Genomic DNA, 142,440 nt, shown 5'->3' on the forward strand with positions numbered 1-142,440 from the left:
TAAATAAACCACTTGGGGGGGGGGGGGGGGGTACTAGGGGGATGGAAATGTGGAAATGGCAGTAGTAAATACTTTTTTCCAGAAGAGGCAGGAACATAGGGTGACATATGGGTGGGCCAGGGGTAGCTCAGTGGTTAAGGCATTGGACTACGGTTCAGAAGATCCCAGGTTCAAAATCCCACAAGCACCAATTTGCCACTGTTGGGCCCTTGAGCGCGGCCCTTAACCCTCAACTGCTCAGATGTGTAATGAGATTTTAAAAAAAATGTAAGTCACTCTGGATAAGAGCGTCTGCCAAATGCCTAAGTGTAATGTAATGTAAATATAAGAGTGGAGGCAGAAGCACTCAGGTAGACTACATCTTGTGTTGATGTTGTTATCTGAAAGGGATCAGTGACTGCAAAGTGTTGGTATGGGAGAGTGTAGCCAGACAACACAGAATGGTGGTGTGTAAAATAACCCTGGTGGTGAGGAAGGCGAAGAGGACAAAGGCAGAGCAGAGGACAAAGTGGTGGAAGTTGAAAAAGGAAGAATGTTGTGAAGTCTTAAGGGAGGAGTTGAGACAGGCTATGGGTGGTCAGGAGGTGCTATCAGTTGACTGGACAACTACAGCCAATGTGATCAGGGAGACAGGTAGGAGGGTACTTTGTGTTTTTTATCAGGTAAGGCAAAAGTGGACAAGGAGACTTGGAGGTGGAACTAAGAAGTCCAGGAGTGTATACAGGGAAAGAGGCTAGCTAAGAAGAAGTGGGACACTAAGAGGACTGAAGAGAGTAGACAGGAGTACAGGGAGATGCAGAGTAAGGTGAAGGTAGAGGTGGCAAAGGCCTAACAAGGAGCATATGAGGACTTGTATGCTAGGCTAGACAGTAAGGAGGGAGAGGGGGATCTGTACAGGTTGGCAAGGCAGAGAGATAGAGATGGGAAGGATGTGCAGCAGGTTAGAGTGATTAAAGATAGAGATGGAAATGTACTGACAGATGCCAGGAGGGTGATGGGAAGATGGAAGGAGTACTTTAAGGAGTTGATGAATGAGGAAAACGAAAGAGTACAAAGAGTAGAAGAGGTGACTGTTGTGGAACAGGAAGTAGCAAGTATTAGTAGAAGTGAGGTGAGAAGGACGTTGAAGAGAATGAAGAGTGGAAAGGCTGTTGGTCCTGATGACATACCTGTGGAGGTATGGAAGTGCTTAGGAGAGGTGGCAGTAGAGTTTCTGACTAGTTTGTTTAACAAGATCTTGGAGAGTGAGAGGATTCCAGAGGAATGGAGGAGAAGTGTATTGGTGCCAATTTTTAAGAACAAGGGAGATGGTCAAAGCTGTGGCAATTATAGAGGTATAAAGCTAATGAGCCAGACAATGAAGCTGTGGGAAAGAGTAGTGGAAGCTAGGTTAAGGGCAGAGGTGAGCATTTGTGAGCAGCAATATGGTTTTATGCCTAGAAAGAGTACATTAGATGCAGTATTTGCTTTGAGGATGCTGGCGGAGAAGTACAGAGAAGGTAACAGGGAGTTGCATTGTGTCTTTGTAGATTTAGAGAAAGCGTACGGCAGGGTGCCAAGAGAGGAGCTGTGGTATTGTATAAGGAAGTCTGGAGTGGCAGAGAAGTATGTTAGAGTGGTGCAGGACATGTATGAGAGCTGTAAGACAGGGGTAAGATGTGCTGTAGGTGTGATAGAAGAGTTCAAAGTGGAGGTGGGTCTGCATCATCTAAGCCCCTTTTTGTTTGCTCTGGTGATGGACAGGAGGACAGATGAGGAAAGACAGGAGTCTCCATGGACTATGATGTTTGCAGATGACATTGTGCTCTGTAGCGAAAGCAGGGAACAGGTGGAGGAAAATTTGCTCTGGGAAGCAGAGGAATGAAGGTTAGCCGCAGCAGGACAGAATACATGTGTGTAAATAAGAGGAACTCAAAAGGATCAGTGAGGCTACAGGGGGCAGAGGTAAAGAAGGTGCAGGATTTTAAGTACTTAGGGTCAACGGTCCAGAGCAACGGAGAGTGTTCAAAGGAGGTGAAGAGTCGGGTACAGGCAGGTTGGAATGGGTGGAGAAAAGTGTCAGGTGTGTTGTGCGATAAAGGAGTATCAGCGAGAATGAAAGAAAAGGTGTACAGGACGGTGGTGAGACCACCGATGCTCTACGGCTTAGAGACAGTGGCACTGAAGAAAAGACAGGAGGCGGAGTTGGAGGTAGCAGAGCTGAAGATGTTGAGGTTCTCCTTGGGAGTGACAAGGATGGATAGGATTAAGAATGAGTTCATCAGAGGGACAACCCACGTTAGATGTTTTAGAGATAAAGTCAGAGAGGCCAGATTAAGGTGGTTTGGACATGTTCAGAGAAAAGATGGTGAATATATTGGTAGAAGGATGCTGAGGTTGGAACTGCCAGGCAGGAGGACTAGAAGAAGACCAGAGAGGAGATTTATGGATGCAGTGAGAGAGGACATGAAGTTAGTTGGTGTGAGAGAAGAGGATGCAGAGGATAGGGTTAGATGGAGGCAGATGATTCGCTGTGGCGACCCCTGAAAGGAAACAGCCGAAAGACAAAGAAGATTTAAGTGACAAATCTCATGAATGATCTTTTTTAGACTGTACCAAACCAGACTGTGTTTTGCCCTTCCTGGCGCAACCCTGACATTTTATCTGGTGCTGGCACTGTCTGGGGTTTGGACATTGGGTGGGAATCGAACACGGGCCTTCCGCATAGCGGGTGAGAAACCTACCAAGGCTAACCAAACATATTTTTCTTCATTTTTCCTTTTCTCCGTTAAATTTTCATTCCTGTAGTGACTGTTTAGATTTTTCCAGGAAAAAATCCCAGATGTGTAGGGCTCTATAAGATAAGCAGACATTGTTATTATTTAATTATCCCCTGGACGATCATTTAGATTTAGAGTCAAACTTACAATCATAATAATAACAATTTCTAAATTATGACTCTGGCTGTGTTTGTATTTCTCTCCTTAACAGATCAAATAAAAAAGGTGATGAAACGTATGATAAGCTACCGGTTTTTCCTCTACTTTACACACATGATAACGCTTCCCCTCACACAGACTCTCAGGCTTTTGCACTGATCCCGAACTTCCCCAGATGCTGTTCTGCTGCTTATAGACCGTACGAACACAGATCAAACGCTTTATGAGAAGAAGACACTGATAAAGCAGTTAATAATTAACGCTGCAGACAGAAGCGGTCTCTTTGAGCATTTTTGTAGGCCATAGTGAAGACGGAGCGAGTGTGGGAAACCTGTGAGGAAATCCGAAGGTCAAGGTCAAGGTCAAATCCAGAAATTGAAAAGAGGCAAGAATCCAATCTACGGTCATTATTACAAGTCTGGTTATTTTAAATTTTTTTTGTAGGGGGAAGGGGGTGATGCACCTCCAAACCTTCACCTACATTTATAAATCATGGGAAAAAGAAAGTGCACCCTCTGTTATTAATTATTTATTTCTATTCATCAGCCCCTACAACAGTGTGAGCCTCACCAACATCTATAAACCAGCACACAAACTCAATAAGAAAAATAATACTAATTTAAAAAATCCTAGTAACACTCTTTCAACTTCAACAATCATTGAGAGAATAATTAGCTGCCTAAAGAAATGTTGGAGCTCTCAGGTGCGAGAGACATTTACATTAGAAGTCTCAATCAGGTCCAGTTGTCCAAAGGTTTACTCCAACACTCCTGTGACAATCAGAGTCTGTGTGTAGGACACCAGCGGACGTGTGGACACGAGTTGCTCAAGTCAATCAGTCTTGTTATGCATTGACACACTTTTTTTAAAGGCGGTTCTTTAAGGGTTCATTGTGTAGTAAAAGAACTGTGGCCATAAACCCCTAATAATACTACTGTATACTCCCTCTCAGTCTCTCTCATTCACTGTAACTCTTATCCTGTACCGGCGGCTGGAGCTCATCCAGCGGTAACTTCAAATTACATTCAAGTTCTCACATATCTTCATGACAGATAAGTTCCCGCTTCTTTGTGGTTTCTCACAAACAGGACAAGCTGGAATTTTATTCTGCTTAATAAAAGCACGAAAGTAAACACGTGTTTGTACACATGTTTCATTATAGCAGCTTTAAACACGTTATTAAACACGTATAATAAAATCTGAATGTCACGGACCTGAGTGTAGCCGCAAAAGTGAAAGGAAGGATCCAAGAGCAGAAAGCAAAAGATAGTGTGCAACTTACAGTCTCTGTGAGAGAGGTGGTCTTGATGGGTATGTCACGGGTGGAAAGCATTACCCTCTGGCCAACACGGTACCTGGGAGCTGCAGCGCGATGGCTTTTCGTTGGAAGGTGCTTACTGAGCGCAGCAGCTGGGAGCGGGCACGCTGCCAGGTTCTTTTGCATCGGTGGACGAAGGCTTGGGCGGCTGGAACTGAGGCTTCCTTCTCTTGAGTCGGGAACAATGGTGGTTGGTATCCTAGACAGCACTGAAAGGGGGACATGCCAGTGGAGGAGGTGGAAAGGGAATTGTGGGCATATTCCACCCAGGGTAGCATTCTGCTCCATGAAGTGGGGTCACGTGATGTCATACACCTAAGGTATTTCTCGAGCTCCTGATTAAGGCGCTCAGACTGCCCATCGCTTTGGGGGTGGAAACCAGAAGAAAGACTTGGTGTGGCGCCGATGAGCCCACAAAAGGCCCTCCAGAACTGTGCAGAGAACTGAGGGCCCTGATCAGACACTATGTCCACCGGGAGGCCATGAAGTCGGAGGACATGAAGTATCAGAAGTCCCACTGTTTCCTTAGCAGACGGGAGCTTGGGTAGGGGGACAAAGTGTGCAGACTTAGAGAAGAGATCGACCACTGTCAAGATGCAGGTATTTCCTCCCGAAGGGGGGAGTCCGGTAATGAAGTCAAGAGAAATGTGTGACCATGGTCGGTGTGGAGTTGGGAGGGGCCTCAAAAGACCCTTGGGAGGACGGTTAGTCGTTTTATTCCTGGTGCATGTGTCCCAAGATGCTACAAACTTTCTCACATCATCTTTGATGGTAGGCCACCAGAAGCGTTGGTGTATAAGGAATGAGGTTCGAGTAGCCCCTGGGTGACACGCAAGTTTGGAGCTGTGGCCCCATTCTAGCACCAAGGGGCGTATGGAGGCAGGAACGAAGAGTTTGTCCTGAGGAACATTGCTGGGGCCAGGTTCTTGCTCAAGGGCTCGTAGTACTTGGTTCTCAACCTCAAGACAAGCTGTAGCCACAAGACAGTGGCGTGGAAGGATGGTTTCTGGGGAAGAAGGGTTTGGGGAGGGAGAAAACTGGCGGGAGAGGGCGTCAGGCTTGGCATTCTTGGACCCAGGATGATAAGAAAGTGTAAAGTTAAATCTCGAAAAAAAAAGGGACCAACGAGCCTGACGTGAATTAAGTCTTTTGGCTGTCCTCAGGTACTCAAGGTTCCTGTGATCTGTTCAGACCAGAAAGGGGTGTTCTGCTCCCTCCAGCCAATGACGCCATTCTTCCAGGGCCAGCTTAACGGCCAGCAGTTCGCAGTCTCCAACGCCGTAGTTGCGTTCAGTCGGGGAGAGGCGACGAGAGAAGAAGGAGCAAGAATGGAGCTTATTGTCTTTGTGGGACCTTTGAGAGAGGACAGCCACTACTCCAGATTCGCTTGCATCCACTTCTACCACAAACTGAAGTGAGGGGTCAGGGAACGTGAGGATGGGGGCGGAGGTGAAGTGGTGTTTCAGATCCGAAAAGGCTTTATCAGCTTGAGGGTTCCACTGAAAAGAGAGTCTTGTGGAGGTGAGGGTGGTGAGGGCCGCTGCCACCATGCTATAATTTCTGATGAATCGGCGGTAGAAGTTGGCGAACCCCAGGAACCGTTGAAGTCCCTGTCACGAAGTGGGCCGTGGCCATTCTATGACTGCCTTGAGTTTGGACGGGTCCATTTGGATATCTGAGGGAGAGATTACAAACCCCAGAAAGGATGTGAACTCGCGGTGAAATTCACATTTTTCCGCCTTGACATAAAGTTTATTCTCCAAGAGTCTTTGGAGTACCTGACGTACATGATGCTTGTGTTCTCCAAGGGAGCGGGAGAAGATGAGAATATTGTCGAGATAAACAAAAACAAAGGCGTTCAGAAAGTCTCTTAAGATATCGTTAACTAGAGTTTGGAAAACGGCCGGCGCATTGGTCAATCCGAAAGGGACCACAAGGTACTCATAATGACCAGTCGGTGTGTTAAAGGCGGTCTTCCACTCGTCACCCTCCCTGATCCTGACCAAGTGATACGCATTCCTTAGGTTCAGCTTTGTGAAGAATCGGACGTCTTGCAGAAGTTCGAAGGCAGAAGTCATAAGAGGCAAGGGATAACGGTTCTTGATCATTATTTCATTAAGTCCCCTGTAATCTATGCAGGGTCTAAGGAACTTGTCCTTCTTCTCCACGAAGAAGAAACCGGCACCTGCAGGCAAGGAGGAAGGACGGATTATTCCAGCAGAGAGGGACTGAGAAATATAATGATCCATGGCTTCTCTCTCAGGGCAGGAGAGAGAGTAAAGTCGTCCCTTGGGTGGGGTTGAGCCAGGAACCAGGTTGATTGCGCAATCATATGGTCGGTGCGGAGAAAGTGAGGTGGCGCGTGACTTGCTAAAAACTAGCTTAAGATCATGGTATTCGGTGGGGACATTAGACAGGTTGGGGAACTCCTCCTTAGAGGAGGGGTCGGGGTTTTAACAGGAGCAGCATGAAGACAAGACGACAGGCAGGATGTGCTCCAGTCCAAAACTTTTTTCCTGGCCCAATCAATATGTGGATTATGTAGGGCTAGCCAGGGGAGGCCCAAGACGATTGGGGCATGAGAATCCTTGAAAATAAAGAAAGAGATGGTTTCAGAGTGGTTCCCAGAGAACTGAAGAATGACTGGAGCGGTTTGGTGCGTGATTGGGGCTAGGTTACTTCCATCAAGGGCTTGGACGGAGAATGGGCGGCCCAAACATAGAGAGGGAATTTTAAGGAGGTTAACCATAGATAAACAGATCAGATTTTGGTCAGCGCCGGAGTCTACAAGGGCATGGGTGGTGTGAGGCTTCTTATCATAAATTAGGGACACCGGAAAACAAGAACGGTGATCTGGAAAACTGACATGGTTTGGGCCCCCCTTTGCTCCCAGCATCAATGAGGGGCCTTGCCTTTTAGCGGACAGGTCCGCAATAAATGACCAGACTGACCGTAGTAGAAGCAGGCTACTTCATCCCGTTGTCGCTGGCGTTCTTTTGGAGAAATTCGAGTACGATCCACCAACATGGGTTCAGCAGGAGGTTCTGAAGGACAAGGAGGGGTTGGTGGTTGGAATGACCTTGTGTCCAGGCCTCGCTCTCGTTGTCTAAGGCGTTTGCGAGCATCGATGCGTCCAGCAAGGTCAATGAGGTCCTAAAGGCTGGAGGGTAACTCCCGTGCAGATAGCTCATCCTTTTTTATGCCGAAAGTCCATGAAGAAAAGCGTCAAACAAGGCTTGGTCATTCCAGCTGCATGAGGCTGCCAGGGTGCGAAACTCAATGGCGTAATCGAAAATGGAGCGAGATCCCTGGTGGGGATTTAGCATCTGACCTGCTGCCTGGTGTCCAGAAGAAGAGTGATCAAATACCTTCTTCATTTCATTAGTGAACATCCTAAAGTTGGCGCAGCAGGCATCTTGTGCATCCCATACTGCTGTCCCCCATTCTCTTGCTTTTCCAGAAAGGAGAGTTATTATATATGCCACTCTAGATCGTTCGGTAGGAAAAGATGAGGCTTGTAATTCAAGAACAAGCGAGCATTGAGACAAAAAGGAGCGGCAGGTATTAGGGTCGCCATCATAAGTGGGTGGGGTGGGGAGACGAGGCTCATGATGTGAGGGAAGTGTAGCAACAGGAGCAGGAGCGAGTGGAGCTGGGGTCTGTGAAGCCTGCATCTGCTGAATCTGAGCTGTTAGGGAGGCAAGGGAGTCAGTTACAGTTCTGAGGTTATTAGCAACCAGCTGAATGTCTTGCTGATGCGCGCCGAGGAGAGCTCCCTGGCTTTCCAGTGCAGATCTCAAGCGGGTAATTTCTGCTGGATCCATAACTGGCCAGATTATATTGTCACGGACCTAAGTGTAGCCGCAAAAGTGAAAGGAAGGATCCAAGAGCAAAAGATAGTGTGCAACTTACAGTCTCTGTGAACGCGCGGAGGGGCTTCAGATGATTCTGGGAGTGACGTCTGTAACCCAGACGTGCAGTAGCTCCACACATGCAAGAAATCCAAAACGCTAGGCAGTCTCGTGGTCGGTGCACAACGCGGAAGTCAAAGCCGGTAATCCAAAACGAGCAGTAATTCCAAATCGCTAGGCAAGGACGAGGTCGATAACAAAACAGGATCAAAAACACTGTAAGCAAATGACAAAAACAAACGCGGGAATATTGGCATGAACGGCACAATAATCTGGCAGCGGGTGGGTGTCTTGCAGCGTCTTAAATAAGTGGATCTGATTAATCCAAATCGGCAACAGGTGAGCTTGCGCTGTGACTGAGGCAGCAAAAAACAAGAGGCGCTGCGGAGCTGGAACCGGAGTAACTTTGATTACTTTCGGAGGAGCTATGTTATGGCTGAAATCCGACGTACTGTGACACTGAATTCTGTCATGAGGATTAAAATCTAATTATAGATGCATGAAAAGTGAGGAATGGAGGTTTAATCAATAGACCAGGCTTTGACAAATCTGCTGTGGGACTTGAGGATGCTTTGAGGATGCTCTATGTCCCAGCACACACTCACACACACACATACACACACACACAGTCTATACAGACTCCCAGCTCTCTCGACTCTCTCGACTCGACCCCACTGTGCAGTGATGCTCTGAGGTTTCTGTGACGAGCTCCTGCTGGTTTATAATCATAATAATAATAATAATAATAATAATAATAATTTCCTGATTCTGTCCCATTCCAGGTCACATGACTTGATACCTTGGTGACAAGTCCGAGTTTGCTACCCGTGTTTGGTTCTGTTTTGTAAGTCGAGTACTCAGCGGTGAGTCGACGTCACCACACCATCCTGCTGGTGATTATTTCATCATCGTTCGGCCTAAATGCTGCAGGATGTCTTTGGGACTGTAATGATTTTAAACTTCCGTAAACAGATCAGGCGTATGAATGCAAATGTTTAATCTCTCCACATTCCTGGTGCTCTGGGTGTTATGCTCATGGTTGTTCTGCATGCCTTCCGCTCCTCAGAACTTCAAGTGCAGTTTGTTGCGCGGTTCTTGCTAATGCTAATTGTTTATCCTGGCACTCAGTCCTTTGCATAAACATTTATTTAAACTGCGGAAAACTTTTTAAATTTAGTCCTGCATCCTCGTCTTTCTTTCGTCAAACAACATGCAAACCACAGCGACCAAAAAAGTCTTTTTATGGCGCTCTGTAAAGGACAGAATCAAATATTTATAAAACATTCGGTTAAAATAAATCATAAAAAAAATTGTGTAATAACTAAAACAGTTAGTGCTTTAAATAGCACACTGGACTTTGATTTGCATCTGTAACATGAATCGTATCATGTTTACTTTGTGTGTGTGTGTGTGTGTGTGTGTCTACCACTTCCTACTACTGTACATAAAAGTTAATAATATTATACCGACATCACACTTTAAGATCAAACAGCTATTTTAAGGTGAAAAACACAACAGTCTATATTTATCTCCTGTAACAGCTCGCCTTTGTATTGATGTATTTTTATCGTTTCCGTCAAACATTAACCCCGAGCACAGGTACAGTAATAGAACACTTTTCATGCAACACTTAGCAAAAAGCAAAACTAAAAAAAAAAATTTGCAACTCACTTACAGGATAGAGTCGTGACATATTTTGCTTCCTTGTGTATTATATTATTTCCATAATTTAGGGTTCGATTAATTTTTGTTTAAAAAATGTATTTCTGTTTTCTATTTAAATTATAAAACAATTGTATAACACGTTTAAAATAACTGAAATGTATTAACATATGTGAGTGATGAGTGATGAGTGATCCCGGCCCAGGTGACTCGGAGCCCACTGCAGTCGTTCACGTTGACATTCAGTGAAACGCCTGATCATGAAAAATCGACGAAGATTATGCATCTGTCTGGGTGAGCTGCACACACACTTATTCACCAACACCACTCACACATTACAGGAACTCGGCTGGGAGTTATACAGACCTCGCTCCAAGACATTTCCACATTTCCACTTCACATTTAAGGAGCTCCCGGGAGGCCGGCGTTTCAGGCCAATCATGGCTCCAGTATACTGAGAGAACTTTCTACCTTGATGGTGTCCAAGTACTAGTGAAATAAGTGTATTAGTGTATTAGGGGATTATATAGAGACATAAAGAGAGTTATAATCTCATCGCTGGGTTCTGTTATTCTGTACAATCAAAAGTCCCGCTTTGACTTGAACACCACTCATGCGTATATACTGTATGTATGTGTAAGGATTTGTTAACTGCTGCTATTTGGAATAAATAAACATAGAGGAGTTTAAACATTTTTAGACGTGTTTAAGTAAAGTTAGACTCAGGCTGGACATGAGCTATTTGTAAATATAAACAATACATATGTATTACAGTCTGTACTTCCTTTATTTTCATTTGCCTGAAGGTAAACTGGTGAAAGTGTAGAAAGAGGTGTTGATCAAGTGCCAAACTAAACTGCATTAAGGCGTTGGTTCTGTTAATAGATGAGAGGGAACTTGACACTGTTTGTGTGTGTGTGTGTGTGTGTGTGTGTTGTGTGTGTGTGTGTGTGTGTGTGTGTAGTGCAGAAGTTTTTGCAGAAGTCCTGTTTATGGACAGTACAGTATAAACACACACACACACACACACACACACACACATATATATAATGTGTAAAACATCAGAGAGTCTAATGGGGACATGGTCAGACTGTCCACACTTAGTGTTTGTAAATACCGGTGTCTGAGAGGCATGCTTCCAGAGCGAGGAATGCGGAAAGAATTGATTGTTATTGCAGAGTTACACTTATCGTGAACACACACACACACACACACACACACACACATCTGAAACATCCAATAACATTCAGGTGGGAAAGTCCCAGCAAATAAGGTTTAAAAAAGAGGCGCTCTGAGGAACACACAACCTGTCCAGAGAAAGGACAAGAGAGAGAGAGAGAGTGAGAGGGAAAAGACAGATATAACAGCATGACTGTGTTTAAGATCTGCACTGGGACGTTTCTGTTCCTTCTCATCCTCGGTGCCTTCATCACGGACACAGAATCCGGTAAGAATAGCAAACCAAAAAAATTACAGTGTCATATTTTTTTTTTAAATATGTCACTAACATGTGTTTTTAACTTTCTGTGAAATGCTTTCTGTCTCATATTCCTTATATCTGAGCTGAACTTTGTTTCTAATGTTAATCATTAAGAAGAAAATCAGCTGTATACACATTTTGCAGTGTCACGTTACGTCGATGTGGGTCACTGAGCGTTAAACAGAGCATGCAGGGGTGCTTAAACTATTGTTTACACCCAGGAATCCTCAAAACTGCATGAGTTGTGATTTGTGAATTTGATGATGTGACTTTAAATCCGTATAAAGAGCAGGACAAAGCAGGTCATGTAGAGTTACATGTAGTGTATCAGATTATAACCTGGGTTGGGGTGATCAGGGGGTTGAGGCTCTCATTTGCTGATCAGAGGGTCGGGGGTTCGAGGCCCACCATCACCAGTGGTGGGTCCTTGGGGAAAAATCCCATAAACACCACATGCCACATCCCACATATAACCTGTGCTGGATCCTGCGGTGACCCCAAGGATAAACCATACAAAGCACAAGGGGGGGAAACAGATCATGGTATTATTAATCAATATAATATAATCGTTATAATATAATTAATAACCAAAACCTTGTCTGGTCTCATAGCTCGCTGCTGCTTCTCCTACAAACATCGGCCTGTGCGCTGCAGCAGGCTGAAAGGCTACTCCATCCAGGAAATCACCGGGAACTGTGACATCAGAGCCATAATGTGAGTCTCCTCATCACACTGAAAGTTTTCCCACTATTTCTCACTATATACCACTATTAGTTACTGTTACCATAGTGGATTTGCGTTTTCTACAGTTACCATGGTTACCATAGTGTAAAGCAGTAAAACCATAACGGCACATAATAAAAAAGTTACAAAAATTCATTTCACATAATAGTTACTTCGATTCCCAGCCAGTGCCCGAACCCCAGCTGCTGGATGCAGTGCCAGTCCCAAGCCCGGATAAAATGGGATGGTTGCGTACGGAAGGGCATACGGCGTAAAACCTGTGCCAAGTTGTAGTGCGCACTGTGCGGACTTTGAATTTGAATTTGAATTTGTATTCCACTGTGGCGACCCCTTGTCGGAAGCAGCCGAAAGACCAACAACAACAACAACAACAACAAGTTACCACGGGTTCCTTGAAGCATCATAGTAAAACCATGGTAGCTCCGTTGTAACCATAGTTACCATTAAAACCTTAAACTATAGGCCTCTGAGTGGCGCAATGGTAAAGCGCTCGCCCTATCATCTGGAGATCGCTGGTTCGAACCCCGGGTGATGCTGTTTTACTCTCACAGCTGGAGGCACAGAGAGAGCTCGGCCAATCAGCTCTCTCTGTGACCGAGCTCTCTCAGGGGGGAGGGATGAGAGGTACTTAGTGCTCCCACATTAATCACGGCTCTACAGCCAATCAAAGGTATCTGTAAGCTCGCGCACGCGGAAGAAGCGGATAGCGCTGTCCTCCGAGTGTGTTACTCCGCCCCCTAACGGTGCGTGAGCGAGCAGTTCGAAAAGATGCAGTCGGCTGGCGTCACGCGGTTCTGCGGAAACACGTGATAGTCTTCGCCCTCCCGACTAAGTGGTAGTAGTAGCCTTAATGTGGGAGCCCCCTAGTGACGGGGAGGAATTGGACACGACTAATATTGGGGAGAAAATTGGAAAAAAAAACAAAAAAAATTATAAAAAAAAAAATTTTAACTATAATAACTATGTCATAGTTGCCATAGGTAAAGTCATAGTAATACAATAATTACTCACCCTATAGTACAGTGGTGAATCCATGCTACTACAGTAGTTACTACAGTTACAATGAAGTACTATAGTAAAGACACAGTAGTTCACTAGTTACCATGGATACCATATTGCATTGTAGTTACATGTATTATGGCATGTTGTAGTATTTGCTTCCCTCAGATACCAAGTAAACAGTAAAACCATGACTAATACCATATTTACCATATTTACAGCTTCAGGTTACCATAACAACACTGTAATAGTTACCACAATTATTACTGTTGCCTTGATGTACCATCGTGAATCTGTGGTAGTACCATCATTACTAAACATGTGGTAGTGTCATGGTTTTCATGGTTACTATGAATTACCATAGTAAAAACGTGGTGATACTGTTAAAGTGTTGTGATGATGTCATCACTGACACCAGCAGACATTTCTGTATTTTTTGCAGATTCGAGACCCGGAACAGGAAATTCATCTGCGCCGACCCGAAGGTGAGATGGACTCAGGACAGGATCACGTGCCTACGGTGAGAAACACAGTTTTATCAGCCACCTGAAAGAAATTTAGCTTTAAACAAACCATTCTGCACATGTGAATGATAGTTTATTTAAAAACAAATGTTTATGTTTGTCTTTCCAGGAAGAAGGCTGCAGTTCTGGGGAACGCAGGAAAACTGAATTGAGGACGATCTACGGCTCAGAGCGTTAAATTCAGCCTCAGATTTAAGATCAGAACCAAATAAGGCTTTATTTATTTCTGATTAGAGCATCTTAAAGGTGTGCTTTTCTACTTTAATTAGAATTTTGGCCCCTTGTGGGAGCCGCAGTTTCACTTTCACATATTGTGTGCTTTAGTACTCAGACGATGCTGAGGAATATATATTTTCTAACGGCCAAAACTTTGATTTGATCAAGGGTTTGATGCTAAAAAGTGTCTCACATACTGTATGTAGGTGTAAAAGTGAATTTTTAGATCGGATCATATAACACTTTTTAATAATACTTTATGCTCCTTATCTTCCGATCCATGCTTTGTTTTGTTTTTTATCAGATACAAAGAAACACATTTGCTAAATACAATTTCATGCTTTTAGCATCTGTAACTTTTTTTTATTCTAATCTTTCAATGATCTCAATTAAACTTGGCCAATTTAGATTTCACATGAAAAGACAGAAACCTGAAAAAGTGTATTATTCTAAAATGCAAAATTGTTTAGGTATCACAACATGAATTTGACATCGTTACGCACACTACAGATTTTTTGCTTTTTAAGCTTTTACCAACAAACACCTTTCATGTTAGCCCTGGAATTTAAATGATACAGTGGAACCTTGGATTATGAGCATAATTAGTTCCGGAAGTATCGTATTGCAAAACACTCGTAAACCAAATCGAATTTTTCCATGAGAAATAATATAAACTTAAATTATTTGTTCCACAGCCCAAAAAAAACATAAAAATAATTAACACAAAATATGAAGTAAAAATAAAACAATTTAACCTGCACTTTACCTTTAAAAAAAAGTAAAAAATAAATTCCTACAGATAAGTGTTTCCGTTTGTGCGAGCAGGCACTGTGTGTGTGTGTGTGTGTAAAGCCCCTCTCACCCTTCTCGTCTTACACAATTACCCTTCCTCCACTCTTTCCACACTCTCATGCGCACAACAAAAACACTGGTTTATCAGTAAAATAAACAAAAAATCTCCCTGATGACACTCGATTGAGCGACACACTAACGGAATCACTGATGTAAAGTAAAAAAAATAATAAATTAAAGACAAAGAGCAGGCTGATACAAAGAAAGAAAATCTATTCTTAACCTCCCTAATGAGACTTTTGCTTTACACGCGCACACACACGCGTGTTATAAGAAACATTACACATGGGCTGTACACACAGGCATACAAACACACAATAAAATATGTTTTACACACACGTGGTCACAGTGTTATAGTAAACAGTACACGCGTCTACGGATGTTGATTATACCAGTGAGAGATGAGCACTAAGACCAGCAGGAGAGACGATTACCCAAAATTCCGCAGAGCAGGAGAGAGAAAAACAGTTGGCTCAGTTGTGATCACGTGATGCTCGGCGTCAAAACAAGAAGCGCATACGTGAAACATGATACTCGGTGCTCGTAAACCAAGACGTTTTCCAATTCAAAATTTATAAAAAATCTTTGCTCGTCTTGAGAAACACTTGCAAACCGTGTTACTCGCAATCCGAGATTCCACTGTCTTAATAATAATTATTGGGGAGATTAAAAAAGCAATTTTAACTGAATAGCCTATAGTTTTCTATAAATTAAGGCCACATGTATATGTCTAATTTGGAGCATTTAAATGAGACCTTTATTTCGTATGAAAGGCTTTAATTTATAAAATTAAATAAAAATAAGAAATAAAAGATACATTAAAAAAAAATTCAGCAACAGTTTTTACAGGTCATATGCTTCTAGAAGCTTACACAATTTTACCCTCAATACTTTAAACATATGAACAATTTGCATTTTAAATGACTATTGTTTGAAGCGAGAGAGTAGAATGCTGAAAAATGGCTTCTTTTGGGGCACATATAAAAAAAAAGAAAGCAAGAAAGCAAGATCGGTAACTTCCATGTTGCATAAACTTCAGAAGTAGCTTCTTTGGCCGCACACATTTTCTGTATTACATACAGTGTATAACAAAAAAAAACTGAAATCAGCACCAATACTGTTTTGGCCGTTACACTCTCTCTCACTCTCTCAGTCGTCTATACCGCTGTATTCTGTATACAGGGGGCCTGGAGCCTATTCCAGGAGAATTAGGTGGCGTACACCCTGGATGGGGTGCCCGTCCATTACAAGGCATATTTTCTTTACAAATATTAAAAATAAACAATACTTTATTTCTGGATGTGGTTTGTCTCTGCTTTGTCTGGAAAAACATCTTCTGGAATAGTCTTCCTTCTATATAAACATCATGAATAAAACCTGCATCTGTTTTAGGGCAAGCATCCATCACCATAAAATGTATACATTTACATTATGCTGAAACAAAGCAGAGCATAACAAATCTACTGCTGTAGTCAACCATTTCATATTGTTAATAGAAATAAACTGCACGGACGTTTCAGAGGTGTTATATTATTGGACTGCATCTAGCAAAGAAATAACTGAGGAGATTTAAAATGACTGAAACTGGGTTAAAACACTTTAACACACAATCAAATCCTGGAATAATAAGAGCTGAACCATCAACTGTGTGGAAGAAAAAAATATATTAATGGAGATCAATTAAACGCTTTGTGAAGGTGCATTTTAGATAATAAAAAACAAAGCTATGTTTAATGGTGAAGTAAGAGTATTTCCATACGCATACACACACACACATACACACACACACATCAGCATTTTTCAAATGTTTTCTATTTTTTTGTTCCCTCATAATTGGTCAAATACTAAATAAAATGAAAATTAATTATCCCTATTTTAATATCTTCCTTAAATGTACAGAATTAAGTACTCAAAGAACGATTACTTGGAGAAACCACTGGAAAGGCGGATGTATGAATCCATTTAGGGCCATTTTTCTTTGCGTTCTTTGAAGAACCAGAGAATCAGAAACGTTGTCTTGTCTTTAAACAACTGGTTTTCTAAAAAGGTTCTTTTATGGAACTATTAATGGTTCTTTTATGGAATCACTCTAAAGAACTATTTTATTCCACATCCTTTACATTTCCGTCAGTACCTGCAGTTGTACAAATTTTCACAAAATCTCTGTGATTTAAATGAATACCGCAGTTAGGACAGTAATCTGTATGTTGACTCCGCCCATAAATTATATATTCATTAGGTAGGATGAATAGTACCAGAGCTGTGATTACACCTGATCACCAGTGAGTCCCTGTGGCCTAATCACAGATGAGCTGATATTCATAATAACAGCACTGATGTGTGTGTGTGTGTGTGTGTGTGTGTGTGTGTGTGTGTGTACATACAGTATTTGCTCTGATTCCATTTTGCACATGGCTGTGTGTTACGGCTGCAGTCGGACGTTGTGTGTGTAGGTTCAATAAGGGAGTCATGAAGAGCAGAAACGCTTACTGTAGTATGAGATGCTTCATCAGACGCTTGACTACACAACCAAAAAAACACCACACACCTCGAGGCACACCACTAATCACACACAATATCTGCATTCAGGCCAAGAAATGGTTTTAACTGATAAAGACTTCAAAGCTGGTCTGTTGGTCACTCCGGATAGGAGCGGAATGCAGTAATTGTAATGTTAGTGTTAATGTTTCTGGAAGACGGGATTACAGCAGCAGGAATGAGGAAATCTGGTCAAAGGTTTTCCCCTTTCACCTGTACATGGTCCTGGATTGGGACCAAGAAGAAGAAAATACTCACTCATGATCCACCATCATGTTACGTGAGCAGATAAGATTCACGCCTGAGAAAAGAATGGGCTGTGACAGACACACACACACACACACACACACACACGCTGTCACACGCACAAGCAAATGGTAAGACGAGTAGAGCATCATGGCCAGGCTTAAGAGTCCCACTGGGACGTTTCTGTTCATCCTCATCCTCAGTGCCTTCATCATGGACACAGAGACAGGTGAGTAAAGAAATATTTCACTTTTATTATCTGTTTTTTAAACTAAAAATAGAACAAAAGTGTACAATATAAAGTTCACTGTTTCTCCTGATGTAGAAGTACAGTACACATACACTAGAAGCTTAAAAGTCAACAGGTTGATTTGATGTTCTTCAGCTCCTCGCTGCAATCAGCTCCCGTATCCTCGAAGCAAAGCGCATGTAGAAGCATGATTCCAGCTCCTCGTCCTGTCGCGTGTGATCTCTAATGAAATGTCTCCAGAGATGTTATGACAACTCACAAAGCGTGAAAGGAAGTTACGTTTAGTTACGCTTAACATGTAGCTCACAGACCACGGATTAGTGCGGTAATTAAAAAATAGTGATCATTTTGGCTCCTACATGTTTAGTAAAAAATAAAAATATCTGATCAGCCATGCCCACGAGATGAATGACTACAAGCGAAAGAATGTACTTTGTGGTTTTCATGCTGCTGTTAGGAAATTAGAGTGAACGCTCAACTGTAGTAAAACAGGATTTTAGTAATCCAAGCGAATAAAAGCAAGCAACCGACGAGGTGGAGGTGCAAACGGTGTAACATGCAGAATGAGGAATAAAAGTGTAGACACACACACACACACACACACACACACAGCAGCAGGAGAGACAGATACTGTTCTATTGATCCTGAAGGAAAATCCATCAGCAATAGAGACAGTAACACAAAGACAGTTTGTAGATGTGATTGATGTATACACAGTGTTATGTGAGAACTGACCAGAAGTTACTAGTGCAATGTTAAAAAAAAAAAAAAAACTACAAGATATATGAAAAACATATAAATAAAGCTTAGGAAGGATAAATAAAAGTAAAAAAGCAAGCAATAGAAACCAAAAATGTAGAAAGAGAAGAGACACAGGTGGAGCTACCAGGTTTTGTGATCAGATGGACAGATCAGGACAGTGATAGACAGATCAGGATGTTGATGGACAGATCAGGACGTTGATGGACAGATCAGCACAATGATAGACAGATCAGGACGTTGATGGACAGATCAGGACGTTGATGGACAGATCAGGACGTGTGCTCCATGTGTCTGTGGGAATGAGCATCTGTAATTTGTGTAGCAGAGAGAGTGAGTGAGAGTGAGTCTGGGTATGTAAGATCTCACCTGTGTGTGTGTGTGTGTGTGTGGACATGGTCAGACTGTCCACACTTAGTGTTTGTAAATACCGGTGTCTGAGAGGCATGCTTCCAGAGCGAGGAATGCGGAAAGAATTGATTGTTATTGCAGAGTTACACTTATCGTGAACACACACACACACACACACACACACACACATCTGAAACATCCAATAACATTCAGGTGGGAAAGTCCCAGCAAATAAGGTTTAAAAAAGAGGCGCTCTGAGGAACACACAACCTGTCCAGAGAAAGGACAAGAGAGAGAGAGAGAGTGAGAGGGAAAAGACAGATATAACAGCATGACTGTGTTTAAGATCTGCACTGGGACGTTTCTGTTCCTTCTCATCCTCGGTGCCTTCATCACGGACACAGAATCCGGTAAGAATAGCAAACCAAAAAAATTACAGTGTCATATTTTTTTTTTAAATATGTCACTAACATGTGTTTTTAACTTTCTGTGAAATGCTTTCTGTCTCATATTCCTTATATCTGAGCTGAACTTTGTTTCTAATGTTAATCATTAAGAAGAAAATCAGCTGTATACACATTTTGCAGTGTCACGTTACGTCGATGTGGGTCACTGAGCGTTAAACAGAGCATGCAGGGGTGCTTAAACTATTGTTTACACCCAGGAATCCTCAAAACTGCATGAGTTGTGATTTGTGAATTTGATGATGTGACTTTAAATCCGTATAAAGAGCAGGACAAAGCAGGTCATGTAGAGTTACATGTAGTGTATCAGATTATAACCTGGGTTGGGGTGATCAGGGGGTTGAGGCTCTCATTTGCTGATCAGAGGGTCGGGGGTTCGAGGCCCACCATCACCAGTGGTGGGTCCTTGGGGAAAAATCCCATAAACACCACATGCCACATCCCACATATAACCTGTGCTGGATCCTGCGGTGACCCCAAGGATAAACCATACAAAGCACAAGGGGGGGAAACAGATCATGGTATTATTAATCAATATAATATAATCGTTATAATATAATTAATAACCAAAACCTTGTCTGGTCTCATAGCTCGCTGCTGCTTCTCCTACAAACATCGGCCTGTGCGCTGCAGCAGGCTGAAAGGCTACTCCATCCAGGAAATCACCGGGAACTGTGACATCAGAGCCATAATGTGAGTCTCCTCATCACACTGAAAGTTTTCCCACTATTTCTCACTATATACCACTATTAGTTACTGTTACCATAGTGGATTTGCGTTTTCTACAGTTACCATGGTTACCATAGTGTAAAGCAGTAAAACCATAACGGCACATAATAAAAAAGTTACAAAAATTCATTTCACATAATAGTTACTTCGATTCCCAGCCAGTGCCCGAACCCCAGCTGCTGGATGCAGTGCCAGTCCCAAGCCCGGATAAAATGGGATGGTTGCGTACGGAAGGGCATACGGCGTAAAACCTGTGCCAAGTTGTAGTGCGCACTGTGCGGACTTTGAATTTGAATTTGAATTTGTATTCCACTGTGGCGACCCCTTGTCGGAAGCAGCCGAAAGACCAACAACAACAACAACAACAACAAGTTACCACGGGTTCCTTGAAGCATCATAGTAAAACCATGGTAGCTCCGTTGTAACCATAGTTACCATTAAAACCTTAAACTATAGGCCTCTGAGTGGCGCAATGGTAAAGCGCTCGCCCTATCATCTGGAGATCGCTGGTTCGAACCCCGGGTGATGCTGTTTTACTCTCACAGCTGGAGGCACAGAGAGAGCTCGGCCAATCAGCTCTCTCTGTGACCGAGCTCTCTCAGGGGGGAGGGATGAGAGGTACTTAGTGCTCCCACATTAATCACGGCTCTACAGCCAATCAAAGGTATCTGTAAGCTCGCGCACGCGGAAGAAGCGGATAGCGCTGTCCTCCGAGTGTGTTACTCCGCCCCCTAACGGTGCGTGAGCGAGCAGTTCGAAAAGATGCAGTCGGCTGGCGTCACGCGGTTCTGCGGAAACACGTGATAGTCTTCGCCCTCCCGACTAAGTGGTAGTAGTAGCCTTAATGTGGGAGCCCCCTAGTGACGGGGAGGAATTGGACACGACTAATATTGGGGAGAAAATTGGAAAAAAAAACAAAAAAAATTATAAAAAAAAAAATTTTAACTATAATAACTATGTCATAGTTGCCATAGGTAAAGTCATAGTAATACAATAATTACTCACCCTATAGTACAGTGGTGAATCCATGCTACTACAGTAGTTACTACAGTTACAATGAAGTACTATAGTAAAGACACAGTAGTTCACTAGTTACCATGGATACCATATTGCATTGTAGTTACATGTATTATGGCATGTTGTAGTATTTGCTTCCCTCAGATACCAAGTAAACAGTAAAACCATGACTAATACCATATTTACCATATTTACAGCTTCAGGTTACCATAACAACACTGTAATAGTTACCACAATTATTACTGTTGCCTTGATGTACCATCGTGAATCTGTGGTAGTACCATCATTACTAAACATGTGGTAGTGTCATGGTTTTCATGGTTACTATGAATTACCATAGTAAAAACGTGGTGATACTGTTAAAGTGTTGTGATGATGTCATCACTGACACCAGCAGACATTTCTGTATTTTTTGCAGATTCGAGACCCGGAACAGGAAATTCATCTGCGCCGACCCGAAGGTGAGATGGACTCAGGACAGGATCACGTGCCTACGGTGAGAAACACAGTTTTATCAGCCACCTGAAAGAAATTTAGCTTTAAACAAACCATTCTGCACATGTGAATGATAGTTTATTTAAAAACAAATGTTTATGTTTGTCTTTCCAGGAAGAAGGCTGCAGTTCTGGGGAACGCAGGAAAACTGAATTGAGGACGATCTACGGCTCAGAGCGTTAAATTCAGCCTCAGATTTAAGATCAGAACCAAATAAGGCTTTATTTATTTCTGATTAGAGCATCTTAAAGGTGTGCTTTTCTACTTTAATTAGAATTTTGGCCCCTTGTGGGAGCCGCAGTTTCACTTTCACATATTGTGTGCTTTAGTACTCAGACGATGCTGAGGAATATATATTTTCTAACGGCCAAAACTTTGATTTGATCAAGGGTTTGATGCTAAAAAGTGTCTCACATACTGTATGTAGGTGTAAAAGTGAATTTTTAGATCGGATCATATAACACTTTTTAATAATACTTTATGCTCCTTATCTTCCGATCCATGCTTTGTTTTGTTTTTTATCAGATACAAAGAAACACATTTGCTAAATACAATTTCATGCTTTTAGCATCTGTAACTTTTTTTTATTCTAATCTTTCAATGATCTCAATTAAACTTGGCCAATTTAGATTTCACATGAAAAGACAGAAACCTGAAAAAGTGTATTATTCTAAAATGCAAAATTGTTTAGGTATCACAACATGAATTTGACATCGTTACGCACACTACAGATTTTTTGCTTTTTAAGCTTTTACCAACAAACACCTTTCATGTTAGCCCTGGAATTTAAATGATACAGTGGAACCTTGGATTATGAGCATAATTAGTTCCGGAAGTATCGTATTGCAAAACACTCGTAAACCAAATCGAATTTTTCCATGAGAAATAATATAAACTTAAATTATTTGTTCCACAGCCCAAAAAAAACATAAAAATAATTAACACAAAATATGAAGTAAAAATAAAACAATTTAACCTGCACTTTACCTTTAAAAAAAAGTAAAAAATAAATTCCTACAGATAAGTGTTTCCGTTTGTGCGAGCAGGCACTGTGTGTGTGTGTGTGTGTAAAGCCCCTCTCACCCTTCTCGTCTTACACAATTACCCTTCCTCCACTCTTTCCACACTCTCATGCGCACAACAAAAACACTGGTTTATCAGTAAAATAAACAAAAAATCTCCCTGATGACACTCGATTGAGCGACACACTAACGGAATCACTGATGTAAAGTAAAAAAAATAATAAATTAAAGACAAAGAGCAGGCTGATACAAAGAAAGAAAATCTATTCTTAACCTCCCTAATGAGACTTTTGCTTTACACGCGCACACACACGCGTGTTATAAGAAACATTACACATGGGCTGTACACACAGGCATACAAACACACAATAAAATATGTTTTACACACACGTGGTCACAGTGTTATAGTAAACAGTACACGCGTCTACGGATGTTGATTATACCAGTGAGAGATGAGCACTAAGACCAGCAGGAGAGACGATTACCCAAAATTCCGCAGAGCAGGAGAGAGAAAAACAGTTGGCTCAGTTGTGATCACGTGATGCTCGGCGTCAAAACAAGAAGCGCATACGTGAAACATGATACTCGGTGCTCGTAAACCAAGACGTTTTCCAATTCAAAATTTATAAAAAATCTTTGCTCGTCTTGAGAAACACTTGCAAACCGTGTTACTCGCAATCCGAGATTCCACTGTCTTAATAATAATTATTGGGGAGATTAAAAAAGCAATTTTAACTGAATAGCCTATAGTTTTCTATAAATTAAGGCCACATGTATATGTCTAATTTGGAGCATTTAAATGAGACCTTTATTTCGTATGAAAGGCTTTAATTTATAAAATTAAATAAAAATAAGAAATAAAAGATACATTAAAAAAAAATTCAGCAACAGTTTTTACAGGTCATATGCTTCTAGAAGCTTACACAATTTTACCCTCAATACTTTAAACATATGAACAATTTGCATTTTAAATGACTATTGTTTGAAGCGAGAGAGTAGAATGCTGAAAAATGGCTTCTTTTGGGGCACATATAAAAAAAAAGAAAGCAAGAAAGCAAGATCGGTAACTTCCATGTTGCATAAACTTCAGAAGTAGCTTCTTTGGCCGCACACATTTTCTGTATTACATACAGTGTATAACAAAAAAAAACTGAAATCAGCACCAATACTGTTTTGGCCGTTACACTCTCTCTCACTCTCTCAGTCGTCTATACCGCTGTATTCTGTATACAGGGGGCCTGGAGCCTATTCCAGGAGAATTAGGTGGCGTACACCCTGGATGGGGTGCCCGTCCATTACAAGGCATATTTTCTTTACAAATATTAAAAATAAACAATACTTTATTTCTGGATGTGGTTTGTCTCTGCTTTGTCTGGAAAAACATCTTCTGGAATAGTCTTCCTTCTATATAAACATCATGAATAAAACCTGCATCTGTTTTAGGGCAAGCATCCATCACCATAAAATGTATACATTTACATTATGCTGAAACAAAGCAGAGCATAACAAATCTACTGCTGTAGTCAACCATTTCATATTGTTAATAGAAATAAACTGCACGGACGTTTCAGAGGTGTTATATTATTGGACTGCATCTAGCAAAGAAATAACTGAGGAGATTTAAAATGACTGAAACTGGGTTAAAACACTTTAACACACAATCAAATCCTGGAATAATAAGAGCTGAACCATCAACTGTGTGGAAGAAAAAAATATATTAATGGAGATCAATTAAACGCTTTGTGAAGGTGCATTTTAGATAATAAAAAACAAAGCTATGTTTAATGGTGAAGTAAGAGTATTTCCATACGCATACACACACACACATACACACACACACATCAGCATTTTTCAAATGTTTTCTATTTTTTTGTTCCCTCATAATTGGTCAAATACTAAATAAAATGAAAATTAATTATCCCTATTTTAATATCTTCCTTAAATGTACAGAATTAAGTACTCAAAGAACGATTACTTGGAGAAACCACTGGAAAGGCGGATGTATGAATCCATTTAGGGCCATTTTTCTTTGCGTTCTTTGAAGAACCAGAGAATCAGAAACGTTGTCTTGTCTTTAAACAACTGGTTTTCTAAAAAGGTTCTTTTATGGAACTATTAATGGTTCTTTTATGGAATCACTCTAAAGAACTATTTTATTCCACATCCTTTACATTTCCGTCAGTACCTGCAGTTGTACAAATTTTCACAAAATCTCTGTGATTTAAATGAATACCGCAGTTAGGACAGTAATCTGTATGTTGACTCCGCCCATAAATTATATATTCATTAGGTAGGATGAATAGTACCAGAGCTGTGATTACACCTGATCACCAGTGAGTCCCTGTGGCCTAATCACAGATGAGCTGATATTCATAATAACAGCACTGATGTGTGTGTGTGTGTGTGTGTGTGTGTGTGTGTGTGTGTGTACATACAGTATTTGCTCTGATTCCATTTTGCACATGGCTGTGTGTTACGGCTGCAGTCGGACGTTGTGTGTGTAGGTTCAATAAGGGAGTCATGAAGAGCAGAAACGCTTACTGTAGTATGAGATGCTTCATCAGACGCTTGACTACACAACCAAAAAAACACCACACACCTCGAGGCACACCACTAATCACACACAATATCTGCATTCAGGCCAAGAAATGGTTTTAACTGATAAAGACTTCAAAGCTGGTCTGTTGGTCACTCCGGATAGGAGCGGAATGCAGTAATTGTAATGTTAGTGTTAATGTTTCTGGAAGACGGGATTACAGCAGCAGGAATGAGGAAATCTGGTCAAAGGTTTTCCCCTTTCACCTGTACATGGTCCTGGATTGGGACCAAGAAGAAGAAAATACTCACTCATGATCCACCATCATGTTACGTGAGCAGATAAGATTCACGCCTGAGAAAAGAATGGGCTGTGACAGACACACACACACACACACACACACACACGCTGTCACACGCACAAGCAAATGGTAAGACGAGTAGAGCATCATGGCCAGGCTTAAGAGTCCCACTGGGACGTTTCTGTTCATCCTCATCCTCAGTGCCTTCATCATGGACACAGAGACAGGTGAGTAAAGAAATATTTCACTTTTATTATCTGTTTTTTAAACTAAAAATAGAACAAAAGTGTACAATATAAAGTTCACTGTTTCTCCTGATGTAGAAGTACAGTACACATACACTAGAAGCTTAAAAGTCAACAGGTTGATTTGATGTTCTTCAGCTCCTCGCTGCAATCAGCTCCCGTATCCTCGAAGCAAAGCGCATGTAGAAGCATGATTCCAGCTCCTCGTCCTGTCGCGTGTGATCTCTAATGAAATGTCTCCAGAGATGTTATGACAACTCACAAAGCGTGAAAGGAAGTTACGTTTAGTTACGCTTAACATGTAGCTCACAGACCACGGATTAGTGCGGTAATTAAAAAATAGTGATCATTTTGGCTCCTACATGTTTAGTAAAAAATAAAAATATCTGATCAGCCATGCCCACGAGATGAATGACTACAAGCGAAAGAATGTACTTTGTGGTTTTCATGCTGCTGTTAGGAAATTAGAGTGAACGCTCAACTGTAGTAAAACAGGATTTTAGTAATCCAAGCGAATAAAAGCAAGCAACCGACGAGGTGGAGGTGCAAACGGTGTAACATGCAGAATGAGGAATAAAAGTGTAGACACACACACACACACACACACACACACAGCAGCAGGAGAGACAGATACTGTTCTATTGATCCTGAAGGAAAATCCATCAGCAATAGAGACAGTAACACAAAGACAGTTTGTAGATGTGATTGATGTATACACAGTGTTATGTGAGAACTGACCAGAAGTTACTAGTGCAATGTTAAAAAAAAAAAAAAAACTACAAGATATATGAAAAACATATAAATAAAGCTTAGGAAGGATAAATAAAAGTAAAAAAGCAAGCAATAGAAACCAAAAATGTAGAAAGAGAAGAGACACAGGTGGAGCTACCAGGTTTTGTGATCAGATGGACAGATCAGGACAGTGATAGACAGATCAGGATGTTGATGGACAGATCAGGACGTTGATGGACAGATCAGCACAATGATAGACAGATCAGGACGTTGATGGACAGATCAGGACGTTGATGGACAGATCAGGACGTGTGCTCCATGTGTCTGTGGGAATGAGCATCTGTAATTTGTGTAGCAGAGAGAGTGAGTGAGAGTGAGTCTGGGTATGTAAGATCTCACCTGTGTGTGTGTGTGTGTGTGTGTGTGTGTGTGTGTGTGTGTGTGTGTGTGTGTGGGTTGACATAATAACTGGTATGCATGTAAGCTGAACTCTTTATCTGCATAGTTGCCCGTAGGCAAACCGCATAGTTAAAATTTCAAATATAAATGTGTGTTAACAATTCTTTTTTTATTCTTATAAAAATATTAATGGACATTTTATAACTTTGTAAATCACATGACCCCAATTTATTATTTCTTCCACTTAAAAGTTGTGATTTTTAATTTGCACGGCTGATGACTGACGGTCCTGTAGAGAATCACCCGAGGATTCTGCATTAAAAGTCTTTTTATTTTAAAGACTTGGTTTTTATTTACAAATCCTCCTCTTTTTAATTCACTGATGGTCCGAAGAGAATCGTGTTTTGAGTCACATGTAAATGTTCTTCACTTTAATTTATCTGGATAAACATGCAGGAGGTCAGGATTATCAGTGCTGACCTGGTGAGGTGGATAAACGTGGGATTGGGGCGCGAATAGTTTTGCATATAAATGAGTTAATGCAGATTTCTCTTTGTCTCGACTCCAGGTAAAGGAACATTCTTACAGAATTAAAACGTTTACTATCTTTCAGAGAACATCTGTTTCAGACAATTTAATGTTCAATCTTAATGTTTAATGTTTAACAGTTTTCACCACTGGAATGTAGATGTTTGACAGAAAACTGCACACTTCACTCTTTAAAATTTATTTTAGTACACTCTTAAGTTTATTTATTTCACAAAACACACAAATATTCGATTCTTTCACTTTTATTATCTTATTACCGGGACCTGTGATAAAATTGTTCTGAGAAAACCTTCTACCTTGATGGTGTCCAAGCTCTAGTGGAGCTCTGTGATAAGTGCATTAGTGTATCAGGGGATTATAGAGAGGAATACAGGGAGTGTTTACTCTCAGAACTGTGTGTTCTGTTATTCCGTACAATATTTGACTTGAACGCCACTCATAGATATAATGTGTTAACACTACCAGTGAAATCACCTAAAACTTCTGAGAATCAGATGATGATAATTAAACCTCCAGTTAACAGGGTTAGCGTTAATCTGATGTCCCGTATCAATATGGTACGAGTCGCTGAATGTTATGTTGCTGATTACTGAGTCGTGGTGTCTTTGCGGGAACATCTCACAGCACGCTGCTGCCTTTCCTACACACGGAGGCCTGTACGATGTGGCTTGCTGAAAGGTTACTACATCCAGGAAATCACCGGGAGCTGCGACATCAGAGCCATAATGTGAGTCTCCACAAACAGTGTCTTACTTCAATTAAAAAAAGGTTTAAGCCCCGGTTTTATGGTGATGATTTGTGTGTTTTGCTGCAGTTTTAAGACAAAGGACGGGAAATCCATCTGCGCCAATCCCAGAATGGAGTGGACTCACAAGAGGATCAACTGCCTCTGGTAAGCAACACTGTGGTGGGGACTTTATTTTAAGGAATAATTTAAACTTTTTATTTAAAAACTATTTCTATTTAAAACTCTTCCTTTCCAGGGAAAAGGCTGGAAAGATGGACTGAGAGTGACATCTTGTTCCAGGAGACAGAAGAACACTCGGAACGATTTAAATGTCAATCTTTATTATTATAAATCTAAATTTCAAGGCTGTCCTGGACTTCTGAAGCGCTCATGTTCACTTCAGCTAACGGTTTCCTACGTTACCCACAATGCCGTGCTGAAAGTGGTGCAGTGGGATTCAGCACATGTTTTATATTAACTTAAGATGATGTGATGAAGTGATGCAGCGGCGCTTTAGTGATTTACTCTCTCACCTGCTCACTCGGCTAAAACACCTGAGCTCCCAAAACCTGAACCTTCATCACTCCATCACTCTGTCGCTGAGCAGATGAGCCCGGTCTCTGAAACATATACTGTAGCTGCAAAGCATTCTGGGAATCAATGTCTTAAAAACTCCTACACTGGATTTGTCATTAAGATGATGATGATGATGATGATGATGATGAACTACCTTGCTAGGAGATCAAATCTGCAGAAAGCGTAACTGTTTTGAGATTTTTTTCTATCCTGTTAAACTCCAGTGTAACTGAGCTAGTGGTAGGAATAAGAATTACAGTAATAGCATTAATAATGACAACACTGCCCCCTTGTGACATCAGAGCAACAATACACTCTCACAGAAATAACAACAACAAACATTTCGATATAAAGACCTTTAATCTGGTGTAGTGGTTAGCACTGTCGCCTCGCACCTTCAGGGTCTGGGTTCGATTGTCACCTTGCGTTTGTGTGCATCAAGTCTGTATGTTCTCCCCGTGCATGATGGGTTTCCTCCAGGAAATGGATACCCCATGATGGGTTTCCTCCAGGTACCCCACCTCGTGCCCTAAGACTCCTGGGATAGGCTACAGAATATTAGGATATTCTGGACCCTGTCCAGAGGAAACAGCGGGACAGACAATGAGATGATGGTTTTATACACTGAATGAAAACTGATCCCTAGTTTATCTGAAAGCTAAATTCTAAACAACACCTGCTCAAGGAGATATCCTGGTGATCTCCAGCTCTCACTGCCACTCGATCTGTCTCAGATCTTCCCTTTATCGTATATATAACCTGTGCATATCCTTAGAGAGATGACTATGTAAAGTGGATTTTTCTAAATATAAGTAACTCACGCAATCAAGCTAACATGAAGCTAACTTAAAACAGAAACAGTGTGTAAATGTGTTGTATGTATTAAAGATTTTTAAAGTGATATCTGCTCTGGACACCGACGGTGAACCCGGAGCACGAGTGTAACGCAAGTCATCGAGGACAAATTCCACAGCCATTGTACCTTGGAAAAATGTCAATCTGATTTTGGCAGCCATTCACTATTTTGCACAACACTGTGGAAATATTTCTTCCAGGAAGAGAACCGAGTTAAATTTGTACTAAATACACTTTATGACTTTGAAACAGCAGCTCGATGTGGCTCAGTGGGACTGCAGAATGTTCATGTGAGTCTCAGGTGAACTTTGGAATGTGCGCAGAATGAAGGTTGTGGATCTTGGCCCGGATACTTTCATTGTTCTGGGTGAAAAACTTCACACTCGGTATGCAGAGCAGGAAAACTTATAACGACCAAGATCTACTGTACTGTACAGTACTTATATGCATCTGAATTTTGATGTAAGACAGATTAAAAGAAAACTGAAATATCCTTTTAAATGATGTATACAGTAACCAGAGGTGGTAAATAACACATTGAATACGTTGTTACCTTATTTGAGGTTTTTTTTTAGTGTATCTGTACTTTACTTGGGTGTTTTTCATATGTGATAATTTTTACTTCTACTCAGGACATTTTTAATGAAAAACCTGTACTTTTACTCCTTACATTTAAAATAGAGATTTATTACTTTTTCAGATGATGTTCACATGTGCATTGATTTTTTTTTTTTATCTAAAGATAAGCGCTCTCGCTGTCTCTCACACTATACACTGACCTGAGGTATCTTAAACAGCCTCATTTGGTAAAGTAAGATTAGAGGTGATCTCGCAAACTAGATGTGTTTCCTGCCAATAACATGTTTTTATAAAAGTTTGTAATGTATAATTTTTGATGCGTCCTTTAACCTTGCTTGCAGTTTGCCCATGTTTAATTGCGTAGACTACTTGCAATATTCAGAGAAGGAATTAAAGCATCTATCTAGTTTAACTATCAGATTAATTAAAGATGCTAACAAAGCTGCTGGTCGTCATGGCACTCCTTTCAACCAGCTGCAATTTGTGTGCTTCTGGTTTTTCATTTGCTTTTGTAAAACAAAAAACAAAGCTGATTTCTCTAGGTTCATTTTATTTTATTTTTTTAATTTCAGGACATTTTTCCAGACATTCCGGCGCTGGCTGTTAACTTAAAAAGTCTTTTTTAAGTTAATCAATCATTTATTTTTAGCATCTAAAAAAAGCCACCGCTCCCTTAAATAAAATGGAAGCAGGCAATCATTTAATAAAACATTTTAAATAAGTTTTAAATAGATGTACATTTTATCTCTTTTAATACAGTTTATGAACTGTGAAAGCATCAGAACACAGCTAGTGAACTGAACAATTATGTATTCGTTATGAATTTATGCTTTTGTTCTCAGAAAAAAAATACAAACATTTAAAAATTTCTAAAAAAAAAACAGATCTCTACTTGGCTTGCACGTTCATTTATCAACAGCATCAACGTTATCTGTGTTTAAAATTCTTTCAAATGCTGTTTATCAGTAACTCGGTTGATAAGATATCCAGAAAAAGCAGTGTGTTTGTGGAATATTCCTAATACTTTTTGTAAGTTTAAAAGTACATACTTAATGCTTGTACTATATAGTACTTCTGCTTGTGTCTGTTTACTTCTGCCACCTCTGATAATAACATACAGAACGAGAAAGAAAGAACTAAATAAACATATTTCATAACTTAGTTACAGCAGATGTAAGTCGATTTTAGTAATCTTACTGTTGTGTTTAGCAAATTCCTTTTCTGATTGTGATAAGATAACAAAAGCATGAACACAATTTTGTGATTACAGCAGGAGGAACAAGGAAATGTTTATTAAAACCTGTCATGACTACTCATCACTCTTCACATACATCAGTGAGCCTCAGGAGCCCATAACCCCGGGGCAGGACATTTAATCCTGTCTTATTTCTTTATGTTGACCCTGAAACATGTGAAAACTACAGATGCAACATTTCTTAAACAGACTCGCACACAATTAGTACTTATCAGAGCAGTGTTCATTAAGGAATTCTCAATAAATAATAATGTTTAAAAAACCTCTGGAAACCTATGGACAAATATTTGCACAACCTCCACAAGCTTAAAGCTCTCGTTCCAGAGACGAGTTCATAAGGTGAAATTTCGTATTGTGAAACTCATTGTTCCATAGGAAATAATGTAAATGCAAATAATCCGTTCCAGCCACCCAAAAATATTACCAATATTACCAATTTCAAATTACAAATATTACCAATATTACACTTTGATCATATTTTTGCATATAAAAAATCTAAATACTGTCACAACTCAGCGAGACAGCGAGAATTTCGCCCCGTCTTAAATTCAGATGGACACCGTCAAGCTGAAAGCCTTCATAGACTGGCCTGCCCCAACAACACATAAGGAGCTTTAGCGCTTCCTGGGTTTGCTAATTTCTACAGGCGGTTCATTCGCGACTAAAGCTTGGTGCCCGCCCCACTTATCTCCTGACTTCATCCAAGACCTCGTTCGTTTTGTCAGAACAAGCTGCCAGGGCCTTTCTAGACTTTCTAGACCTTCTAGCCTTTCACCTCCGCTCCTATCCTTCTCCATTGCCTAACCCTTGCCTTCAGTTTGTGGTCGAAGTAGACACCTCAGATTCAGGAGTTGGGGCAGCCTTATCTTAAGGTCTCCCAAAGAAATTAAACTGCACCCCTGTTGTTACTTCTCCCACCGACTCTCATCTGCAGAGAGAAACTATGACATTGGCGACCAGGAACTACTGGCAGCAGTGTCTTGCTTGTGTGCCCCAGACTTCCCTTGATAATTTGTCCTGTGTAATCTCGTCCGTTGCTGACCCCTGCTTACTCTTTGAATTTTCCTCTTGTCTTTGCCCCTGGTTATCATGCCTGCATTTCCTGTGTACTGCACTGCATAGGGTCTATGGGAGTCACGTGTCAAAAGAACGAACGACTCGGGACTTGAAGACTTATTGCTGAGAATCGTTCAATACTGTCTCCTGTATATAACATACGGAAACCAAAAAAAATTATCTAAACCTGCTTCGCTTGGCTCTCCACCATTGACAAAAGTTTTGAACGGCTTAATGGCTTTTACACACAAATTAGCCGGTGTTCAGTTCGGCTCAGTACGTTCGTTTGTATGCCGAAAATGCTTTGTGTGCTGAGGCAAAATTTTTTTCTGTGAGATTTCAATTTTTGAGGTGAAAATTCATCAGGCGGGGTGATTGTATGCCGACGTACCACTTTGGCTTCTTATTATTTAGAACCCGAAAAAAAATTCACATCTTTTCTTCTTAATCTGGTAATTGTTTAAAACATTTTTACAATGTTGATTTGTTCCAAATTCCTATAAATAATTTCTTCATGCTGAGTTTATAGTATTGTTATATATCCCTATGTCAGATACAACAGGAATGCTGCAAAAGACATTTCTTCTACTGATTTTGATTGGATCACTGACAAAAAATTGGATAAAAATTGGAAAAAAGATATGACAATGTAGCTATGTAAATGTAATAAATTCTTCATTGAGGGATAATCTCTTCATATACAGTATTAATTACTATGAAGTTTTAGTGTCGCTTTTATTTCCTGTCAAAAAGAAATCTATTATAAACACACTTTTAACACAACTTTTACTTTGGAGCATTCAGCCATGGAGCGCGTGCCACCCTGAACGTGCACGGGGCGCCGAGCTCGCGCGCAGTGCAGATTGAGCAGTGGTGCAGATCGGGTTGCGGCGCTGCGGCTTGATCTGTTGTGCGCGTGCGCTGTGTGGATTTAATCGAGTAATTCTGATAAAGCGCTCGTTCCTAAAAAGGGAATTGTAATAAAAATTATCTTTAAATACTTAAAAACGATTATTTTGTAATAAAAAAAATTTATTCCAGTATGTTGTTTCACAAAGTAAAATCTGAAGAGGTTCCTCATGGTGACGTTTTGAGTAAGGAGACGTTTATGTAACATTTAAAAAGCACCCATGGTCCTTTCCATGTTTCGCAATACAGTTACAGTACAAACTTTCTTTAAATATTTATAGAGAGAATCTCTTGATAGCTGCTATAATGCAAGGTGAGAAATTTACTCAATCAGATAAATTCAAGTTCAGCTAAAAAGAAGGGTGAAATCGAAACAGTAGATCAAGTTTTGTCTTAAAACGACTCCAGTGTGTTAAAATTCACTTACAGTATACCACTTCAGCGCTGTTATTTCAGGGGTAAAAATGTGAACTAATCCCAGTAACTGAATTATGACTATATATATATAAAGATATCATTGAAAGAGCGAGTTCTGACCAACGTACAGACAAAACATTTCTTTTTTATATATAGATTTACAGAAGCAATGTTCAGTATCATGTCATGGTCCTTTGCATGGGGAAGTGTTCAGGACAGAGTTCGAGCATTTCCTGTTTCCTAATACAAGTTACAAACTTCCTTTAAATTATTTAGAGATAGAGAATCTGTTAATAGCTGTTATAATGCAAGGTGAGAAATTTACTCAATAAGGTACGTTCAAATTTAGATTTTCTTGGTCACATACACTGTATGATCTGCTTCGAAAAGCTAATATACCTGCGAACCTAAAGAAAAAAGGTTTCTCTTTAAAACATAAATTATATTAAAGAGTACAATTTAATAATAAGAATAAAAAATATAGTATTCAAGTCAAGTCAGCTTTTATTGTCATTTCAACAATATACAGTTCAGTACTCAGTGATACGGAACAACGTTTATCCAGGACCGAGGTGTACATACATGCAACAACATAAAATAACAACACACTTTACCAGTTTTTACAATAGAAGTGTACATTATGAGCTATTAAAGTGTATAAATTATCCAAGATAAATTAGACTGAATCGACACAGAGGTGTCGTGATAACATTGTATGTGGTGGACCCAGGTGATTTCCAGCCCTAATTATTTTATTATACAGTACTGTGCAAAAGTCTTGAACCCCTTCTCATTTTTTCATATTAGGTTAAGTTAAATTATGTGGATTATATCAAAGAAATGGGAAAACCTTGCACTTCCAGGCTTCCAGATTGGATTCCCTGACAGGTTCGATTCTCACCTCTGTGTGCATGGGGTTCGCATGTTCTCCCTGTGCTTAGTGGGTTTACCTCCCTCTTTATTCCCTCCCACAATCCAAAGATTTTGATGACTTACCCCACGGTGCCCACAAATTTCCCACAGTGTGTGAGGCCCCCAGGATCCTGTATACAGGATAATAAAGTGGTGTAGACTATGAGTGAGAGAGAGTGGAGGAACAAATGTTTTGGCTTAACAAAAAAAAAGCATTCCTTTAAAACTGCTCAGGTACAGGGACTGGAGTAAAAAAAAAACAGAACTGCATAACAGTTGCTTTAACTTACTAGCAGTTGACCTTGGGGACTCTCCTAATCTGGTGCTTTTAGATTTTAGTGCTGTGTTTGATATTGTGTATTACAATAGTCTTATTCACCTTCTCCTGAGGCATTGTGCTTCAGCTCTGAACAGGCTCAGATACTATCTAACTAACAGGACCTCTTTAGTCAGCGTAGCTGGACTCCCATCCTCTGGGGTACAACATTCCTTTCCCTCTTTATGTGATTCCTTTGGGGTCCATCATAAACAATCATGGTATTTCCTTTCATTGTATTGCTGATGACACAGATTTATTTTCTTTTATTTAGATGACATCAAAGCTTGGGGCAGCCTTAAACGTTCTTAATGTAAATAAAAGTAAAGCTAAAATCATGACTTTTGGACATGCCAACTCTGTGGGCTCTCATGAAAGTGACATTTGCACTTCTGCACATGTAATCCCTGTATAAGGATTTTTTGACGCATGATTTTAAATTAGACCAACAGGGTTAGGGGTTACATCCTCACACACCCTCCAGGACACTTAGATCGTCTGAACAGATGCTTGTGGTTGTTCCAACGTCCAGAGCTGAAAAAAGATTGTGCATTTGCAGTTATACTGTATCACCTACACTGTGGAACCAACATTAGAGACGTTTAAGAGACACATTTTTGTGGTGCATTTTGATGTATTGCACATTTTATTTCCACCTGTTTTAAATATTGTACAACATTTTGGTCAACTTTTCTTGGTTTTACATGTGTTTAAATTCATTTAAAGTTACTTGTGTCACTGAAATATACAGTACGCTTCAAATTAATTCAGAACAATCCATTATTTATTGAATTGATTGATTGGGTGATTAAGCAAATTGTTTGTCCAACCCTTACTACTATTTGCAGGATTGTGTTTTCCAGTGTTTGTCTGGTTATTTAATTACAAAATATACCTAGCATATAATCGCTCTAATTTCATTTAACAAATACATTTACACTGATATACTGACAAGCCTCTTTAAGCGTTGTGACCACACTGTTAATAAACAGAGTCACACAGCACTGGCATAAATATTACAAAGTAAAGAACAGTTACAGGTTTGTGCATGTGCATACATTCTTTTGTGCTGTTTGTACAAACTGTTTTAAGAAATGCATTAACAGTTTTGCAAATGTTGAGAAACGCTGCACAGTGACCGCTGCAGCTGCATTGCACATGGACGTGTGGTTCACTGTGTGCATGAACAGCTCGCCCAGGAGACGCAGATCAGGTAACCACAGTTCAATCAGTCCACCGATAAGAGTCGACTCTTTCAGCTCACAAACACTCAGGGTGGATTTTTTTTCCCCATCCATGACTTAGATAAATTATTGTCCTGATTTTATAAACTGCAGATGACATTGTTTAATAAAGTCACACTTTTATTAAGAGACTCAAACAATATGCAGGGAATTTTACTAGATGTGTTCCAGTAACATGTGCACTGACACAAACACTTACCCTTCCTTAGAACTGTTATACACACACACACACACACACACACACCTCAAATCAGGTGTAGAAACCCTCAGTGAATAGAACTGATAACTGAAAAATGAACAACAACGAGGTGCTGATTAGTGCCTCTCTCTCTCTCTCACACACACACACACACACACACACTATGTCTCTCTGTCTCTTACATACAGAACTTCTTCTTCTTCTTTTTGTCTCAGAGCTTATCTCTTGGGGTTTCTCAGACGTTCTCCAGTTTCGTGAGTGTCCTTCCTTCCTTTGTTTGTTCAGGGAGACTCTCCTTCCTACCGCGCCAGCCCACTCCCAGGTCTTTGTTCGACTCTGGAGGTCTTCTTCTCTAAACTTGCTTTTTGAGTCCTAGCCCCAATTCAAGGCCCTTCGGCTCGGTTACAACCTTACATACATCAGTTTTAGAGAGGAACAGATGAGTGTGATAAAGGAAGCATAAGTGCACAAGTGGGCGATTTACAATAAGTGGTAGAATAAGGTTATGGGTAATAAGGGTTATGTACAGGAGGTGCAGTAGGTATCAAAAAGAGGCTATATAAAGTAATATATAATACTAAAGGCTTATCTGCGGCTCCGCCCAGGTGCTACCAGTACCTGTAAATGGAGTGCGCGGTCAACCCGCTGCCACTCCTCACGCTGCTTCAATGCTTCGGCAGACACTATTATTACCTCATAGTATGACATAATCACCTATTGATGGTGTTGTTTACTGGTACATTCGATGACACTGTGTATCGTTACTCAGTGAGGGACGTCCGCTACACCAGGGTGTACATACAAATACTGTATCCTATATGGACAAAAGTCCAAACCTACAATGACATATGTAAGAAAATAGTGTACACACATTTCAATATGGAGTCTGTCCCCCATTTGCAGCTATAACATCTCCCACTCTTCTTGAAAGTCTGTCCTTCAAAGATGTTCCCATTCATTCTGTAGAGCATTTATGAGATCAGACGCTGATGTTGGACGAGAAGGCCTGGCTCACAATCTCGTAAAACAACCCCCATTAAGATTGCCATTCACTGGTGATAGGGGGTCACATACAAGCCAAACATCAAAAGAACCAGTCGTTAAAAAGATGCAAGTCATAGAGAGACCCAGGGACAGACGCACGAAATGCAGTTGCATTTTCTGGTTAAACAAATAGGTTCCAGCAGACATGTGCTGTTCGGATGTATGTTTGTCTGGGTACAGGCTATAGAAGTGCAGACGTACCACATAAGGAGTCAGAACACACAAATTGGGGGTTGTTTTATAGGCATAGAAACATTCTCACCCCATTATAATACATTGCACATTTGTGCAGTGATAAAGATATACCAAGAAGATAACATGTTGAACAGGATACACATGTGTACATACACAGAGCTCTGTATAGTACAACATGTACAGAATAAATATGGGTAAAATGTACAGTAGTGCAGCGATAACATAACTTACGGGTGGGGCAAAGATGCAGAGTGGAAAAAGCAGAAAAAAAGTAGAAGAAAATAAAAATAAAAGTTATGGAAAAGACAAAAGAGAGACAAGAAAAATGTTGAATAAATAGGAAAAAAATTAAGAGTGAAAAGGATTAAAAACAAAAGAAACGGGAAAGAAAAACATAAAAAGGAATAGAGAAGAGAAGAGAAAGTACAGGAGTGTGAATGTAAGCATTCTGAAGCAATTCTAAAGAAAAAGAAACATGTTTTATAATTGCTTTCGCAACAACATTCATGCCAATAAAGCTCTTCTCAACTGAACTCAACTGAGTCGACTCCCAAAGATCCGATTCGTTCTTAAATGACTCCTGACTCGCGGATCCAGCTCATTCAGAACCCGCGTGGCCGCGCGTGAGCCCAGCGTCTCTCCCACGTTTCCAGAGAGTTCCACGTTAAAAGGTGAGAAACTCAGAGTTACAGAGATCATTAATGTCTCATGGATTAAAAACCTCCCGCTGTTACCCGAGCGGCAGCTTTTCAGGCATTTTAGAGCAGTTAATTCATTCAGTGCAGCTGCTAAGCTATGCTAAGCTAATTTGTCAGTAAGCAGCTAGCATGTCGGAGTGTAACCGGATCTGTGTGGCAGAAATCTGTGTCTGGACTTTAGTTAACAGTGTGAGTGTTCCAGTCGGCTGAGAATACGAGTTATAGCTAATTATAAATTAGCTGAACTAACATGCTGTTGTTAAATAAATCTAAATAAGGCTAAAATCTGTCTCTCTTGTTTTAATACATGAATTAATAATAATAATAATAATTAATAGCGTTCACTTGGACGGTGTCATTGTTTTTCTTCTTCTTAATTTTTTTTTTATTTTATTGTCCTTATTGTTCCGTTAAACGACCTTTATGTAATTAAACCCGGAAGTGTGTCGCGCGCGCTCGCTGTACAGGGCGGAAGTAAAAAAAAAAAAAAAAAATATATATATATATATATATATATATATATATAATGTGTGTGTATGTGTATATGTATAATTTAATATTAACATAAATAATTATAATAAAATTAAGTAATTGTTAATATAAATATTATAATATATAAATATTATTCTTATGCTATTATTGGCATAACTAAACTTTATGATTTTATATTTCTGTAAATGGTGGTTTAAAATTTTTGCCACTTTTGATAACCTGTAATTAATTATATGCTAAATTTCTATTATAATTTTTATCTTTTTAAAACATATATAAATAACAAGACAAACAATAATCATAAAAATAATCAGATCACGTACCAGTGAGACAGAGCACCTTTTTTTCCCCCTGCACTCTGGAGGCGTGTTAATGTCAAATAATCTGGTTATCTATTGCTTTAAACTTTAAATCTTAGATTAGAACAGATACTAAAGTTTGTAGTTTGGTCTAAAGCTCCAGCATTTATATAGTGAATTCTGAGTTGTGTAATAGAGTGGACTGGCACACCACTTGGCGCCACACTCTCTACATGTGTTTTTTTTTTTTTTTTTTTGTGCCAGGTGGGTCGTGAGGTGATGTGTGTGTTTGTGTGTGTTTTCGTCACATAATGTTGTAAGCATAATGTTGTGCTTAGCCTGGCGCCTCAGTCTTATCTCTTATTTCTTGCATGATTGATGTTACTCTGAACCACTGTTATTAAAATAATATAAATATTAATTAAATAATATTATTAGTAATAACAGTATAATAATAATAATGATAATAATAATAATATTATTATAATGTCAGTATTCGCGTATGGTTTGAACTCATGAGCCCAAGTTTGTGTAACGTGGTGACCCTGGTGCCACACTCAGTCTGGCGCCACGCTCTTACCGTCACATTTCGTGCCAGGAGGGTCTTGATGCAGGCCGGTGGTGGGTTGCGGCGGGGGGGATAGATGTTGTGCTCAGGCTGGCGCCTCACTCTTATCTCTTATCGATTAACTATTAGGTGGTGGTGTGTTGTTGCCGTTACTCTGAATCAGCAACATCTTCACCCTGTCTTCTTATTAATATTATAATATTAGTTTATATATATATATATATATATATATATATATATATATAGATTCCTTGGTATAAACTGTATTTAAATAATTTACAACTAGCTCTGAATTGCAGCATTATTATTTATTTTATTATTATCAGCCTATAGCATACAAGCTCAGATTATGTAACGATTTAACCCTGCCGTCACACTCGACCCGGCGTCTCGCTCTTATCTCATATCTTTTCGTGTGATTTGGGAAATTCTGAGCTTTTGGGAATTGTGTTTTGTGTATTCATTATAGTACATAAAGGATGACGATGTAGAAACATCATGCAAAGAATGTTTTTTTTTTTTCCTCGAAACCTGAGCCAAACTCATGTCCCACTTCATAAATTAAATGCCGTCATGTAATAAATGTTTGTGTGTGAACACTTGAGCAAGTCATCAAAATAATTAAACAAGTTATTAACGAGGTTGAGTGTATAAGCTGCAGCTGTTGCACTCAAGGAAGTGGCAGTTAAAGTTTTGCTGCCTGTTCCTCCTCTTGTGTGGCGTTGTCGGGAATCAGTGATCAGATTACTCATCCTTTAAACCTCTCTCTTCTTTCAATTTTCTGCCCTTTTGAGGTTTTTAGGTTTTGAAATCCGGAACAGGAAATTCTTGTTGAAATGCAGTCAGTTACAAGTCCTGCCTGTAGGTCACATGACTTCCTTTCTGATAGCGTGTGTCTATCTATCTTGGGTATATACTGTGTGTGTGTGTGTGTGTGTGTGTATATGTGTATATATATATATATATATATATATATATATATATATATATATATATATAAAAATTACACAGTACTGTGCAAATATCTTTGACACCATATTATATGCTGTATCAATTTTATTGAGCTTTCACTCTAAATATTAACTATTTTATTGTTTTTTATTGCTCTCTATAGAAGTTTATTTTATGCAGAAATGTTTTCAAAAGCATCTTTTGATTATGCCATATTTTATAATGTGCCCAAGAATTTTGCACCGTAATATAAGTAAAACATTTATTAGGTTTTGGAGAATGAGTTTTTTGGTAACTTTGTCACACTCTCATCTTTCTATTTTTATGTAAATCCCAGGAGCGTACATTAGGTTTTTTGTTTCCATCTAAAAACTGGTCTGTCTTGTACTTGTATATAATTTATATTTTTTTATAAATGTATTTTTAAATTATATATGGAAATACTGAATGATCTTGTACATAATTAGGCAGACATGATGAACAAAATTGCCTAAGACTTTTGCACAGTACTGTGTATGTCGGTGTGTGTGTATATATTACACGCACGCGCACATACTGCATTACAGTGAAGTTCTTTACTATTCATCACCACACTTATGAACATGTCATGTTTTACAACTATAAACAATTCTTAAACGTATAGTCATTTATTTTAATTTTTTCTTAAACAAATCTGATCCCGAGTCACTTTTTTATTTGCTATTGTTTATTAAAGTAATAATTTGTGTATATTTTCTCAATTCATGAATTGTATTTTTAAATTAATGTCAAATTTAATCGAATTAAATCGAATTAAATTTGTCACATACACAACTGTGCACCGGAGAGAGAGTAGAATAGAAGGATTTCACTGCAAAAACAAAAAGAAAAAAATCCCTAGAGACTACAATTAAACTAAAGATAGAATTTCCACTTTTAAATATAATTTAATAAGGTTGGAATATAAAATGTGCGGAATAAAATAGAATTAAAATGAAAATAAATATATATAAATTACATGGTTATCTAAATGCGTGAACTGAGACTGTTTATTTTACCTTTTAATCTTGTACTTAACTTTTACAATCTTTTTTTTTTAGGTGTAAGAAAAAAAATCTGGAAGTTGATCTCATTCCTAATTTATTGATTTTTGTGTTTTACTGGCACTAAATCAGCTATTTGTTTTTTCTTAATAATTTATTTGGATCGATAAGTTCTTGCCCTTGAACCCCGATTTTGATGTGCGTGTGTGTATATAACGACAGTAGAGAAGAGGCTGACTCTCATACACACAGACACAACCCTTGTTGCTCGACTACGCTTTGAATCCATTTTGTTTTTCTTTTCCAGATCCATGATGGCGGGATGCATTAATCAAACCAACGTGAAGTTTTCGAACATCGTAAGTGCCTCTGTTCTGACAGGAGGCAATTTGGTTCAAATTAAAATGTAATTTTATGTGTTTGTGTGATTTTTATATGAATTGTTGATTTTGTGTGTGTGTGAGCCAGTTCCGTAAGGGACCCGGGGCGTACAGGGACCTGACCCAGGATCAGGATCAAATTGTGGACGGTCAGGAGATCTCGGTGGAGCTGAAGTCCTCCGGTGAGGCAGAAGAAGAAATGGGTGGATCTTTCGCTCAGAGACAGCAGAACTCTGACAGCAAGTGGAGCAATGTGGCGAAGATCGCCGTCGTCCTTTTGTTCTTCTTTATCGCTGGTGAGGCTCTGTGTGGTGCCGTGACCCGGTTCCTCAATTAGAAGATTCAAGATTCAAAGATTCAAATAACTTTATTAATCCCAGAGGGAAATTGCTTGGATTAGAAGGATATCTCTATATACATTTACTCTGTTCCTTATCGATGCACTTTAGTACGTCGAAAGTAGAGACGCACTTTAGAAAGTAGAGACAGACTGTATGGACACATTATGCATATTCATATTTTTTTTAAGCATGTCTCGCGCTCAGGCATTTTATTTTAAATGATGTGTTTCAGGGTACCTTATTGGTTACGTATCACACCGTAAGCCCGGGGTCTCTGTGCTGACGCCTGTGACGGTGAGCAGCACTACTGCCAACACTGAAGACGCTGATGAACAGCCGGAGACTGAACTGGACAACATTATCCCCACTGAGCGCTTTACAGACTGGAAGAGTGTCACAGGGGCGCTGAGAGAGCAGCTCACTACCACAGCCTTGGATAAAACCATCAGGTATTTTATTATTATTATTATTATCAATCTCAGTGTCAGTGTTGGTACATTTAATAAATTTGTCGGAAGGCATTTGTGGCAAAAAACAGATATATGGGGAAGCCACTAACGAGGTTATACAAAGATTCAAAGTAACACAACTGTACAGAGTGAACAAAATGACTCAAAGTAACACAAAGATTTATAGTAGCCACAATAATACAAAAGTATACAAAAAATATACAGTAACAAAAGGATATACGGGATACAGAAGAATATCCCAAAGGTTATATCAATCTTTATCTATTCTTGTTTTCTAAATTGAACCTCATAGACATTGTGTCACTTTGCACTTCACGTAACCGCTGCGTCTCCCGTCCTCTCTCTGCAGTGACTTTTCATCTGCGAACCATCAGGCTGGCAGTGATGGAGACCACAACTTGGGGAAGAAGATGCTGGAGAAGTTCCAGAGTCTGGGCATGGACACGTGGATGGACGTGCACTACGTTAAACTGCAGGTGCCAACCAAGTGAGTATGGCTCTCTGTAGTTTTATTTTAGGTGTGTGTGTTTGTGAAATTATCGCTCATGTGGCATCTTGTTTGTGTGTAGGGAGAACAGCGTGTCAATCGGGTCGGAGACAGTCGCAAACCCGAAAGGATATTTAGCTTATAGCGCAGCAGGAACCAAACAGGTGGGTGCCAAAACTTACTATTCCTGAAGTTGGTGTTTTTCTTCTTCTTATGTAACTCGTTCCTGATGTTCTCGCAGGGAGTGGTGGTGTATGCTAACTACGGCCAAAAGGAAGATCTGGAGATCCTTCAGCGTGAGGGATTGAACCTGACCGGGAGCATCGCTCTGCTGAGGGCTGGGCAGATCAGCCTGGCGCAGAAGGTACCTCAGATCTCTTAAACACACCTGTCAAAGCTCAGGTCCTCCACCACTTCCTGCCTTTCCTCACCCGTTCTGTCTCATCGTCATTCAGGTTGCAAACGCTGCACGCTTCGGTCTCGCTGCGGTTCTAATTTACAGGGAGGACACCGATCAAGAGCTCTACGGCCAGGTAAGTGTCCAGGTGATCTCTCACCGCCTGCACGTGATCTCCTCACGCCCTTTTTTTCCCCTCGTCGTTTATTTAATTTCTGCTGGTCTATAAATCTAGGTTCACCTCGGAACTGGAGATCCATACACTCCTGGGTTTCCTTCTTTCAACCACACCCAGTTCCCTCCTTCTAAATCCTCCGGTCTGCCTGAGATTCTGGCGCAAACCATCACCCTGGAAACGGCTCGCAAAATCTATCAGTAAGTTTCATCACTAAGGTCTTAATAAAAAAAACAGGGCATTTAGTAAAACGGTAAAACCGCCTATGCGTTGGGGAGAATGCATAGCCCCAGAGAGGGTGCCAAAAGTTCTGAATATTAAACCCTACATGAACTGCTTGTTCGCTTGATGTTTAATGCTAACTCCCTCCTAAATGACAGGCAGATGAAAGGAAAGGACGCACCCGAAAATTTCAAAGGAACCCTGCAAGGTGTGAGATACACACTGGGAGGACAGACGAACGTCAGCGTGACGGTTAATAACGTCCTCATTGACACCAAGATTTATAACGTGTTCGGAATCATTAAAGGCTTCATGGATCCAGGTGAGGAGTTGGAACGCGCTCCTGTATGCCACGCCCACGAGCGTGTCGGTATTGAGTGTAAACTCGGTGTGTGTTTCTGCAGATCGATACGTGGTGCTCGGCGCGCAGAGAGACTCGTTCGGCCCCGGATTCGCCAAGTCCACCGTGGGCACGTCGCTGCTGGTGGAGCTTGCCAGGGCCATAACCGCCATGGTGAAAGGTAAAGAGAGTCAGGGCCGAGTCTGGGTGGGAGTGGAATGGTAACGAAATCAGATCAGTGATTACAGAGATTGCACGTTTAAACAAGCAAACATAAAAACAATTAGGGGAGGGGCTAATCTGCTGTGAAGCGAGTGGGAGGGGCTAATCTGCTGTGAAGCGAGTGGGAGGGGCTAATCTGCTGTACAGTGGGTGCTTATTGGTCTTATTGCTTCCTGCAGATGGGTTTAAGCCGAGGAGGAGCATGGTGTTTGCCAGCTGGAGCGGTGGAGATTTCGGCAGCATCGGTTCTACAGAGTGGCTTGAGGTGAGTATGAGCACAGACTTTCTAAAAATGCAGTCCAGAGTGTAAAACGGATTGTAAGCGCTCGGCTCACACACGACAGCAGTAACACACTCCACGTTGTTTCTCTTCCTCAGGGGTACCTCTCCTCCCTCAACCTCAGGGCCTTTAGCTACATCAGTCTGGACTCCACTGTGTCCGGTATGCTCCAGCTCAGATAGAGACACACACACCCATACACACACACCGCACACGCTCTCTGATAGTGTTGAACAGACTTGCTATTTCAGGGCCAAACTTAGTAAGTTAAACAGGAAGTCCCTCCTGTTTGCGTGCGTGCATGCTTAAGCTGATTCTTTTTTTTTTTCTTCTGTGTGTGTGTGTGTGTGTGTGTGTGTGTGTGTGTGCATGCGCAGGTAAAAATAACTTCAAAGCCTCCTCTAGTCCATTGTTACAGAATCTCCTAAAGAAGACAATAAATGAGGTGAGTATTTAATTTTCCTGTTTAAGTATTGGCACTCCTCCCTGCAGGTCTCTAACTTGTGTCCAATCTTTTGTAAAGCTGTCGTTTATTTCGGAGACACAGCGCACCATTACTCAGGATTTTGGTCGATCAGACTGGGACAAAGTAGTGTGAGTACACACTCCTGACCTCCTCTTCATTCAAAGTGTTTAGTCACTTCAAACATGTAATTTAATCCGTGTCATTTTTAATATTTGTATTATTTTTAACAATACATAAAAAGTAACTAAAATGAATAAGTACAGTTAGTTGATTTGTAATAAGACTTGAAAAGATAGTTACAAATCCCTCTAAAATGTTTTATATATATGATTTTGACCCTTTAAATATTTCTTTATAACAAAATAAACCTCAGTAATTTAAGTTTTTTTTTGTTCTGACTGTCCCTCTTTCAGGCTGCAGCCCATGAGGATGGAGGACGGAGCGTATCCTTTCCTGGCCTTCTCCGGAATTCCGTCAGTTTCTTTCCGTTTCGTATCAGACAGCGTGAGTTCGTCTCCCTCATTATTGGTAAAACTAATTGAAGTATCACTAATATCATTTATAATATTCATTTGTGTCACTTTTATTTCTGCTATGCCTTTATTATTTAGTGCTTTTTTTACTTGGTGCAGTGTATAACTTGCTTCTTACATTTTTCTTGAATAAATAACACATCATTTGCTGTTGGTGAAAATTAATCAACAATACTCGCAACATAATTTGTTAAATATTAAAAACATGTTAAACATTGATCTGTGTCTCACAATTGCACTGGAAAATTAATATAGGAAACCAGTTTTAAAATGTGTTTAAAACTGAATTTATTGTGATAATGCTTCATAGTTAACATTTTTAAACCTGATTTTTTTTAAATATTTTTTTTATGCATGTACATTTGATTAAAAATGCATGTAACGAACCAAAGAGAAACTTGAAAAATCATTCCTCATTCTAATAATCTCACACGTCAAGAAATTGGAGATTAAGTTCTATTAATTTTTTTTATAATTAATTTAAAATTCCATGTAACGTATTGTTAAATGCAAAACTCGTAAACCTTGACCTTGAGACGTGGTGTACGGTTCACATGGCCTGGAGTGTTGCAATGTGATATTGTGAACATTTTAAAGATGGCGTGTAATAAACTACCACCCAGGAAAAGAATTCTATTTACTGAGTGACTTGTGTAAACTGGGTTACATGAATAATATAAATATTTAACTTCATATAAAGATAGATATATACAGTGGTGTGAAAAACTATTTGCCCCCTTCCTGATTTCTTATTCTTTTGCATGTTTGTCACACTTAAATGTTTCTGATCATCAAACACATTTAACTATTAGTCAAAGATAACACAAGTAAACACAAAATGCAGTTTTTAAATGATGGTTTTTATTATTTAGGGAGAAAAAAAATCCAAACTTACATGGCCCTGTGTGAAAAAGTAATTGCCCCCTGAACCTAATAACTGATTGGGCCACCCTTAGCAGCAATAACTGCAATCAAGTGTTTGCGATAACTTGCAACGAGTCTTTTACAGCGCTCTGGAGGAATTTTGGCCCACTCATCTTTGCAGTATTGTTGTAATTCAGCTTTATTTGAGGGTTTTCTAGCATGAACCGCCTTTTTAAGGTCATGCCACAATATCTCAATAGGATTCAGGTCAGGACTTTGACTGGGCCACTCCAAAGTCTTCATTTTGTTTTTCTTCAGCCATTCAGAGGTGGATTTGCTGGTGTGTTTTGGGTCATTGTCCTGCTGCAGCACCCAAGATCGCTTCAGCTTGAGTTGACGAACAGATGGCCGGACATTCTCCTTCAGGATTTTTTGGTAGACAGTAGAATTCATGGTTCCATCTATCACAGCAAGCCTTCCAGGTCCTGAAGCAGCAAAACAACCCCAGACCATCACACTACCACCCCCATATTTTACTGTTGGTATGGTGTTCTTTTTCTGAAATGCTGTGTTACTTTTACGCCAGATGTAACGGGACACGCACCTTCCAAAAAGTTAAACTTTTGTCTCGTCGGTCCACATAGTATTTTCCCCAAAGTCTTGGCAATCATTGAGATGTTTTTTAGCAAAATTGAGACGAGCCTTGATGTTCTTTTTGCTTAAGTGGTTTGCGCCTTGGAAATCTGCCATGCAGGCCGTTTTTGCCCAGTCTCTTTCTTTTGGTGGAGTCGTGAACACTGACCTTAATTGAGGCAAGTGAGGCCTGCAGTTCTTTAGATGTTGTCCTGGGGTCTTTTGTGGCCTCTCGGGTGAGTTGTCTCTGCGCTCTTGGGGTAATTTTGGTCGGCTGGCCACTCCTGGGAAGGTTCACCACTGTTCCATGTTTTTGCCATTTGTGGATGATGGCTCTCACTGTGGTTCGCTGGAGTCCCAAGGCTTTGGAAATGGCTTTATAACCTTTACCAGATGGATAGATCTCAATTACTTTTGTTCTCATTTTTTTCTGAATTTCTTTGGATCTTGGCATAATGTCTAGCTTTTGAGGTGCTTTTGGTCTATTTCTCTGTGTCAGGTAGCTCCTATTTAAGTAATTTTTTGATTGAAACAGGTGTGGCAGTAATCAGGCCTGGGGGTGACTACAGAAATTGAACTCAGGTGTGATAAACCACAGTTAAGTTATTTTTTAACAAGGGGGGGCAATTACTTTTTCACACAGGGCCATGTAGATTTGGAGTTTTTTTTCTCCCTTAACATAATCTTCATTTAAAAACTGCATTTTGTGTTTAATTATGTTATCTTTGACTAATAGTTAACGGTTTTTGATGAGCAGAAACATTTAAGTGTGACAAACATGCAAAAGAATAAGAAATCAGGAAGGGGGCAAATAGTTTTTCACACCACTGTGTATATATATATATATATATATATATATATATATATATATATATATATATATATATATTTTTTTTTTTTTTTTAATCTTGTATTTTACTAAATTGCTGCAGTGAAACACGTCATGTGATCCGATGCTGATGCATACAGTATACCGTAGTGTCATTTCCCTGTGTACAGTATCGTTAATCAGATTCGGATGTCCGTTTTGCTCCAACAGGCCTCAGACTATAAGTATTCTGGAACGCCTCTGGACATCAGAGAAAAGCTGAACGAGGCCACCGATGGAAAGCTCCTGGACGTCTGTGTGTCTGCGGCTCAGGTGGCGGGACAGATGGCGCTCCGGCTCGTCCACGATCACATCCTCAATCTGGATGTTAACGAGTACACGCGCATCATCAGGAAGAACGCAGTCCGGCTCCTGAAGGAGATCCACACCGTACGTTTGATTTTATTTATATATATTTTTTGTTTTTTTATCTTTACTCCTTATAAGATGTGTTTTTATCATGATGTGTGGAAGCTGTTCTTCACATGCTGTTTTTTTTCTTTCAGGTTGAAGCTCTAAGTCCTGACGCGTCCTCAGTGCTGAAACCATCGTGGCTCTCGTCCGCAATAGGCTCGTACTCCCGCGCCGTCTCTTCTCTGCAGAACGAAATTCGGAACAGTGATCTGGACGTCCCAGATACGTGCCGCAAAATCAACGACCGCATCATGAGGGTAAACCTGACCGCATACTCGCATGAAACTTTAGCACCTGTTAGCGGTTAGTTTAGCCTTGAACAAGAAATGCCACCAGACGTGCGCTCTTGTTAACTAGATTGCAAAAAAAGGTACATTTAATTCATATTTTGCTACCTGATTATTACTACATTAAATAATAAAGTGTTTAATGTACAGAAGCAGAACTAAAGACCTAAACTTTAAATAACCCTTTTAGATAATCGAGTATAACACTGAATATTTTATGATATCGATATATTGTATTGCACCCGACTCTAGCCGCCAGAACATCAACAGAAACAAATTATTACATTTCAGTAATGTATTTGTTTATAAACAGTGTTATAACACTGCTATAACTGCCGTATGTGTGTATCGTTGCAGGTGGAGCACAACCTTCTGTCTCCATACGTCTCCCCAAAAGACGTCCCGTTCCGTCACATCATCTTTGGCGCGGGTGATTACAGCGTCAGCGCTCTGCTCGAGCACCTCACCTCCCTCAGACAGAAGGCCGTGGGTTCCGACGCCGATCTGTTCCGTAACCAGTTCGCGCTGATCACCTGGACCATCCAGAGCTGCGCTAACGACCTAGCAGGAGACGTCTGGGCTCTGGACAACCTCATCTGATCCTCATCATCTGGTCCAAAAGCTGCTTAAAATGATCTCAGTAACGAATAAGTATTAAGTGAATGGAATAATAATCCAGATCTATGTGGTTAGCGTAGGTTTGGCTAGTAAACTAAGGGTTAATGTTGCGTGGAGGGTTAGTCGATAATCATTTAGTTCTGGGCGATGTGACACAATAAAAAATATATAAATTACTATAGTTTATAATCAGCGACTTTTTTAGAGCAGAAACACGACAATTATTTAGGCAGATTTTTGGTTCATCTACGAGTGTGAGTGAGATCTTAATCTTCTCTGTCCGGAAGGTTTTCACAACATTGTACGCAGGACGATAACGCCTCAGTCCCCTCCAGAGTAGGGTACATACACACTTCTCCCAGCGACACGTTTCATGCGCGTTTCAGTCCGCCCTTCTCAGCTGCCAGGTCACAGCAATGTCGTGCAAATTCTTGTTATATTAACTATGGCTGGATACTTTTCTGGACAGACCGTGTAGGTGTGTGTGGGAAGAGATATTGAATCGGAACCCTTTTTTTTCTTTTTAAAAAGCGTATTACAGTATGATATTTGGTGTCATGTCGCCCAGCCTTAATGTCCTGCATTGATTTCCGTTAATGAAACTCTTTACTTGATGAACCTGACTTTAAGTTTTAGTTGTTAAATAATCAGATAATCTAATAATCAGCAGGAATTCCTCATTTATAATAATAATAATAATAATAACGATAACAATTATATAAAGTTTATACATGATTATAAACTCTTCAGTAAGAATCCCCAGCTTGAAGCACATAGATGTGAACAGGTGCACTTATTTCTCAGGTTCTGACCCGGTGCGGTTCGATTTAATCCTCGACGGCTCAGAATTAAAACCTCATCAAAAATGTAATTCTGCTTTAATCGCTTGAAGTTCTAAATGAATTCCCTGATGGGGAGAAAAAGAAACACTGCTTTTGGATCATATGATTTATCATTTTGAACGGAAAGTAATGTGTGTTTGTCTGTCTCTATTTATTTATCAGTGACAGTGTTCACTATAAATGTTTTGTACTTTTTTTTTATTGTTATTATTATTTTTTTTTTTACATTATCGGAAGCAGTGCCTTCCATAATTGTGACGGTTATACTGTCAGTTTATAAAGCAGCATCTGCTCTGAGGAATACACGTTTCCAAACAAGCCGTCACCAGAAATAAGCCGGTGTTTGTCTTTCTCCGGACCGCTCAGGAACTCGACCACGTGTCACAAAGCTGCTGAGAAAATCAGAGTTAAACTGTAGACAGAAATTCTGTGATAAAATCTTTAAAAAAGAAATTTGACAAAAATGTCACTTTGTGGAAATTTTAACAGCGTGTGTATGTGTGCTGATATAAAATTTGACTTGATGAATTGTCATATTTTATAATAAATATAAAAATATATATATTGTCATTTTTATCCCTCAGCACCGGTCAGAGCAAAAAAAACATGGATTAATTTCCAATCACAGCAGCTCTGACTGACTGTTTAATTTTCACTAGACTAAATTTCCCCCTATACATATACTTTAAACATCTGTGTAATGCGTAAATCCCACAAGCATTAAACCGCTCGCTCTTGACACACCGCTCAAATGAAAATCCCTTACAAGACGCGCGATAATAAAAATTCCTCAGCGTCAGGAACAAACACTAATCGTTGGAATCGCGCTCTTGTATAAAAATAATCCACTTATTCAGTTATAAACAATCAGCACTCGCAGGTCAGCGGTTTCTGTGACTACGCTTGTATTTTTGGAACATGTTTCTCATTCTGAAACATTATCGGGAGCAGTGTCTTCCATAATGTATTGTGTGACGGTAGTTTTTGCCTACCGGTGTGTATTTATCGGGGGCAGTGTCCCTCATATTTCACTGTAGGGTGGAGTTTATTATCGGGAACAGTGTTTCCCATAGTTTTTTACATATTTATGTCGTGTTCTGTGTTTGTTTTTGTTTTTTTCCCCTCTGTTATGGATTGTTTGTGTTTGAAGAAATATTAGCGTTTCTCCTGAAGCACTTATTTAATTTACTCCTGAAGCAGTTATTGTAACAAAAAAAATTGCAATACAAAATAAATCAAATTGTCAGGTTAAAAAGGTAAAATTTGCTAAATGTTTTAAATTGTTCATTGTTTAGGACATTGTCGAGTGACCACCAGGAGAAATGTGTACACTTTCTTCTTTTCAAGACCTTTTAGTTTAAAAAGTGTGTCTCTGAAGTTTGCTTTCACACCTGTTAATCCGCGTGTTTGGTCTGAATCGGAGTGAAGTCGATCCTTTTGATTTGGTTTGGTTTCATACTGCACACCTTTAAACCTGAGATGTGTGTAGGACTTAAAATCTTTTTAAAAAATTATAATAATTAAGATGATTGGAACAAAAATCCCCTGAACAGGATCAGAAAATAATTTTAATCATTTAAATTAATTATTTGATAATTAAGTGTTTCATCAGAGCACTAACATACTTTTCAAACACATGGCTTATTAGATTCACTTTCTCACTGCACTAGCACTCGCGCTTGAAAACATGCTAAAAGCTGCAGATGTGAAAGCACACGCAATAGAGCACTTCTTCAGTTCAGTGGTGTGTGTGTGTGTGTGTAGAAGAAACCTAGAGGAAAAAATGGCTTGTAATTGGTTTATAAATTGTGGTTGTTTGCTCTTTTAGGCAGAATGAATACTCTTACTGAAACTTTCTCTCTCGCTCGCTTTCTGTCTTTTTGTCTAAACTTTTCTGAAGGCATGAACCAGCTCTTAAACAATACGATGTTACAATACAATGAGCTGTTCTATTCCCTCATTAAGTTTACACTCGTATTCCACAGGATCTTAAAGGAAAACACACTGCTGTAGGCTCAGTTTGTCTTTTGGGTTTAAACACTGTATGGTGATGGATCTATGTGGGGTTTTTTCTAGTTGGAAGTGTGTATGATTTGAAAATGGTTCAGTCTAATCTCTCTGAATGTATTTTTTTTCCGTCCAATAAACATCATCTTATGCTTAGTTTGGAATTCCTGCATCTTTTTTAAAAGTAATGTTATTAATTCTTTTGTTATTAATACTTTTTTTTTTTTTTTAATAATGTCTTCAAGAGTGACGTGACGGCCTTATTTATTGTGACACACTCCTACTACAAACACTAATGATAACTAATTTTTACATTTAGATTAATGTAAGTGTGATATCCCTTTATATTCCTAAATATTCAGTATAAAATATTTTGTGGTAATTTCAAACTTCATTTCAAAGTCCCTGTGTCCCATCTGCAGTACCGTCATTGTCCACAGGGGGGAAACACTGTTTTAGGTGATGAGAACTTAATTTTTTATTTCATAGTATAGTTAAGAACTTTCTATCTATCTGAGGCCAAAACAAAACACCTTTTACAAAGCAGTAAAACTAATGACTCAATAAATATTAAGTAAAATATTATAAATGTCTTTTTTTTTTCTTTTTTTTTTAACAACTACAGCTTGTTCAACCTGCCTCTAGGTTTACGTGGGGTACTCTGGGTTTTCTCCCACAGTCCAAAGACATGCATAGACAGCTAAATACCATGACCAAATTGCCTGTAGTGTGTGTGTAGATCCAGGGTGTACCAGACCTCATGCCCCAGGTTTCAGCCCCCTAGTCAGGATAAAGGGAAAGATGACCGCAGCAATGTACAGAGACATCCTGGATGAAAACCTGCTCTTGAGCGCTCTTGACCACGGAATGGGGCGACGGTTCATCTTTCAGCAGGACAACGACCCTAAGCACACGCCAAGATATCAAAGGAGTGGCTTCAGGGCAGCTCTAAATGTCCTTTGATGGCCCAGTCAGAGTCCAGACTTGAATCCGATTGAACATCTCTGGAGAGATCTTAAAATGGCTGTGCACCGACACTTCCCATCCAACCTGATGGAGCTTGAGAGGTGCTGCAAAGAGGAATGGGCGAAACCGGCCAAGGATAGGTGGTATCACAGATTATAACCTGCTGATATATACTCTACCCGTAGAACACGTTAGCTGTGTCTCCCCACGTTATCGATTTGTTAAAAATATGAATCCGACTACTAAAGACAGATTCACAAGTAATCTGCCGGATCTGTCCCAATTTGTTATTAGACCCCTAAATGCAGACGATCTAGATGAAGTAACTAGCAGCATGGGTACTATTTTTACCAGTATATTAGACACTGTTGCTCCCATCAGATTTAAAAACGTCAGAGATAAAACACTTGCACCCTAAAGAGAGCACCCCCGTAACCTCGTAAGTTTTCCGAATTGCGTATAAAGACAGTATGTGCAGCTATAGACAGGCTCTAAAAGCTGCTAGGACTGAGCATCTTAGCCAACTGATAGCAAGAAACAAAAACAATCCCAGGTTCTTATTTAGTACAGTAGCCTGCCTAACTAAACCTAAGATGCCTGCAGAGAGTACTCCACAACATTTTAGTAGTGAAGACTTTTTCAGTCTAAGACCAGTTCAGTCTAAAGCTTCACATTAAGATTTTCAGTGCTTTACAGGTATAGGACAGGAAGAGCTTTATAAACTTTACCTCGGCTAAATCAACAACGTGCCTGTTAGACTCAATACCAACTTATCCGTATCTGATGCAGAAAAGCTAGTTCATGCATTCATGACCTCCAGACTGGACTATTGTAATGCATTACTAGGTGGTTGTCCTGCATCCTCAATAAACAAGCTACAGTTAGTCCAAAATGCAGCCGCCAGGGTTCTCACTAGATCCAGAAAATATGATCATATAACCCCAATATTATCATCCCTGCACTGGCTACCTGTTCAGTTTAGAATTAATTACAAAATAGTACTACTTACATATAAGGCTTTAAATGGTTTAGCTCCCACATACCTAACCAGTCTTCTGATACGCTATAATCCACCACGTTCCTTAAGATCACAAAACTCTGGACTTCTGGTAGTTCTACAAAAGGGGGCAGGGCTTTTTCATATTTAGCTCCAAAGCTTTGGAATAGCCTCCCAGACAGTGTTCGGGGCTCAGACACAGTTTCCCAGTTTAAAAGTAGACTCAAGACGCATCTCTTTAATCTGGCATACGCGTAACTCATCCCATAACCTCATACTCCAGTACACCTATCCTGAATGGCAACTACGCTAATTCTCTCCATCTGTTCTGTACTTTTCTACCCATCCCGAGGCATCTGGAGATTGTACCAGCTTCAGTAGATAAAGGCCAACCCTGTGAGGATCCTGAGGCATCCAGAGAAGGACCAGCTCCAGCTGGATTCTGCTTTATGATGGCTGGAGCTACACATCCTGCTCCTGTACTCCCAGTGATCCAGACCCCATCTGCCCTCTGCACCTACTGACTCCCTGTGCTGAACTGGAATTCATGTTAATTTAAAGAATTTCTGTTATATTGTACTTTCAGCTGCACAACACACATGATGTTATATCATCTCTATCTGTTATCACCCAGATGAGGATGGGTTCCCTGTTAAGTCTGGTTCCTCTCAAGGTTTCTTCCTATTACCATCTCAGGCAGTTTTTCCTTGCCACCGTCGCCGCCACCCTTGGCTTGTTCATCAGAGACATTTCATTAATCATTCATTCATCTCATTATTATCTAGACATTTATTTTTGTGAAGCTGCTTTAAGACAATGACCATTGTTAAAAGCGCTATATAATTAAATTTAATTTAATTTGATTGAGTAGGTGTGCCAAGCTTGTGGCATCATATTCAAAAAGACTTGAGGCTGTAATTGCTGCCAAAGGTGCATCAACAAAGTATTGAAACCAGAAACCAGTCTCAGGAAAATTTGTCTGTCTTTCTCCATGTCTGTCTGTCTGTCTGTCTGTCTGTATTAAGTATGACTTTGTCATAGCATCACACAAAACTGCCAGAATTTAATTAAACCTTGTCAGTTCTTTGGTGTTTGCCTGAAGTTAAACCTGTGCCATAAATGAAATCAAAATGTTTTCCATTATAAACCACATGCTGTGGGACAACCACTGGACAGAATTTAATGAAACTCTGCCAGTCCTTCATTATTTACCTGAAATTGAGTAGAAGTAAAGTTATGAGCAGTTGTGTGCTTGATTAAATGATTATAAACTGCAAGTTTTAATAGTGTATGTGCATGCATCAAACTGTGGGCGTGTCTTAAATTAACAGCTGGACAAAATTTACTGAATCCCCTGCAGTCCTTAGATCTCTGCCTGAAGTTTAATCTGCACCATCAGTGAATCTAAATGTGGAGTAAAAGTGATGTTATGAACAGTTATGTGTGGGATTTAATAATCTACTGTAAAATAATCTACTAATGCGCTACTGTCTCAATGTAAACAAACACCTGCACCAATAGATATTAATTAGAAAAGATAAAGTGAATATTTTGACTGGGATTAGTTCATATTTTCACTTTGGCTGAAATAACAGCGCTGAAGTGGTATAAGTGAATTTTAACACGCTGGAGTGGTTTTAAGACAAAACTTCGTCTTTATCCTTTTATCTACTTTTTCCATTTCTCATCTGTGATTCACTCTCCGATTACCGAACAGGGAGTGTATTTGTCTGAGCACCAAAGAAGGACAACTTAGTGTAAACAAGGCGTAAGATACTCAACCTTACAGAATGGGATTTCTTTGTATTAATAAGTTAGACAGAGAGTTCTGCTGTACAGAGAGACACACAGACATGGACGTGGGCTTCAACCTCAAATAATAATAATAATAATAATAATAATAATCATAATAATATCACTGATTACATTAAAGATCAGATCAGATTATTATTAGATTTAACATTTTAACTGTCTCTACAAACTCTTTCCCCCTCAGTGATGTGTAACTACACTAATAGTTTTATTTTTATTATTATTTATATTTAAATGTGATGATGAGAACACTGTGTGAAATCTGTGGATTTGGCAACACCAGGGTGAACTGCACTGTGGCTTTAAGTGTGTGTGTGTGTGTGCAGTTAAACGCAGGATAATCCTGAGCTATACATACACACACACACACACACAGATCAGCCTCGTGCTGCTCCGTTACAGGGATTAACGGGGATGTGAGCTGAGCGCGCGCTGAATCCGCTCCAGGTGAGTGAGGGTCGAGTTTCATCATCACACCGCAGCATCAGCACCACACACACACACACACACACACACACGGGTCAGGGAGGCTTCATCAGCAGCGGATATCCGGTGTGTTCACCTCAGAGTCAGTGACAAGAGAGAGAGAGAGAGAGAGCAGGTCTAGAATGTTCTTCAGGTCTGAGTGAGATTTACCTCAGGGCTTCACACAGGACCGTGTGTGTGTGTGTGTGGGGGGGGGGGGGTCTCACTGTGTGTGTGTGTGTGTGTGTGTCTGAGTGAGATTTACCTCAGGGCTTCACACAGGACCGTGTGTGTGTGTGGGGGGGTCTCACTGTGTGTGTGTGTGTGTGTGTGTGTGTCTGAGTGAGATTTACCTCAGGGCTTCACACAGGACCGTGTGTGTGTGTGTGTGGGGGGGGGGGGGGTCTCACTGTGTGTGTGTGTGTGTGTGTGTCTGAGTGAGATTTACCTCAGGGCTTCACACAGGACCGTGTGTGTGTGTGTGTGGGGGGGGGGGGTCTCACTGTGTGTGTGTGTGTGTCTGAGTGAGATTACCTCAGGGCCGTGTATCTCTGTTTGTGTGTGTGTGTCACTCTGTGTGTGTGTGTCACTCTGTGTGTGTGTCTCACGATCACTCTCTCTGTGTGTCTGTGTGTGTGTCTCACTCTCTGTGTGTGTGTGTCTCTCTCTCTCTCTCTCTCTCAGAGAGACAGTCAGAGACACAGAACAGAATGTCCTGATACAGTATGTATGTATGTATGTGCTTTATTACAGCGCCCCCTGCAGGACGTTCACGATAATCCAGAATATTCTGTGCTTTAACAGTTTATTTAATTAATGGCACTTATTGTATAAAATACATTAAAAAGTGTGTGTAGTGGTTTAGTGTCTGTACCTTTTTTTTCAATGATCTTAACTGTCATTCAGTTGAAACTCAGCCAATTTAGATTTTACATGGAAAGACGTTCAAGTTCAAGTAGGCTTTATTGTCACTTTACCCATATACAGTTAGTACACAGTGAAACGAAACAACACTCCTCCAGGAGAAAGGTGCTACATGCAACATAAACTTATAACATAAATTAACGGAAACACTGAAATAGTTAACTAAGAGGCCTAGTTAGCTCGCTAGCGGAGACAAGACAGATTGACCTGACATAAATTAACAAAAACTAACTGGCTAACCCAGAGAGGAAGACTATCTACATTTTTTTCTTTTTCAGACAACATAAAGTGCACGTGCAAATGTGCAAACAAGAGCAACAGAGTGACAAACACGACATAACATAACATAACATAACATGACACTCTGTGGTGTCGGGGTGATGAGTTGAGGTAGTGGAGAAACAGTAAACTTTCCTTAACGTAGCAGCAAGAATTAAGAAGTTAGTGCAAAGGTAAAGGTGAACCTGAAAACATAAACCTGAAAAAGTGTTTTATTCTAAAATGCAAAATTGTTAAGATATTACAACACGAATTTGACAGTTACGGACACTACAGATTTTTTTGAGAAAGAAAATCTTATTTTTTCACAGAATGCTTTATTTTAAGCCACAATTATTACAGGTCATACACTTCTAGAAGCTTACACCGATTTCAGCATCGATACTCATAAAGAAATATGAATAATTTAAATGATTATTGTTTGAAGTGAGACTGAAAAATTTCCATTTTTGGGGCTCATATAAAATCATCTCTCCAAAACAGCTGAAGTTAGCCACCTGACATTTTTATGTAAGCGAGATCAACCACCTCCATGTTGCATAAACTTCAGAAGGAGCTTCTTTGTCACACACTTCTGTATTATACGTGTAGAATAAAACAATAGATAATCAATCAGCATCAGTTTGGCCAACACAATCATAGGTCAGTTTATTAGGTATAAACTGTAGCATACTGCTCATCTTTTAGATGACTGAAATACATCTGTTGTTATGCACAAAGTATTGGCACACCTCAAACCTGTCTATTAATGGAAATGGACAAATCTGTTATTTTAAGAAGATTATATTTACATTTTATTCTCGGTAAAACAAGTGAACTTTCATTCCCAATGACGTTATAGCAGCTATAAACAGGCATATTACAGGCTTTCCCTCAACAGCCTTTCTTAAAGTTACAAAAGTTCTGACAAGTTCAGAGACTCCTTCCATGATTATTGTAATCTGTTCAAGGATTACGATGTGAATGTGAATGAGCTGTTACTATAGAAACAAACCTGCGCTGCTGCAAGAGCTGCTGTTATAGAGAATTAATCAATACCTTCTGACCAAACAGAATCCAGAATTCAACAGCAGTATAGGATAAACATCGAAATAAATCTCTCCCGCTGCTATCTTGTGAATAATTTATCAGTGCCTTAGAGAACCAGTCGGATGCTCTGTGTGTGTGTGTGTGTGTGTGTGTGTGTGTGTGTGTGTTTGTGTGAGAGGATGCAGTGTTCAGTTTCATCACCAGTTTATGTTCAGTTTTTTGCTCGTAGTCGTGAATACGAGTACAATCAGAGTCGTGAGAGAATCGAGGTCGAGGCTGAGCGTGACGTCGTGTCGTGACTCAGCCAGAACGAGAGAGTCGACTCATCAGTGTGTTTCACGAGACACAGGAATGAAGGACTGAGGAACAGAGGAGATTGAGATGAGGGAGGATGAAGATGAGGTTTATGGAAGATGATTGGAGGAAAGATGCGGTGTTGCCATGGGAACAGCCATGTCCTTAAGTCTCTGTGTGTGTTTTGGAGTGGGCATCTTCTCAGCGGTTTCCGGTGAAACCAGGACGTGTCTTAGGGGAGATGAATTTGGAGCACACGGTTTATTTTTCGCCGCATTGAACAGAAGAGGAATCGAGCGTCTCAGTTCACCATCAGCGGGAGAGAGAAGCTGAAGGCTCGAGTTTGTCTCACGGCAAAATATAAATAAATATCGTTTGTCTACAGTGTGAGCTTTAAATGTTCAACCTGCGTCTGGATACTGGTCCTGATTCTGTAAATGTGAGTGTCTGGGTCAGATGCATTAATGAAATTGATTTAAATTAGGCTTTTTAACCATTTCTAGATGCAAAAGTCTGGAGGCGGGGTTAGCTGTGAGCTAAGCTTGTGATGTCACATAAGCTTTGCATGTGCATGTTTATTTCTAAATTCTGCATTAACAATAAATATTACATTTATTAAGAACTAGTATAATTATAATTTTCTATTTTATTATTTTAAGAAATTGATTATAAATTATTTTAATAATTTAAAATATCTCTGTACATATGTACACATTTAATCATTGAAAATCACTGAAAGTTATAAAGTTTGTCAGTGGAGCATCTGTTACTGTTACAAGTGATGCATAAAGCATGAGGGATCATTTCAAGTGTTTTGAATTGACTGTGCGCATGTGTGTGTGTGTGTGTGTGTGTGTGTGTGTGTGTGTGTGTTTAGAGCAGACATGCAGGCAGACGAGGGGACGGAGTGGCTCATGGAGCTGCTCACAGACGTGCAGCTGCAGCAGTACTTCCTGCGGATCCGAGACGAGCTTAACGTCACTCGACTCTCTCACTTTGACTACGTGAAGACCGAAGACCTGGAGAAGATCGGAATGGGGCGGCCAGGTGGGCACGGGGAGAGCGGATGTCACACACGTGTCACACACACACGTCACACGCTTTCTACACCAAGATGCTCAGCCTCCAACACACTCAAACGATCATGAATCATCCAGCATCAGATACGAATCAGACGGAATCAGATTCTCTGATCATTCAGTTCAGTTCAACTCTTCAGATTCACTCACTCTCATCATCTACACCGCTTTATGCCGTGTACAGGGTCATGGGGGGTGGAGCCTATCCTGACTTGGGTGGGTTACACTCTAGACAGGGTGCCAATCCATCGCAGGGCGCACACACACACACACACACAAATTCACACACACATTCACACACTACGGGCAATTTGGGAACACCCTCCATTTTTCCTAGTATAATTTTTTAAAAATTAAGTATTACATTTAAATTTAAATCAGATAGGTTTGTTTTGAAATATTTTTTGTTATTTAATTATTTATGTATACGAAATATTTTGTAAATATCTGATCATAAATATTTTATGGCAATTCCAAACATCATTAAAAACCTCTTGAGGCTCTCCTGCAGTACCTTCACACTTTGGGAAACTATTGTAAATTATTACAACTTATTTGTTTATATATTCTCTTATGATAGAGTGATAGTTCTCTCTCTCTCTCTCTCTCTCTCTCTCTCTCCCTTTGGTGCTGTAAAGGTCAGCGGCGTTTGTGGGAAGCAGTGAAGAGACGCAGAGCGATGTGTAAACGCAAGTCGTGGATGAAGGTGCTCCACTCTCATGTCTCAATGTCAAATGTTTATATTTCAAAAGTGGGTGGAGTCTTAAGTGAAGTCTCCACCCCCTGCAGGTGTTCACAGGTAAGCGACCGGAGACGGAGAATCAGACGGGGGTGCCGTTCAGGGATTCGTCGCCCTGCAGCATTTCGTCTGAGACTCACGCTGAATCCCAGCCGGCGGCTCTGACGTGTCTGATCAGCGACCAAGATCTAACGCTGCTGGAGAAACTCGGAGACGGATCGTTCGGCGTGGTGAAGAAAGGGGAGTGGCATGCTCCGTCTGGACGAGTGGTGAGGGGCTGACTGATACACACACACACACACAGAAATGTTTTCCATTAAATTGCACAAGCACTGATGTGTGTGTGTGTGTGTGTGTGTGTGTGTGTGTGATTTCAGCTGAATGTTGCTGTAAAGTGCCTGAAGACAGATTTACTGGACCAGACAGAAGGTATGGATGATTTCATACGGGAAGTGAATGCCATGCACTCTCTGGACCATCAGAACCTCATCCGGCTCTACGGAGTCATCCTCACACACCCCATGAAGATGGTGAGGCTCGGAGAACAAACGCGGCTCTCTGTGGTGTTTACGAGTGTGTCAGAGCTGCGCAACACTACAACGTTAACGTCGCGCTGTGTGTGTGTGTGTTTGCGTGTTTGCACGTGATTTAATATATTTCAAAGCATTTCTTTGACAGGCATTACATCATTTTATATTAACTACTTAAAAATTATTTTATAACAAATAAGATTACCTGTTTAATCAGATCAAAAGTAATGGCACCTTAGAAAAGGGTGAAGCAGTGGCCGAGCTGCATCACTGGAGGATTATTACATTAAATTAAGAGGAACTCTTTCATGAATAAGTCGTGATCTTGTCACCTACAGATCCCATCAGTTATTTATTTAAATATGCAACGGATGTGTTAGCAGTGTATGTGTGTGCGTCTGTGTAGGTGACAGAGCTGGCTCCACTTGGGTCTCTGTTGGACCGGTTGAGGAAGCGGCAGGGTCACATCCTGATCTCGGTGCTGTGCCGCTACGCCGTGCAGATCGCCTGCGGGATGGCGTATCTCGAGTCGCGCCGCTTCATCCACCGAGACCTGGCCGCTCGCAACATCCTGCTCGCCTCCAACGACCTCGTCAAGATCGGAGACTTCGGCCTGATGAGGGCGCTGCCCAAGAACGACGATCATTACGTGATGCAGGAGCACCACAAGGTTCCGTTCGCCTGGTGAGAAGTTTTATTGAGATGAGTCTCTGTTAATACTTCACTTTTTGTCATTCCTCATACACACACACACACACTCACACACTTATGAAGCTCTGTGCTTCATTAGGTGTGCTCCAGAGAGCCTGAAGACCAGGACCTTCTCTCACGCCAGCGATACCTGGATGTTTGGTGTGACGCTGTGGGAGATGTTCAGTCACGGCCAGGAGCCATGGCTCGGCCTCAACGGGAGCCAGGTCCACGCCTACCTCATTAATAATATTCAAATATGTAATTACCACAGTGTCTGTGTGTGTGTGTGTGTGTGTGATGATATTAGAGTCAAATACTGATTTCATATTTATTTAGTGTTACTCCAGTTACATGACAGCTTCTCCTCAACTGCAACACATTTTATAGTTTATAATAAAATTAGTTTATTATTACACTGTACACGCCCGTGTGAATGAGTTACCGTTACTACAGAAACCGTAACGGTGGATCAGAATGAGCGCATTAATACAAAGCTGCTCGACTACTGTATAAGAGAGAGAGACGTGCCAGGTGCAGGAGCTCATGCTGGACGCTGTGGTGTTCCTGTTGTCCCTGTTGTTCCTCAGATCCTCCATAAGATCGATAAGGAGGGCGAGAGGCTGGTCAAACCTGAGGACTGTCCTCAGGACATCTACAACGTCATGCTGCAGAGCTGGTCTCCCAAACCAGATGACCGACCGACGTTCATGGCTCTGAGAGACTTCCTCGTGGAGGTGAGAGACGATCGATTAGGTCAGATTTTGGGGTCAGTTTTATCAGTGCATTGCCGTCTGAGAAAGCTCAAGGTCTTCATAACGCTGGTCAATAGTGCAGTGTAGCTCGTTGCATTTGCATTCGTAGGGTTCTGTGCATTTGGGTTTATTAACTCATTTGATTTGAGGTTTAATAAAACACTTGAAGGGTTTTAACAATGTCAGTACATATTTTTGGGAGTTTTTATAGTTTTATATAATGCTGTTATTGCTGCTTATGTTTACACATGAAATGTAAAAAAGACAGCTATCTAATTAATAAATGATTGACATGTTACTATGATATGCATATTTTAGATTACTGGTGTGAAACATGTATCTTGTACACATTAATATTTCGCCTCCACAGGCGATGCCCACAGACATGAGAGCTCTACAGGACTTCGATGAACCAGACAAGCTGAAGATTCACACCAACGACATCATCACTATCATCGAGGGCAGGTCACGTGATCACGTTTCACTGCAGTCAAAAACATCCAGCCGACACGCTGCATAAGTTTTTCCTCAAAGCAGAAAAACAAACAAACAGACAAACAGACATACTTTTGTAATGTGCAAAAGAAGAGAAGTTCGTTCTTCAGGCGTCTCACATAATACAATTAAAACAATATCGACAAGTTAAACAGTGTAAACGTAAATTCTGTAAAGCTGCTTTGTGACAGTTACTTGTGAAAGTGCTCTATAAATATAATATACAGTGAAACCTCGGATTGCAAGTAACATTGTTCGCGTGTGTTTCGCAAGACGAGCAAAGATTTTTGATAAATCGCATCACGTGATCACAACTGAGCCAACGGTTTTTCTCTCTCTTGTACTGCGGAATTGTGGGTAATTGTCTCCTCTCGTCTTTACACACACACACACACACACACACATACACCATATGTTATTGTACACAACCGCACACAGCCGACCGCATCTTTTCGAACTGCTTGCTCACGCACCATTAGGGGCGGAGTAAGACACTCGGAGGAAAGTGCTATCCGCTCCTTCCGTGTGCGCGAGCTCACAGACGCCCCTGATTGGCTGTAGAGCTGTGATTAATGTGGGAGCGCAAGTACAGCTTCACATACTTGTTGAGACTTGCTTTGGTTTTTTCGAGTGTTTTAAATATGAGCACAGAAATACTCCTGGAACGAATTATGCTCGTAATCCAAGGTTTCACTGTACAAAATAAAAACTGAATTAAACACTTTGTATGTGACCCAGAGCATGAAAACTCAGCTAAAGTCTTCTTTTGGTATTAACTATTTTCTACATAGTGATTCACACACACACACACATACACAGACACACACACAAACACACAGACACACACACACACACACACACACACACACACAAAGACTTCAGGTGGGTTTTCACACACTAGGTCACATATTAACAGCCAGTGTATTCGGTAGTGACTGGACAGGTGCAGGTGGAGGTGCTTTAATAAGCCCTGGATTCATTCTTATCTTCTTATGCCGCCCTCCATAAATCAAATTCTCTGGGCTCGATTCCCGTCTCTGTGTGTGTGGAGTTTGCATGTTCTCCCCGTACTTGGTGGGTTTCCTCTAGGTACTCCTGTTTCCAAAGACATGTAGGTTAGGCTAATTGGTGTTCCCAAATAGCCTGTAATTGCCTGAGCGTGTGAGTGTATGTATGTGTGTGTGTGTGTGTGTGTGTGTGTGTGTGTTTGTGCGCCCTGCGATGGATTGGCACCCTGTCCAGGGTGTACCTCGCCTCGTGCCCTAAGCCTCCTGGGATAGGCTCCAGGTCCACGCGACCCTGAATACAGGATAAAGCCGTAAAGAAAATGAGTGAGTGAGTGAATAAGTGAGTGAGTGAATATTCCGTAATGAAAAATGTGTGAAAAATGTCTAAATAATATTTTTTTTAATAATATCAAATTTAAATTTTATTTGTCTCATACATAGTCATACGATATGCAGTGAAATGATTGAAATCTGATTGGTTGCTCAGTTGTACCTAATCACCATTTTTAGTCAATTGTTCCTTAATTCATGCATTTGAATAAAGGTCATGTGATGGTTGTTGCAAAATAACCAGTATCTCACACAAGTAAGTACACCCCTCACATTTCAGCAACCACCTTATTACCTGATCTCACGGGACAATACTATGGAAATGAAGCAATGTGCAGCCTGTGTATTAGTACAGATCTACTGTCCTCTAACAATAACTCAACATGCAGACTTTATTGTCTAAATAACAGACCACGAAATTGATTAAACATGTCAGTGAACATGTCAAACTGTGTACAAAGTTAATACAAAGTGTCAATATTTTTTAAGTGAGCATCGTTGTTATCGAGCACAGCCTTCGTCCTCCTGGACATGGAATTCACCAGAGCTGCACATTGTTGTTGCTGGGATCCTCTTCCACTCCTCCATGGATGGTGCTGCTGGATATTAGACACACAGCTCTTAGCTACCTTAAGGACGCCTCACAGGTGCTCAATAGGGTCTGGAGACAATCTCGGCCACTGACAAACACATGGGCATGACGAATAGGTCATGTGACCCTGTATGGTTAAAGATTTACTGCTGTTATCACTTAGGATGCACTCACTTCTGTTGCCAAATATTTTGAGAATAATAGCTGTATGTTGAGTTATTTTTAGTGGGCAGTAAATCTATACACAAGCTGCACACTGACAACTCTAAAATATCCAAGTTTCATTTCTATAGTATTGTCCTTTGAGAAGATATACTAAAATGTTTACTGAACTTAGAGGGGCGTACTTACTTTTGTGAGTGGGTGCATTTAAAAAATACAATTAAAATTATTTCTTTGAAACTATCAATTTCATGTAAAATTAATAACACAAAAGGTTCAACACAGCACTTTTACCACTTCCTTAATAAGAAAAGTGTTTGTGTGGAATAAAAGTTTGAATTTGGACTGAATCTGTGTAGAGCGGAGAACTACTGGTGGCGAGGTCAGAACCGACAGACTTTAAAGATGGGTCAGTTCCCTAGAAACGTGGTGACGTCTGTAGCCGGACTTTCTGCCCATGACATCAGCAGACCTCTGAAGCACAGCTTCATCCACACTGGCCATGGAGACACCGACCCTCACCGCAGCTGGGGCACTCCTGATAAAATTGATGAGTAAGAATTTCAGGCTTTAAATTTTTTTCTGTAGACACTGTTCTGTTTCTCACAACAAGAGGGCGGTGTAACCTTGTATTTCCACTTGTATTCTTGCAACACGGTTAAAAAGTTACTGTTAGAATCTCTACGATATCAAAGGTCTGCTTTGACTTTCTTTTTGCAGTATATACCTGGGGAACCCCATGGATCCCCCTGATGTCCTTGGGATGGATCCGAATGCTGACAGACCCACTAAATTACCAAACCGTGCCAAGAGTAAGGCTGAAGCAAAGTTACAGAGTCCTGATCCTTCCTTTTTTTTGTTTCTGATTTGCTCTGTATGTAATTAAGCTTTTTATGCTGATTTATTATTAATTTCTTTCTGTATGATGATCTTTTCTCGACCCTGGCGCCTCAGAGCAACCGCCACCTCGTCCTCCTCAGCCAGCTATTCTCCTCAAGAGTAAGAACCACCTTCCCTTCTTCATTCACTGAATACTGTATAAGATGCAGAAGCTAAAAAGAAATATCTATTTTGCATCTATTTGTAACACATTATGCTGTATATTGTACTACAGTGAAAACTTGGATTACGAGCATTGTTCGTTCCGGAAGTTCGTTCTCGTATTTCAAAACACTCGTAAACCAAATAGAATTTTCCCATAAGAAATAATGGAAACTCAAATTAAATACATAGAAATAATTAACACAATATATTAAGTAAATATAAAACAAATTAATCTACACTTTACCTTTAAAAAGAAGAACGACAGAGCAGTGTTTCTGTGTAGAGCAGACAGAAAGAGTGTGTGTGTGTGTGTGTGTGTGTCTGTGAAGACACAAAGAGCAGGCTGATACAGAGAGAGAAAATGGATCTTTAACCACTCCAATAAGACTTGCTTTTGCTTTATACGCATGCGTGATACATGATACTCATCATATTGAGAATGGTCCAATCACATAAGCCCAAATATTTAAAACCAATATTGATTCGCTAAGAACAAAAGTGGGAGGTTTCGGGGCGCACTGTGCGCCCCAAGGATGATTTAAAAAAATCCAATTAGAGCTCAGCCTTAAATCACATGCTTTTCAAAAATGTACGTAGCCTACATAGACACATAGACACTCGTTTGTCCGGCGCCCCGCGTACACAAACACAAATGAACGTAATAGAGTTTAGATTTTTTTTAATTGTACATAAATTATATTAAGAAATACAGCAGAATATTGTGATTAAATAACTTTATTTCTTTATTAAAATAAATGATTATTATGTTAAATAATTACATGTTAAAGTAGCATTCTTCTCTGCCTAACTTTAAGGGGGCGATGCCCCAACGCCCCTTATTGACCAGCTGCCACTGATCCTTACTACATAGTGTATAGGATATACAGAAGATGGGATCTTGTCTCTGGGATCATATAGAGCTGAGGCTTTTTTTTACATGATGGCTTTCTTGCCTTTGTATAAACAAATAATATAAACATTTTCATTACTTTCTCTTTCTCAGGGCCTTTCTATGACTCTGTGATTGGTGGTGATGATGATGAAGAAGACAATGATCTAATAGTCACTGGATTGAAAAAGCTCTCTCTGAAAGCACCATCATACCTCGGGTTACGCCTTCGTCCGTGGGAGAACTCAAACTCGGCCGATCACCTTAGCGAGGTCTCGCTCATTGACTTCGGAGACGATAGCTTCAGCTCCACCTCTCCTTCCCCCATTACAGAGACTCCTGGCTCCATCTCCGCTCCTTCTGGAGTGTCCATCCTGGATTCTGGTCCTCCACCCAGCCCATATCGCAGTTTGCCGAACCCTCTCCACCCAACCCCCATGGTGGACTGGGACTCCCGGCCGCTGCCTTCTCTCCCTGCGTATGATGAGGTGGCCTTGGAGTGTGAGGAGCAAGAGGACGTGGAGGTCAGCTCCATAAACACTGTGAAGTCTGACAATCCAGAACCGAAGAATTATGAGAAGGTTGAAAGCGAGTTAGAGCCCAAGTATAAAGTGGAAGACAATCTGTTTCTCCCATCCAAACCTGCAGTGGAAAACCGCTCTACCTCACAGTCAGCTGACATTTTCAAGGAGTTACAGAGGGAGGTCATGGCAAAGTTGCGTGTACCAGCAACGGCGCAGTCGATGCCCTCTTCACCCCTCCTACCACACCGCCAGATCATCCTGCCATCCGGCGAGGACAAGCCTCAGATTCCACCCAGGATCCCTGTCCCGCCAACACGGCCTTCCAGGAGGACCCGTGCCAGGCTTTCTGTTTCTCTGGGTGATGATGAGGATAGACCTCAGCCTCCACAGATCCCTCCAAGAGACCATGCCATCTCCCAGCCCAGTTCGCGATCCCCTAGTCCCATGATCTCCACTCAACAGAGACCAATTCTTTGCTGTGTCGGTTCTCTAGGGTCCTGCCTCTCCCCTTCATCGTACTCCTATGCTCCATCTACTACCCCTTCAAAGCTCACACTCAGCCCCAGTCGAGCTAAATACAATTCCCATAATGCCACGTCCTCCACCAGTGTAGACCAGACACGAGCCAAGAGCCCCATGATGGTCATGAATGACACCACCAAGGCTGGCAGCACTCACTACTACCTGCTTCCTGACAGATATGACAAGTCTGTGAAAGATCCGGAGCAAAACAAGGAGCGACGGACCAACATGGCGACCGTTAGACCTATGGTGCAGCAGCAGATCATCAAGCCCAATCTCACCCCCAACCCGAGCAGCAGCTCTCAGAGCTCCTCAGGTCTCAACACTTACAGCAGCGTGAAACAGGTACATTCAGATCATCTTCACTTACAGAACTTTTTTCAGCTGTGTGTGAAATAAATATAGAGAACTTAATTGGTTGGTATATATATATATCTGTAGGTACAGGAGGCGGTCCATGGAGTGACGGTAGAGGAATGTCAGACAGCGCTCCAGAGTCATGGCTGGAACATCCAGAAGGCTATAGAGTACCTCAAGGTAGCCTGGAGTATGGCTGCTGTTGTTACAGCTCACTAACAGTCTGAATTTCAAGTTACATTACTTACAAAAGGTGTATTGAATTTGTGTGTGTGCGTGTGTGTTTTGTCAGGTGGAGCAGCTCTTCCGTCTGGGTCTGAGGACTCGGCCCGAATGTGTGGAAGTTCTCCAGAGGTGCAGATGGAACCTGGAGCAGGCGAGCACCCAGATGCTGGACTCGTATGGACCCTCCAGACAAAGGTACAAAGAGAACAGGTTCATCTTATGAACTGCTTGGAACCCCGTCTCCAAGGAAAACTATGATGTAGGATCCTTCATAGGTTTTTTTAGGTTTTGTTTCCTAAAAAGTGTAGCTGTCATAAAAATGGGCGGAAGGGGAATGGGCATGGGGGGGAGTTGACTGGTAGATGCGCCGTCCTCCCAGAATATACTGTATATCATGGATGATCCTCAAACTGTGGCAGGATTTCAGAGTATATGACCATATAATTTTTTTTTAAAACTAGATGTAGCTTCTCTAAGATAGAGAGCCTGGGTTAGCATGCTTGCTCTATGCTAGCTACTCGCTAGGAAATAGAAAGCTGGCTTTAAGTGGCCAGTTTATCTGATAAATAGCCGGGATAAAAGAGTGCACCTTAAATTAATTCACTGCCTAGTTCAGTAAAAGGTACATTAATAAGTAAGTAGTGAAATCAGGGCTGAATAAACACAGACGTGGTGTAATGTGATGTTAGCCTTCGTAGCTGTGTAACAGAGGCCGCGTGCATGGCCAACCTGTGTGAAGCTCAGAAACCTACATTATTGATAACAAGTAATTAATTACTTGTTATCAATGTCCAGTCTCCCTGAATATTATCACCACATTCAAAATGTGCCTGCAGTGGGTAAATAATCCCCACTCAGGCAAGACTTCTTGTCTAATCAGAATTTGTTGCATAATGAAGTTTGTTTTCCTGTGAAGAGGTTTATGTCGAAGGTCACAGAGCTCCGCATGCTGGAGTATGTTATTGTCATAGTGAAATTTGCTGCTGAGAAGAGGATTGTGTAATGTTGCTTCTAAGTTTAAAGGTCACACTAAAAAAAGTCTTAATTTTACAGAGACCAGACGCGTGTCTTTGATTTTAGCATGGCTTTTCTAACTAGGAGTTTGATCAGATTAAATTTACTGATGCTCCCTTAGAGAACAAGGTCACTAGGTGAAGATGTTGTTTCATATCTCTGACCTACAATTAAAAAAATCAGATGTGGACTAAAACATTTAAGAACTCCCGATGAGAGAAAACACAATATGAAACCTTTATTAACACACACATTTTAATACTTTACAGTAGTGTAAACACCCATAACATTATAAATGAGATCAGCGGTGTATCCGGGAAACTCCTGTGCGGTAGAAATCAATTTGCTGTATTTCTGGACGACAGCAAACTCCTGATGGAAAAGCAGCAGGATTATTCTTCACCGCAAAGCTATATTTTATTCTAAGCACTGTCAAATCTTAAACACTATTATTTTAAATCAATTACTGGGATGAAGTCTTTGATTGAAGTGTTTGTCAAATGTTTTAAAGTCTTTCAGAGATGGAACTACTTTTCCAGAGTGAGGAATGTGGGAGTTGGTGTGTCTGATGGTGTATGGATTCCACAAAACCTTCAGGAAAGTGTAAAGAAACTGGAACTACTTCTTACTGCGGTGCTGTTGGAAAGTTGGATAAAAGTCCATGGAGGACGGATTTGTGAAGAATGTCTCTCACATCTGTTTTATCCTCACATGCATATAATAGAAAGAGAGTTTACCATTAATAAAGATTTTATCGCTTTTATGCAGACACTGAATTTTAATGAAAAATAATGTAAATTTAATAAGGTTATCTGATTTATTATTTAATCTTTTTGTTTCAGCAAAAGTCTGTTCTCCTCTAGATGTTGCTAAAATATAAAATGTAAATTTACATGACTATTTATGTAACTGTGTGCATGTGCGTGTGTGTGTGTGTGTGTGTGTGTTGCTGTTGTAATAAAATAAGCTGAAGTGATGAAGCAGACATGTCCATGTGTTTTATTCCTCTTACAAGCACTTTGATAACAATGATATTGTTTTATGACTGAAAGGGTGTCAGATGGTATTTTTTTCCACTTATAGTTACATTTAATATTGTGGAACAACCTCAGAACAAGATATCACAGGTTACTTAGAAACTGTCCTGATGATGTCAGAAACGTTAAAGTTACAGCTTAACTGTTACAAAGCTCTGACACTGGAGACTCCTTCCATAAATCCTAATATGGGTTATAAAACATAAAGGATATAAAGAATACTCTAGCCTGCACATACCTCATTAAAATGATGGAAAGTGTTAAATGTAATGAGGTGTTTGGTTGATAACGCCTGGGGGGCAGACAGAATGGCTATGAGGGATATGTACACTGGGTTAATAAGATCTGTAATGGACTTAATGGACTCAGCATGGAGTATGAATCATTATGGAAAAGAAAGGATTTTATAGTTTCATAAGATAAAAGGGGAAATGATATGCATAAAAAAAGAGGAGAGATTAGACATTGCTATCAAGTCTCAAATTTGGACATACTAGACATAACATGCTGGTGTTATGAACCTGTTTCAAAAAACTAATTCCAAACCTAAAGAAACATTAAACAAAACTATAATCTAATACATATTTTTAAGAAAAGACCATATCAGAGTTAGAGTTTCTTAGGTTCACTATCTAATTAAGTGAGTATGATATAGATTTTCTTTTTAAAGAGTAGTGTAGGTAACAAAATCCTGATCATACTGCTTACCAGTTGGTATCAGTAATGCACCATTTTATTGTTTGCCAAACGCCTAAAAGAAGGAAAAGAATTTTAGAGAAGGAAAAGGAAAATTTGCTCCCCTACGCTCTTGGGCGATTAATCTAACTTTTTTTTTTTTAAGAATAAAGGCCCATGTCATGCTATCTTTAGCTTTAGATTAGTCAGTATAAGCCTCATACTCTTATCCTTTCAGGATTACAGCCTTTTTTGGGACCCAAATCTCCCAGAAGTGAAAGTGTATGTCTGTCAGGATCGTTTTCCATCGATTGTATCGGTATTGATGTACCTTAGGTAAGTTTATTACAATTACAAATTATTTTTTTGTAAACTATTTATTATCCATTATTCATGTCATCCTTTTTATGAGCTTCTCAAAAGTCTTTTTTAATATACTGTATCTAGATGCTCTTAGCTTTCGGTTCAGTCACTGTAAAAATATCCTCTATGCGAACTTGTACCAGAAGTCCTGCTAGTAGATACCAGATGGCACTTTGGAACACATTACAAGCAGCACAAGTCCCAGTTTGTCTTAAACAATTCTATCATCCTAAATTACCTTCTCATTCTGTACCGTATCTATATGCCAAAGCTGTTTGTACTATTGTATATAGCATGTAGGTATTAATATTACTAATTAAGTGATTTAACATGTTTACAATTTTTATTTTTTAATAGTTAATACAATTATTGTATCTATCAGATACTACAGACTGATTTGCCTGATTACACAGCTTTATATTTTGCCTTGACTTTCCTAAAGTGAAATTATAAAAAGAAATATGAAATTCGATCAAATTTTAAATAAGCTAGCGACACGCAAAGGTTACTCAGTACATAAAGAAAAATGTATATCACCAATTAAAAAAAAAAGCATGCAAACTTTGCAGTGATTTATTTGCGAGCTTTAAGGATTGTGTTTAAAAGTTTCATCTCTAACATTTACTCCACAAATCTCAGTAGTAATAATTTATATTACAGTTTATGATTTTCCCTGGTGTAAATAGAAACACTGGACGTATGAATATCAGTCTATAGGAGTCATACACATGATCATTATAAAATCATTACTTTCTGCTTATTTGTTACCTTGTGGAGAAAATATTCAGTTCCAGAGTTCACTAACGGTTAGGAGTCATGTGGAAACCGATTCATTCTGTCACTTTTTCAATTCAATTCAATTTTATTTGTATAGCGCTTTTAGCAATTTTCATTGCCGCAAAGCAGCTTTACATAGTCAAAAGAATTATTTAAGTTTGTATGAAATGTGAATTTGTATGAATCAAAATGGTCAGTTTGTCCCTGGTGAGCAAGCCGAGGGCGACAGTGGCAAGGAAAAACTCCCTGAGATTGTAATAGGAAGAAACCTTGAGAGGAACCAGACTCAACAGGGAACCCATCCTCATTTGGGTGAAACAGAAAGAGTAAATGATCTGCATTTATACAGTGTGTAGGGTGGGAGGCAGTTCAGCTATAATAGCTGATGTTAATTGATGTTAATATGGAGTCCAGGTAGTTATTGAAGACCCAGGTAGACTTGTAAGAAGTTCCAGTCATGAACTATCGAACTGTCAAGTCCCCAGAGAAACAGTTGCCAGCACCAGTCAAGGCCAGAACCATTTTCTAGGTGGAGAGAATCATTCCCAGACACCAGACGCATCCCAGAGAGACACACGGGGCATCCATGTGACGAGATCTTCAGCCAGAAGCGGGGCACCAGGATGGGTCAGACAGGTCCGGAGGGCAGAGGGAGTCTGGATCACTGGCAGCTCAGGAACGACATGTGTAGCTCGACAGAGAGAGAGAGAAAGAGTGAAAGGGGGGGACAGGAGGAGAGAGGAAAAAGAAAGAGGGGGGGAAAGAGAAGAAGAGGAGAGATGGCAGTTAGGTATGGTCACAGTCACACAATGTATAATGTGAATGTATATTAACTGTAGAGTGCAAGCAGAGACTCCGGCAGGACTAACTATGACAGCATAACTAAAAGGGAGAGCCAGAAGGAAACACAAACATGAGGGCTTCCTGACATGTAAAGCAAACAATCACCTCACCGTCAGCAAACCTGAGTGATCAATGAGAGTGAGGAAGACAGCATCTAAACATACCAGTTCACCATAATACTCTACGTCCATGAGTCCCCCAGATCTGCTCCTTTACCTATGGCTAATCTATTTATAAAAATGCTTGACTAAATAAATAGGTTTTTAGCCTGGACTTAAACACTGAGACTGTGTCTGAGTCCCGAACACTATTTGGAAGACTATTCCATAACTTTGGGGCTTTATAAGAAAAAGCTCTGCCCCCAGCTGTATTTTTCATAATACGCGGTACTGACAAGCAGCCTGCATCCTTTGATCGAAGTAGGCGTGGCGGATCGTAAGACACTAGCATTTCGCTCAGGTACTGCGGCGCGAGACCATTTAATGCTTTATATGTCAAGAGTAGTATTTTAAAATCAATGCGAAATTTCACAGGGAGCCAATGGAGTGAAGATAAGATAGGGGTGATGTGCTCATATCTTCTGGTTCTGGTGAGGACTCTCGCTGCTGCATTCTGGACTAGCTGAAGCTTATTTATGCATCTAGCTGAACAACCAGACAGTAAGGCATTACAATAGTCCAACCTAGAGGTGATAAAAGCATGAACTAGTTTTTCTGCGTCGTTTGGCGACAATAAATTTCTTATTCTGGCAATATTTCTGAGGTGAAAGAATGCTATCCTGGTAATATTATCTACATGTGCTTCAAATGAAAGGCTGGAATCAATAATCACACCAAGGTCTTTCACTGTTGCATTTGATGGAACAGAAAGGCCATCTAAAGTTACGGTGTGATCTAAAATTTTACTCCTAGCTGTATGCGGTCCTATGACTAGAACTTCTGTCTTATCCGGATTTAGCAGAAGGAAGTTAATTAGCATCCAATTTCTTATGTCCTGCACACATTGCTCAATTTTAGTAAGCTGTTTTTTCTCATCAGGTTTTGCTGAGACATATAACTGTGTATCGTCAGCATAACAATGAAAACTAATACCATGCTTACGGATTATGTTGCCCAGAGGAAGCATGTAAAGGGAAAAAAGCAGTGGACCTAAAACTGAACCCTGCGGAACGCCAAACTCCACTAGAGAACATGCAGAATAATCACCATTTAAGTCTACATACTGATAACGATGGGTCAGATAGGATCTGAGCCAGGAGAGGGCTGTACCCTTAATTCCCACTACATTTTCTAATCTGTGAAGAAGAATAGCGTGATCAACAGTGTCAAAAGCTGCACTGAGGTCAAGTAATACAAGCATAGTTACACAACCCTGATCAGAGGCCAATAGAATGTCATTTACTACTTTAACGAGCGCTGTCTCTGTACTGTGATGAGGCCTAAATCCTGACTGATACAGTTCATGTATGCCATTTCTATGTATATATGAGCATAGCTGCTCCGCTACTATCTTTTCCAGGATCTTAGAGATAAAGGGGAGGTTTGATATTGGTCTGTAACTGGACAGCTGACAGGGGTCGAGGTCAGGTTTCTTAATTATTGGTTTGATAACTGCTAATTTAAAAGATTTTGGAACATATCCAATGCTGAGTGAAGAATTAATTATTCTCAACAGGGGTTCTATTATTGCTGGTACTATCTGTTTAAGAAAATGTGTCGGTACAGGATCTAATATACAGGTTGATGAATTTGAAGAAGAGATGAGTGAAATTAGTTCATTCTCTTCAAGGGGAGTAAAGTATTCTAGGTTCTGGTCTGACATGGCTAGATTAACATCTGCATCAATTACATTGTTCGGTTTCAAAACCTCAATTTTATGCCTAATATTTACAATTTTATTATTAAAAAAGTTCATGAAGTCCTCACTATTGCATGATGTTGTTGTGGAGATTTCTGCAGTGGTCTTATTTCTGGTTAATTTGGCTACAGCATTAAATAAGAATCTAGGATTATTTTTGTTATTTTCTATAAGAGTGGAGAGATATGTTGATCTAGCTACACTAAGAGCTTTTCTATAGTTCAGGATGCTCTCCTTCCATGCTATTTGAAATACTAGTAGTTTAGTTTGACGCCATTTACGTTCTAATTTCCGAGCGGTCTGTTTTAGAGTGCGCGTGTGATCGTTATACCAGGGAGCAAGTTTTTTATCTCTAATAATTTTTCTCTTAACTGGAGCTACATTATCTAGGGTATAGCGAAATGTCGACTCTAAATATTCAGTCGCCTGATCGAGTTCTGTGGGGTCAGACGGTGATCTAATTGTAGTTGGGAACTCTGGGAGATTACTGATAAAACTCTGTTTGGTAGTTGATGTGAATGTACGTTTTATACGGTAGCGCGGCGCTGTGTGTACATTATTATTGTGACACACTTGAATTGAGACAAGATAGTGATCTGAGATAACTTCAGATAGTGGTATTGTGAATAAATTTTTTATACTTAATCCAAATAATATTATTAAATCTAAAGTGTGACCTGCTTTATGAGTGGGTCCTACTACACACTGATTTACTCCTACCGAGTCCAGTATAGACATAAATGCAGTTCTCAGAGGGTCTTCTGGGTTTTCAAAATGAATATTAAAATCTCCAGCAATTAACATTTTGTCTACAGAAACGACTAGGTTTGAGAGGAAATCTGCAAATTCACTAAGAAATTGCGAGTACGGCCCTGGAGGTCTGTAAATGACAATTAGCGGGATCGACTGAGCTGACTTAATATAGTTAAATACACTTATGTTACTATAAAGAATTTCAAATGAATTAAATTTGTGTCCGTGTTTTTGTACAATAGTCAAATTATCATTGTGAATAACTGCGACGCCTCCTCCTCTACCAGTTAACCGAGGCTGGTGTATGTAGCTGTATCCAGGAGGACTAGCTTCATTTAGAGCTACATACTCGTCCTGTTTAATCCAGGTTTCTGTTAAACAGAGTATATCAAACTCCTGATCTGTGATAATTTCATTAACTATAACTGCTTTAGATGCGAGAGATCTAATATTTAACAGTCCTAGCTTCAGATCAGAGGTGCCGGCTGCGCATTCAGTCTGATCCAAGTTTGTGGTCTTTATGCTAATTAAATTACTAAAACAGACTTTCTGAGTCTTTCTAAATTTGTTTTTAGCTCGGGGAACAGACACAGTCTCAATAGAGTGAACCCTGAGTGACGACTCTATGCAGCTAGCAGACGGTTGGTTTAGCCTGTCTGTCTGCTCCCTGGCCTGGGCTCTGGATTGTCACCGATTAACTAGGCCTTTTCTAAGACTATGAGCTATACTACAAGAAATGAGAGCAGCACCTTCCCGAGTGGGATGGACACCGTGCCGCCCTAACAGGCCAGCTTTGCCCTCAAAGGTCTTCCAATTATCAATAAAGCCCACGTTGTTTTCGGAGCACCACCTGGACATCCAGCGGTTCAGCGACCATAACCTGCTGTAAGTTATGTCACCACGTCTCATTGGGATGGGACCAGAGCATACTACTCCATCGGACATCGCCTTCGCTAATTTAAACACCTCTATAAAGTTATTCTTACTAACCTCTGACTGACGAAGGCGTATATCGTTAGCTCCAGCATGTACCACTATCTTGGAGAACCTGTGCTGTCCTAGAGCCCTAAGATTACCTGCTATGTCCGGTGCTCTGGCTCCCGGGATACACCTAACCACTGCCGCTGGCGCCCCTAAAGGTCTAGCTAATTTCACGTGCCTCATTATAGAGTCTCCTATAACCAGAGCTCTTTCAGGTTTCTCAGTGGGTGCATCACTGAGGAGAGCAAACCTGTTGGACACGTGAAGCGCAGAAGAGGTGTGCTCCGGTGGGCTAGCCTTAGCGTTAGCTTTGGCTGAACGAGTATGCCGCCGAGTCGTCACCCACTCGCCCCGCTGTGAGGGCTCTAATGCCGGAGTCGGGGGCTGGTTATCTCTGCCTGCAGCACCCAGACTGTCCGCTACAGGAATAACGCTGCTCTCACACTCTCTAACTCTCTCTAAAGTCTGGATGCGCTCCTCTAACGCTGATATCTTCTCCGTCAGAGTGCTCACTAACACACACCTATCACAAATAAAATTACCACTAACGACGGAGGAAGAATGTCTAAACATCCTGCACTCTACACACTGAACGAGCTGAATGTTAGACATGATAACGTACCTGAGTCGGAGTTGTAGTTGTTTGGAGCTGAATTCCGTTTGTTGTTTTTAGAAAAAGAAACTCGCGCGTTCTCCAAAAAGCGCAGAAAAAGGCGAAGCCAAATAGTGTGAGATGTAAAAACTAGTTGCTATTAATATTATTATTGTATAAATGAAAAAAAGTATGTAATTTAAACGCTAACACAAACGCAAACTTTCGCGGCAACGATACGAAAACAGGAAGCTACGTCAGCAACTATCACTTGACTCATTTAGCTCAATGCACCAACTCCCTTATGTACACACGCCCACTTTGCGTTATGTTATTTAAAATATATTCATGTTTATTTTTTTATTATTATCGATTTAAATTTATTTCTTATTTATTTGTTTTAAAATAGCTACCAATAACGATATCGTTAAGATGATATGATTCAAACGAATCGGTTCACTTTAAAGACTCGTTCGAAAGGGGGCGTGGTCATAAATGAAACGTGCGCGAGCTCCTCAGAATCCAGTCAGAAAAGTTTGGGTGAAAAACTGAAAAACAACCAAATGTTTGTTTAGCAAACACTTTTAAATTACTCCAATATTGTATGTTTCTTACAGAGATAATCTTTTAGAATTACATGACATACTGTACTTCATATGTGTCTGTCGTCCAGAGTGCGAGGCGTTAGCTCTCAAGCTACTAAGTAGTTAGCTAATTTAAACTAGCCTGTCGGAGTGTGTGTGTGTGTGAGATATACTGTATATACTCGTATATACATATTAATATATAGTTGAAATAGTTTGTTCACTTTATTATTGAGTATTACATGCAGTTTAATATTAAGTACATTAAGGTGTTTATTGACTGTATTATTATAAATCAGGTATTAATCTATTAACTGTTCCTTACCCATGTTCTTTCCCTGATAATAAAACATTAACATAGTAAATTGCATTTTTAAAAAGTTAAATATAACTATAGTTAAATATATAAACATTTTTAAAGTATTACATATAGTTAAGTGTGTGGAATAATAATACATTGTTGTATTTATTATTGTGATAAGATTAGGTCCTGGTGTGAGAGGTAGATGCAAAAGTACTGAAACTGGAGACTCCTTACGTACATCATGATGTTGAATAAACACCTTCTTACAGAAAACTTCATAATTTACATTGATTAATTTATAGAGAATTAAGAATCTAGAATAAAAACGTTTAGGTTCTTCAAGAGGTTCAGACTTTGTGTGATTTAACAGTCAGCAGGATAAACATTCCTGTCTGTAATAGTTTTATTCGGACGCTTCCTGCTAGTGATTAATGTGAAAATGTGTGTTTGTGAAGCTTTAGGCAGGATCTCCAGAAACACCATGAGAAGACCAGGCTTCATCTGGAACAACAAGCTGAAGTGATAAATCAGGTAGCTGATTATTATTGTTAGTTTATAATTATTTTATTTTAAAATTAAATTGTATTTTTTTTTTTCAAAATTAACTGTAAGTAAGCAGTACAAAAAAGTTTCTTTCTATTCTAGGCACAGAACAGGAATTCGCTGTTAGACTGCATTACCATTACCCAGATACACTGCTGATCCCATTTATAATGTAATTTTAGATAGATATGAGCCAGAATTATTTAGTCTGTAATATTGTGATTTAAAATACCAGGAGAGATGAATTTGCTGTAATGTTTATCACAATGCTTCCATTTGATATTCTTGATGAGCTCTACCTCATCTTACACACTAGAAGGCAGCACCAGAGCGAGTATCACTCAGAGCACAAAGATATACTGTGTAGAGAGGACAGATAACTCCTTCAAAGTGTTCCTAATTAGCAATGTAAAGTTAATCAGAAAAAGACTCTATGGCACAAGGAACACGCACCAGGACAGCAGTCTCATTTCATTCTGTCCACACAAACTAGGAAAAATAATACTGAAACTGTGAGTAACATTTTTATACGATCCAGAATTCTGGAATACTCCAGCCATCTGGAGGTAGTTACTGTAAACTGCTGTATATACGCAGACACTCAAACTCGCATCTAACACCATTTACTGTGTTTGTATTTATATAGGGTAAAAAAATGTACAAAATTTCATCACAGTTGTTTTTCTGTGCAATTAAATTAAATACTAAAATAATTAAATACTGTGCAATTAAACTGGTTAATGTGACGCGCTTCTGCATTTCAGGTGGATTTCAGTTGGCAGGTGGAGCAGTGATGACATGATGACATGATGATTTGTAAGTATTTAAGGCACAATCCACCATTAAATTTATTTTTAATAATGTTTAAAAAGGAGAGGAGAGACTCCTGGCCTAACCCCTAACCCTAACTCTAGTTTAACACTGCCTATTTTTTTTTTTTTGTTTTTTTGTTAAAGCCATACGTGATTGGTCAACTACATGTAATGATGTGTGGATTTAAATTATATAAAGAATAAAAAGTCAGAGTGTAGAGTCTTCTTTGTCTTTGGGCTGTTCCCTTTCAGGGGTCGCCACAGCGAATCATTTGCCTCCATCTAACCCTATCCTCTGCATCCTCTTCTCTCACACCAACTAACTTCATGTCCTCTCTCACTGCATCCATAAATCTCCTCTTTGGTCTTCCTCTAGACCTCCTGCCTGGCAGTTCCAACCTCAGCATCCTTCTACCGATATATTCACAATCTCTCCTCTGAACATGCCCAAACCACCTCAATCTGGCCTTTCTGACTTTATCCCCAAAACATCTAACGTGGGTTGTCCCTCTGATAAACTCATTCTTAATCCTATCCATCCTTGTCACTCCCAAAGAGAACCTCAACATCTTTAGCTCTGCTACCTCCAACTCTGCCTCCTGTCTTTTCTTTAGCGCCACTGTCTCTAAGCCGTAGAGCATCGCTGGTCTCACCACTGTCCTGTACACCTTTCCTTTCATTCTCGCTGATACTCTTTTATCGCACAACACACCTGACACTTCTCTCCACCCATTCCAACCTGCCTGTACTCGCCTCTTTACCTCCTTTCCACACTCCCCGTTGCTCTGGACCGTTGACCCCAAGTACTTAAAATCCTGCACCTTCTTTACCTCTGCTCCCTGTAGCCTCACCGATCCTCCTGGGTCACTCTCATTTACACACATGTATTCCGTCTTGCTGCGGCTAACCTTCATTCCTCTGCTTTCCAGAGCATACCTCCACCTCTCCAAATTTTCCTCCACCTGTTCCCTGCTCTCGCTACAGAGGATAATGTCATCTGCAAACATCATAGTCCATGGGGACTCCTGTCTTACCTCATCTGTCATCCTGTCCATCACCAGAGCAAACAAAAAGGGGCTTAGAGCTGATCCTTGATGCAGACCCACCTCCACCTTAAACTCTTCTGTCACACCTACAGCACATCTTACCACTGTCTTACAGCTCTCATACATGTCCTGCACCACTCTAACATACTTCTCTGCCACTCCAGACTTCCTCATACAATACCACAGCTCCTCTCTTGGCACCCTGTCATATGCTTTCTCTAAATCTAAAAAGACACAATGCAACTCCCTGTTACCTTCTCTGTACTTCTCCGCCAGCATCCTCAAAGCAAATACTGCATCTGATGTACTCTTTCTAGGCATAAAACCATATTGCTGCTCACAAATGCTCACCTCTGCCCTTAACCTAGCTTCCACTACTCCTTCCCACAGCTTCATTGTCTGACTCATTAGCTTTATACCTCTATAGTGTGCAAGTTAAATGTTTCATATTTCTGATAAACTAATTTAAGCAACAAAAAATATGTGGAGCCACTCGAGAGCTAAAAGAGCCCGAATTCCCATCACTAGTGCTCTCTCACCTTTGTTATTTGCTCTTGCGATGGACCTGTTATCAATGACACTGAGATTTTCCCCTATTTGGCAAGAAGTTGCACATGCCGGTTCTGTTTTTAAAGTGGCTTTTCAAAAGGATGATTTATTGTTATTTATGTCAGTTCCAGTATCTAGTATCTCTGCCATTATTTCTAGAGCATTTCGGAAAATTCTCTGGGTACAAAGTTAATATTTTTAAAAGTGAGCATAATTTAGTCAATAACCTGGCGTTACAACTTAAACAACAAATTATCTCCTTTAAGTTAAGTAGACATGGCTTTAAATACAATGGATTAATGTGTCTCGCTTTATGTCTTCCCATTATTTCGTAAATGTTGGTCTGCTACTTTACGTTCAGGCTTTGTGTGATTTAACATTAATATAGTTAGTAGTTTTATTCAGACACTTCCTGCTAGTGATTAATGTGCACGTGTGTTTGTGTTTTTCAGTCAGGCAGGTCTTGGAAGAGCGCATAAGATAAGGCAAGACAACCGTATACACCGCGAATCCTAGTGTAAGGCACTAAACAGAGTCAGTGCCAATTAGCATCTTGTTCAATGACATCATCCACTGGGTTACAGAGAAGTGTTTAGGTGGCCGAGCTGGAGCGGTGTGCGGCACAATGGCCAGACATTCACGGATGCAGCCTATGCGGATGGTGTAGGTTTCCTTGATGAATCAGAATCAAGCGCCCCAGAGCTGCTCAACATCATTAGGGAAAGTTCTGGAAAGCTGGGTCTGCGTATCAACACCCAGAAGAACAAATGCACAACAACAGATGGATCACAAATAACTCTGGAGGTTTCAGGTGAACCAACTGTGCAGGTGGACCGGTTTAAATACCACGGTTCCCTCATTTATGCATCCAAAATCGCTCCCACAAGCTGATGCTGCGGCGGGAATTGATAGCGTCCAGTATGCCTTTGCCAGCCTCTGCTAAAAGCAACTAAAATTTGAGTTTTCAACGCTACCATCATCCTGATCCTGGTTAACGCATCCGAGACCTGAACCCTTTCTGACAGAGGACCTCCCAACACTGGACACATTCCACATGACCCCACGTCACCCTTCTTGCCCGATGGCGCAGTGAGACCACTCGACAGAGATGCCACCTGCAGGAGATCGTTGAATAGGTTTTCACATGATCACGGCTGAGTTAGTTTGGCCTCTTGGCGAGGATGGACCCGTCACACGTTTTTGTAGTTTTAAACGGTCAAACAGTGAAATAGTAAAATCAGAAGCAGGTGTGTAAAAGCTTTATGGACACAGACAAAACTAATGTGTGCGTGACTCAACTGCATGACGTTATCCTAATCACACTGCTCCAATCACAACTGATTAAGGCTCTCTATAATAGAGCTGTGTAGGACCGTCATAATCCGATCAACATGATTTTGAAAAGAGAGAGAGAGAGACTTTAGAGAGGATGAGATGGTTTTGCTAAATACATTTACATTTAGGCATTTGGCAGACGCTCTTATCCAGAGCGACTTACAAAAAGTGCTTTAATGTTTACAACATTGGATACATACTTACACTGGGTTAACTAGGTTAATAACTAAGTACCATTAGTCCAACACATCTGAGAAGAGTTTTTTTTTTGGGGGGGGGGGGTTAGTCCAAGTACTGGAGAAACAGATGCGTCTTGAGTCGTCGTTTAAAGATAGTCAAAGTCTCTGATGTACGGACATCTAGAGGAAGTTCATTCCACCACCTAGGTGCCAGAACAGAAAAGAGCCTGGATGAATGCCGCCCTCGATCCCTGAGAGATGGTGGGATGAGGCGAGCAGTGCTGGAGGATCGGAGGGAACGTGGTGCAGTGCGTGGTGTAATTAGCGCAGAGAGGTAAGTGGGTGCTGGGCCATTTTTAGCTTTGTAGGCAAGCATCAGTGTTTTGAATTTGATGCGGGCAGCTACAGGAAGCCAGTGCAGGGAGCGGAGGAGTGGGGTGGTGTGGGAGAACTTGGGAAGGTTAAAAACTAGTCGTGCTGCTGCATTCTGGATCAGTTGCAGGGGACGAATCGTGGACAAAGGCAGGCCTGCCAGGAGTGAGTTGCAGTAGTTCAGTCTTGAAATAACAAGGGACTGAACAAGCACCTGAGTAGCCTGTGAAGAAAGAAATGGGCGAATTCTTCTGATATTGTAAAGAAGAAATCGACAAGAGCGAGTAAGGTTAGCGATGTGTGGGGAAAATGACATGATTGTCCACGGTTACCCCAAGATTGCAGTGGTTGAGGGAGTGATTTGGTTGTTGTCCATGGATATCACAAGGTCTTGACCTGGAGATGAGTCACAAGGGATAAACAACAGTTCGGTTTTACTGAGATTGAGCTTTAGCTGATGAGCAGCCATCCAAAATGAGATGTCTGCCAGACATGCTGAGATCCGGGTGGAAACCTGAGTGTCAGAGGGAGAAAAGGAGAGAACAAGTTGGGTGTCGTCTGCATAACAGTGGTATGAGAATCCATGCGATGATATGACCTCACCAAGAGACCGGGTATAGAGGGAGAACAGAAGAGGACCAAGTACTGAGCCCTGCGGGACACCAGTAGAGAGTCTACGTGGGGCAGATGTAGATCCCCTCCATGTTACCTCATATGACCTATCTTTTAGGTAAGAAGCAAACCATTGCCACGCTGTTCCACAAATTCCAAGGCTTGTAAGAATAGATAATAGAATCTTGTGGTTCACGGTGTCAAATGCAGCTGACAGGTCCAGGAGGATGAGGACAGATGAAAGTTTAGCAGATCTAGCAGCATGGAGCTTCTCAGTGACTGACAGAAGGGCAGTCTCTGTGGAATGTGCCACTTTGAATCCAGATTGGTTTGGGTCATTAAGGTTGTTCTGTGAGAGATAAAGAGACATTTGATTATAAACCGTTCTTTCAAGAATTTTGGAAATAAAAGAGAGCAGTGATACCGGGCGATAGTTGTTAACTTCTGATGGGTCTAGGCAGGGTTTCTTGAGGATGGGAATAACCCTCGCCTTCTTAAAAGCGGCAGGAACATGACCAGATGATATGGATTGGTTGATGATGGCTGTGGTGAAGGGAAGGAGGTCTCGTGAGATGGCCTGGAGCATTGTGGAAGGGATTGGGTCTAATGAACAGGTGGTGGGGTTAGATGACGAGATGATCTGTTGAATCTCGTCAGATGACAAGTTGGAAAATTCTGCTAAAGGAGGGAAGAAAAGGTCCTGAGGTTCTGCCGTAGGAGTTTGGTTGAGAGCGAAGGACTGGCGGATTGCTGCAATCTTCCCATCGTAGAATGTGGCAAAATCGTCAGCAGTCAGAGAGGAAGGGGCAGGAGGAGTCGGTGGGTTGAGTAGTGAGGAGAAGATGTTGTGGAGTTTGCCAGGATCATGTGCAGACGCTTCCAACTTTTGTCTGAAGAAGGTAGTTTTGGCAGAAGTCACATCACATGAGAATTTGGAAAGAAGAGTCTGGTAAGAGATGAGATCTGCATCAAGCTGTGATTTCTTCCATCTTCTCTCTGCAGTTCTTAATTCTCTCCTGTTGTTGCGCAGTACATCAGATAGCCAAGGAGCAGGACAAGACGTCTTCCTTGGTTTAGATGACAGCGGGCAAAGGAGATCTATGGATGAGGAGAGAGAGGAGAGGAAAGTTTCAGTCGCAGTCTCTAGTGGTAAAGAGGAGAAGGAGTCTGGGTCTGGGAGGAATGATAGGGTGTATGAAGACACAGAGGAAGGGGAGACAGAGTGAAGGTTTTTGCGGGTAAAAGAGACATTTTGGTGGTTAGGTTTACATAGAATGGGAAGGGTTATGGTGAAGGATACCAGGTAATGATCAGATTTATGAAGAGAAATAGTAGTGATATCTGTGACTGGGGAAGGGCGGCAGAAAACAAGGTCGAGAGAATTTCCTGCCTTGTGTGTAGGAGGGCAGCTGTTTAGGGTTAAAGAGAAGGAGTTAAGGAGAGGGAGAAGGAAAGAGGATTGGAGTTTATCAGATGGAAGGTTGAAATCTCCTAGAACAGTGAGGGGAGTGTTAGCAGAAGGAAAAAGACTAAGAAGTATGTCCATTTCATCTAGAAAGTTTCCTAGAGAGCCAGGAGGACGGTAAATAACTAAGATGTGGAGGGTAATTGGAGAGGTTACCTTAACTGCATGAAATTCAAATGATGAAAAACTGAGATGAGACAGGGTGATGGGCGAGAAGGACCATCTCTTGGACAACAGGAGACCCGTACCACCACGTCTGCCAGTTTCTCGTGGAGTGTGAGAGAATACATAGGCAGAGGATAGGGCAGCCGGTGTAGCTGAGTTCTGAGGAGATATCCTCAGTTAGTGCCAGAAAGTCAAAAGAGTAATGAGTAGCTGGGGCAGAGATAAAGTCTGCTTTATTTACAGCAGATTGGCAGTTCCAGAGCCCACCTACCACCAGTGCAGGACAATGAGACAGTACTGGAGGGTAGATGAGGTTTCTGGGAGATCTGCCTCTGCTGTGTGAGTAAAAGCATCTTGGTCTGTGAGAACTGACAGAGATAGGTTGAAGACACATGCTAGACTGAGGTAACTGTCTATAAAAACTTGTAACTTCTTGGCAAACAAGAGTTTAAATCAATTCTCTGTGCACTACCTTTGTTGCAGGATATTCTTATTAACCGCTACAGACACTTGTTCAATAAGACACCTTCAATATATGTAGCTAAGCCCTGCCCACAATTCACACCTTAAGGAAGCCTGAAACTACTCTTGATTAATTACCTGAGAACTAATTGCTTTAGACCTACTTCAATCACACTGCAATCAACACTACCAACCAGCACAAACTAGGTACAGTATACAGTATGAACTAATTGTGTTTTCAAAACCAGTACAAAAGTTAAAAACCTACCTTACCAGTGGAGAAGAATCCAATTTAGGAAATTAAAGCCAAATTCTGCCCTGCTATTTAAAAAAAAAATCTTCTAACAATTATTAGAATATAAACAATAAACAAATAAACAATCAGAAATGACCCGGGGGAGTCAGCACGCCGAGCCCCACAGCGACCCACAGTCCTCTGCTCTTCTCCCTGCACTGGGACAAAAATAAAGTTAATCAGAATAAATATACTCAACTTTGTGTTTCTTCTCAGGCTTCATCTTAATAAACAACCGTGTGTAGTGCTATTTTGTCTCTTAACCTCTTAAGACCTGAGCTTTTATTTTGCATGCATTTTCATTTTTTCCGAGCTATTTAAAATTAGTATATATAAGTATAAAATCTAAGAATTGTCTTTGAACAGGAATAAATTAATTTATTTATTTATTTATTTTGAATTATGTCCTCATGTGGGAACATTTGGTTTATTTCACTGTGTAACACAATAAAGTTACCAGTGTATTACAAAGTAGGAAGTCTGAACATAGATGTGCAAAACCACTATAAACAATGCAACACAACTAAAGTGATTACTCTCTACTCTAAATGCTCCTTTTGTCTGTAGGAACATCTGTAAAAACTGTCTGTCATATTTAATCTCCAGTGTGAAATGCTGCAAAACTGTTGCATCCAGTTTGCAAACATAGGAACACATTACACGTCACACACCGCATTCAAATTATCCATTTCTAGGTTCGGACACTCATTCGGTAGTAGCTCATTATCCTGTCAACCCTACGCATCATGGAATAGAATCATTCTGGTTGTTTGACAGTTATATATTATTTGTCTGCTTTAAACCATCATCCAGTGGCTACCAACTGTGTTGAACATGAAGATTTTCATCTCCACCCTCAAACTGAACTAAGTCTGGAGTAAATGCAGAAGACTTTAAACGCTCGCCAGGTGCATCTTTACTACTGTAGGTCCTGGCTTGTTATCAATATCAACACATTTACCATGCTGATGTTTACACACAGCTCCTCCAAATGTCTGCACGCTGTCGCCATCATCTCATTTATATTGTCCACTAGGCCCATGCTCACCAATGCCATCAGCATTACTATATTGATGTTTATGGACTCTGGATGTCTGGATGGTTATTTTTACATGCCCCTAAATGAATTCAAATTCAAGTTTTCATACTGTGTATGAAGTTGTAGCACACGATCAATTTCAATACTGCTTTGCTGAGTTGATTCTAGGGAATCAGAAGTAGTATGATCAGCATGTAGCTGGTTCACACCAGGATCAGCAGCATCAAAATGCATGAATTTTATTATTATTAATCATTTTTTTCGAGGCCTGCAACAATGGCCTGTCGCCCATAGGGAGTAAGTGCTCCCAGAGAATCAGCACCGAGCCCCAGAATGATACACACCATCTTTGTATTGAGGGGCTGTAGAAAAAAGTTAAGTAAATCATAATTAATATACTCGCCTATCCTGTTTGTCCTCACATTTAATCTAGTAAGGATGTAACTGACTAACTAACAACTGTGTGTTGTGCTTTTATAGGAAAATAATCAATGGGATGGTGGTGTGAAGTGGAGGTTTCTCATACTACAGTGGGTTATTAAAGAACAAGTTTTAATTTTCAGCCACATATACACTGCTGTTAGAAATGTAATAAGTAAATACTTAAGAGGCTTTGGCTCTATAATTACTGCAGTGATTAATGTGTTTCAGCTTCAATAATTCTTTAACCCTAACTAAAGCAGTGAGGAGCTTCTCACTTATAATGCACATACCTGATTAATGTTCACGATTACTAAGCTGTTCCTGTTAAATAAATACAAAACTGGGAGGTTTTTCATCTTGCATGTAATGACTGTATCATTCAAAAGTAAATAGAAGGGACGTACACTGAAGCTGAATCCTCCATTTTATGAATAAAAACACACATTTTAATACTTTCCCAGAAGTATAAACATTATAATTGAGATTGCCAGTGTATCTGAGTAATAGAGATACATTCTAATTCAATTTAATTCAATTTTATATAGCGCTTTTAACAATGGTCATTGTCTGAAAGCAGCTTCACAAAAATGAAAAGAAAATTTATGGAAGTGTGTATGTAAGAGAAAAATGTGTCTAGATAATAATGATATTGTCCCTGATGAGCAAGCCAAGGGTGACGTCGACAGTGGCAAGGAAAAACTCCCTGAAGTCTTTACTTCTAAACTGTGATGGGATACTCTCTGCAGGCATCTTAGGTTTAGTTAGGCGAGCCACTGTACTAAATAAGAACCTGGGATTGTTTTGGGTTCTTGCTATCAGTTGGCTAAGATGCTCGGTCCTAGCAGCTTTTAGAGCTCTCTTTAGGGCGCGGGTATGACTATTGTACCACAGTGCAAGTGTTTTATCTCTGTCTTGTTTTAATATGATGGCAGCAACTGTGTCTAATGTACTGGTAAAAATAGTGCCCATGCTGCTAGTTACTTCATCTAGATCGTCTGCATTAAGGGGTCTAATAATAAATTGGGACAGATCCGGCAGATTACTTGTGAATCTGTCTTTAGTAGTCGGATTCATATTTCTAAGAAATCGATAACATGGGAAGACACAGCTTATCTGTTCTACAGGTAGAGTATATATCAGAAGGTGATGATCTGTGATATCAGGTAAAATCTATATATTGGACACATTTATACCATGGGATATAATTGAATCTAGCGTATGATTAAAGCGGTGAGTTGCTTTATTTATATATTTTTTTTAACCCCAAAGGAATTTAGTAAATCCATAAATGCAAGTGCTAAAGCGTCGTTAGCATCATTTACATTAATGTTAAAGTCTCCTACAATCAACATTTCGTCAAAGTTAGTCAGTAGGTCTTACAGCAGATGTCTAAACTCTTTAAGAAAATCAACATACAGTATACATATACGTAGGGCTGTAGCTATCGAATATTTTAGTAATCCAGTATTCTACCAAAAATCTTTATCAATTAACCGAGTAATCAGATGAAATGTACTTTTGCTTAATTAAACAACAGTGTAAAATATATAAGATAAACAAAGATTAATTGGTTTTCTTTTTAGGAAAATCACCTTTTATTTTTGAAATGCGTACAGTATTATTATTCACAATACAAGGAATAGCTTAAAGTTGACTGAGATGAATTAAGTGCATTATAGTGTCCTATATTCTCATTTTAAAGCCTTTTCTCAGATGCAAAAACTAAAAAAAGGTATTTCAAATAACTAAGTTTAAAAAAAACTAAGGCACACATTAAATGAAATAATTATACAAAAACACTAAGTTGTGCAACTTAACTTTCAAGACTAAAAGTTTCTAAATTTACAGCTCAGGCTTATGCAGAAGCCGTTACTGACAATTTCTGTCGTTTTCTCTTGCTGGTTTCTTCTTCTCTTGGCTCAATGATATTTTTATCACTATATATATATCGAAAAGCCCAAACTTTGGAGGTGGATTTCGATTACTTATTTGGCCTTTTTCTGTTATTAGATTGTTTTGAGTGAATTTAATGAGTTTATTCTTTCTTCTCACTATTCAGGGAACAGACACAATTTCTATAGGACAAGCTCTGTGTGTGCGTCTGTCAGTATGTTGAGTTGTAATGTGGCTTGGATTTTTCTGTTACAGCAGTGAGTTCGTTAGTGTGTACGCGCACTTAAGTGCCATTAGAGAGGTTTTTTGTTAATTTTTCCCATAAAACAGTGTCTCCGTTGTGTGTGTGTGTGTTAGGGCTGAAACAATTCCTCGAGTAATTTGATTACAAAAAATGATTGAGGCAAAATCTTCTGCCTCAAAGCTTCTTTTAATTAATTTTAAAAGCTTGCGTTATGTTTTTGCACAATTATTTGTTTGGCGTGGCACAATGCGCTTCCGGATGCAAACCCCCAGTAAACACCGGTGAAGAAGAAGCGCTTACGTCACCCACAAAGCGGAAGGAGACGCAAACAGTTAGCTATTGATTTAAGAGAGCGTTCTGTTGCGGCCTGCAAAGTGAAAAGAAGCGGTAAAAATTTCACCAAGCCAAAGAAGAGAACTTTTAGTTCTGAAAGTTAACTTGGGGTTTTGTATAATTTTTTATGTTGATGTTTGCTTAAGTTTTTTTTATTTTTAAATATTTTTAAAGTCATTTGAAATACCTTTTTTTTTGCATTTGAGAAAAGGGAGTCATTCCTCTCCAATACACTAATTTCTTATGGGGACATTTGCTTTGTTATACAAGTGTTTTGATATACAAGCACATTTCTGAAACGAATTATGCTCGTAATCCAATGGTCCACTACTGTGTATATATATATATATATATATATATATATATACATATATATATATATATATATATATATATATATATATATATATAAAATTATACTTTTTTATTGTGCATATTGTCTGTTGAATAAATGTTATTCGAAGTGTGGAAAGAATTTGGCTCACTGTGATGATGTGTCTGGGAAAAGATGACTTTATACATGAAGAAACTACGTGCAAATTGCCTAAACATGCTACCTACATATGATTCATCATAATTTCTATAAATTGTAAACAAGTTTAAATAAATGCCAATGGTCATTTCTAATTTATGATATAATGTCATATAAAATCAGTGAACTAAGTCTAACACAGCGCCATGAGACAGGACTGCCACAGAGCGACAAAACACTGAGATAACAATGTAGACGGGGAGTGACATTTGCCTTTAACCTTCCTATCTGCTTTAATTAACTGTGGAGGCTTCAGGTTCTCTGTGTTAATGCGCAGCGGGGAGACGTCAGGACACCCTTCGTGCTACAGGTGTTTCTTCTAAAGATAACAACACAGCCCTGGTTTGAAGGCATGCTGACCTATCAGTGCTTCTTTTCACACAGAAACTGATAAGTGAATGTCACCTAGACGCTCTCTTTGCTGCTCGTTCAGCAGAAGATGAATAAGAAACTAAATTAATTTAGCATCAAACTGAACTGAATTAGAAGTATTTATAAATTCACCCAGTCACTGTTGCTGTTGTTTCATGCTCTTGTGTTTGAGGAACTGGTCCTGTGTACAGTATGTTCGGGCCCAGGAGAGCTATGAAAGTGCTTCTGTTTCCACCCTGGAACATAATCTAAAATATCTTTTTTTATAAGTGTAAGACCAGACATTGTAGGTGTAAAAAGGTTTCAGCTATCTCCTGAGACATATTTTTTTTTGTTTTGTACGTTAGGCCTTTTGGGCTAGTCTCATTCCATTGCATGGCAATGACAAAAGATTACAAACAAGAACAATATATATATATATTTATTTATTCATGTAGAGTTGTTTTAAATGTTTTTAAATAAATAGTCCTTTGTTTTAAAACTTTAGGTTCCTTAATACAGTGGAGCCTTGGATTACGAGCATAACTCGTTCCGGAAGCGGGCTCGTATTCCAAAACACTCGTAAACCAAGTCTAATTTTTCTATAAGAAATAATAAAAAAACTTAAATTATTCGCCCCCCCCCCAAAAAAAATACATAAAAATATAAAGTAAAAATAAAACAAATTAACCTGCACTTTACCTTTAATATAAGTTAAAATAAATCCTGACAGATAAGTGTTTCTGTTTTTGTGTGCAGGCGCTGTGTGTGTGTGTGTGTGTGTGTGTGTGTGTGTGTGTGTGTGAAGCTAACGTAAGAGGAGACTATTACTTTTAACCCCTCTTGTCTCCCCCTTCTCATCTTACACAGTAAACCTTTCTCCGCACACACGCATACACAGACATTAACGGAAAGACTGTTTTGTCAGAAAACATAGCAAAGAACATCGCTTATGACACTCGTGTGAGCGCATACTAACGGAATCATTGCTGAGTTTCTGTTTAGAGCAGTGTGTGCGCGCGTAATTCACACTCTCTCGCGCGGTTCACACTCTCTCTCGCCTTTAATGTGTGCGTGTTTGTGTGTGTGTAAAGCACCCCCCTCCCCCTTCCACATTAAGGCAAGAGAGAGAGAGAGAGAGTGTGTTAACCGGCACGGTGTTAAATTACACGCGCGCACACATAGCGACGGGCTGAGAGAGAAAATGGAGTTTTAACCTATGTAATGAGACTTTTTTTTTCTTTACACGCGCGCACACATGTGTGTTATAAGAAACAGTACACGTGTGCTGTACACACTCGTTTACAAACACAGAATATAATATGTTTTACACACACACGTGGTCACAGTGTTATCGTAGAACAGTACACGCATGCAAGGAAGAAAATTGATTAAAATCATTGCTCATCTTGCGGAACACTCGCAAACCGTGTTACTCGCAATCCGCGATTTCACTGTACTATATTATTTTTGCAGTCTGACACACTGAAAAACAGTGAGACAAATAACTAAATCGAAACACATTAATGTACAGTGAGACACAGCGAGAAAAAGTGAAGCACAGTAAGAGACCTTAATCAAACCAAAATACATTTACAGTAGGTACAATGAGACATAGTGGGGCACAGTGAGACATAGTGAGGCACAGTGAGACATAGTGGGGCACAGTGAGACATAGTGGGGCACAGTGAGACATAGTGGGGCACAGTGAGACATAGTGAGGCACAGTGAGACACTTGAATCAAACTGAAACACATTTTGGCACAGTGAGATGTAATGAGTTATTTTTTATTAAAATTGCAGATTTTATTATTGCAGGCTCTCCCACATAGAACCCGCTCTGAGTAGCAACGTTCAGCTCTTCTCTGCTCTGTGTTATTTCGGCCAGAGTTTATCTTGGGACATTTTATTGTAGTGAATAACAACGTGGTGATGCACAGTGGGAGCTCTGAACATGAGCAGCTTAAGATGAAAGACAATGATGAAGGAAATGTGAAGTGACAGGTACACAGAGAAGAAGTGGACCTTTGCACATACACCTTATGTTGTCTTTTTACTGTCTTTTTTGGCCTTTTGTATAGTTCTTAGATAGTTTTGTTAATGAATGTAGCACATTGATCTTGAGAAACGCTGATTTGTTTTACTGTGTACTGAACTGTATATGGTTGTATAATGTCAATAAAAGCCTACTTGACTTGATCTGGAATAAAAGCTTCTTTCCAGAAGTAAGAATTAACTGGACACAAGAGATGACTGTCTTTTACACACAACCTGAATGTACAAATAATATCTGGAGTTCTTTGAGTTGTTCAGGTAGGCTTTGTCACAGAAGTTAAAAAGGGGACAATTAACATCATGAGTCAGGATGCTGAGCTGTTCCACAGATACGGACACCTTTCTACTCCACCTCGACAACAAAGCTGGACTGGAAGGTCATCTCCAAGGTTATGTGCAGGGAAGAAATGAGCAGACTCTACTTTCTGAGGAAGCTAAGGTCCTTTAATGAGATCTTCTACCAGTCTGTGATATCCAGTGCGGTATTCTTTGCAGCAGTCTGCTTGAGTTGCAAAGAAAAACCTCATTAAACTAAGACAGCTAGCTCAGCCTGCTCTATGGATCAGTTTGAAGTTGTGGTGGAGGAGAGGACATTTAATAAACTGGATTTCTTTTCTGGAAAATAGACTAAAATAGATTTTTTTTTTTTTTTAAAAGAATCTGTATGGGACAGTGTTTGTACAATGTTTGTAAACCCCACCACAATGTTTGCAGCGCACTGGCAGGTTAATTTTACTCAAGTCTGCTGCTTAAATGCAAAATAAGATAAATCCATTATGGCAGGTTTAAAAAAAAAAACAAAGCAAAATGATTACAATTGATAATATATTGTGAATGTACAGTATACTTTCAGTCAAAAGGGTGTTGAAGAGCACAAAATTGTTTTGGTTTTAATAGTATAAATGTTTTAATACATTTATAAATGCTTATCTCCATCTTTCAGTTTTGTCACAGTGAATAAATCAGCCTGCAGCTGTGTTTGTAGTCCTGTTATTATATGTAGTACAGTAGTTGACAACAGCAGCTTATCATCAGAGTCTATGACTGCTGGGGAAACTGCAACCTGCAATAACAGCCTGTGAACCTCCTTTATCTTGGCTTCAAAATTCTAAATTGAAAAAAAAAAAAAGTTTTTGTTCTGGGTAAAATAATATGGCGGATTACTTATCAATAAAACATAAAGGTCAGTTTTAAAGACCATCCTTCTGTTGGGCTCTTCAACAGTTCAATAGGAAAATCACATAATGGATTTCATGGGGATTGGCTTAATAGTTTCCATCAGGGATTTTCTCTTTACTATAAATTATCACCAGAATCCAACAGGACATTCTTTCATGGATAAATGAATACATTGGAATAATCAGAAACAACACATCTCATCAGAGTACCATAAGAAACTATCAGAAACATATTAAAAGCCATAGAAATGTCTAAATGTTTTTAATTTGTCAGAAGGAATTTTACTCATTACTTAATTAATTGTTTTCCACACATGATCAAATAATAATTATGTCACATATTCATGTAACTGCAGTCTGTTAAAGGAACAACAAAGAAAAATATTTATTTTTTTTGTTTGTTTTTCTGCAAATAAAACAAACAAAAAAAATGTTTAGGATATTGCTGAACATTTTATTATTAAAATTATTATTAGTAAAATAATCTAAGATATATCATACATTGTATATTGTTAATATACATTTTTTAAATATATATTTTTATTACAATAAAATGTGACGTTATTAGTGTAAGAGTAAGCTTATTATGCACAGAGGCATTTTGGTCATGCACTCCATTATGTATCTGCATTGTTTCAACCTTACAGTAGAAATCATGTGTATTCTGTAGATCAATCTTTCTTGTCCATTCAACAGTGTACAATCTGATGCTTGGGAACATAAAGGAAAAAAGAGAAAAATAAAAGTAATAGCATCATTAAATTTTTTTTCTTAAAAAAAAATACTGTTAAGGTGTGATACAAAATGAAATGAAAGCTTTTATTAGTACAGATCATAACAACTAATAACTGTCTCCAGAGGCTTGTACAGTGGACACTGATGGGAGCATCGTTTCATGTGCTTTCCTTCCTAACCTGACACGCCCATCACTCTGGAATAGGCTCAAATTGGACTCATCAGGTCACATGACCTTTTTTCACCCTTTATGCTCCCTACAAACCAAAGCCTTTCTTCTAATGAATCTCTGTAAGAAGTGATTCAGCTCGAACCTTCCAGGGTTTAATAATGTGAGTTCTTAACCCAGTTCCAGTGTCCGTACAGTAGTTGTTGTCTTTGCTTGATGTAGAACAATAATTTGTCGGTTCTGAAACACAGTAACATATTTCCTTGACCATGTGCCTCATCTTTCCACATCTCATTTCTCATCTGTGAGATATGAGAAGCTCCTCACTGCATCAGTTAGGGTTCAAGAATTGTTGCAGCTGAAACACATTAATCGGTGCAGTTAAATTACTACATATTTGCTTATTTAAATTAAAATGGTGACCTTTCTTGGCCAGGCGATGTATATACTGCACTACTGTCAGAGCTGCTGTTACAGAAAACTAATCAATACCTTCTGATCACTGGAGCAGCAGAAGACTTATCTTCACTCTGTAAGTAACCCTGGAGGTGGATACTGTAGATAACTCTAAGCTGGTGTTGAAGGAACATCTCCATGAACTCCCTCAGTCAGTGTACATCAGGGTGTTTATTTAATGAATTTATGTGTTTATCATTAAAAGGCGTTATTAATCTAAGAGCTGGTGTGAGTTCATTTCTCACTCGTAGGCGCCCTGTGATGTGATGTGATGGTGTGTGTGTGTGTGTGTGTCGTTGAGCGCGCAGACGTCAGGTGGGTGGGCGCGCACTGTGGGGTTAATCACATCCCATGGTGTATAAAGAGACTGAACTCATCAGGTGCTGCGACCTTAATGAGCTCCGGGATCGAATAAATGAAGTGATGAAATAAATGAATCCACTAAAGAGCAGGTGAATGTGAAGTGTACAGGGAGTCTCCACGGGGAGTGCTTTAAAGCTGGTTGTTTGTTTGTTTGTTTGTTTGTTTTGATTAACCCACGCATTCATTGATCTGATCTCCTCGATGGATCATGGATTACTCGAGTCCAGCCTGGCGGCTCGCGCGCCCCCGGAGCGCGGTCTGTCCCCCGCCGGTCACGTGGTCGTCTCGGTGTGTCTCGGCTTTATCGGCACGTTCGGCTTCGTCAACAACGCGCTCGTGCTCCTGCTGTTCTGCCGCCGCAAGCCGCTGCGCGCGCCGATCAACTGCATGCTCGTGAGCATCTCGGTGAGCGACCTGCTCGTGAGCGCGCTCGGGACGCCGTTCAGCTTCGCCGCGAGCACGCGCGGACGGTGGCTGATCGGCGCGCGCGGCTGCGTCTGGTACGGCTTCATCAACTCGTTCCTCGGTAAGATCTCACCTGAGGATCAGCAGCTGATCTCACCTGTCTCTCATATCATATCATTCTGTCTCCACGGTGCATGAGCCTGTGTGTGTGTGTGTGTGTGTGTGTGGAGGTCCCCTCGGCGGTGCCAAAACTTCAAGGACTGCAAAAAGCTGTTTTAAATATCTACACTTAATCACTTCCTGTATTTATGTTGGTGTTGGAATGTGAAGAATCCTTGTGTACTGTGTACACACTGTTTACTGTATAAACCTTGTTCTCTGTTCAAGTACAACCAGAAAACAGCATAAAACTAAACTTACATTGATTAGCAATTTAAACAACACAACTGTACGATGGAATAAACTGTGTGATGCCAACAAGGTAAAACATTTATCTGTTTATTCTTTGACAGTACTGCAGCTTTTTGATGGAAACTGGCGGACATACAAATGTCTGAAAAATACATTCTGGTGCAATGACTTCAGTCAGTGTTGGGGACACGGTGTTAATGTGCACGAGAGGCTGTCAGTCTTACCTGACTGAGACCTCCTCCCATGTAACTTGAAAAATCTTCCATCTATAGGTCAATATAAACATTAAAATTTTGATCATTAAATAATCGAGTTTAATTTAGTGTTTTAGCTTTATCAAGGTAGATTCTACATTCAACCCCTTAAAATGTCATAGCTACTATCTATTTACTTAAATTCATTAATATAGACAAATATTGTTTTAGTGTAATTAAACAAAGCATCTTTTTAATATTATTATTTTTTGTTTCTATTCATTAAAAAAAACAAAACTGTCACTGTCTTTAATGATTCATGTGCATAACTCTATGGTAGTTAATGCCATGCACGGTGCAATGTTTTATATAGACAGTTAAGTTTTCCAATTAAACCAGCAATATGATTGTTTTATAAAGTAGACTATAGGTTCATACACTATGTCTTAAGGGCTACATTTACATTAGAGGAAACAGCTGGTGTGATGAGGGTGAACACAGTGATAACTTACAGTAAACGATTAATCCCTCATGACATTTTGTAAACTGTGTTTAACAAGAAAGGACTGCACGGATGCAGGTATAACAATTTATAGAAAAACACACACCTTGCCTTAATCCTCGCTCTGTGATGCCAGATTGAAAGCCGCGCTGAAAGATGGGGTGGAGCCGAAGTCTGCCGCCGTTTTCATATAAAATTTAAAGGGGATGGGGGCGACCACCAATTTGTGTGGAGTTTATGGAAAATTTTTATGAGGGATTAGTACAAATGTTAGGAGGGGCTCAAACCCCCGCAAAATGGCCTAGCGACGCCCATAGTCTACAAACCTCTAAATCTGTCCTGCTTATGTTAATTTTGTGTATAGAACACCTTCTGGTACTTTAGGGCGTTTTTCTTGATGGGGTACCAGTTGATTTTTGTCTGTGAGCATGCAATCGTTCCAAGCTCGGGAACAAATCCCTGGACCGATTGCAGAGGTGGTCTCTGGAACGATTGATGCCTTCTTGAGCATGGAAGGCAGAACATAAGTAGGCACTCCTGTTTAAAAGAGAAAGTGACGTAGTTACTGTTTGACTCCGTACACAAACAAACGTGGCTACAAAAGAATTTCTAAAGTAATGCCGAAGTACAGTGTTCGCTAGAAATGTAGACAGGCAAAAACATCCAAAGATAATCGTACACAACACATAAAAACTCTGATGTAAATACTCTTAAGTATTTAGATGCATGCACGTGCAGCAGCAGTAAGCTAGCCCGTGCAGAGTTAAACAAACTGCGGCTCGAGCAGCACACAAGCACGCATGCATCACTAAAGTGAGGAAAAGATAAACTATAGGATAAAAACCATCTGGTGTGATCGAGTCGGAACCGCTCTGTCCCACAGCATCGTCTACCTTCATCATCCGAACCGGACAGCATGGATCCTGGTCCAGAAGAGAGCTTGCGAGCAAGCGGTGAGTTAATATTAAATACTAACGTTATTAACGCTGTTAAAGAGAGTCTCATATCACATCTCCTGGTGATTGTCTGTGGATCTCGTGGTGACATTTTAAATGTATATAATAATATATACAGGATGATCCTTTCACACTAGTTCATAACAAAGTTAACTCCTTATGTCTGCTTTTACACCTTCTTGAAGACAGACACTGGAGGAAACACAGACTGAGACCTCCGACAGCACAAGACCAGCTGACAACAGAAGAAAGAGGAAAAACCTGACGTGCAAGAGCAGGAGACTCATAATGCCTGGATGGCGGAGCGCTGACTACAGATACAGAGGTAGAAACATCAAGAGATCTGTGGAATTTAAAATGTATTTATATTTTTAAACTGTTTAATTTCAGTAACACACCCTCTTGTTAATGCAAGTACAAGTAATATAGAAATTACGATACATTTTAAAGTTTACTTTTTTCTCATTTTTGGCAGCTACTTTTCTGTTACAACACTTGTTTGAATTATATTTTACTTGAATAATTTTTAATAAAACATTTTGCACTCTAATCAGTAATTTGTCTCTATTCCAAATCACACATCTTGGGTTTTACAGCATACAGTGGAACCTCGGATTACAATTAACATGGTTTACGAGTGTTCCGCAAGACGAGCAAAGATTTTTAATAAATTTTGACTTGAAAAACTAGCATTGTCTTGGTTTACGAGCACCAAGTAAACATATACTGTTTCTTATAACACACGTGTGTGCGCGCGAGTAAGGCAAAAGAAATTCTCAATACAGAGGTTAAAAATCTATTTTCTTCCTCATCGCGGTGTTAGTGTGTAATTTGACACTGTGCCGGCTATGTGTGTGTGTGTGTGTGAGAAACCCCCTTCACAAACACACACGCCCACAGAAATTAAGGCGAGAGACACACACTCTGCTCATCAAGGAAACTCCCAGATCTTTTCAGAGGTGAGGTGCTGGGTCATTTGTTTGTTTGTTTTACTTTACAGCAGTGATTCTGTTAGTTTAGGCTGAAAGCAAGAGTCTCCACTTACTCTAGGATCACACACACACACACATACACACACATACACACACATAAACATATACGCGCACATACACAGCGCCTGCATGCACAAACAAAAACACTTATCTGCCGGGATTTATTTTTTACTTTTTAGAAAGTTAAAGTGCAGGTAAATTTGTTTTATTTTTACTTAATATTTTGTATTAATTATTTTTCTGTATTTATTTTTTGGGGCTGTAGAACGAATAATTAAGTTTCCATTATTTCTTCTGGGAAAATTAAATTTGTTTTACGAGTGTTTTGGAATACGAGCCCACTTCCGGTACGAATTATGCTCGTAATCCGAGGTTCCACTGTACATTTATTTTTAAAAATACAATATAAACACACTGCACACAAAACATGTTAAACACAGTAGTTTCAGCACATCAGCTAAGTTTGAAAAGCTAAACTCAAAAAAGCAAAAAAGAGCAGAAGCATCTCTCTTATAGGAATGTTGTCTTCTTGATAGGAGAATTTGGCAGCCATTTTTGTCTCTCCAGGTCACAAGGACATGCTGCCATCACACACCAGACCTCTCCTGAACCCAGATGATCCTGGGGAGAACAGAAGTACATGATTAGATATTTATTATATGTATCTGTGCTATCCGTTAAACTTTACAACGTGCATTATATTTATTTGTAGCATTTCTTGTATTTCAGTCTACTTAACTGTATTTCTTGCATTTCTTTATTCATTCTTTACATTTGTATGATTAATTCACGGTGTACATAAACACTATGTTTGCTATAAAACACCTAAATATTTAAAATAAATAATGCTCTTGTGCTATGACCAAAGAAATTAATGCTTAATGAGCACTTTTTTTAATGTCACTGTGGAAATCAGAAGAGAATGTGTGTTCCTGGTGTTTGGGGGACACAACTGCGTTTTCCTCCACACACAAGCAGCTGTGTTCGGAGATGTTTTGTAATCTGCTGTAATCAGTGACTGAGTTAATGAGCTTTAACGAGGAGGTAATCAGCACTACAGAGTGACACTTTACAGAGTGTTTCACTGAGTAATTGATTTTATTGCAGTGCATACTGGACTTTATCGTATAATAGCCAATCTGGAAAGCTTTTTTTAAAGGTCAGACACGTCACACACAAATATCGTTACACACAGTTTCACTTTAAAGTTTATGAACACAACAAAAACCTTAAGGTGAATGAGATTTATAACTCAGGCAGAATCGGGATTGGGCTATTTCGGGTGAACCACATCCTTTCTGTAGAAAATGTCTAATCATAAAGTGTGTCTTTACATATACTAATATTTTTTTAGGAAAATTCAATGCGATACATACAGTGTGTAACTAATGTTTAATAAATCATACGTGTACATTCACCTCTGCTTCAGTTTAATCATGTAATTTCCAGTTTTTCACTTGGTTATGGTCTGATAAATGAGCTGCTTTGCTTTCGATTAAAGCACACACACTCAAACACTTACACACACACACACACACACACACACAATTCATGTACATAATGTGATGTGAGGTGTGAGGAAGCTCTAATCCCTCTGCTTACACCTTGTCCATCGGTCGTCTGACGTCTGAATCTGTTTCTTCCTTCAGTAATACTTGCATGTGGTCGAATGTCACTTTTAGGACATAAATTTCATAAAGAAAATAATAAAAACAATGACATGATTTTATTGTTACCATGATGACTTTCCTAAATCCAGCTTACATTTTTCCCCCAAATTTCAAGAAATGTTTTAATAAATACATTTTTTAAAATGTTCTGCATAGAAATAGGTAATTGGTTTGGATGTACACACTGATGGCATCATGACCTTCTCTCTCTCTCTCTCTCTCTCTCTCTCTCTCTCTCTCTCTCTGTGGTTTAGGTATCGTGTCTCTGATCTCCTTGGCTGCTCTGTCATATGAACGTTACTGCACGATGATGAAGCCCACTCAGGCCAACCTGACCAGCTACAGGAAGGTCTTCATGGCTATCGCTTTCTCCTGGATCTACTCCCTGGTGTGGACCGTGCCTCCGCTCTTCGGGTGGAGCCACTACGGCCTCGAGGGTCCTGGTACAACCTGCAGCATCAGCTGGACCACCAAAACAGCAAACAACGTTTCCTATATTATCTGTCTTTTCTTTTTCTGCCTCATCATTCCGTTTGTAGTGATTGTGTACAGCTACGGGAAACTGCTGCAGGCCATCAAGCAGGTGAGATTCCCGAAACTAGAAAGTAAGACTATACACTTGGGTGGATCTTTGGCAATAAATTTAATCAGAAATGTACAGTATAAAGGGTAAGCCACCATTCTTCAAACCACCACCAGAGGCTCCCACCTGGTAATTAGTGCTGATTGGCTCCACCTGTGCCTGACCTGTGGTTTAAGAGCTGCTTAAAGCCCATTCAAATAGTCAGTCTTGAGTTCTCTCTGTGAGATCGAGGATGCTAAGGATGGTGGTAGCATTTTGAAAGTTTGTGCTCTTTTGGAGAGGAAGAAAGCTGCTGACATCTCTAAGTTTATGGGTTTTGTTTTTCTTTTGTTCTTAATCTGAATAGATCATTTGACTGATTTTGTTGTGGTTTGCTGTAGTGTGAGCATCAGGTCTCGAACCCCCCACTCTCAAGCCTTACTCTAGCTTCTACTACTGCTAACACACTCGCTTTCTAAACCAGAGGTGATAAGACTGAATCTGACTCTGGGTGATTGTTAATTTTTTGGAGGTTTCTCCTCATCCTCCTTGTTTGCTCTGCATCGTTCTAACAAGAGTTCTGCTTATCGCTCTGGTCACCTGTGCCCTGAGGTCTGGGATAAAATCTGGTGTGTTGCGAGACACCATGTTCAATTAAAGGTTTATTCTGTTGTTCCTCTGGGGAGGTCCATCTCCAGCTTCCATTTCAGAAAGAATTCTAAGTAGGACAGCATGGATTCCCTGTGAAAGAGTTATCAATAATTTGGAATTTTAAATCCACACTTACCTCAACTTTGAAGGCTGTAATCACAGATGGTTACTTCTTACTCTCATTAGAGACATGATTCGGCGCAATCAGAAGGCAGACGCAGTAAACGTGCTTCTGGTGCACACTGTGGGTTTTAAGTAAATTGAGATGAGATCTACATACCAGAGGACTACAAACAAACCTCAAAGAGTTTCTTTTCAGATCCTGGAACACTAAAGCACCTTAAAAAAAAAAAAAAACTGGAAGCTAAAAATATTAAAATTGTTGACGTGCATCATGCCGGATACTTGCCATGTCTTTAATTTAAAGGAAAAGCTGAAATATCTCAATCGTAACCTCAGAAGATCTGAGTTTCTTTTAAGCTGGAGATTGGATTCCGTAAAGTGTTCAAAGTTTAAAAGCAGAACACCACCCGTTGTGAGAACATCAGGCTGCTCATGAACATCACATACGTGGAGTGTCCTATTTGCTGAACTGCTGCAGTATGTAAATGTATTCTCATGAAAAAGGTGCTGGTGTTAAAGTTGCAGAAGGCAGAAATATGGCGTCTGTAAAGACTGGCTCTCAGTTCCACAGGCTGTGTTTAAGCCGTAATAACAAACCACACTGGCATTAGTTTTAGTTCATGGGACCACATGCAGATGAGTGAAAGCAGAGGAAGCAATGCAGAAGGTCCCATGTCACCTCATATCTGACCTCAAGTTATCAACTCCATGTGATGCAATTTTCACACTGATGTTACTGTATACAAATCTGTTCTGCACTAGGGGGTGGACTGCTAAGCTGCTAAATGTATACAAGTTAAGTAGTTGGTCAATTTATCGTCTTCTCCACTGTCAATGCTGTGAAACTGTTTTTTTTTTCTCAATTATAGGCCATACACAGCAATCTTTGAGGTTCTTTGATGTTCGACTTCCTTAATAAGCAAAAAGGACAGAAGGTTATTAGATTTAATTTATTTGACCAACTACAGAAAATTAAATATTGTCTCCGGTCTGTCAGAAAATTTCTAATTCCAGGCTTTGAATTGTGAGCTGCAGTGTCATGATTAAATATTTCACTCGGCCTGTCCCGCTGTGTTTCCGAGTGGACAGATCGTGAAGCCCTCGTGACGTTAGCATCGTCAGTGTGTTTAAACTGTGCAGCTAAATGCTTTGTGAGGAAATTAAAGTAGTTAAGCATTTGATCAGAGACAATTAGACTAAAATACAGGCATGAAAGATGGACACGGAGGTGCTGCTCCTTCATCCTGAATGATGATGTGTGTAACAGGAGAGATGAGTTACATGATCGATCAATCTTTTAGATAATCAGTTAAATAATTATTGATGGCTTTGACATAACTTACATTTTATTTACATTTTTTTAAAATCTTACATTTAACAAAATGTGTATTAAATGTATACAGACATAAGTGTTGATGTAATCATTTCCTCACCAGTTTTTATAAAGAAGTGTAATTCTTAATAAGACATAAGTTCCATGTCAGGCTTTTGCTCCTTTAGGATGAGGAAAGGGGGGGGGGGGGGTTGAATAGGTCAAAGGGTAAAGGTTAATAAATTGTGTTTCCCTCGCATGCTTCATGCTTCTTCTATCACAGAGCTGTTGTGTTATTCCTCATAAAGCTCGCCTCTGTTCTGTAATCGTGTTCAGCTTAATGACTTAAACTGATTTTATTATTACATTTGCTGCTTCTGTGCGCTTTGCAGTTTATGTGAACAATTTGCAAATGGTTGTATTTTTAGCCTCAGTGTTCAGTGATGCACTCGGATCGATTTGCTTTATGAACCGTGCAGTTTTTCTAACAGGGTCATGTCTTTGAAAGGCTTTAAGCAATGATGTACAACAAGCTTGATTCTACACAACTCTCATCAACTTTCCGTTTTCCCATAAATATTCGTCCCCCCACTCAAACCCCAAAAACCAACTGCGATGACTTTTTCACGTGCCGCCGCATGTCCTTCATCTGTTTGGTTCAGTCGCCTTTTTTCCGCCTTTCTGAGACATCTCACCCTTAATTGGAAGTGCAGTCACAGCTGAGCCACATGCACATACTTTCGTTTGATGTTCACTTCACCAGAGCATCATGAACACCCCCCCCCCCACCCCCCTCCAGTCTCTCACTGCCCTATGTGCTTTGTTTTTAACCTTAATCCCATACGAGGAGAGAGAGAGAGAACAGACAGCAGGGTTCAGAGTGGTGCAGAACAACAGGGAGCCAATTAATCCCATCTACATCAAGTAGCACAGTGTTGAGTCTCAACGTGTCAAATAACAGCATCACGCTGCAGGTGGAGGCTTTACATCACCAGAGAGAGAGTAGATAATTAAAAACACTTCGTGAGAAAATTACATGGGAATTTATAAAAAGCTGCTGTTAGTACAGATATATTAGACTTTATATACACGTGTTCTTTCCAAAGAGATGCCTGAGACCTACGAATGTCAGAAATGCGGATCGGGAGCTTTGTGTGAAGGACCATTAAAGGGCTGCAGACTGCACTTGACTACACCAAACGTGTTTTTATAAACTTTTGAAACTGATAAAATGATTTATTTCATTCTTCTGCTGAGTTCTGGATCCTGATTGGTCAGAACATGATGATTAATTTCTTTATAACTGCAGCAACACATTTTTGTTTCCATAGTAACAAACCTTCACAATGACCTGTACTATGCACACTCCATTAATAACAAAAAAATAATAATAATTGTTGATATAGTGAAGTTTTAGTGGAAGGAGTCTCCAGTGTCCTCCTTTTCCCTAACCCCTCTGTTTCCTGTTTGTTGTCTGTCCCGGTGATGAAGGTGAGGAGGATTAACACGGCGCTGAGTCGTAAGCGTGAACAGCGGGTTCTCCTCCAGATCATCACCATGGTGGTGTGTTATCTGCTGTGCTGGCTGCCGTACGGTACCATGGCTCTCATATCGACGTTCGGAGAACCCAGACTGGTCACGCCCGAGGCTAGCATCGTGCCGTCTCTGTTAGCCAAAACGAGCACCGTGATCAACCCCATCATCTACATCTTCATGAACAAACAGGTGAAGGTCATCACCACAACCATCTACATGAATGAGTGTGTTTCTGAAACTGGAGTAAAAGTATATGACACTGCTCCTTGACATTTCCTTCCAGTCCTCATAAAACACACATGACCCTAATTATTATTCTCAAATAGAATTTTTATTTTTTTTTTTATGACATTGGAGTGAAAAAGACGCTGATTCATGCTGCATACATTCCAAATTACTACCCATGAATGTTCATAACAGATATCTTAATCTACTAATGCAGAACAAATGCACCAAACATGACTTTAACATACTTCTTTTCACAGAGCTAAGATACAGAATGTATTCCTCCTGAGATCAAAGCTACTTGATCATGTGACCTGAGCTATAAAACCACTTGCATGAAAATTTACTTTTAAGGAGACAAGAATTTAATTGTAGTGTTCGTAATTGTGTAAAAATACGTCTTTATCATGGGAGCACTGGGAATAAATGACAGGATGACAGGATTAAATGTCCCTTTGATTTTATTATTCTATAAATTTACACAAAATCTATTTTTTTTTTTTCCCGCTTTGTAGTTTTACCCACACTGTAAGTCTTATAAATATTTACACCTTTTTATAATGAATATTGGTTTCCTTACACAGGCAGGAATTTTTTCCTTCTCTGGTGAAAGCATGTGGTTCACCCTGTACACCACCAGTCAAAAGTTTGTACATCCCAGCCGGTTTTTTTTTCCTTTTTACACTCTAAAACAATGCTGAAGATGTTTATCCACAATGCACCATATTGAGATGTTTATCTGCTCCTTCTGCTCTGTAAAGCTTCATAACGGCTCTAATCTGAGGTGCTGGTTGTTAACTGGTGATTTCTGAGGCTGGTGACTCTAAATGAACTTCTCCTCTGCAGCAGAGCTCAGTTTTGGTCTTCATGAGAGACAGTTTCATCATCATGGAGCTTGATGGGTTTTACAAACACACTCCACACAATACTGTTCTTATAGGAACTGTTCCAGAACAGCCGACCTTCATGTCTTAACATAACAACTGACTGTTACTGATGATCGGGATTGTAGCTCCACTGAGGACAGAAAGGTGTTTGTCTCAAGTCCTCGTGGAAGACATCAAGTCCACTGTATGTCATTTTCAGTCTTCAATTCCTCCCAGCCCATAACCTTGAAAACTGTGAGTTGAGGCGAGTTGAAGACTTAAAGTGCTGTACAGATTCAAGTATCAGCCCTCTCTTCATCAGTGCAGAGGAACAGAGTTTCCCTGCTTTAGAAACAAGATGGTGAGTAAATCTGATGCCAGGAGACATAATTGTGTAAGTAATCAGACCGGTTAATGTTATTTATTTCTGTCAAGCGTTGCACTCATTTTTGGCTAATATCTTGTATAGATGATGGAAGAGTCAAAGTCTTCTTCAGCACGTCCCAAACTGTCTCACTGGGGTTAATGACAGGACTCTGTGTGTGTGTGTGTGTGCGTGTGTGTGTGTGAGTCATGTAATATGGCGCGTGCCATCAGCAAGGAGAAACTCCATAAATGTGATCCTCTGGTGGTTCAGTACATTCAGGTGGTCAGCTGACTTCATTTAATTGCCCCATAACGTTACTGAGTCTAGACCTGAGTAACTGATCAACCCCAGATCATAACACTGTCTCCAGAGGCTTGTACAGTGGACACTATGCATGATGGAAGCATCGCTTCATGTCCTTCCCTTCTTACCCTGACACGCCCATCACTCTGGGATAGACTCAGTCTGGACTCATCAGGTCTTTTGTTCCTCTTATACATGAATGGTCTGAGAGCAAGAATATGATCCAGGGGTAATTATTTACAGGTGTTTTGTGGCTAAACTGCAGGTTTTGTCAGTAAGACGGCCGAGTGATCAGTGAAGAGTCTTAAACCGTGGTGAAGTAGCGATTAAATGTCATACTGTTGTGTGGACAAAGTGAACCTTTTCTGGATCATTTCTCTCCATATGATAATCAATAAGGTTATACACACACACACACACACACATAACTAGCCTCTCAGGGACATACTCTAGGAATAGAAGGATCTTTAGCGTTTGTGAAATTGCGGATTTGATTCTGATAGGAATTTTAAATGCATGAGCGTTCCCTGAAGTTTGTGCCTCTATGTTTATAAATATTATATTTATACATTTACAATTACAGTAGTAAACAATAATATTGAGATATTGTTTTTTTTAAGTCAGTGTTCATAACAGACAAATTCTCAATTTAAACACACACACACACACACACACACACACACACACACGCACACACAATAAATATTTGAAAATATTTTTTTCTCTTTTTCTTTTTTTGTTTTAAACCTTCCAAATGTTTCTGGACAGTTCTGATCGTTAAGTCCAGATTTGCAGTATTTCTGTCCTGTTCTTCCTGATTTGTTTTTCCCGTGTCAGTTCTACAGGAGCTTCAGAGATCTGCTCATGTGCACATCGCCACATCAGAGATCGAGCTACAAAACCTCCACCAAGTTCTCAAAGTCTCTCAGGATATTAAGACAAGTCAATGGTCCCAATGTGACTCCATGCCAAGACGCTGCCTGCAATCCAGACTGCGACAAGCCAAAGAGCGGGTCTGAACCAGAGGCCGGTTCTCCTGCAGCTCCTGGAACTGTGAAGCACACCATGGTCTCTCTGGTGGTCCAGCAGATGTGCAGAGCGACAGAAACCCGGTTCTTGACTCCATGATGCTGCTGCAAACAATAAGGAGAAGAAAAGTACAATTATAAATAAACCTGTTATAGCCTAGTATTAATTCGTCCCACTTTTAAAGTATTTTTAAAGGATGGTTGGAACTAACGTTTAATTATCCAAAAGACCATCATTATGCCAAGAGCTGAAGTAATTAATACCACATTATAGAATTGTGTAAAATAACAGATTAAATGAAATAAATGTGAACAAATGTATTACTGTGACAGGCTGCAAAGTGCCTAAAGATACAGTTTGATAATTGGGTTATTTATGTAACAACTGCACCTGTTTCTCACCGGGTCATGCCTTAAGTTAAACGTTTTTATGCTTGAATGATTCAAGCTAATCAAATCAAAACCCGAAGAATAAAAACACATGAACTCTGTCCTGAAACACTAGATAACGGATTTTAAATGTGCTTTTAGAGATTCATTTTCAGTTCATTATAAGCTCTCATTTAATTAGATTTGTGCTGATTAAGGTGTAACGGGGTTAGGGTGTAACATTACATTTCTACAGATTAGATATCAATAACTGCTTATTAACTTGGTCATGATTATGAAACATTTAAAACCTGGGTTTTTTTTTTTTAGTCTCTATTAAAATAATATACAAGAGATAACCAGCAGAAACATTTTAAACGATGTCCGGTCCATCATTTCATTTAAAGAAAAAGATAGTCAGTGTTGGAAAGTTTTATGACAAATGAAGAGAGTAAGTAAGCACACAAACTTAGAACTAGTGAAATGATTCCTTTGTGTAAACATAGTGTATAAGATTTTTTTCTTATACCGAATTAAAACATATATTGGTGTGGATTTGAAGTGATAATAAAGTGACTTAAATTAATATAAAATCAGCAGTTCTGTGATTTGAGATCGAGTCTCTCCACAGCTCAAGCTAATTACAAAACGAGACCTAAAACTAACCAGATCACATTTTTTCATAAGCAGTGTGATAGTGTGATATTAAAGTGTTTTGTTACATTATAAGCCAATTCGTTCTTTTGTTGCAATGATAAGTGTTACAGTGTTACCGTTTGTGCTCTACACTGTAACCGTTTATATATTAATCTTAGTAATATTTAGTAATCTTAGTGCTCGAGTGTGATACAATGTCACTGAGTTAGTGTGTTACTTACAGTGTCACTAACATAGTATTATTATTGGACTGTAACAGTGTTTCTATGCTACAGTGTCACAGAGTTTCTCTTTCTTGTTAAGTCTTTTTTAATTGGGTTAACAAGGTAACACAAGAGTGTGTAATGTGTTAGTTTGCTCTGGAGCTGTTTGACTTTGTGAATGTGTTACTCATTATATTAGGTTTATCAGGTGTTGTTATGAATAATGCAGTAAAGTGTATTATTTGTTCTTAGTTTATGTAAAGCTTTGCTTTAACTTTTGACTTTTTTTCTTTTACCCCTTAGGTGGCATCTGGAGTAGTTTGACAATGTAGAGTCTCCATCTAGTGGCTGATGTACAAAGGTTAAGATATGTGGGCTGGATTGTGTTGTTAATTATTAAATAAATTAAATTAAATTATAAATAATCCCACTAATGCATAAACAAAACTGTACAAAACACACAAAATATAAATCTCTATCACACTCTTATTCGTTTTCTATAGCGCTTTTTCCTGTACAAGGTTGCGTGGGCTTGGAGCCTATCCTACGGGACTCAGGGCATGAGAAAGGGTACACCCTGAACACTTTGGAAATGCCAGTTAGCATAATCTGGGTGGCTTTGGACTGTTGGAGGAAACCCACCAACCACGAGAAGAACATCCAAACTCCACACACCCAGACCTGAGTTGGGAAACGAACCCTCAACCCTGGATGTGTGAAGACAGTGCTAACCATTTAGTCACCTTTTCTGCTCTATAGCTATACAACTATCAAGAGCAAAAGGGTTTTTATTAAAAAAAAATAAGATTACAGTACAGAACAGATTGTGTTGAAAGGACAAGTGCTGTCAAGGAAGGTTTTTTTTTAAACCCCAGAAAAACAATATAAATTCTTGCTGGTGGTTCCAAAATTTCAAACTTGGTTGCCTCTGCTTAGAGGTTAAGACTTACCTTTAGACCCCACACACGGCTAGAAAATAATTCCTAAATGCTTTACACAACACGAAATAATGTTGAATCTTTTACCTTAGACGGCCCCTTAAGAAACTTTTTTTATTTTGCTAATAACTGTTTTTTTTTATGTGGAGGAAATGCACTATTGTGTAAAACTGTCTTTCTACAGGGATTTCATTTATTTATTTCGGAGTTATAAATGAATTTACTAAATTTAAAATATTATTTTTATCACTTTATAACAAAAATTGTGCCACTGATATTAAACGCATCAAGCACAGGGAGAAAATGCTAACTCCCCACACACTCCACACACACACTCAACACACTCCACACACACACTCCACACACACCCTCGACTGGAGATGTGAAGCCACAGTGCTAACTACTACAAGATCAATAAAATGATGCTATTACTAATAATTTGCTATTGTTTTATTTTTTTATTGCCCAGACATATCTCCAGTTAAAGATTTAAAAGTTTTTAAGACATTCAAAGAAAAATGCTTTCATATGAACACATTAAAAGTTTATTTAATGAGAGTAAAAAAAGCACCATTTTAGAAAGGATTAAATATTAAATATTTTTCTAGGTAGACATCATTAATTTTTAAAGTAAAAGGTAAAGATGAAAAAATACCAAAAAATATTTTATCAATACATCAAGTGATGTTTAAAAGAATGATTCATTATAAGTTGCACCAGAAATATTCTCTAAAACATCTAAACCAATTGCACTGATCATTACCATGAGACCAAGTTACACTAATAAAAAAGATTCCTAAGGTTCTAAGAGGAAAAAAACTGAAATCCTATACACACACTCGACACTTTTCACACTTGAAAAGATCAGAATTTTTGTATTTGTAAGATTTTTACATCTGGTGTGAATATTTCAATCAGTGAACATCATTCACAGCCCTCACACTGTCCTGTTTCCTTAATCATTATTTGTTAAGCTTATTATCTTATTACTTCTTCTTGTAGTCTCCCGTGTAGGCACGATGATGCTCCTGGTTTGGGAAGCGACCTGCATATGCCTTCAGGATGTCCTGGAAGTTGATGGAACCTGGATTTGGCTGATCGTAGGAGGCGTAGGGATCCTCCTGGCCGCTCATGTAGCGGTCATACTGCTGCTGCTCAGGGTAGACCTCCTCTCTCTGATCCTCATGTGGAAAAGTTTCCTCTCTGGGTTCCTGGTGCTCACGATCATCCTTGCGGGAAAAGTAACTTTCTGGCTCCTCAGCTTCAGGCTCTAAGCGACGCAGACGGCAATTTCTGTCATACTCTGGGTCGCAGTGAGGATCAGGTTCAATCACGCCCTTTCTGATGCCTTCTGCATTAAGGTGAGGCTCGTAGTTGTCCATTGAATGTGGAACCTGCCTTTGCGGCACTATTTTGGGGGCATTCTGCGTTCCGACTGGGTAGCACTCTTCGTCGTAGCCAATAAAGCAATCATAGCCCTCCTTGGTCTTTCCAGGAGGTCCAAATGATTCGGTGTTCTCCTCCATATTAGGAGGCTGGGGGTGATGTGGAATTTGGCGTGGAGCAGATGGAAGCCTGCGCATGGCAGAAGAAGCTGCAGCAGCATCCCGGAACATGCTATAGGGATCATACTGGGGTTTTTGCAGCTCCTGCATAGTGCCTGCAACAGAAGCTGGATCATCTTTGGGATCTTCTGGTTGAGCCGTCTTGGTAGCCGTCAGTGGGTTGCAATTGTCTTCATATAGCGGGTTGCAGAACCTCTCGAGGGCAGCTGGAGAAGACGGTGCCTCTGATTTCTGAGCAGCATAAGCACAATACGGGTCGACGCGGGGGTCGCAGCTGGTATGGCGATGGTACAAGCTGGCTGGGGCATTCTGAACTTTCTGCGAGGAAGAGCCTAGATGAGTGTAGGATGGAGATGGGATGCCAGCAGGTCTGTAACCATAAGCACCACGGTAGTGGTACTGCAGACACTCAACATCTTCAGCACCACAAATACGCAACAGCTCAGCTTTCTGCTCAGCAGACAGTAAGGGCTGTGCCATGGGGGCATAATAGTACTGGCTAGAACTTGGGTCCTTCACCACAGGGGCTCGGATGAAGGCCGGAGTTTTAACTGGTGCAGGAGCAGGAGGAGGAGCAGGAGCTGGCGACTTTGCAGAGGCCACATACGGATAAGCTCTGTATCCCAGAGCATAGAGACATTGTGGGTCCCGCAAAGGATCACAGGACCTAACTGGTGCTGGTCTCTGTGGCTCAGCCTTAGCTTTGGGCCTGCTAAGGTATGAAGCCACACAGTTTTGATCATCAGACTCAGCACATGACTTGTAGATCTCACCCAGATGCTGGAGGTAGAGCTTGTAGGAGCGTTGAGATTCGGCACGGTTCTTGTCCTGCAGGTACGTCAGATATAAACGATCCAGGTCTGCAACCTGAGAGCCAACCAGGAATATGGACACATATTAAGCTATATAGAACTGCATAAAGTATTTTACTATTTTGCTATATTTTGGCTAAGTAGGTGTTAGACATTTCTCTCAAATAAAACAAAGAGACCTGCTAGATCGAGAGTAGGAGTAAATATAATACAGATCACCCAATTTGATCCAATCCCATTGGTGCACGAAGCTTCACTTGTTGCTTCTCAAGGCATCTTTGACAATTTAAAGGTTTTTGTTCACTAAAGTTTTATCTAGAACTCATCAAAAGCAAAACTATCTGTCATAAGATTGGTTCTAAATGAGTGTAAGTGGTAAGATAAAGAACAGGTTGATGATAAAAACAGGGTTCTTCTCTCAGTTGTGTTTTTGTGTTTACACAGAGCAGTAGTACTCACTCCTTGCTGGTTTCCTGAGTCTGTGAAAAATTTGTACCAGTTCCAGAAGTCAGAGTGTTGTTTGTACCAGCTAATGTTCCTTCGATTGCGACTGAGCCTCTTAGAAGAGAGCTGGGCATGGATCTTCTCTGTAGATGCATCAGACAGAAGAAGTTAAAGCTTAAAAACTAAAAAAAGACTCTTCTGTATAGGGCAGAAAGTTCAGAAATCTGTAAAAGTTTGAGAAGTTACCGTGTTCAGTGGAGGGCCGGGTCAGTGGAACAGCCAGGAGCAACTCTGTAAAAAAGAAGGAGGAAGAACAGGAGAAGAACCAGATGTTGCAAAGGTAAAGCGGAAACTGCTGAGCAAAGTCGAGGTGTAATAGCTGGCTGTGATTTAATGGTTTTAGGGAGGAGGTGGTGGTAAATGTACAGGTGCCACTGTATGAGATTAATGTTCAAACGGAACACATCAGCACTTTTAGGTGGATCAGCAGGAGGTGGCAGTTTAGTGGGTCTTTCAGAGCACAAGCTATAAAATCTACAAAAAAAAAACCAGATGCTGCGATTGCCTCGGGTGGCTCTCATTATCTCTGGAAAAAAATACAGTGTGCGTTTTCTGACGTTTATTTCCAAAAGGAACTTTACCCACCTTAACCTTCATTTCTGCTCCTAATCCATAATTAACCAACAGAGCTACAAGAAGAATGCATTGAAACGCAACGACTGGGCAAAAATGAGGTTTATTCATACTTATTATAAAACATTAATTCTACTTTCTTTCCACAAACAAGCTGTGTAACATGTAACATCCACAATGATCAAATTTCATCTGCTGCTGTTCATTAATTATTTACGAGTTTTCCAGAAACTCCACACCTCAAAAGTTTTAGGGAGTTTTACAGCCGATTAAGCACATCTCTGATCCTTGAAGGTGTAATAATGTTCATTTTAATTAAATAATTAAAATATTTAATACATAATTATAAGATTATAGGTTTATTTAATACATTCTGAAACATTTTTACCAATTTTAAGCTTAGAATTGTCTTATTCTCATCAGATCATATGGTAAAGATACGTTGATTTAAAAATATATAAAATAATTGTTATAATTTTTTTTATAAAAATAGAAAAAGTTACAAATATGGAAAATTATACAAATATGGAAAAATAACACAATAAGGAAAACAATAATAAGATCAGTTTATTATAATTTTATTCAAAAGTGACCTAAATAAATGGTTTTACATTTACAGTAAACAGAACTAAGAATCTGATTAAAATGACAATGAGATTTAGACTGCTTGTGCAAAAAAAAATTAATTACATATTCATAATGTTTTTCTATATATGAGAATCAAAAAAATATCCTACACTGGCATGTGTTTATAGAGACTGAATCTTAAAATCATGTAGCATGTTCGTCTTTGTCCCTCTCACCTTATGTGTTCTAGTTTGATTCCTACCTGCAAGTCTTCTGTTCATCATGCAATAATTCTACAATCGTACGGTTCAGAAAGCTGATCTCACCTGCGAATATTACTGTAGTCAACACAAATCCCGTCCACAGGTGAGAGAAGGATGATCTTCTCAGATGAGCCATTTTTCAGCTTTTGACTCCTGAACACAAGAAAAATGGGACTATTATTAATTATCTATTATAAACTATTAGAGTTTAATTTGACAACAAAAATATTAATTCATGTTTGTTAATCACTTTAATTTATTTTATTAAATGATTTTTTTTAATATAAAATGTTAATCATGAAATTAAAGGGTCTAAAATTAAAGGGTTGCCAGATCAAAGAATTACAGCTTTAAAAACTCCAAAACCTAAAATAAATTTTAAAATCATGACTATTAAATATTTAATGAAAGATTTTACATTGTATATGAGCAGTTCTTTAATCATGATCTTGTGATGTTTTATAATTACACTATCACATTATTACATTATACATGAACTACAGAGTACATAAAGCTGTGAGAATGAGGTATTGGATTGTTCATTTTTAAGATAAAAGCAGTAAGTATTTGTATTTCATACACTTTCACGGCAGTTCCAGGACATAATTTACATCAATGCATCATTTTACTAGTTAGGTCTTATATAACATATACAAAATAAATCATGTATTTCTTTAGTCATTTCTATAGTTTTTTTCCCTGTTTTTTTTTCTTTGGTTGATGTTTGATGTGATCTAAATTTGCATTCAAATTTCTTATTGTTGAAAATGACGTACAAATAACAAATAATCTATTTTAATCAAATGTTTTAAAAATTAAGATCATTTATTTAAATAAAAAAATTTGAAACTGAAGTTTGGGGTTTTGACAGAGATTAACTCATTTTTAAGCAGTATGGAGATGATGCAGGAGCGAGATCGTTGTCTTACCTGCCTCTGTACCTGAAGACCTGGCCCTGCGGTTCTGGAGTTGTTCTGCAGCGGTTCTGCAGATGCTCCGGTGCTGTTTGTGCCCAGGGTTTGGGTTCAGACACGTTTTAAACACCAGCCTGATAATTAAAAACAAAACACGGTGTCCCGTGGCGTTAAACAGACTGCAGGAGACGCACTGATTGGTTTCCTCGCCTCTCACCAGCCGACCAATCAGATCTCAGGATTACAAACCAGGCAGAGGAGAGGAGGAGAAGAAGCTTGGTTTGGACTCTGGATGTTGAATGTTTTAAATGTATTGATATTTTCAGGAGTTTAGTTTCAGTCTGAGTGGCAGGGCGGAGATCTGGGACCGAGCAAAGAGCAAAATGAAATCATGAGCAAATCACTTTTGTTCAGGGAGGGTTTTTAATGCAAAAGTGTAAAAGTGTAAGATAAAATATTTTACTGTATGCACATTTTAATTATTATTATTATTATTAATAATAATAATAATAATAATAATAATAACAATATATATTGTTTTATTTATCGTCTTTGATGAATATATTCATATAAACACCACATTTCTATCTGAAACAGACATTTCTGTTAATTTAAACTCAGATATCAGAAAATGAATATAAACTCACAAAATCAGTTAAATCAGTTTTATGATGTCTTGTGGAGTGTATGTCGTATCTGCAGTGCGCAAAGTTGCGCCTTGGGTTCAGGAGAAGCTTTATTTCTGCGTAAATCCAGCTGTGATGATATTAGACATACAGTAATGAGCGATGCAGCACAAATGAGCTGTTTATATCACCAGAGTAACACTTTATATTTTTACAGCACATTTATACATTTACACTTTCATAAGAATTCGAAAAACATTTTATAGAGAAACGCTGGAGTATTTTACTAAAGGCTGTGTGGTAAGTGTCTGTGCTTATATTATTTTATAAAAAATCCTAAATTCTGCTGATATCGTGTCTTTTGTAAATAAGTAAAAGATGATGTTATAATAATTTTAAGTGCAAGTAAATGACCATCACTTCAGTAGATGTATCGAGACATGCTGTAAACTCAGATGACGACATTCAACATCTCAGACTCATCTTTTTCTTTTCCATAAAGATGACGTGATGAACTTTCTAACAAAACTTTTACATTTCTAATTTATATCTAAGTCAAAGAACACTATAATACTTGCTCATCATTTATGAATGGTTTATGAACCTGAGGTACACTTTATAGTGTTTATTATACATGATTAGATTACATACACCCATCAGTCTTATAAACATTTACGATAAAAACAAAATTTAGTGCCCTTTTTTTTTTTTTTTTTACTGGTTGTTGAATTCTGCTTTCTGATTGGTCAGTGTTGATTAATTCTCTGTAACAGCACCTCTGACAGTAGTGCAGGTTTATATTAATGTGCTCACTGATACGTTATCGTTTCTATGGAAACGGCTCATTCACAGGGACACATACAGCGGACGCTCTACTGATTATAAACAGAATAAATGATGGTTGATGTAGTGAGATTTTTAAGGTTATGAGAAATGTGTTTGTAAAACATCAGTGTAAGGAGTCTCCAGTGTCAGCACTGTGAAACACTTAAAATATAGAAGAGTTTACACGCTACTTTGTTTTTAGTGGTGATCGCACCGTCATTGTCACTGTGTTTTACTAAATCTGGCTAAGAGTTTGTGAGCTGTTATGATGTTATGATGATAACATGAGTTCTAAACAAATTGGTCGTGTACGCGTGTGTGAGAGAATGGCAGATCTTTTTTTTTTTAAGATGTTGCACGTTTCGACAGAAACTTATTTTTCAGCAAATTTCAGAGGAACATCTGGATTGAAGGTGTAATTACACGCAGCTACAGGTGTTCCGGAATTTACTAAAGCCTGCAATCGGAGCTAGAAACAGATTTCAACACGAACACACAAGATCAAGATCATTTCAGCTGGTGGATTGGAATGTGCCACAGCTTCAACATCTGGAATTTTAAAAGCCACACTTCTTACTGCTTTTTTCTTTTTCCACAAAACGTTTATTTTACAACGAAATAAACCAAACATGATAAACTGGACTCTGTACAAAAAAAAAAAAGTGAGAGACGGGATAGAAGACAAATCTTCATCACTGGATATCATCATCATCGAAAAGGTCTTCAAAATCTAAGAGGGAAAAAAAAAACAGAATTAAATTTAGAGGTAAAAGGACAAACACACTGTCACTTTCCAGAGTGTGTACTGTATCAGTGTGCAGGATTGTTCTTGATTAAAGACGCGTGTGTGTTAACGTGAGCAGGCTTTTTTTTTTTTTCTCCCCCGGCCTTGTTCCACTTTGCCTTGCAGATGAAGCTGCTTTGGCGTGACACGTGTTCAGCTTTTTTTTCAGCCGCTGCAGTTGGAAACACGGCTTTAAAACCCGGAGCCGTGCTGCGCTGGAGCCAACGAGGCCCCATAAAAACACCATTACACCTCGGGGTTCTGCCTCAGATTCACTCTTTAACAGGCTCTAACGATCTGACTCTTTCCTGACACGAGACTGAGGCGCGTTTACAACCTGCGTGTAGCCGTAATTAGATAAAAATTAAATATATTAAATAGAAGAAAGTACCAAGGAGGAACTACAGTGATTTTTTACAGATAAAAGGTAACCGGACACGATTACAGATTTTGTTTAATTAATAATAACATTAATAATGGCACCATTTATTAGAAAACTTTTTTGTCACTGAACATGTAAGTACAGGGCAACAAAATACAGTTAGCATCTAACCAGAAATGCATTTTCACAGTGCAGAAAAATTTGCATATATAATTTACACACGTGCTTGCACAGATGGCAGCACAGGGCTGCACACACACAGTCACAGTGAGCACCGACCTTCATAAGTCAGCGTTCCAAAAGACATCGTCCTGTTTACATCAGAATCTGTGCAACTGGTGCTGTTCTAACCACGTGCATTACCACGACTGCTATTTCATCATGGACAGCAAGTTAGAACAAATAGCCAACGTGAAATTCTGTGTGAAACTGCAGAAGTTTTCCTTCTTTGGTGCTCAGACAAATACACTCCCTGTTCGGTAATCGGAGAGTGAATCACAGATGAAAAATGGAAAAAGTAGATAAAAGGATAAAGATGAAGTTTTGTCTTAAAACCACTCCAGTGTGTTAAAATTCACTTATACCACTTTAGCACTTCCTGACAGTTTTGTGTGATAATGTGACAAAAGCTGTCTGGACAGACGTACATACATACAAACAGACAATTTTTTTTCTGAGACTGGCTTCTGGTCCTTCAAATGTATGTAATGTAAAGATATCATTAAAAGAGAGATTCTGACTAATGTACAGACAAAACCTCTTATTTATATAGATACATATTCACTGTACACTTCATTGATACTCACATGGATTTAAAGTCTATATATATTCATTTACCTGCCCTTTTTAAATCTTGGTATAAAACTGGAAATTTCTATTGTAAAAAAAATTATAAATAAATAATAATAAAAAATATTTAAAAAATCACATGCGTGTGTGTGTGTGTGAGAGAGAGAGACAGAGAGAGATGCTTTCAACAATAAAGTCATTAATTATTTGCCTTTTATGCGTCCATGTCAGTCATAAAAAAAGCAGGGAAGAGGAAAAGGAAAAAAAGAACCACAAAAAGCCTGCAAGGAAAAAAAGGAAGGAAAAACAAAAGGAAAAAGTAGAAAAGGGGGGAATGAAAAGACAAATGTATAAAAGGAGAAATAAAGAGGAAGTGCAGGCAAAGAAAAAGTCAGGAAAAACAAATCTTTATATTTTCAGAGGAAGAAAAGAAGGAAAAAAATTAATGTTCCTGATGCGTGTCTCACCGTTAAAGAAATCGGAGTGCACAGCTTTTTCATTAGCTGCCAAATCCATCAGCAGTCCAGTACTGCCTCCTGCCTGTGGTCACGGTCAAACACACACATACACATCTTTTAATATTAAAATTTATATATATTTTTCAAAATACTCAGTAACATTAACATTTCAGGATGTGATCTGGTGCCACTCCGTCTGCAGCGTTGCCTTTTCTGCAGCAGTGATTTATATTTATTACAGATTTAATTAACACAGTAAAACTTCTATTAAGCTTCATCTGGCAAAACTGTAAACTAATGTCATGGGCCACTGTATAAAGGCAGATAATAACAACATGCTAGTGAGGAGGAATCATACTGCAGGGTGAAAAAAGGAAACAAAAAAAACATGACAACTTAAAACAATGTTAGATATAATAAATGTTTATCATATGTTTATAATGATAAGAATATAAATATTTAAATCATTCTCTTATTAACTAAATTAAGAAATAAGTGTTTGAAGAAGAACTAAAATAAATAATAATAATAATAACTGGGGAACTGAGTTAGCTGTCAGTATTAGCCAAGTTTCAGCAAGAGATAAAAATAGCATTTGGTTAAAATGTTATTTTTGTATGTGGCAACTTTTGCCTATTTAAATATCTAATAAATGACTACTTTAATTTAACTGTGCGTCTCTCTCTCTCTCTCTCTCATATATATATATATATATATATATATATATATATATACACACACACACACACAACAAAAAACTTTAAAATGTAATAAAGTGTACATTAGCTATACATTTACATTACAGCCACTTTCTATTCCACTCGTATTCCGACAAACCCGGTCTCCAGAGTTTGATCACTCGACCAATCAAATCGCAAAGCACGAAGTCCCAGCCAATCATACACAGGAGGCGGGATTCACCGAAAAGCGACTGGGAAAAGAAAACGCGCCTTGTGATGGTAAATGAACTAACCGCCGCGCTAGCTTTAGCTTCTCAAATAATAAAACATCTCATATGTGTTACGAACCTCATCCAGATCCACATACGGTCCAGCTCCCTCGGGAAACATTTCATCCACTGCCGGCTTCATGTCTTCGTCGTGACTGCTTGAAAAACGAGCTATCGAGAGCTTTAAACGCTTCGCAACAGATTATGCTAATACAGCAACTTCCGGTGGTGTTACATCTAAATGCAGCCGAGTGGAAACCAGGACCCACTGGCGCTATTGGAGAACGGGTCTGAACCGTGTCATACACACAGCCTGGATTTTATTCATTTCTTTTTATTATTATTTTTTTGTTTTTGTTGAGTAGGTTTTGTTTGCGTTTTATTTATTTTTATACTTGTATTTATTTTCCTGTATATTTCATCAACAACTTTATTTGCAAGCTGATTAATTCATCAACAAACCTTTAATATACATAGGAAAAGTGTTTAATGTATATGTATATAGTCAGAATAGAGATTATAGTGTTTCATACATGACTTGTTACAAGCATAAATGATTACAAAATATTTTTACAGTTAATATGGAAAAAAAAATTAACACTCTCCAAAGTCTATAAAAGTCTTAGAACTTCAAGGTTCAATCTTGCTAAGTAACTTTAAACTAAATAGATTATTTTTTAAAACAGCAAAAAGAGGCTATTTATATATGTCATTATTTCCTAAGTCTTCATGCAGAGAGAAGTCTGATTGCCTGTTTAACGTTCATGTTGTTCAGCCACTTCATATCCCAAAGTGTCACCAAGATTCTGGTGAGCAAAAAACGCCCTGGCCATCTCATTGATGTGGTTGTATTCTCCGATGCTACGAAAGTACTCGACGTAGTTCCAGAAATCAGAGGTGGAGTACGGCCAGTAGGGTCTGGCCGGGGGCTCGTCGTAGGGGACTGAGTGTAAAAATACAGAAACATGACAATAATACTGCACAGATCTGGAAGTTCTTCTGCTAAAATAAACATGCATTAATCCTGTATTGGTTTAGAAAAAAACTTATTTTTTTTCTTTATTATTCTCTTTTTTTCTTTTTCTCATTATTATTGAATGATTTTAAAAGTTTAAAGGTTCCATGGTTATCTGTATTAATTATAGATTCTGGAAATAGTTACTATGTATATATCATCACCAGAAGATCTATTATTATATATGTGAAAAACACCATTAAAGCACAGTTTGTAACCATCAAGTGGCCCTTGGAGCCTGTTTTAATGGAAACCTTAAATACAACAACCAAAATAACTAATAAAATTTTTTTGTTTGTTTAAATTTGTTTTGAGTAAAAACACATTATCACAGATAAGCATTACAAAACCCATAGGAACTAAAATAACTGAGGTTTGACAGAACTTCTGTGTTTTTTAATTGAAATAAATGATAGAATTGCATAGAAGATTTATGGAAAGACAAAGTCTGCAATCAAATATACTTATTGCTTAAAATTATAATCTTTATATTACATATAAACTCTTACCTTCTTCAGGAATAACTCGAGCCTCTGAGAGAGGAAGAGGGGGGGGGGAGGGGGATCTATTAGTGGACTATACAACTCACAAAGAGTTTATTCACATATTCACTTCACAGCTCGAGGAAATATGAGGTGTTCCGTGCCAAAATCTTATTTTTAACAATTATTTTTCATCTTAAAATGATCTAAATAAATGTTATTAAAACATACAACATTGTGCAAATATGTTAAATTAAAGCTTTTTCTTAATTTCTGGTTTTAATTATATATATATATATATATATATATATATATATATATATATATATATATATATATATATATATTTATATATATATATCTTGAGTTACTCACCACTGAGATATTTGGAGACAAAACAGATGAAGAAAGCACAGAGCAGGACACACCACTTCATCTTTCCCTAAAAACACAGAAGAAATAAAATCAAAGTGCAAAGTTACAAAAAATAAAATAAAAAAGTCTAAGTTTATAAATCATCCAGTTAAATCCTCAATCATTATAAAACCATCACCTGCTTTAAGGTCTTTCTGTTTATTAAACTAGGGAGCTGCAGGATGCTGCTGGAAATATTCACTGTACTGAATGGTGCGTGTGTGTGTGTGTGTGTGTGTGTCTGACTCCGCCCCAAAAAACATCCTCGTACATGTTTTGTGCATAATTATTTATTTAAGTACATACTCATTTAAAATTTTCCTAAAAGTGGCAGCATTTTTAGTATCATGCACAGTAAGTGTTTATGCAGGACAGACACATCTTAACAAGTATTATAATCATAAATATATTTAAAGTTTTAATATTTATTATAATACTTCATCAGATTAAAAAGGGGATAAAAACAAAAGCATATTTAAAATATGGTCAAGAGGAGGCGCTGTTGAGACGTGATTCAGAACTACAGAACAAAAAACAAATTGATACAATATTTATTCCACCCATGGTTAAAATCTTAATTAAAAGCAGATATTAAATGATACCATAATATGTAAGTTTATAGGTGTCCATTACATTTTATGTTAGTTTACTTTTTAGCTTTTAAAATAAATATTTTAAAGTCAAATTTCAACACAAACACAACTTACACACTCCAGGTATTAATTTGAATAAAGAGTATAAAAGTAAAGGGCTTGGCCAGTGTTTATATAGAATTAATTTACTTAAAAATCTGTTAAGTAACTACACTCACCTTAAGGATTATTAGGAACACCACACTAATACGGTGTTAGACCCCTTTCGCCTTCAGAACTGCCTTAATTCTACGTGGCATTGATTCAACAAGGTGCTGAAAGCGTTCTTTAGAAATGTTGGCTCATATTGATAGGATAGCATCTTGCAGTTGATGGAGATTTGTGGGATGCACATCCAGGACACGAAGCTTCCGTTCCACCACATCCCAAAGATGCTCTATTGGGTTGAGATCTGGTGACTGTGGGGCCATTTTAGTACAGTGAACTCATTGTCATGTTCAAGAAACCAATTTGAAATGATTGGAGCTTTGTGACATGGTGCATTATCCTGCTGGAAGTAGCAATCAGAGGATGGGTACATGGTGGTCATAAAGGGATGGACATGGTCAGAAACAATGCTCAGGTAGCCCGTGGCATTTAAACCATGCCCAATTGGCACTAAGGGGCCTAAAGTGTGCCAAGAAAACATCCCCCACACCATTACACCACCACCAGCAGCCTGCACAGTGGTAACAAGGCATGATGGATCCATGTTCTCATTCTGTTTACGCCAAATTCTGACTCTACCATTTTACCAACTGTCTAATTTTGGTGAGCTTGTGCAACTTGTAGTCTCTTTTTCCTATTTGTAGTGGAGATGAGTGGTACCCGGTGGGGTCTTCTGCTGTTGTAGCCCATCCGCCTCAAGGTTGTGCGTGTTGTGGCTTTACAAATGCTTTGCTGCATACCTCGGTTGTAACGAGTGGTTATTTCAGTCAAAGTTGCTCTTCTATCAGCTTGAATCAGTCGGCCCATTCTCCTCTGACCTCTAGCATCAACAAGGCATTTTCGCCCACAGGACTGACGCATACTGGATGTTTTTCCCTTTTCACACCATTCTTTGTAAACCCTAGAAATGGTTGTGTGTGAAAATCCCAGTAACTGAGCAGATTGTGAAATACTCAGACCGGCCCGTCTGGCACCAACAACCATGCCACGCTCAAAATTGCTTAAAGCTTTTACTCCACAAATCTCAGTAGTAATAGTTTATATCACAGTGTTGATAGAGTTGATACAGTACATATGAATATCAGTCTATAGGAGTCATACACATGACCACTATCAAATCATTACTTTCTGCTTATTTCATACACTTAGTTACCTTGTGGATAAAATATCCAGTTACAGAGCTCACTAACACCACCGGACTGAGACCTGATCAGGTTTATTGTACAGGATTACTTCAAGACCTTTTTAAGTTTTAAGTTTTAATGTGTTTTTAGAGACGGTCCCTAACCCTCTCCATCTCTGTACAAATGAACTTTTTCTCTGGAAGTTTAAACGGAATAATCTCTCTAAAGGAGCTCATTTAGCGCAACACACCGATTCCATTATTTCTACACGCATACTTTGAATTTTGTAATATTTATTTACTTATTTATTTATTTATTGTTTATTTGTGTTTTAAAGCGCTAACAACGATAACCGAATCACTGAAATTATGATTCAATAGAATCGGTTCACTTCAAAGACTCGTTCGAAAAGAATCACTAGGGGGCGTGGTCATAACGGAAATGATATACCATATACGGCGCTCTTCAGAATCCAGTCAGAAAGAGTTTGGCGAAAAAAAGAAAAATAACCGAATGTTTGTTTAGGAAAGACTTTTAATGACTATAATATTGTATGTTTGTTGCAGATATGATCTTATAGAATTACTTTATGACGTAATGTGGCCTAATGTGACGAGAGTGAAGCGTTAGCTCTCAAGCTACTAACTAGCTACAGTAGCTAATTTAAACTAGCCTGACGGAGTGTGTGTGTGATATAATTTTATTTATATTTTAATTTAAGTAGTTATTATTTCTATTTATTATTAAGTATTAGTGTGCAGTTTAATATTAAGTACATTAAAGTGTTCATTTCACTTTACTATTATAATTCAGGTAGGAATCTATTAAGTGTTTCTTCTCGTTTTCATGATAAGAAAATAAAACATAAGCAAACAGCATTTTTAAATCAAGTATTAAATATAGTGAAGTGTGTGAAATAATACTGCATGTTGTATTATTGTGAAAAGATGATGTCGTGGTGTGAGAAGAAGATAGAGTTTGTAGGCGAGTTTGACTCTCATCATATTTCAGAGGAGCAGCAGAATGGGTGAGTGTTTAAACCATTCGGTCATACTGGCTCTAAAGAAAACAGATCTCTTTCTCTCTCTCTTCGTCTCCCTCCGTCTTTCTTTCACTCTCTCCTCTGTAACACAGTGTTGTCTGATATATCTGCACAGGGATTCGTACAAGGTCTCTGATAAAGCTGAGCTTCTCCACTCCAACAGCTGCTTACGGACGCTCTGCACTAACTGGCAAGAAAGTGCTGAAATGGAGGAGAACAGCAACGCCACCCTCATGGCCGAGAACAGTGAGCTAAAGAAACAAATTCAAAGGTAAAAGACATCACAGACATGTAGACTACAGGAAACAGACTCCTGTGTACATCATCTCATCTGATCATCCTTTGTGAAGCTTGAGGCAGATGAAACAGGACATCCAGCTTCTGGAGAATGAACTGGAGGTCACACGAACTGCAAAGGCAGAGGAAGATAAACGCTGCAGCACGCTTGAGGCCAGCTGCAAAAAACTTGTGCGTACAGAGGACAGAATTTAATCAATAAATGTCTTATTCAGCTTTGTGCTTAGTGACCCATCTGTTCAACAACTCATAGATTATGGTTGTGAACTTATGATAGGGGAAGGAAAATGAAACACTCAGACAGCAGGTAGAAGCACATTTTGATGAGGTACGTGCAGGCTAGAGCACTTAAATTTTTTCAATTTTATTGGTTTTCATTTGTTAATTTAGTATGCTTTACAGACATCAAGTTTTCTTCTAGAAAAAGAGAAGCAGGAGAAGGAGATCACTGAGCTCACCTGTGTCCTAAGAGCTTACCAGGTGATATATTTATGGCTTTAAACAATTTTTTTGTTCCTGCTCAGGTCTGCACTGCGTTCCTGTTTTGCTAGTTCAGGTAGTCCCTGACTTACGAATGAGTTCCATTCCAGGAGCACGTTCATAAGTCAAATTCGTTCTTAAGTCTGACAAAGTCTTATACACCTTTGACAAGAATATAAAATGTAAAGCATACCAATCATTTAAGCATATGTCTGTCAACTGCACCCAAAGAGTACTTAATATCATAGTGTTGTCTCTGCACCTTTAAATTGGGAGGGGAATCTCGAATCATGTATTGGACTGTGAACTCTGTTTTGTTGAGGATTCCTCAGATGTTACTGAGGAAAATATGATTATTCACCATCAGGACAGCTTTACAGGACAGCTCTTTTCTATCATCTTGCCTCCGACCTGATTAATCGAAGCTGGTGAAGCAAAAATTTGTAACTTGAATGTTGGTAAGGACTACAGTACTTGTAGCAGATTGTACACAGAGACTTGTAGAAGGAAATGGTCATTTAAGATTTATGAAAGGAGTCTCCAGTCTCAGTGCTTTGTAACAGCAAAGCTGTAACTTTAAGGTTTCTGACATCTTCAGGGCAGATGAGTTTTTTTATTATTTTACAGTTTTTCAGTAGCTTGTTTTAAGGTTGTTCCACAACATTAAATGTAACTATAAGTGGCTAGAAAATACCATCTGATGCTCATAAAATAATAACATTGTTATCAAAGTGCTTGTGGTGTAAGAGAAATAAAACACATGGGACATGTCTGCTTCATGACTTCAGCCTATTTTACTATAACAGCAGCACACACAGACACACACACACACACACACATACAATTATGTAAATAATTTTACAATATATGTTTTAGCAACAACTAGAGGAGGACAGATTTCTTCTCGAGCAAAAAGATGATCTCATTAATCAGGTAACTTACATATTTTACAATGATTTTATAACAGTTCAATGTAAGTAAGCAATAATTTATTTTCTAATGGTAAAATGTTTTCTTTACATGCAAAGAACAGAATTTACACTAAATTTGTTGTCATTAAACATTTTAAATTTGTGACTGTAAAAATAAAGATGCGATGATAAAATAACTGACCACTTATGGACTTTTATCAGTAAGATAAAAGTAAGAAGTGGTTCAAGTTTCTTTACACTTTCCTGAAGGTTTTGTATAATCTATTAATGCAGGCTTTAATACATTCAACAAACACTTAAATCAAAGACTTTATTCCAGTGTTTGATTTAAAATAATTGTGTTTAAGAGTTGACAGTGCTTAGAATAAAATACAGCTTTAAGGTGTAAAATAATCCTGCTGCTTTTCCATCAGAGGGATTTGGTCATCCAGCAACACAAAGACATGCTGTCAGAATACATCACCATTAACCAGGTATCCTGATCTCATTTATAATGTTAAGGGGTTTTATACTACTGTAAGAGTATTAAAATGTGTGTTATTGTCCAGGGCATGAAGGATGAGCTGAAGGATTTGAACATCAAGTTGGCTTTGGCTTCAGTGTACGTCCCTTTTCTGTACTTTTTAACGTCATTACATGCAAGATGACAGAATAAATCCTCACAGTTTTCTATTTATTTAACAGCAGCAGGGACGGGAGCTTCATGAGAGTGGATACGATGCTCGCTTGCCCTCCTGAGTGCTCCGTTTCACTCGGGGAAGAGCTCGGAATTCCGTCTGTGGATCAGGTAAATCTACAACAATCTGAAAATTGTAGACCAAGAAAATATTTTATTGTTTCTAAATGAACAGCTGTATCATTTTATTCCATTGATCCATTTTCTCCCTCTCTGTCATTATGTGTGCACTTTCACCTTTAAACCACTCCCCCCACCCCCATGCTCAAGCAAGTGTCATTAGCGATAGCCTTGCAAATTTTCGTTAATGTGTGTGTGTGTGTGTGTTTGTGTTTTTACTTTATATTTTGGAAAAATGTATAATTTTTATGTATTTATTTTTTTTGGCTGTGAATAATTTCAATTATTTTCTATGGGAAAAATTGCTTTGATTTACGAGTGTTTTGGCATACGAGCCCACTTCCGGAACGATTTATGCTTGTAATCCAAGGTTCCACTGTATGACTTAAAACTACAACTTGTTTTTTTAAAAACTCACTGTGGTATGAGGAACCTTAACACCACACCACCATGCCATTGATACACACAGCTGTTTCTTCCTTCTTAGATGATGCCTGAGGAGGAACAGAAAGAGGAAGAAGAAGACGCAGCGACTCAGGAGGAACAATCAGTACCTTATATGCCAAAAAGGTGAGTTTTATTTATTCTGACCAGCCCATGCCCACTAACTCAATTCTGCTTTTTCATTAATTAAACTTGTGACACACAGCTGGAAAAGAACCATAAGGAAACAAGTGTGTGCTGCTGTGGCGCTTGGTTTCAGTGTACTGGGTGTGTTTGGAGCTCTGAGTCCCACCATGTGTGCAGACGTTTTGGACATCATCCGTCACCTGATCGACCCACACTGCCAGTTTCATCACACAGGACTTCCTCCCTTATAAACACTACATTTGTTTTAATTACTATAATAATTTTATTGGACCTTTGGTTTATAGCACAGAGTTCTTGAAAAAAACAACAATGAAAAGTCACTGCATTTATGTATGTATGTGTGGTTTGAAAAACAACTTTATTTACCTTTTTTGCTTATTTATTTAATCATTTGTTTACTCATCTCAGATTTCTTAAAAGCCATTCAAAGAATAAAATATAAGTATTTTTATATTATGCACAGTAAGTTTTTATGCAGGACAGACTGTAATTACAAAGTAATTATAATTATTTTTGCATATGATTATTGAGAGACACAACTGGTATTATAAAAACACAGATTGTCATTATAAGCTAAGATTATTAAGCTAAGAGATGTATTTATCCATCATAATTCCATATGTAAATATGTGAAATATATAGTGTGAGATTTAAGCCCCGCCCTCACAGCTGTGCTGATCGGTAGGAATCATGCGACTGACATCGATGTTGTCCCGAGAGAGGACCTCCTTGGCGTGGTAGATGGTCTCGGGAGGGAGAGAGCGACTGCGGGACAAAATCCAGGCATAGTCGACATGGAAGATCCGGAGAAAGTCGGTGCAGGAGTAGAGCAGCGCCACAGAGTCGTAATCAGTGGATAAAACCCAGTGCGCGCTATATGGAGTGACTGTAGGGAGGGAGGGAGAGAAAGAGAGAGACTGTTTAATAGACTGGGTGAATAAATGTCCACCTCTACACTGTTACAAAATGAATAAATGTAACCTGAAAAAAGTGCTTTTAAAGCTTTTTTAAAGTTTTTTAATTAAATACAGTTTAATTCAGTTTTATCTGTATAGCACTTTAAACAATAGTCATTGTTACAAAGCAGATTTACAGAATTTAAAATTAGTGAAAAAAGTTTTTACACTTTAATGATCAGTTTGTTACTGATAAGCAAGTTGAGGGGAAGGCACAAATAACCGGATTTAAATTCCTTGTGTGTGTGTCAAAGAATCTGGCAAATAAAAGCAGATTCTGATTTGTGCAAGCAAGAAATGTAAAATATATATATTGCAGCTTTAAATACTCACAGTATGAGAAACTGACGCCGAGTTTAGCCGGTTCTCTCGGGTTCTGCACGATGGCTGTTCCCTCAGCGGTCCTCACTTTTCCTTTACTGTAAACAGAACAAATTAACAAATACTAATAACAGAATTAGATCTCACACATCTATTTCTAATACCCAAATCCAGATACTATCAGTGTAACTCCCTCACCGTGTCCGAATATAAACCACTCTGATGGTCTTGTCAGGTCTGAGTGAGTAGTTGGTTTCGATGCATGTGCCTTTCTCATAAGTAGCTGGGAGCTTCTCAATTTCGTACCACTTTCCCAGGTACTGCATTAAATACAACAAAAAGATGAGTTAACTTACAATAGGACTAAGTGAGATTTGAAAAAAAAGAGCAGAAACGTTTTTCCAAACCCTGTTCAGGTCAAAGTTTGGCTGAACCATCGGCGTCGGACACGGACCCCAGTGGAAGACCTGAGACGACACTGAGACGACCAGCGTCAGTGAAAAAGCCCAGACACTGACTGGCTTCATGGTGGACACGGTGTGACCGTCTGTGAGGTGACGAGACGGTAATGTGCACTTAGTTAGCAGTTAGAATGCATGACCACGTACTGTCGTAAAGCTTCCTATTATACTGTGTAACAATAACTATTGTGCTCTGATTATTTCAGTAAATTTAATTATGTTTAATGCATTTATACTTTTTCTGCTGAGAAAAACTGAACTGAAAGTTCTGCTGAGGCTCATGTCCCAGTCTGAAAAGTGGAAATTCTAATAAAATTCTAATAAATGCTGAAGACACATCAAAACTACAGGAAAATACAATCATGAAAGTAAAAAAGGCCTAATAAATATTACAAAAAAATAACTAAGATATATAAATTAATACTTTCACAACTTCATATTTACAAAACCAGTTCCTGTTAAATCCTTGATGAACATCTTGCATCATCAGCGTGCGCTAATAACATACTGTACTTCTAGCTAATCTAGCTAAGGCAGAATTGCTCATATAATCTAGTAACATCTATCTATTTATTATTTTCTTATTTTATTTGATTTATCTGATAAATATTTAGTTTGATTAAAAAAACTGCACACACACTGAGCACTTGTTGAGAACTGTGTAATAGAAAATAATAGAAAATATCTTATACTGTATATAAATAAAACAATAGAATAATAAAATGCAGGATTAAGATTACATATATTATTATATTGTGTTTTCTTTATAATTTGACCTGTAAACTATAAAAATGCTTTAAATTTAAAATGTTTTAATAAATGTTGAGAAATAATTCTTACCTGGCTGTAACACACCTGCTCGCAGATCTGCGTCAGTGACACTGAGGAGGATTCAGGAGGTCACTTGGACCTGAAGGACTGAATTTCTGGATCGCTGTGATCAGTGCAGGAGTCTTAACCAGAAGCAGATGACCAGGCAAATTAAAGAAAAAAAAACCCCAGCAAAAGTCAAGACAAAGGATGGTTTTCTTTTACATACGAGTGCCAGAACTACTGAGTACATAAAGAAAAATGTGTATCGCCAATATAAAGTCTATAATAGCTAATGAGATATAAATGCTGTCAAATTAATCTCGCAGATTATCTGTAAACTGATTATGGCGTTTATGAGTCATATGGCAACTGATTCATTCTGTCACTTGATTCATTCAGCGCAACACACCGATTCCCTTATTTCTACACGCATACTTTGCATTATGGAATATAAAATATATTTATGTTTATTTATTTGTGTTTTGAAGCGCTAACAATGATAACCCAATCATTCAGATGAATTAGAAGAATCGGTTCACTTTAAAGAATCACTTAGAGGCGTGGTCATGACAGAAATCAGAGCGAGGTCCTTAAATTAGCACTAATCTCGTTAGAGAATAGTACTGTAGAGGTGTACTGGATGATCCTGAAGCTCAGAAGCGACTGTTCTAAATAAAACCTCGCTTTGAATCCTGTGACTTGTCTCTGAATGTGACACGGCTAATGACGTAGGTTAGGGTTAGGGTTAACCAACTTTTTATAACTGCAACTAAATTATTTCATTCTGACCAGTCACAATTCTGATTCAAGTTATAATGAATTAAATTCAATTCAATTCAATTTTATTTGTATAGCGCTTTTAACAGTTGGCATATATAAAGAGATCTATAATGTCTTTTTTAGATATCTTAGATATTAAGGAGTCAAAACTACATTACAGATGTCTTTTTGAGAATTGAATATATCTGACTAATCAAAATTAAATTGTAGCTATATTATATTGTAAGTAATTTAGTTGATATATCCCAAATTAGGAATTTTTAAACTACAGCCTGCATTCACTGTGGCACCATTTTAATAAGCTTACACAATGTCACCACATTTTTTTTCCTCCAGAGTTGCATAAATTTTTGCAAACAGATGCTTAAAGCAAAGCAACTTTAAAGCAACATCCATCCATGTGTTAAGAAGATCCTAAATACCTTCTAAATATGTGCTAAAGTAATGGCACCATTTGCATGCACATTTTTGCTTGTGAATCTCCACATTTTTACATTAAACAGTTTACACGTGTTTTAGAAGAAATTTTAACCACAACAGAAAAAGATCTTCATTGACTGATTTTCATTCTGAACAGTTGGGATTTGTTTCTCTCTCTGCAGCATGAAGACGTGTGTGAGTGTGCGACGGCGTCACTTTTTGTTGTGAGCGTACTTGTCACTCGTCTCCATTTACAACAACACAACTGAGCACACAAAGGATGTGACATGTGAACGGCCCCTAAGACACTCAAAATCCAGAGCAGACTAGTCTGAGAAATGGCACTGTCTGTATTTAAGTAGTCGTCTAAACCTTGGCACTAAAAGGTGTGGTCGCTAGGCGGAACTTTTCTTTGCATATGTCGACTGTGACATTCTCACTACATAGGGGGCGCAATGTACACTAACAGAGGGCGCAAAAGTCTTGTTTTTTTCCGCAGGACCGAACGTGAACGCCTGTTAGCTGACCCCTGACCTCTGTGACGTTAAACACAATAGGCTTGCCGGCTTTTACCGTTGCCATGACAACTATGTCAAACAATTAAATCATCAAGTTTTAGCTTTTATCTCAGGACAGGTTTGCTGTAACGATCTGCAGAGAGACAACAGTTTATTAATAAGTATGACACGCTTTTATTATTATAAGTAGTTAATGAACACTTTATTACACTCTGTTATTACATTCCTAATGTGAGGTGTGGGCCGGGCCCGGATTGACTGGCCATGCAGTCCGGATCCAGACCATGAGATACCCTGAACTAGCCTGTCATAGGTGGCAGTTGGCATGTGTGTGTGTGTGTGTGTATGTGTGTTCGAGTTTAATATTAAATACATGAAGGTATGTACAGTATTTCACTTTTTTATAATTCATCAATTAAGCAACGAACTGTTCCTTACCTTTGTTTTTTTTTCCTTATGCTGGGACTAAAGGAAACAGAGCTCCATAAATTACGTTCATGCAAATAGTCAGTATTTGCAATGTTGATTTTCTTTTACAAGACCTCTGGAGTTCGCCCTGACATGCTGTCAATCAACTTCTAGACCAGTGTGGGTTTTGTTTGTCCACCAGCCTCTTGAAGATCGACCACAAGTTCTCACTTAGTGACACTTATGGTCAGGAGCTCCATGTTGCTGGAAAAGGCATAGTTTATCAGAAAACTGTTCCTGGATGGTTTGAAGAAGATTTTTTTAGCAGGATTGTGCATGTGCTGAGACCCCCCCCCCCCCCACATGAATGATTTTAGGATGCTTTACTGTTGGCGTGACACAGAACTGAAGGCAGCACTCACCTTTTTTACTTCATACAAGCTTTTTTCCAGATGCTCCAAGAAAACGACTTCACTCCAGTCCTGAGCAGTCTAATCTCTGTACCTTTTACAGAATATCAGTCTGTCACGGATGTTTCTCCCAGAGAGAAATGGCTTCTTTGCTGCCCTTCTTGACACCATGACTTCGCCTCACTGTGTGCAGATACACGCACACCTGCCATTCCTGATTAACCTCTTCCCAGGTGGTAACTCGATGACTTGACTTTAGGAGATGGTTTTGGTGTCTGCTGGACTCTCTTATGCGCCCTACAGCCTTCTTCACAACAATTAAACCTCTCTTGGAAGTTCTTGATGATCTGATAAATAGTTCATTTAGTTGCAGTCTTACTAGCAGCAGTATGCAAGGTCTCTGATAAAGCTGAGCTTCTCCACTCCAACAGCTGCTTGAGGACGCTGTGCACTGATAGGCACGGAAGTGCTGAAATGGAGGTGAACAGCAACACCACTCTAATGGCTGAGAACAGTGAACTGGAGAACCAAATTCAAAGGTAACAGACATCACGGACATGTAGACTACAGGAACAGTCTCCTGTGTACATCATCTTATCTTAAAAAACCTCTGAGTACGTCTGAGTGTTACAAAGCACTGACACAGGAGACTCCCTACGTACATCATGATGTTGAATAAACAGCTTCTGACCAGATCAGAATTTAGAATTTAAATGTTTAGATTCTTAAAAAGGTTCAGACTTTGTGTGATTTAACATTCAGCTGGATTAACATTCCTGTCTGTAATAAAATCGCTTCGTGCTAGTGATTAATGTGTAAATGTGTGTTTGTGAAGCTTCAGGCAGATGAAACAGGACGTCCAGCTTCTGGAGAATGAACTGGAGGTTATTCAAGCTGCAAAGGCAGAGGAAGATAAACGCTGCAGCACGCTTGAGTCCAACTGCAGAGAACTTGTGCGTACAGAGGACAGAGAATTGAATCAGTAATTGTCTCATTCAGCTTTGTGCTTAGTGAACCATCTGTTCAACTCATAGATTATGGTTGTGAACTTGTGACAGGTGAAGGAAAATGAAACACTCAGACGACAGGTAGAAGCCCTTTGTAGTGAGGTATGTGCAGACTGAAGAACCGGACAGTGAAGTGCACTTCTATATTTAACATTTTATTAAATTTAATTTGGTAATTTAGTGCATGTATGCTCTTTAAAACAGGCATCGGGTTTTCTCCTGGAACAAGAGAAGCAGGAGGAGGAGCTGACCGAGCTCACCTGTGTCCTAAATGCTTTCCAGGTAATTTATTTATTTATGGCCTTAAACTAATTGGTTAGGGCAGTGGTGGCTATGTAAGGCTGTAGGTTAGTGGATTCCTAATCCACCACCACCAAGTTGCCACTGTTGAGCCCCTGAGCACGGCCCTTAACCCTGTCTGCTCCAGGGGGCGCTATAGCTTCAATCTAATCCCAGCTTCCTACCTGGGATACTGTATGTGAAAATTACAAATTAATAACGTACTAATTATTATTAATCTTTTACAACAAAAAAATTAACTACTGTATAAGTGGATAAAAATACAATCTGATGCTCTTTCATTCATTAAACAATAACATTGTTATCAAAGTGCTTGTGGTGTAAGAGAAATAAAACGCATGGACATTTTAGAAAAAGAGGAAATTTATGTCCAGACCTCCCAATAGCCCCAGATGCTAAAAAGCATCACACTAAATCAAATTAAAATTAAAATTTTCAAATTCAAATTTTATTTGTCACGTACACAGTCATACACAGTACGATATGCAGTGAAATGCTTTTTCGACTACCAGTGACCTTAAAGTAAAAGCTTAAACATAAGAAATAAATATAAATAAAAGGTAATATGGTAGAAAATAAAGTTAGATATATGGTAAAATATACTGTACAAGTAAAAATAAAGACATATTGCAATAAAAGAAATATCGCAGAAAAATGAAATTAACTAGTAAAAATAAAATATACTGTGCTAAGTAAAATAAAATAAAAATATACTGTACAAATAAGAACAAAATATATATGATATAGTAATATAAAAGAAATTGACCATATAAGTAATGTAAAAATGGCTGAGGTGTGCAAATATGCATAAAGTGACTTCTTAAAGTGTCTTATTATTAAAGTGATTTGTGCAGTGGTCCATAATGAAAGTATAAGTATATAGTGCAAAAATTGTGCATGAATGTGTCCATGAATGCCCACTGTTGGATGTAAAAGAGATGGTATTAGTCCTGTATTGGGTGGTTGAGAGACCTTATGGCCTGCGGGAAGAAGCTCCTCCTCAGTCTCTCTGTGTTGGTCTTCAGGGAGCGGAATCGCTTCCCAGACCGCAACAGAGAGAACAGTCCATTTTTGAATGACTGAGGTACTTCACCATCTCCCTGGCTTTGGTTTAGCTCCGTTTTCTGTAGATTGAGTGCAGGTCAGGGAGCTCGGTGCGGATGATTCGTTCAGCTGAACGCACCACCCTCTGTAGAGCTCGTCTGTCCTGCATGGTGCTGTTCCCGAACCAGGTTGTGATGTTTCCCGTCAGGATGCTCTCTATGGTGCAGGAGTAGAAATTCCTAAACACCTTGGAGGGCAGTCTGAAGTCTCTTAAGCGTCTGAGGTAGTAGAGGCGCTGCCGGGCCTTTTTTACCACTGTGTTGATGTGACAGGACCATGACAGGTCCTGCGTGATGTGAACACCGAGGTATCGAAAGCTGTCCACTCTCTCCACTGGGCTGCTGTTGATGACTGGGGTCTGGTAGTTCCTCTCCTGCTTTGTATAAAAGTCCACAATCAGCTCCACTATGATGTGATGTAATGTAATGTGATGTGATGTCACACAATGCGATGTCACTTAATATACTGTAATGTCACACAGAATGTTATTCATCACTTTTTGGCACAGGTGTCAAGGCGTCGCCATGGCTGACAGGTTTGAGATATAAAAAATCTACAATTTTACATCCTTTATGTATTAAGATCACGTAGGCACGTTTTGTTGGTGATCGTGGGAGGGGAGTACATCAAAATCCATTTGGTGCATTTGGAAAATGACTTCCTGTTGAGTCCATGACATGCAATGCAAAAGTTGTTCAGCTCAATAAGCCTTAAATACCGCGTAACGGGTTTTGTGTGCAAATGTGTAAATGTGTATGAGCTATGCAGGAAAATCTTGTGTGAGGGCCCTGTGCCACGCCCGGGGCCCAGACTCTCAGGCATCCTAATGGCGACAGATTCCAACCTGTCTGCCAATTGTTATGTGTTTTTGAGCATGTTAAGACCCCAAAAAGCCCCAAAAAACGGAAAATAATCCTTAGGAGAACAAGATGGCCCTCACACACCACGACAACTTAGCGCTGATGTCATAGTGCTTGGGCCCTTAATGCACACACAATTACATAATCAGTCAAATAAATTCACATTTTATGTTTTAGGAGCAAAAAGAGGAGAGGAAACTTTGTCTGGAACAACAAGATAAAATCATTAATCAGGTAACTTTACATAATTTACAATTATTTTATTCAAATTCAGTATAAGTAAGTGATAAAATCTGTATTAATGTTAAACTCTCTTTATTATATGCACAGAATATTATACTTATTTGTTGTGTCATTAAATATTTTTAATATGTGACTATAAAAATAAAGATGAGGATAAAACTGATGCAAGAGAAATTCTTCACAAATCCGTCCTTTAAGGACTTTTATCCAACTTTTCAACAACAATGCAGTACAAAGTACAAAGTTCAAGTTTCTTTACACTTTCCTGAAGGTTTTGTATAATCCATTAATGCAGGCTTTAATACATTCAACAAACACTTCAATCAAAGACTTTATTCCAGTGTTTGATTTAAAATAATAGTGTTTAAGAGTTGACAGTGCTTAGAATGAAATACAACTTTAAGGTGTAAAATAATCCTGCTGCTTTTCCATCAGAGGGATTTGGTCATCCAGCAACACAAAGACATGCTGTCAGAATACATCACCATTAACCAGGTATCCTGATCTCATTTATAATGTTAAGGGGTTTTATACTACTGTAAGAGTATTAAAATGTGTATTATTGTCCAGGGCATGAAGGATGAGCTGAAGGATTTGAACATCAAATTGGCTTTGGCTTCAGTGTACGTCCGTTCTCTGTATTTAAATGATTCTGTCATTACATGTAAGATGACAGAATAATACCTCACAGTTTTCTATTTATTTAACAGCAGCAGGGACGGGAGCTTCATGAGAGTGGATACGATGCTCGCTTGCCCTCCTGAGTGCTCAGTTTCACTCGGGGAAGAGCTCGGAATTCCGTCTGTGGATCAGGTAAATCTACAACAATCTGAAAATTGTAGACCAAGAAAATATTTTATTGTTTCTAAATGAACAGCTCATTAGCGAGGACGTGTACAGCAGACGCTCCACTGATAAGGTTTCTTAAGAAGAAAAATCTTTAAAACAAAAAAGTGTAAAGCTGTAACAGTAAGTTTTCCCACATCTTCAGGACAGAGGAGTTTACGCTTCTTTGTGATTTCTCAGTCACATGACAAGCTGTGATTCGTAATCACTTATTATCTTTAAGGGACAGAAACAATAGAGAGGCTGGTGAGGGAAGACATTTTGGGGCTAACTTGTTTCATGGCCGTTAAAGAACATTACATTTTAGAAGAAAAAGAAAATCCACTAAAATAATAAATCTACAGTAATTAAATCATTAGTAAATCATTAGAAAATGATTAATTAGGAAAAACGTCTTCCCGCATGTCTGTGTTATAAGTGAGAAGCTCCTCACTGCTTTAGTTAGGGTTAAAGAATTATTGAAGCTGAAACACATTAATCACTGCAGTAATTATAGAGCCAAAGCCTCTTAAGTATTTACTTATTTCATTTCTAACAGCAGTGTATATATGGCTGAAAACTACAACTTGTTCTTTAATAACCCACTGTAGTATGAGAAACCTCCACTTCACACCACCATGCCATTGGTTCTTCTCCTATAAAAACACTACACACAGATGTTTATTTCTTCCTAGATGATGCCTGAGGAGGAACAGAAAGAAGAAGAAGACGCAGGAACTCTGGAGGAACAATCAGTACCTTATATGCCAAAAAGGTGAATTATATTTATTCTGATAACTTTATTTTTGTCACAGCTCATGCTCACTAACTCAATTCTGCTTTTTCATTAATTAAACTTGTGACACACAGCTGGGAGAGAAATATAATTAGAGGAGTGTGTGCCGCTGTGGCGCTCGGTTTCAGTGTACTGGGTGTGTTTGGAGAGCTGAGTCCCACCATGTGTGCAGACCTTTTGGACATCATCCGTCACCTGATCGACCCACACTGCCAGATTCATTACACAGAACGTCCTCCTGTATAAACACTAAATCCAGTTCACCGTATAGAGACTGGAGAGAGAAGTGCTCTGAAGATGACTGGGAGACGGTGAGAAAGCTGCACAGCCGAGCTGGGGAGGCTCCTGACTGACCTTTTGTTACCCAGCACCAAGAGGTCCAAGTGTGGTGGTGTCCAGGGTGAGGAGAACCCCCAGTCCGAGTGGTGACAGAGGGTGGATGGTGAAGACCACTGGCAGCACCGGTGTAAAGAGCTCACTATACAAATGGATATACAGTATGTCATGCTGTGCTTCTGCATTTTTCCTTTTTTTTACACCTTTATATATCTAAGATGTCTATTTTTATGTGGTGCATTTTTGTATTATTTTTCTTGTAGTTTTTCCATGATCATTTTATAATAAATGTAATGCTTTATTGCATCTATCTGCTACAGCTGCTGACTTGGAGACTTCCTTGTGCCATCCTGGCAATCCTCGAATGATAATGGTACGTCTGATTCATTTCACATATGGTCAGGTCCATAACTTTTGGAACAAAGATAGGCTTCCTGGCATGTGACCTCTGTACAGCACCACACTGAATTTAAAATGAAACACAGAAGATGTGAGTGAAGTCATGACAGTCAGATTTAATTCAAGGGGTTTGACAAAAGTGTGGCATAACCATTCAGGAGTTACAGCCTTTTTCTTACACACGGACCCATTTTGGGGGGTTCATTAATAATGGAACAACCTAACATAATTACAAAAATAAGAATTGCCTTTAATACTTATATGAAAATTCTCTTTGAAGTCAGTGACTGGCTGACGTCTGGAACTCACGGACATGACCGGATGCTGAGTCTCCTCCTTTGAATGCCTTCGGCTGCTGCTTGTTTGTAGGACTTTCTTCCTTCAGTCTTGTCTTCGGTAAGCATGCTTTATTGGGTTGAGAGCAGGTGACTGACTTTTTGCCTTTCTTAGCTTTCACTGTGTGTTTTGGGTCATTATCATTTGTAGTATAAAGCATCTATACACTTCAGAATATATGCTAACGCCATAACACTGCCACTAACGTTTTGGATCGTGAGCTTTTCCTTTCTTTCTCCATACTTTTCTCTTCCCATCATACAAGTTTATCTTGGCTTCACCAATACAACAAATCTGGAAAGTCTAATCTGGTCTTTCTGTTCTTGAGCATTACCAACGGTTTGCACCTTGTTGTAAAACATCTGTATTTACATTATAAAGCACTCACATGGCTGTAGACTTTGACAATGACACGCCCTCTCCCTCAAGAGTGTTCTTGACTTGGCCAGATGTTGTGAAAAGGTTCTTTTTGACCATGGACAGAATCCTGCAGTTATTCACTTTAGGTGTCCTCCATGTCTTCGATGGCCTTTGCTGTTTCTGAGCTCACCAGTTGATTCCTTATGATTATTTTTAATGATGGCCACTGTCATGATGAGATTCCTAGTGAAGAGCTACAACCAAATACTTTGTTCCTTGTCCCTATAGAAAATAGAAAATTCATTCAGAACACACCTCCAGTGTTAATTACAGAGAGCAGACGATAGGTCTTCTGCTGGTCCAATAATCAGAAGGCGTTGCTAGATTTGCTGTAACAGCAGCTCCGACAGTAGTGCAGCCACAAATCACGAGTCTCTACACTGTCTGGCCAATAAAGGTTACCATTTTAATTTAAATAATTTTTTTGATTTTTTATTTAATAGAATTACTTCAGTGATTAATATAATTTAGCTGCAACAGGAGCTTCTCGTTTCTTACACAGCCTTGTGGAAGACGTGTCCAATGGTCAAGGAAATTATCTTACTGTTTTTCAGAGTCAAATTATTGTCCTGCATCAAGTAAAGACAACAACTAAATACACTGAGGCTGAAATGGACCTGAGTTAAAAACTGTCCAACACATTATTAAATCCTGTAAGGATGGATCAGAACCACTTTTTACTGAGACTAATGTGAAAACCAGCCTCAGTTTGTTAGGGATCATAAAGACTGGACTTTGGAGTGATGGAGAAAGGTCATGTGCCCTGATGAGTCCAGACTGAGCCTATACCAGAGTGATGGGCGTGTCAGGATGAGAAGGGAAGGACATGAAGCGATGCTCCCATCATGCATAGTGTCCACTGTACAAGCCTCTGGAGACAGTGTTATGATCTGGGGTTGGTTTATTCAGCAGGAATCGAGCTACATAATGTTTTGTTTTGTTTTTTTCGTCAAGTTTTAATGTTTTTTTTTTTTTTTGGAGACGGTCCCTAACCCTCTTCATCTGTGTTGCGTCTTCCTTTACAAATAAACTATTTCTCTGGACGTTTAAACAGAATAATCTATCTTTATTTATGTTTTAAAGCGCTAATGTAACAGAGTGTAAAAAGGTGAAATTAATGCATAAGTGGGGACAGCGCCCTCTGTTGGGCCGTGGTGGTATTGGATGTGTGGAATAAGGACCGCCCACAGCAGCGCTGAGGAGACACACTGTGGGTGAGGCGCGCGTCTAGAACTGTTCGAGAAATATCAGTTAAAAAGTTATTAAAAACACATAAATAACCATTTATTTGTGAATTCATCCCTTTGTGAACTTGTTAGGTAACTGGTATTACTCATTTGGCGTCGAATGTGTTATTTTATATTGAGTTATTTAGATTTTTATTTTTGACTTGTGTTTTATGTGGAGCTGATTTATTTTTTTTATGCAGCCAAATCCTTATTTCCACATTTTATCCTCATTGTGCAGGTATGTTACAGAAAATGTTGTTTTAAATTGTTTAATGGGTTAATTGGTTAATTTGTCGAGATTTGTGCATGTTCACCACTAGGGGATATTACCCCTAAAAATCTGAATATAATTAATCATAATTAAACGTATGTAATTCATAATGTTTATTGTAACTGTTATTTTTTATTTTTTTTTAAAGAAGAAGAAATTCCACTATACGATGACAAAGCTAAAAGATTTCATTTGATCCTTCTTTCCACATTATATCCTCATGGTGCAGAGGCCGTCCAGGCTCGACCGTCCCTCCGACAAGGACGAGATGATGATTCAGAAGAATCGGTTCACTTCAAAGACCCGTTCGAAAAGAATCACTTGGGGGCGTGGTCATAACGGAAATCAGCGCGAGCTCTTCAGAAGCCATTATAAAAAGTTTAGCGGTAAGAGCTTTGGCAAAAAAAGTAAAAAATAACCGAATATATATATACACACACACATTCCTGTCTGCAGTAGTTTTG

The 142,440-nt window shown here is 39.3% G+C and overlaps 11 protein-coding genes and 2 long non-coding RNA genes across 15 annotated transcripts; 9 read left to right on the forward strand and 4 right to left on the reverse strand.

Annotated features, from left to right (window-relative positions):
- The first annotated feature begins 10,863 nt into the window (after window positions 1-10,863).
- Window positions 10,864-15,379, forward strand: LOC128513961 (eotaxin-like). The gene is made up of 4 exons (XM_053487546.1): window positions 10,864-11,256; window positions 11,901-12,003; window positions 13,475-13,552; window positions 13,666-15,379. Exons 1-4 carry the CDS (start codon window positions 11,178-11,180, stop codon window positions 13,706-13,708), a joined length of 303 nt encoding a protein of 100 aa, XP_053343521.1. The 5' UTR covers window positions 10,864-11,177; the 3' UTR covers window positions 13,709-15,379.
- Window positions 15,380-18,866: 3,487 nt separating this feature from the next.
- On the forward strand, window positions 18,867-23,301 carry LOC128513962 (eotaxin-like). Its single transcript, XM_053487547.1, has 4 exons — window positions 18,867-19,178; window positions 19,823-19,925; window positions 21,397-21,474; window positions 21,588-23,301. The coding sequence occupies exons 1-4, from the start codon at window positions 19,100-19,102 to the stop codon at window positions 21,628-21,630; spliced, it is 303 nt and encodes a 100-aa protein (XP_053343522.1). The 5' UTR covers window positions 18,867-19,099; the 3' UTR covers window positions 21,631-23,301.
- Window positions 23,302-25,421: 2,120 nt separating this feature from the next.
- On the forward strand, window positions 25,422-30,114 carry LOC128513963 (C-C motif chemokine 20-like). Its single transcript, XM_053487549.1, has 4 exons — window positions 25,422-25,559; window positions 27,882-27,984; window positions 28,072-28,149; window positions 28,241-30,114. Exons 1-4 carry the CDS (start codon window positions 25,481-25,483, stop codon window positions 28,263-28,265), a joined length of 285 nt encoding a protein of 94 aa, XP_053343524.1. The 5' UTR covers window positions 25,422-25,480; the 3' UTR covers window positions 28,266-30,114.
- A 7,919-nt stretch (window positions 30,115-38,033) lies between these two features.
- tfr1b (transferrin receptor 1b) lies at window positions 38,034-52,573 on the forward strand. 2 transcript variants are annotated; one of them, XM_053487537.1, is made up of 19 exons: window positions 38,034-38,212; window positions 41,879-41,930; window positions 42,040-42,247; window positions 42,525-42,741; window positions 43,112-43,249; window positions 43,332-43,413; window positions 43,491-43,613; window positions 43,705-43,782; window positions 43,882-44,021; window positions 44,202-44,365; window positions 44,448-44,564; window positions 44,785-44,870; window positions 44,984-45,047; window positions 45,263-45,330; window positions 45,409-45,479; window positions 45,765-45,879; window positions 48,421-48,639; window positions 48,756-48,920; window positions 49,308-52,573. In XM_053487537.1, exons 2-19 carry the CDS (start codon window positions 41,883-41,885, stop codon window positions 49,548-49,550), a joined length of 2,346 nt encoding a protein of 781 aa, XP_053343512.1. In that variant the 5' UTR covers window positions 38,034-38,212; window positions 41,879-41,882; the 3' UTR covers window positions 49,551-52,573. The 2 variants fall into 2 exon arrangements, with proteins under 2 accessions (XP_053343512.1, XP_053343513.1); XM_053487538.1 differs by having other exon boundaries at window positions 38,041-38,212; window positions 45,765-45,855.
- Window positions 52,574-56,752: 4,179 nt separating this feature from the next.
- On the forward strand, window positions 56,753-71,069 carry tnk2a (tyrosine kinase, non-receptor, 2a). Of its 2 annotated transcripts, XM_053487535.1 has the most exons (16): window positions 56,754-56,811; window positions 60,061-60,230; window positions 60,901-60,968; window positions 61,052-61,270; window positions 61,379-61,531; window positions 61,938-62,215; window positions 62,322-62,448; window positions 62,812-62,958; window positions 63,347-63,441; window positions 65,922-66,116; window positions 66,283-66,374; window positions 66,517-66,561; window positions 67,610-68,886; window positions 68,983-69,078; window positions 69,191-69,318; window positions 70,649-71,069. In XM_053487535.1, exons 1-16 carry the CDS (start codon window positions 56,801-56,803, stop codon window positions 70,704-70,706), a joined length of 3,159 nt encoding a protein of 1,052 aa, XP_053343510.1. In that variant the 5' UTR covers window positions 56,754-56,800; the 3' UTR covers window positions 70,707-71,069. The 2 variants fall into 2 exon arrangements, with proteins under 2 accessions (XP_053343511.1, XP_053343510.1); XM_053487536.1 differs by lacking the exon at window positions 65,922-66,116 and having other exon boundaries at window positions 56,753-56,811.
- A 25,641-nt stretch (window positions 71,070-96,710) lies between these two features.
- On the forward strand, window positions 96,711-108,763 carry tmtopsb (teleost multiple tissue opsin b). The gene is made up of 4 exons (XM_053487690.1): window positions 96,711-97,035; window positions 101,894-102,222; window positions 105,779-106,012; window positions 108,422-108,763. Exons 1-4 carry the CDS (start codon window positions 96,711-96,713, stop codon window positions 108,710-108,712), a joined length of 1,179 nt encoding a protein of 392 aa, XP_053343665.1. The 3' UTR covers window positions 108,713-108,763.
- Window positions 108,764-111,267: 2,504 nt separating this feature from the next.
- and1 (actinodin1) lies at window positions 111,268-116,268 on the reverse strand. The gene is made up of 5 exons (XM_053487531.1): window positions 115,993-116,268; window positions 115,127-115,216; window positions 113,847-113,891; window positions 113,616-113,743; window positions 111,268-113,211 (listed from the first exon to the last, which is right to left on the reverse strand). The coding sequence occupies exons 2-5, from the start codon at window positions 115,197-115,199 to the stop codon at window positions 111,766-111,768; spliced, it is 1,692 nt and encodes a 563-aa protein (XP_053343506.1). The 5' UTR covers window positions 115,200-115,216; window positions 115,993-116,268; the 3' UTR covers window positions 111,268-111,765.
- Window positions 116,269-118,008: 1,740 nt separating this feature from the next.
- cops9 (COP9 signalosome subunit 9) lies at window positions 118,009-121,032 on the reverse strand. Its single transcript, XM_053488032.1, has 3 exons — window positions 120,870-121,032; window positions 119,851-119,923; window positions 118,009-118,158 (listed from the first exon to the last, which is right to left on the reverse strand). Exons 1-3 carry the CDS (start codon window positions 120,930-120,932, stop codon window positions 118,121-118,123), a joined length of 174 nt encoding a protein of 57 aa, XP_053344007.1. The 5' UTR covers window positions 120,933-121,032; the 3' UTR covers window positions 118,009-118,120.
- Window positions 121,033-121,482: 450 nt separating this feature from the next.
- otos (otospiralin) lies at window positions 121,483-122,897 on the reverse strand. The gene is made up of 4 exons (XM_053488308.1): window positions 122,841-122,897; window positions 122,663-122,729; window positions 122,315-122,338; window positions 121,483-121,733 (listed from the first exon to the last, which is right to left on the reverse strand). The coding sequence occupies exons 2-4, from the start codon at window positions 122,721-122,723 to the stop codon at window positions 121,546-121,548; spliced, it is 273 nt and encodes a 90-aa protein (XP_053344283.1). The 5' UTR covers window positions 122,724-122,729; window positions 122,841-122,897; the 3' UTR covers window positions 121,483-121,545.
- Window positions 122,898-125,575: 2,678 nt separating this feature from the next.
- Window positions 125,576-128,993, forward strand: LOC128514050 (uncharacterized). The gene is made up of 11 exons (XM_053487691.1): window positions 125,576-125,652; window positions 125,783-125,938; window positions 126,018-126,135; window positions 126,242-126,292; window positions 126,367-126,444; window positions 127,321-127,377; window positions 127,790-127,849; window positions 127,925-127,977; window positions 128,061-128,163; window positions 128,660-128,742; window positions 128,822-128,993. Exons 1-11 carry the CDS (start codon window positions 125,576-125,578, stop codon window positions 128,991-128,993), a joined length of 1,008 nt encoding a protein of 335 aa, XP_053343666.1.
- A 75-nt stretch (window positions 128,994-129,068) lies between these two features.
- Window positions 129,069-131,471, reverse strand: apodb (apolipoprotein Db). Its single transcript, XM_053488008.1, has 5 exons — window positions 131,342-131,471; window positions 130,448-130,587; window positions 130,239-130,360; window positions 130,053-130,138; window positions 129,069-129,649 (listed from the first exon to the last, which is right to left on the reverse strand). Exons 2-5 carry the CDS (start codon window positions 130,565-130,567, stop codon window positions 129,414-129,416), a joined length of 564 nt encoding a protein of 187 aa, XP_053343983.1. The 5' UTR covers window positions 130,568-130,587; window positions 131,342-131,471; the 3' UTR covers window positions 129,069-129,413.
- A 6,462-nt stretch (window positions 131,472-137,933) lies between these two features.
- LOC128514248 (uncharacterized) lies at window positions 137,934-138,924 on the forward strand. The gene is made up of 3 exons (XR_008356444.1): window positions 137,934-137,987; window positions 138,075-138,177; window positions 138,885-138,924. It is a non-coding gene; the product is annotated as an uncharacterized LOC128514248 (long non-coding RNA).
- Window positions 138,914-140,108, forward strand: LOC128514247 (uncharacterized). Its single transcript, XR_008356443.1, has 4 exons — window positions 138,914-138,964; window positions 139,060-139,482; window positions 139,642-139,694; window positions 140,001-140,108. It is a non-coding gene; the product is annotated as an uncharacterized LOC128514247 (long non-coding RNA).
- Window positions 140,109-142,440: the final 2,332 nt, after the last annotated feature.

The sequence above is a fragment of the Clarias gariepinus genome, chromosome 26 (assembly GCF_024256425.1).
Source record: "Clarias gariepinus isolate MV-2021 ecotype Netherlands chromosome 26, CGAR_prim_01v2, whole genome shotgun sequence".
Lineage (NCBI taxonomy): Eukaryota > Metazoa > Chordata > Actinopteri > Siluriformes > Clariidae > Clarias > Clarias gariepinus.

Coding starts and splice junctions, on each gene's coding strand:
- LOC128513961 (XM_053487546.1), top strand. CDS start 11,178: ATGACTGTGTTTAAGATCTGCACTGGGACGTTTCTGTTCCTTCTCATC. Junction 11,257..11,900: donor CATCACGGACACAGAATCCG/GTAAGAATAGCA, acceptor CTGGTCTCATAG/CTCGCTGCTGCTTCTCCTAC. Junction 13,553..13,665: donor GACAGGATCACGTGCCTACG/GTGAGAAACACA, acceptor TTGTCTTTCCAG/GAAGAAGGCTGCAGTTCTGG.
- LOC128513962 (XM_053487547.1), top strand. CDS start 19,100: ATGACTGTGTTTAAGATCTGCACTGGGACGTTTCTGTTCCTTCTCATC. Junction 19,926..21,396: donor TGTGACATCAGAGCCATAAT/GTGAGTCTCCTC, acceptor TATTTTTTGCAG/ATTCGAGACCCGGAACAGGA. Junction 21,475..21,587: donor GACAGGATCACGTGCCTACG/GTGAGAAACACA, acceptor TTGTCTTTCCAG/GAAGAAGGCTGCAGTTCTGG.
- LOC128513963 (XM_053487549.1), top strand. CDS start 25,481: ATGGCCAGGCTTAAGAGTCCCACTGGGACGTTTCTGTTCATCCTCATC. Junction 25,560..27,881: donor CATCATGGACACAGAGACAG/GTGAGTAAAGAA, acceptor AACATCTCACAG/CACGCTGCTGCCTTTCCTAC. Junction 27,985..28,071: donor TGCGACATCAGAGCCATAAT/GTGAGTCTCCAC, acceptor GTTTTGCTGCAG/TTTTAAGACAAAGGACGGGA.
- tfr1b (XM_053487537.1), top strand. CDS start 41,883: ATGATGGCGGGATGCATTAATCAAACCAACGTGAAGTTTTCGAACATC. Junction 43,250..43,331: donor AAACTGCAGGTGCCAACCAA/GTGAGTATGGCT, acceptor GTTTGTGTGTAG/GGAGAACAGCGTGTCAATCG. Junction 45,331..45,408: donor TAAAGAAGACAATAAATGAG/GTGAGTATTTAA, acceptor TCTTTTGTAAAG/CTGTCGTTTATTTCGGAGAC.
- tnk2a (XM_053487535.1), top strand. Junction 61,532..61,937: donor TCACACACCCCATGAAGATG/GTGAGGCTCGGA, acceptor GCGTCTGTGTAG/GTGACAGAGCTGGCTCCACT. Junction 62,959..63,346: donor TGAGAGACTTCCTCGTGGAG/GTGAGAGACGAT, acceptor TCGCCTCCACAG/GCGATGCCCACAGACATGAG.
- tmtopsb (XM_053487690.1), top strand. CDS start 96,711: ATGGATCATGGATTACTCGAGTCCAGCCTGGCGGCTCGCGCGCCCCCG. Junction 97,036..101,893: donor CTTCATCAACTCGTTCCTCG/GTAAGATCTCAC, acceptor TCTGTGGTTTAG/GTATCGTGTCTCTGATCTCC. Junction 106,013..108,421: donor ACATCTTCATGAACAAACAG/GTGAAGGTCATC, acceptor TTCCCGTGTCAG/TTCTACAGGAGCTTCAGAGA.
- and1 (XM_053487531.1), bottom strand. CDS start 115,199: ATGGCTCATCTGAGAAGATCATCCTTCTCTCACCTGTGGACGGGATTT. Junction 113,744..113,846: donor CCGGCCCTCCACTGAACACG/GTAACTTCTCAA, acceptor ATGCATCTACAG/AGAAGATCCATGCCCAGCTC. Junction 113,212..113,615: donor ACTCAGGAAACCAGCAAGGA/GTGAGTACTACT, acceptor GTTGGCTCTCAG/GTTGCAGACCTGGATCGTTT.
- cops9 (XM_053488032.1), bottom strand. CDS start 120,932: ATGAAGCCGGCAGTGGATGAAATGTTTCCCGAGGGAGCTGGACCGTAT. Junction 119,924..120,869: donor CGTATGTGGATCTGGATGAG/GTTCGTAACACA, acceptor CCGTGACCACAG/GCAGGAGGCAGTACTGGACT. Junction 118,159..119,850: donor GCACTCCGATTTCTTTAACG/GTGAGACACGCA, acceptor TTTCCCTCTTAG/ATTTTGAAGACCTTTTCGAT.
- otos (XM_053488308.1), bottom strand. CDS start 122,723: ATGAAGTGGTGTGTCCTGCTCTGTGCTTTCTTCATCTGTTTTGTCTCC. Junction 122,339..122,662: donor TGTCTCCAAATATCTCAGTG/GTGAGTAACTCA, acceptor TTCCTCTCTCAG/AGGCTCGAGTTATTCCTGAA. Junction 121,734..122,314: donor TCGAGTTATTCCTGAAGAAG/GTAAGAGTTTAT, acceptor TTTTACACTCAG/TCCCCTACGACGAGCCCCCG.
- LOC128514050 (XM_053487691.1), top strand. CDS start 125,576: ATGTCGTGGTGTGAGAAGAAGATAGAGTTTGTAGGCGAGTTTGACTCT. Junction 125,939..126,017: donor CTAAAGAAACAAATTCAAAG/GTAAAAGACATC, acceptor TCCTTTGTGAAG/CTTGAGGCAGATGAAACAGG. Junction 126,136..126,241: donor AGGCCAGCTGCAAAAAACTT/GTGCGTACAGAG, acceptor AACTTATGATAG/GGGAAGGAAAATGAAACACT.
- apodb (XM_053488008.1), bottom strand. CDS start 130,567: ATGAAGCCAGTCAGTGTCTGGGCTTTTTCACTGACGCTGGTCGTCTCA. Junction 130,139..130,238: donor GTGGTTTATATTCGGACACG/GTGAGGGAGTTA, acceptor TTCTGTTTACAG/TAAAGGAAAAGTGAGGACCG. Junction 129,650..130,052: donor CGGCGTCAGTTTCTCATACT/GTGAGTATTTAA, acceptor CCCTCCCTACAG/TCACTCCATATAGCGCGCAC.